The sequence below is a fragment of the Magnolia sinica genome, chromosome 2 (assembly GCF_029962835.1).
Source record: "Magnolia sinica isolate HGM2019 chromosome 2, MsV1, whole genome shotgun sequence".
In the NCBI taxonomy this organism is placed as follows: Eukaryota; Viridiplantae; Streptophyta; class Magnoliopsida; order Magnoliales; family Magnoliaceae; genus Magnolia; species Magnolia sinica.
In genome coordinates, this window is record NC_080574.1 from 10548575 (window position 1) to 10692753 (window position 144179).

General features: G+C 39.2%; 4 protein-coding genes across 7 annotated transcripts; 3 read left to right on the forward strand and 1 right to left on the reverse strand.

The window, feature by feature from the left end:
* Positions 1-3996: 3996 nt before the first annotated feature.
* LOC131234519 (isoamylase 3, chloroplastic) lies at positions 3997-65001 on the forward strand. 4 transcript variants are annotated; one of them, XM_058231462.1, is made up of 23 exons: positions 4004-4364; positions 8497-8720; positions 11377-11534; positions 12695-12788; positions 14129-14365; positions 14461-14565; positions 15229-15333; positions 16841-16975; positions 17109-17195; positions 17516-17573; positions 26303-26366; positions 30499-30598; positions 33262-33362; positions 35331-35382; positions 38698-38760; positions 40959-41048; positions 41143-41215; positions 49521-49600; positions 49828-49932; positions 50024-50122; positions 61831-61892; positions 62102-62210; positions 64528-65001. In XM_058231462.1, the coding sequence occupies exons 2-23, from the start codon at positions 8712-8714 to the stop codon at positions 64639-64641; spliced, it is 2100 nt and encodes a 699-aa protein (XP_058087445.1). In that variant the 5' UTR covers positions 4004-4364; positions 8497-8711; the 3' UTR covers positions 64642-65001. The 4 variants fall into 4 exon arrangements, 3 of the variants coding, with proteins under 3 accessions (XP_058087449.1, XP_058087445.1, XP_058087455.1); XR_009165735.1 differs by lacking the exons at positions 62102-62210; positions 64528-65001 and adding an exon at positions 61111-61407 and having other exon boundaries at positions 3997-4364; XM_058231466.1 differs by lacking the exon at positions 40959-41048 and having other exon boundaries at positions 4003-4364.
* Positions 65002-85390: 20389 nt separating this feature from the next.
* Positions 85391-86002, forward strand: LOC131238040 (classical arabinogalactan protein 10-like). Its single transcript, XM_058236166.1, has one exon. The coding sequence runs from the start codon at positions 85391-85393 to the stop codon at positions 86000-86002; it is 612 nt and encodes a 203-aa protein (XP_058092149.1).
* Positions 86003-96004: 10002 nt separating this feature from the next.
* On the forward strand, positions 96005-96915 carry LOC131234540 (classical arabinogalactan protein 9-like). Its single transcript, XM_058231480.1, has one exon. The coding sequence runs from the start codon at positions 96144-96146 to the stop codon at positions 96573-96575; it is 432 nt and encodes a 143-aa protein (XP_058087463.1). The 5' UTR covers positions 96005-96143; the 3' UTR covers positions 96576-96915.
* A 14766-nt stretch (positions 96916-111681) lies between these two features.
* Positions 111682-112795, reverse strand: LOC131234546 (blue copper protein-like). The gene is made up of 2 exons (XM_058231485.1): positions 112543-112795; positions 111682-112167 (listed from the first exon to the last, which is right to left on the reverse strand). Exons 1-2 carry the CDS (start codon positions 112706-112708, stop codon positions 111770-111772), a joined length of 564 nt encoding a protein of 187 aa, XP_058087468.1. The 5' UTR covers positions 112709-112795; the 3' UTR covers positions 111682-111769.
* Positions 112796-144179: the final 31384 nt, after the last annotated feature.

A 144179-nucleotide genomic window follows, 5' to 3' on the forward strand; every position in this document is an offset into this window, starting at 1 on the left:
TTGATGATTTATGACCAGCCTATAATAACTCACTGGATCAATATAGTTACTATGAGATTCAAATTTTATTATTATTTTTTTATCTTAATTTAGATTTGTCTATATTCGATTAGAATTTTGAATTGCCTCAATCGGAGTAGTACTTTTATAGTTATGAAATTTACAAGTTGGGTAATTCTAGCTGCTCGTTGCTGTCCAGCAGAATTTTGTGGATTGAATATCTTTAAAATTTATTTTCGTTATATTAATTCATCTTAATCTAAATTATATTCAAATAAGAATATGGGGAATTTAAATTCTTATTTCTATGTTAAACAAAAATTAATATAAACTTAGTTTTGGGTCTCAGTGTTCATCAATCCATACATCAATAAAGAGGTATATCTTAGTATAATGTTTTTAATTTTAATGGTCTACAATTTATGAAATTTAGTGGAGTAAATAACCTACTGGTTACTTTAGGTTTTAGAAAAGGCCTCGCTCTAATACCATTATTTCACGTCCCGAAATTTGGGTACAGAGTGTGAACCCTCAGACTCGACTTTCAATTCGTAACTCGTATACAAAGTGTACTAATTTAATTCCTTAATTAGTTTAATCAAAGATGATAATTATATTCAGTCTAAATTTCACCATGATATCAATCACACATACATAACACTTAGCACCAATCAACCAGGCATATATAAATCTTGACAACCCTTAAAATAAAATAAACCTTAAAAATTATTCATTTATTATATTATCATACTGCAATTATGTTTATTCTATACTAACATTATTTCTATGAAATAAATATAAATAATTTTTTAAAATCTCAAAATCAATGCCATTATGCATTTTACGTTAATCAAACTACGTTAACAGATAATCAGAAATAGTCTAATGCAACCACTTCATCTTTAGATAAGTATGACCATATTTCACGTGAATGGTGTTTAGGTATAGTGAATCCTTCCGGTTCATGCACCACATCATCTGCTAATAGCTCCTCTATACAAATTTTCCATAAATAAAAAGGTAAGCTGGTCAGGCTTAGTGAAATAACTCAGCATGGTTCATAATCATAACAATTAAAATAACATAAAATGGATGTACGATGATATGCATGCAAATGATGTATGAATGTATTAGATGGGGTGATCGTCCATCTGCTTGGGTTGGAGATCGTCAATCCGCATCCACCTGTTGGGTAGGTTTCTACCTTTTGGTAGGCTTGGGCATAGCCCGCATCTGATAATGTTCTACCAGGATCGACATTTCTTCTACAGAGGGCACCCTAGATCGACCATGTATTATGTAAATGTAATGAATGATAGATGACATGTAAATGCATATTTTTCATATTTGGCATGATTGTATTGGTTAAAATATTTACATATGAATTTAACGTACAATTTTCATAACAAAATACTCAAATCAGTATATCAATCAATCAAACAATCATAAACGATTTATTTTAATTTTAATGAATTATGAAACAAGTTGGGTTACTCACTTAAGTTTGATAGTGTAGAAACCATAAGTTAAATGGGTTGGTTTGAATTAAGAGATCATATTAGTTATATCAACAACATTATTATTTATCTAATTATTTTATATGGTGGGGTCCATCTTTGATATATATATCCTAGGTGGCCAAATCTTAAATAATTAAATAATTAAAATTATATATTTATTAATTTTAATTATTAAAATTTAAATTTTATTTTTAAGATCCTAAAATTGAATGCCAAATAATTAATCGGGGTGGCCCACCGGATGATTGGATCATCCAGATTCTTGAGGTCTTAGCATATTTTGCATCTACACATTAGATGAATGGTATGAATCTAACCACATATACACTAATGGCCCATCTCGACCTTCTACGTCAAGCGATACCAACACCTGCGTAAAAATCTAAGATTCCTTTATTAAACACTTCTATATCTGACTAATGTAGCCTATTTGATGGTCAAATTGATATGAAAATTATGACCCTTTTATATTTTGGTCATAGGGATTATATGATTCGTACAGATATATTTTAGCACAATCAGATTCCATCAATTCAATATATTCCTAAAACGTTATTAACCAGATATGAAATCATAAAAACATCACTTTATTAAAATTGACTCTATACACTTATATAATGATAGTGTGAATAATCCACACCATCCATTGAATAGATCAAGAAGAAATTAACAACATAATAAAAAATTAAAAAGATTTAACGATTAAAACTTATCTGATCGTGCTTTCTTAAAATCTCCTCTCCCTTATTCTCCAAGCTTTTGATTTTTTTCTATTAAAAACTTATCTTGATAAAATAGGATTAGCACATCCTCCCTTATTCTTAATTTGAATTTTTTTATGACATTTGATAAAAATATTTATTATTACTACTTTAAGAATCAATCATCAAACCTTTCTCTCAATTAAAAATGTCTCTACCAACTCAACTATTGACCTGTTTTTGTTTTTTGATTTAAAAATAAAATTTTTAAATATTTATTTCAATCTTTTTAATGCACCAAAATTTAGAGTTGTTACAGTGTACAACTCGGGATATCAGGGGCATTTTTATCTTATATCATGCATTATTGAACGGTACAGATCTTGTACAAAAGTAGTAGGTAGGGATAGTGCTCGGGCTCAAGTCAGAGATGCTCCTGCTTGTTCTGGCCCGTCACACTCCTAAGCCTAGGTTTACTTTGTGGGTCGGCCTTGGATAGACCTTGCTGAGGATCCATCCATGATGATGAACATAAGAGATACCAGAACAGTCCATTCATCAGGTAGCCACACGTCCATATCAATTGTGGACCGTTCACAAGTTTTTATAAACCATTCACTGTTTTCGTATGGGAGTAGTCCACCTAATAAATATGTTGGTCTGTTCGGTGGGGAGCCATCTCAGGGGTCGTTTGGTACCATGGATTGGAGGGGGGTTTCCAATCCCCTTTGTTGTCCGGCAGCATAAAGTAACTAGGGGTTTCCAATCGGGGGTTTCCAATCCTCTCTTTAAGAGGGTTTGAGCTTATATTACACCTGGAATCATTTCAATAGTTGCCGTTGTAATAACATGTGTCATTGTACACTATCATTCTATTGGGTACATGAACTACTAATGATGATCAGCACCGTCCAAACATTGTCCATATTAATCAATGATTAGAAATCGTTGGTTAGTCACTTAAACATAATCTCATGCATGCGGTCCATCTGAGACTTGAAATTTCATTATTTTCAGGCAAATCATATATTTCAGCAGGCTTATCACAACTATAGTGTCAAAAATTATATATCTCACTAATTAGGGATATTAAAGTTGATTTAGTAATTAAATTTAAACGACTGTAAATATACATGCATAAGTATTTTTGAATTAAAGTTGATTCACACTACAAGGTGCCAAACACACTCGGAGGATGGGGGGTTTCAATCCTCGGGTTCCGAATCTGGGTTCCAAATCCACGCTCCCAAACAGGCCCTTATGCACCGACCGGACAGACCATATAGTTGCCGATGTGCGTGTTGGGTGCGAATCGAAAAGGTGCGTGGGGCAGCAAAGTTCGAATTATCCCAGTGACCTGATGAAAATTTCGAATAGAAAATGATACGATAGAGCGGACTTTAATATAGATACCCTTCTTCTTCATTGTATACTTGGAAGGGGAATCCGTGGATCAGGGCCATTCATACAATACCTCCTGTCATGAACTACGTCCAAACAGCCATGAAAACTGCGTGATCATAACCATCCAATTATTGGGCTTGAAATGAAGTTTAACGGTTGTAATTCAGCCATGAAACGGAAGATAAAAATGCTATTTGAATTTTTTTAATCCATGCGAATTAGATCCGGGAAGGTTGACCGTCCGATCAAATGATTATCATTCCACGTGTATAGAGGAGGGGGCGTCTCTACCATATCAAGATAGAGCCAGGTCTACCACGTCTTTTCTCACTAAAAAGATCGCCCAGTTACACGTGCCGAGAATTGGAAAACGGACGCAACTGTTTTCGTAGACACCGCTCACGTGAAAATAAAAAGAAGCGCGCTCCTAGGCCGCTCTCGAACCCCGTGAAGTGAGAAGAAAAAGATCTGATTCCTACAAAAGTAGGAGATGACAGAAAAAGGCCCTTTTACCTGAAGATTTCAATCCCAAGCTTCCAGAAAAAGTCTTCCCTTTTTCAACATATATCGCTCTCTCCCTTTTAGATTCGCAAGCTTGCATGGATGCTGTGCTTTTCCCGCCAAGCGGAATAACAGAAATGATGCTTCACTCTCCTTTCTGCGACTCGAAAGGCAAGGTTCTTCCTCTTCTCGCCTCGCCTGCTTCCTCCAATCGTAGTCGCCCTACTTCCAGCATGGGGTCAGTTCTGAAATTCAATGTTTATCTTTGTAAAATTAGGAAGATTTCCACATTGAAATTCCTCATTTCTGTATTAGTGTTTTACTGTTGGTGTGGAAATTGATGGAGTTGTGTAATGGTTTATTTATTATTATTATTGCTAATATGCTTTTGAAACTGCGGTAATGTGCGATGCTTGGTTGAGTGGTGTGGCATTCTTTGTTGGACCCAGCGGGACCCGTCTCATAGTAACCTAACTGCTCGTTTGGTGGGCCCCACAAAGGGATGGACTATGCCCCAACACGTATTTGATCTTCGGTTCCTTGGTTGCAAATGGGTGTTACGGCCAATGGTTGCACGGATCATCCAACGTGGGAGAGTTTCTGAGATTGCCCAATCCAGATGAACGGTATGGATCATCTTGGGTGGACCCCATCTGTACGGCTGTCACATAGAGCAAAGACGAGTGTTCTTGGCTGAAGATTTTATGTTTACATTTTTGAAATTGTTTTTCATCCTTGGATTGCAATTGAAATGTTGGTTTTTCGGGCTTGAAGGATTTTGTTTCATATTTGTCATTGACGATGGTTCTCTCTGTTTCTTTATCTATCTATCTATCTATCTATCTATCCATCCATCTATCTATAAATGTGAGGTTTTAAAGAGTTGTGATCTCAGCTGTGGGATTGCTACAAATTTCTCATTCAGGACAAGTATTTTAGCTAATGGGCAACTATTCGGGTGGTCCTCCCGTTTTCATGCGTGAAAGTGATGAGACTTGTATGCAAGATGAGTTGGTCCCTCTTTTTTTTTTTCCTGTTTGTTTGTTTCTGACAATTGTAGTTGAGGGACCATCTGAATTGGTAGTCCTGACCGCCAAACTGGTAATCTGTTTGGAATTTAAAGAACCCGGATTTGATTTAGTAATGGGTAACAAACAGGCTTCCACAGAACACTACAAATCTCTTTGACGTGGTTTGTCTTCCTCAACAATTCTCAACCACCAAGTGGTCAATATATCATCCAAACTACAATGGCCTATAGCTAAATATCCAGTACCAAACTAGTTCCTAGTCAGTGTTGTTCTGTCCCATCAAACTGGATTTTGAAGTGTGTCGTCTTGCTTCACCTCTACTTAATGAGTTTCAAGTTCTGGTTCAAGTAGCTATAATTATTAATAACTGAGAATCTAAGAACTACTTCCAGAAGGCCTACAAGGATTAAACCCAAAAAGGGGTCTTCTCAAACTATAACCTCCATAGGGAAAAAAGGAATATGCCAAAAATGTTTTTCATTTTCTTTTCCTCACATCATGTCACAACCAAAACCAAAAGAAGCCCTAATTTTGAATTCTTATCTTAGATTCTTAGTTAGTAATTAACAAATGCTGGACTTTTGATCGACAATCAGGGTCCACCAGTGTACCCCACTGCTGGCTGATGAAAGATCATGCCAGATGCCAAGATCCATCATCTGATTGGACCTTGGGACCAACTAATCCAATCAGATGGTGGGTTAACCATCAAACTGCTCATCCCAATCAGAAGTTATAAAACACACATACCTTTAAGCAGATTTGGTTTCATCTTCGATTGCTTCATCATACACTCAAACTACTAATTTCTAATCGTAAACAAGAAGCATCCAAAAATCATTAGGATTTATGACGAAATACATCATCTAAAAATACATCCTAATAAATGCTACAGCGATTGAACTGGGAATATACATGTCCTAATAAAAATAAATGTCCAATCCAAAACCATTTGCGCGTCTGTATAAATGTATGAGTCTTTTGGACTCATCTACCAACTGTAATGTCTATATACCATGTGGCTGTATGTATAACATCATATGGTTGTTATATAGTCTTAGTAATATTTGGTCTTTGCTTTAATTCCTTATTTGTTTCGTCTTTATGGCAAGTTTGAGAGAAGTTTGGACAACTTTATGTTTGGGTCAATATGCTTGTGGCCTTGGCTTCTTTGCTTTGAAGTAGGACTTGTAAACGGCTATATATGAATATAGCCACCTGTATGGGTGGATTAGAGACATGATTTTTTTTTGGAAAGGTTACTGAAATTTTTGTTCAAAGGAAGAAGAGACGCGCCGAGATGGTGTAAAGCACAACCTAAAAAAGAAAAAAGAAAAAATACAATCTTTCAAACCTTCAATACATGACTCCCATTCAACAATGAAAGCCATTGACCTTATCATAATCTGTTCGACATTGTTACATGCACTTTGAAAGCACCTCCCGTTCCTTTCTTCCTAAATTGCCTATAGGAGCACCAGCAAGTTAAGTCTCCTAATGCCCTCCGCTGCTTCCCAAGCTCCGCGCCATGCCAAGACATGCATAGGCTACCAACTGAACTTGGCGTGGCCCAACAAATTTGAAAATTCTTTAGGAAACCGTTCCACACATGGTGAGCGATTGGATGATGAATGAAAAGATGATTGAGTGATTTGGTGTTGCCACGCACATCAAGCATACATTAGGTAGAATCATCGCTCGTTTTCGAAGATTATGCATAGTTATAACCCTTTCCCTTCCAACGAGCCAACCAAAAGTCGTGATCTTCAGGGGAGCACCATAGGACCACACATATTGTGGCAATATAGCGAAAGGACAAATGTGCATTCTTCATTGTTACCCAGTAGGTGGGGAACTGGATAGGATGACTAAAAGCTTGAATCTTACCTGGTTGAAAGCTTGAGGCATCTCAAGTGGAAATCGTTCTTTAAAACTGGTATGTTTAGCATTGTTCTTCAAGTAGCTTTGATTTCATCTTTGAATTCTTCATCATATTCTCATACCACTAACTTCTAATCCTAACCAGAAATACTCTAAAAATGCCTAAACTACCCTTAAAAACCCAAAAAATAAACCCTTAAAATTCATTACTAATCTTTGTGAGGCCATATTTTGATGTAGGACAATTAACCACTTGCTCTAAAAGCTCGAATTGTTAGAGCATGGTGAATTAATCTTTTTATCTCATAGCCCAGGCCCCACATCGCATGAGTTAAGACCTCGGCCGAACCCCCCTCGTGGGCCCCAAATCGCATAGGTACTGCCTCACACTGGTTGCCCACCCTAAGTGTCCCCGCATCTCAAAGGCTACCCCACTTGAGCCTGGTGGGAAATGCGCATTAATCACTCCTGGTGAGGAGTCTCGAAAATGAGACCTCCCCCGTGGGCCCCAAATCACATGGGTTACCCACCTCGAGTGTGTCCCCACATCCCACAGGCTACCCCACTCGAGCCTGGTGTGAAAATGCCCCTGCATTAATCATCCCCGGTGAGGAGTCTCGAACACGAGACCTCTCGCTCTGATACTAATTTGATGCAGGACAATTAACCACTTGCTCTAAAAGCTTGAACTGTTAGAGCATGACAAATCAATCCTTTTATCTCATAGCCCCGGCTCTATATCTCATGGGTTAAGACCTCGGTCAAACCCCCTCTCGTGGGCTCCAAATCACATAGGTACCGCCTCACACGGGCTGCTCACCCCGAGTGTGTCCCCGCATCCCATAGGCGACTCCACTCGAGTCGGGTGTGAAATGCGCATTAATCACCCCCAGGGAGCAGTCTCAAACACGAGACCTCCCCCGTGGGCCCCGCCCACCCTAAGTGTGCCCCTACATCCCACAGGCGACCCCACTCGAGCCCGGTGTGAAAATGCCTCTGCATTATATTTGGAGACCTAGATTGAGCAAATCTTGCTAAACCCATAGAAACAACATTTTCATATCTTGAGAAAAACTAAGAAATTAGCCATTGATTAGTGGGACATGGCACCAAAGTTAGCCTCCAAAGCCACTGCATTAAAAACCACAACTTTTACTTGTGGCCTAATTTCTGACTTTTGACCAGCCAATGCTGATGTAGATTATTTACATACCCTTCTTTATATGTGGTTTTTGTTTTTGTCTGCATCAGTCTTGTACATTAGTTGCTTTCAAAATACTTGTTTTTGGCATATGAATTTGATAGTCTTTCAATTTTCTCTATGATAATTTTTGTAGACATTTCTTATTTTGTTTCTCTATCGTTTGTGGTGGCCTTGGTGGGGCACTTTCCTCTAAATGTGTGTTAACTGGGAGATGCCTTTTCATGATTTCTCAACTCTTTTGAATGGCTAAACAGATTAAGATCAAGCAGTACTGGTAGCGCAAGCAATGGACAAAGATGTATCAATAAGGCATGACTCATCTTATTATGATAGGAATGCATGTGAGGAATTGTTTTATTTATCTTCTGTTCTCAAATCAAGGGATTGATTGATTCTGGCTTAGGTTAGACACGGTAAACCTGTCAAACACAAGGCCACAAATGTTTACGGTCATCGGTCTCAAGAAACTATGATGGAGGTAATTCTTACTTGCAAAGATAATTTAAGATTTACATATTCAAAGAAAATTGTGTTTCCTACTCAAAAGATCTTTTTATGCTTAATTATAAGTTATATCTTTGTAAATTTGAACTTCTTGCTACATTTTGTATTTTTCTCATGTCCACGTCTCTCTATTTTGCTGATCTTATGTGTGACCAGAACATGTAGTGTTTTAAATATATCAGTGGGGAAGATTGAGAGCTATTTGACATCCGTATCCTTGAGGTTTAGATCAATTAGAGTCATGCTAGATTATTTTTTCCATCACCGATGCTGATATACTGACATAATTCTCTTCATCACTTGAACTTGATTCAACTCCTGATGTTCTTGTTTAAGAAAATGATTCCGTAATTTTTCATGTTTGTTCTAATTCTTCACACTTTTAATATGTTTAATAGTCGTTGAGTGGATGCTCCTAAATCTAGAAAAAAAATCAAAGCTTGTTTTTTCTCTAGCTGGAAGCATGATGATAGAAAAAGAAGAACAACAAAGAATGCCATATAGTTGTCTTTTGCTTTATCATCACAAGTCCAATGCAATTAAATCAGACATGGGATTTAGTGATGGTTGAGGAAGTAATGATGGGGGAGAAGAAAATTGATGAATTTGAGACGTAAGATGCAGAAATTGATGAAACATGGAAAATAGAAAATTTCTGAGGGAATGAAAAGAGAGTTAGAATGAGAAGTGAATATGCTAAAATGGTTTGTCCATGTGCTACTAGCATGACTTTTGGGGACTGTTATACTGACTGATCTAGGTTCCCATGTCCTATTTGCTTTGCTTCTATGAAAACATTGGATCCCTTCCATTTAATTATAATTCAATAAGAATGATATTTGTACTTAAAGGAATAAATATATATAGCCTTATTAATAAATCTGTCAAAAGAAATGAAATTTCCTTAAGTGCTAGACTGGAACTATCTAATTCACAGAAGAAAGGCCAAAGTAAAAACTAACCATATTTGCATTACTAGGGAGAGAAGTCAGTTTGAGAGTGTAACTGATGAAAAGCCTAACAGGGAATGCAAACGGATCAAAGAAAAGAATAAAAAGATTGGGGGAAAATAACCAAAAATCCTCTAGTCAAAACTAGAGATCGCGAAAAACCCCTCTCTAAATCTTCTACCAAATATAACCAAAGAAAGAAACTTGAAACTTGAATTTTTAATTCCAAAATAATAATGATAATCACTTTCACCTTCTTAGCATAGCCTTATATAGACTTAAACCAAGTACAAAAACCCTAATAACAGGAAATGATTTAATTGCCCTTGAATCCCGTTACTACTATATGGGCCTTATGCACTTCCCTAAATCTTCTACTGAATAGAACCAAATAAAGAGACTTGAAAATTGAATTTTTTATTCCAAATCATACTAATAATTACTTTACACCTTCTTAGCATAGCCTTCCATAGACTTAACCAAGTATAAAAACCCTAATAACAGAAAATGACTAACTTTCCCCTGAATCCCGTCAGTACAATGTGAGCCTTATGTAAATGGGCCTTAACTCGATCAAGCAGAGTTAGATCCGCATGTTATTGGGCTCGTTTGAAAGCTAATTCAACGGACTAGCAAACGGTACCAATTTCATGTCATTCGGACATTGTTTGGTGCCCCAAAAATGACCCATCAAGAAAGTGATGAAAGTACAAAAGGAAGAAATTATTAAATACTTTATCAAACCCTAATAACTAACTAAATCAACTAAATTCTGGAAATATAATGACCGTCTGATCCTCTCAGCCCCACAATGTAATCTAACTGGCAACTGCTGCTCTCATTAGATTGATAATCAGACCATAGAGTTGGTCCAAATCATCATTCAAGACAATTTGAATGATTGGATTCTTGATCAATTGGCTTGTGTGGCCATTTGGTTGCATCAATTCCACCAAGCTTTGAAAAGAAATAGCCCTTGAGTTAGAGCTGATAGTTGTCCGTGGTGATGATCTGCCTTTATATTGTGTCTTGCTAGGCCTAGGCTTTGGCGGCAATTGATGATGAAGGCCTACATGACGAATCAGAATCTCATACATTGGATGGCAATTTAGAACCCGCCATCTCTTCTTCTGCTTCTTTTAGTCTTCTGTGATCGGGGCGCCGACTTCCACTTTAGCATAAGTGGATTTCCAGATCTGGATGGCCGGAGCATCAATTGTTATGCCATTATCGCTGTCAGCTTTTGATCATAATAATAATCACCCAGGGAACAAAACCAATACGACTTATCCTTGGTTCCTCAAACTATGTGATTCAGTGATTGATTCAGAATGGTGAACAAAGCACATAAACCAAATCAATTCAATCTTGTGCAAGTTTTGACAACAAGGTGCTCACATATTTCTACTAACATTATTGCAGTAATTTCGTCTCGTTCCTACTTCCATATTTTTTTTCTTACTGCTTGTCAAAGTCGATGTGCTTTTCTTTGCTGACGTCATATTTTGGGCTGGCATCTTGTTTTTAGAACTGTAAACTAAATGATGGAAAATTGTTTTGGAGTATTTTGTTTCCAGAAATGAGTGTTGGTTAATTGTAAAGTAGTCAATAACATTGTTTTGGAGTATTCTGATCATTAAGTCTGCTAAGATTTAAAACTTCTTGTTGGTGTAATGTTAGGAAGAGATCTCCCAAATATCTGAAATCAGCCCATCAGTGAAAGTTTCTCCTGGCCAGTCTTTTCCACTTGGAGCTTCAGAATTGGAGAATGGGATCAACTTTGCTATTTTCTCACAACATGCTTCATTGGTTACGCTTTGCTTGTCTGTTCCAGAGAGGTGACTATGTTCTCTCCATTGTTACGTTCATATTGCACTGTTTTGGTGTCACTATTCACATAGTTCCATCTTAAATCCTTTTCTGGAGGTCTTTTCAATGTACAAATATACACAAATTATATGCTAGTTCTGTGCGTTCATATTCAACCTGGGATTCATGTTGATACACAAAACAAGTTAGGAAATGGTGGACATGAAGAACCAAATCAACTGAGATCCAATCTGCTCTCTGAAATATTAAAGAAACACTGTAAAAATAAAAATAAAGAATAGATGACAGATATATATATATTTTTAACCTAAAATATATCTCATGCTAAAAAAATTATGTTAGAGTAGTGCTGAGGCACTCTACTAGATAGGTAACCCCTCCGAAGAAGAAGAAGAAGAAGAGGAAGAAGAGGAAGAATCAGCAATCCTCAAGGGATGCAAATGGATCAAAGAAAAAGGAAAACAAGATTGTACGGAAGAATCCCAATAATCCTCTAGTCAAGAAAGAACTAAAGATCACAAAAGCCCCCCCTCTCAAATCTTCTTCAAAAACAAAGAAATCTAAAAACTCCAGTAACTTTTATTTCCAAGGGATCATAATGTTTCACGCATCCAAGCATAGCCTTAAACAAAAGAAACAAAGCCCTAATTTACGAAAAGACTAAAATGCCCTCAAAAGTCGTCAAAACCCTATGGGCCTTTTGTAACTTGGTCATAAGTCACTCAAATGTCATTGGAATTGCGTGATCTTTCACATATTTGAAAGCTGACTGAATAGGCTATTGAGCAAAACCAATTTCTTGTTATTTTGACATTGTTTAGTGCCCCAAAAGTGGCCCACCAAAATAATGAATGAAAATACAAAAGGGAAATTATTGAAGCGGTCTCCATACCTTCCAGATCAGATTCCTTGATGTGAAAATGGTGCTTCCCCCCTTAATCACAGTTATGTGAACTAAATGAAAAACAAACGTTGGGAATTGTGATTAAGCAGGGAAAAGCTCTGCTGCATGCTTATGAATTTCACGTGGATGACGTGTGGCTAGCTGTGTAGTCCCTAATCTCTATTTTGTGGGATCCCCTGTGCAAATGGGACCTAACAGATCTCGAGATATCATTTTGTATTTCACTACTCTTTTTTGGGTCTTTCATAATTATATGTTTTTCAGGGGAAAAATTCAGGATGTAGATGCTGCAATGGTGGAGATCAAGCTGGATCCCAGGATTAACAAGACAGGTGACATATGGCATATTTGTGTGGAGGTAGGCACAACATACATTTTGGGGAGTCACTGGTTTGAGCTAGGATCCCTTTATTTTTGTACATAGACATCTTCCATTCCATTATCTGTATAGCTGATTTGAAAGTTTTATGAAGATTACGTTTCCTATTATAAATGCATCATGTTATTAGTCAAACAGTACCCAACAAATTTTCCTTGTGTTTGAATAAATGTTGAAGACCTTGAGGCCTGCAATTTTCTTTTTGAGATTTTTGGTTTATGAAATGATGAGAAACACATTTTGCTATTGTTCCTCATATTATGACTTATGAGTGACATGGTTTATAATAGCTAGTCCAGTAACTGCATATATTTAACATATAACCTGTATGATCAATTCAATGCTAGCAGAGAGCAGTTTTGGAAAGTTTCCAATATAATAGGATGGTCTGTATGTGTCTTTAGGGTCCCAATCATGCATTAGGCAGAAATTCATTTAAGAGAGTCATAGGCCTGAAAAGGTATGCAATTCTCTGATACAAAATTCACCTCATTGGACCCAAAGGCAATGCAAACCAAGTATCTATGACTTATAACAAGTTCATTTGATTTACACAGTAGAAATCTTTTGAGCACTGCAATATAGTCTTTCTGCTGATGGTTGACAAAGATTCCAAGTTAGAAAGGCAGATTAAAGTCACGCTGATAAATTAATTTAAGAAATGGTTAAACTTGAAAAAAAACGATAAAAGAACTTGATTCATAATAATTTTTTCTATGATTGTAGCATTTCATTTTACGACATATTATTACTAGAATTGTGCTTTGTCCCAATTTTATAAGTTAGTAGCTAGTTTCCGTTTGCTGGTTGGTACAAGTTGGAAGGCTCTAAAAGGACATTGGGAAGGCGTAAAAGGACATGGATGGAGGTAGTAAGCAACGACTTGATGACCTATGGTCTAAAGAAACGACTTGATGACCTATGGTCTAACTGAAGGTATGTCCTTAATAGAGTGGAATGGCGGAGCAGGATTCGTGTATCCAACCCCAATTGATCAGGATAAGGCTTAGATGATGATGTTGCTGATGCTGTGGATCTGTTGCATGCTTGGAGTTATCCATTAAGGGGTTTCCTTTTCTTGTCATCACGTTGTATGTATTTATATTCCAACTTACTTGAGTTCTGCATACAAACTAGCAGAGGATAGTTGATGGATTTGTGTAGCTGATCTCAAGTAGTTGGAATAAGGCTTTGATGACGACTGGCAGAGGATGGTTTGAAGTGTTTTTGTTATGGTCTTGGGTTTGTTCCTCTGATTTCTCTGAGTTATACTTCCTTTTTTTATGTGGCTTCATTTACATTATCTTTGTGAATTATAGGATTTGCCTCGATCTGGTGTTCTGTATGGCTATCGTATTGATGGTCCTCAAGGATGGCAGCAGGGACATCGGTTTGACAGCGGTATTATTCTTCTAGATCCTTACGCTAAGCTAGTGGAGGGTCGCAGATATTTTGGAGACACCATAAAAAAAATGTCTAAGTTTCTTGGAACTTATGATTTTACTGCCTTGCCTTTTGATTGGGGTACTGATTACAAGTTTCCAGATATACCTGAGGTAAACCTGAGAAGCTACTTAGAAATCCATTTGGTGTTATCATTTTGTACACTACTTTGATCTGTCCTTTGCCTTTTCTCTTGATGTTTATACAGAAGGATCTTGTTATATACGAAATGAATGTCCGTGCCTTTACTGCTGATGAATCAAGTGGACTTGATCCAGACATTCGTGGCAGCTATCTTGGTGTAATTGACAAGGTATGCGAATTCTATCTTGGTGAATTCTATTAAGCTATCTTGGGGTTTGAGACCGTGCCTCAGTGGCAGACAGGGCTCGCTTTTTAAGTGAGGTCGTAGGTTCGAGCCCATATTACCTTAACAAAAATGAAGAAGAAGAAAAAAAGAAAGAAATAGAAATAATCTATTAGTTATATGAGGTTATGGGAAATAAAAGCCTGTTTCTATGCACGCCATGTATTGGTGGCTGCTTTGCGTTTCCCTTGGCAACCATTTTATACTTTTGGGTTGTAATAGAATTTGCACCCTAGATGTTTGTATTATTAAGCTTGCTTTGAAATGTGGTATTACATTTTTTTTTTCATTAATCACTACTGTACAAAACTCTAGTTCGTAGCAGTTCATCAATTTTTGTCGCCATTCCCCAGTCTATTTTTTGTCAAAGAGTACATGTTGCTGAGTGAGAAAGAGAGTGCACTTCTTTCCCTCAATACATCCATCAGTTGAACTAGGGTAAATATAGAACCCATTTCCATGTACCAATTTTTAGCTGAATTCATTTCATACTTATGTTGGCCAGGTGGATATACGAGGGTGTGTGAAACTACATTAACCTATTACCATTAAATAAGCCATTAATCTATTGATGAAATTTGTCTGGCATTTTTTTTTTTCATGTCCTAGATCCCACATCTGTTGGAGCTCGGCATCAATGCTGTGGAACTGTTGCCAGTTTTTGAGTTTGATGAATTTGAATTTCAGAGACATCCAAATCCCAGAGATCACTTGGTAAGAGAATCTTGTTACTCCACCTTGATGCATTTGAAGGTTTATATTTCTATCTAAAGGTCAATGTTTGCTGATGTAGAGATTATCTGCTATTCTTTTGTATCAGTCTCTTAACAGTTTTTCCCTTTATAATTTCTCTTTTCATTTGTCTTGATGTAATGTCACTATAAGGCCATGTTTAGAAACCATGGATTACATGCCAACCAACAGAAAAGGAAAAGGGTTTTCCTTTGATGTGTCAATTTGTATTGTTTGGATAGCAATCATCACACTTTTCATAATTGAATTCTTGGCACGATAAACTATGTGAGTATTGTGACTTGTGAGCAGTGTTCGAAGTATCGGTATTGCTACAAGTTTCACTGGCCAGGGATACGGAAACAATATCGATAACGCCGATAATATCGCTGATAACCGGAAATGCAGGGAAACATAGAAAAAACGGTGGGATTTTCAGCGAAACCTCAAGAGATGTTAAAATGGGCATATTTGTATATTTAGAAATAAAAAATTTGCAAAAAAAATAAAATGCATACATAACAAGTTTTACATTTAATGGGGCCTTAAAAGCATGTGTTGTTGTAAGAAATCAGTCCAACCATCCCATCCGACCTATTTAATCATCCAACCTTCCATCCAAACATCCATCTATATTGCAAAATATCAACAACACATGATATTTCACCAAGAAATCATAAAAAATTGGAAGGGAAACAAAAGATTGTGGTCTCAATAACGCATATGTTGTGATATTGATAATATCGAGATATTATCAATGATAAATTAAACACTACATACTACCATGTGCCCATGAAAAAAAATTTGAAATAAAAATTTACTATTAAAATATCGTCAATACACTTATGATACAAGCATTACCTAGAATTTACATAGTTGAAAATATTGGCTATACATTGGCAATATTGATGCATTGGCAATACAAGTGACACCTTGAATTAACATAGTTGAAAATATTGGCGATTACATTAGCGATATTGATACGCTGGCAATACTTTGCGATACATTGCTAATACTTGGAATTTCTAATACTACTAGCATTATCAGTATCGCTACCAGTGTTATCGGTATCGCTGAGCTGGAGATAAAGATAATATCAGAGATATTTTGATAATATCGAAGATAATTCGAACACTGCTTGTGAGAGGGATATGAGATTTCCACCTGCTACCCAAACAGGAACTCAAAATTGGAATCCATGTTTTAATAGTATTATTATTATTATTATTATTATTATTATTATTATTATTTGCCTTCCTATCCCTTTCAAATCCACGTATCAAACATGCCCTAAAGGTGCATGGAGCATACATTTCTTGAGGAATTCTCCCGTCTGTTGATTGTTCTATGCTTTTGCTGGTTCTAGGATGTGCTAAAATTTGTGTCCTTCTCTTTACCAGTTTTTCCTTAAAACAATCTAAAGGGCCTCTTGCTTATTTGAGAAATTTGTTGCCGTTTCTGAATTTTCTGGAACACTGTAATCTCCAAGATCAATACATGGGGTTATTCTACCATAAATTTCTTTGCTCCCATGAGCCGCTATGCTAGTTCTGGTGGAGGACCTGTAGCTGCTTCCCTAGAGTTTAAACAAATGGTGAAAGCCTTGCATAATGCTGGAATTGAGGTATGGTAGATCTTCCATTGTGAGCCATGCTAACTGATTGACATGTATTTAAATTTACTGTTTTCCTTTAATATATTTCTTCAAGATTATTTTTTTCTTGAGCTTATATGAGAAAGTAATGCTGTTAGTACAGGTCATTTTGGATGTGGTCTATAACCATACTAATGAAGCTGATGATAATCATCCTTATACCACTTCTTTTCGTGGCGTAGACAATAAGGTAATTTCCGCGTGTCCTGTTTATTTCAATGCTTTACTTTGTCACCTAACTTGTTATGGACCATCAACTGAGATTGACTAAAGGTCGTTAAGGTTGTTTTGTTGAGACATGAGTGACAATCTTAGTTAAAAATGCCATGACCAGTCGAATCTTGCACTGGGCTGCTTGCTTATGTTCTTTCTTCTTAGCAAATGCTTTAGCTCTTAAATGCTACAGAGTTCAACTAAACATATGTGCATATTCCATTTTCTTAAATATTTAACTACTACATAATTGTCTTGTTGCTGATCGTGATCCCTTTCATACTAATCTATTTACAGGTTTATTACATGCTTGAAGTTGACAACAATTCTCAATTGCTTAATTTCTCAGGATGTGGTACTTCCAATCATTCCCTTCAATTTGTCCAGCCTTTTCCATCAAAGTTCTTTCTTATGACATCTTTTAAAGCCAACTCTGTTAATATACTATTAAGCTTCATTTCTGAATTTTATTTGGAGTTCCTAGTAGGGACAACATGCTAATCCATGATGTATATCTTTGAGAAATGTAGGGAAGCACCAAAATAGGGAGCTGTGAATGCACCACATGATTGGCTATTTACAAGAAGGTCCACCTGTTAGTGGCAAAGTAGCTGATATCATGTTGGTGGAGGACCCCTTGTTACTACTCACTAGCCAATAAAGGGCAAAGGGCATCTTTATAACACTTCCTTGTATCATTCCTACGAATCTATTGCATGATGTATTTATTGATCAATATGTATTCCCATGGAAATTCTTCTTGCTGATAATGAAGGCTAATTACATGTGAAGAAGCATATGAGTAGGAAACAACAGTCACGTATCACTAGGAGACCCAAACCCGCCACTGCAAGGGCTTCCACAGACAGCTTAGCCCAAAACCAAAAAACCCGAAGAGAGACCCCTACCTCCCAAAAGATTAAGGCATCCAATCCCTCAAATATTGGGTAAACCTAAGTAAAACTCCTGCCTCCGAGTTCCTCTTAGTTTAGAAGCAACAGCCATTCCTTTAAGCCCAGATAGCCCAAGAGCTACAAGCATAGCTATGCGCCACTTCCTCCCCAACATTCCTCCATCCTCGTTGTTCCAAGCTAAGAAGAGGTCCTCGATCGATCGCAGCATAACCCAAACAACTGAAGCCAAAGATAGAATCTGCATCCAGATAGCAAAGGAGAAAGGACGATGGAGAAATAGGTGGTCTACTAACTCCATTTGCTTATAGCATAAGAGGCACACGTTCGGGATAATCATTCCACATTTTTTAAGATTATCGACTGTGAGCACTCTCTTCCTCCCCACAAGCCATCCAAAAGCCTCTACTTTTGGAGGGGCTTTGTATTTCCATATTTGCGTTGTTGGGATTGCCGCACCAACACCTCCTTCTTTGACCATGTCTGCATAGAGAGATTTCACCGAAAAGACTCCAACACCAGCAGCCTTACACACCATTGAATCTTGAGAATCAAAGTTTATCTTGGCTTCCTGCAAAAGAGATAAAGAGAGAAGTGAGAGATTCTATCTCAGAATCAGACAAATTCCTCCGCAATGGAGGAGATCAGATAAGCTCTTCTCCATTCCTAGCGAAGCAGTCTGCTACCAGAATATCTGGATTCCTAGATAACGCTGCCAGATCTGAAAAAAAAGAACTCAAGGGATGGTCCGCGATCCAAGAATCCAACCAAAAGCGAATTCTGCTGCCATCACCTATCTGAAATTTAGATCTGGAAAAAAAATCATCTAGGGGGCTAATCGTTGATCGATTTGTAAGTATAGGATATTCTATACTCTGAAGACAGTCCTGGTCACCAACCATTAGCGGAAGTCCCATATCTGGCAACCAAAATGGATTTCCAGAGGCCGTCATTATCCTGAATAAACTTTAACACCCATTTCCCCATTAAAGATTTATTAACTAGATCTAGCTTCCTAGTACCTGCTCCTCCTTGGTCTGTAGGAGAGCACACCTCTTTCCAATTCAAAAGATGGAATTTCCTATCTTCCGATCCTCCTTGCCAAAGAAATTCTCTTCACATGTTATGTATTCTTTGCTGCATCGAGGAAGGACAAATAAAAAGAGACATGAAATAAATCGGGAGGTTAGATAAGCAAGTTTTAAGGAATGTTAGGCGACCCCCTAGGGACATTGATTTACCTTTCCAGGCATTTAACCTACTTTGAACTCTTTCGAGGATATTGTACTAGAGGAAATTGGGAGGCTTTCCCACACATAATGGAAGAGCCAGATAAGATGTTGGAAGAGATCCCAATTTACAACCAAACAACTTCGCCAATCGAGAAGCAGTTTCCATGGGAACGTGGATCCCAAACAGTTCACATTTGGATTTGTTAACCTTAAGCCTAGAAATAACCTCAAACTAGCATATAGCCATCCTCAAGAAATCGATCATATGGTCTTTAGCTTTACAAAAAAACAACGTGTCATCTGCGAATTGAAGACAATTAATATGAGTTGGGGAATTTTGCACCTTGAAGCCTTCATAAAGGCCAATATCCTGACCTCAGCTTAACATATTGCTCAACACTTCTGAAACTATGATGAACAGAAAAGGAGAAAGGGGGTCTCCCTGTCGCAGTCCATTTGTTGACCTGAAATAACCAAAAGGGGAACCGTTTATAAGAATTGAGAATCTAGCTGACGAAATACAAGAACATATCCATAATCTCCATTTTTCCCAAATCCTAAACGATTAAGCATATAATCTAGAAAGGACCAGTCAACGTTATTGTAAGCCTTTTCTAAATCCAATTTGCACAACACCCCAAATCTTTTTGTCCTAAAACAAGAATCTACACATTCGTTAGCGATTACGACAGAGTCCAAAATTTGTCTACTAGAAATGAAAGCACTTTGAAAGTTGGAAATAATCGAAGGAATCACCTTCCGCAACCTTTGACTCGAAATATTATCTAGGATCTTCTAAGAACTACTGACTAGGCTGATAGGACGAAAGTCCTTCATCTTGACAACACCTTCAACTTTGGGGATGAGCACAATAAATGTACTGCCTAGCTCCTTAGGTATATAACCTGTTTTGCAAAAGTCAAAAACAAAAAGGAATAAGTCATTAATGACCATAGACCAAAATGATTGGAAGAAAAAAATGGGGAAGCCATCAGGCCCAGGAGCCTTCTCATTTTCAGGGCCCTACTGAAAATTTCAAACTAGGTACGAGGAGCCTAAAGAAGAAGAAGAATCCCTAGAAGAAGAAGAGGAAGAAGAACCCTAGGTGTACTTTGGTTCTCATGCCAAGTTGAGAAGAATGTGAGTATTTGAGGGAAAATATTTAAGGTTGGGATGTCCGGCCCTCTCTTATTTATAATAATAGAATAAAAGGTAAAATTACATATATGCTGTTATATGAAGGAAAAATTAGATGAAGGCTAAGTGTCAAATAAGGAAAATATGAAATAAAGATAAAAAGGCTGAAAAATTAAGGGCAAAGGCCTAGAATGTATAAGACCTAGGTGTATGTACCTGTGGGCCCAGTCACAGTCGCACACACATACAACCACACTTACTGTTAAAAAAAAAGAAGATTTTTTGTTATCCAATCTTAAAGTTTTAATGAGAGTAATTCTTAGTTGTTAGCAGGGATCAACTGCACTAGTCTGTACTGATTGTACAAAGAATCTTTGTGATTTAAATTCTTTTGTACTACTATGATCATGTAACTTGCAACTGTTTTACCCGTTCTTGTAAAAGCCTAATTAATGCGCTTAGGCATCAACCACATCTATGACTACTACTGCTCCTTGCCTTTAATTGATACATTTGATGTTTTATTTTTTTCCAAAGCAGCCATCAATCTCATTTTTGTTGGACTCATTGAGAAGTACTGTTACTTTTTATTTCCTTTGGTGAATTTGTTTGATAGGTGAGATTTTGTGGGTAGCTAATCATGAGGGGCAAAAGCGTAGGTTAGCTGCAAGCAGGTTTCAAGGGATGACTTAGGGAAGTTACTAGAATGGCAAAAAGATGCAAGGTTTCATGTTGATGTTTGCTACCATGTGTGGACACCGTACTATCTGAACATAAGTTCTCCAGTTTGCTTAATCGGCCAAACTAAGCTAGAAGGCTTGTCCTTATCATCAAGATTGTAAGGATGTAACACTGATTAGAAAACATTAGGAAACAACCCCCTCACCCAATACTCAATTTCTAAGTCATTAACAATCCAAAACCTTAGAAAATGAGCAAAAGGGTCTTTGCAAACAGTGTTGCAGCCTGCAGGAGACCATTTGTGCGAGCAAAAGGGTTGGTGGCTTGAGTTGACACTACCGTGATGTGTGAAATCCACTCTGACCATTAGGTGGGCCCAAAATCAAGCCCGTCTGTAATTCAAGGGGACCACAAGATTGGGAACACCGAATAGCGGAACACCATGGTCCAAACCGCCTCCCTTGGTTTGGATCACTTGAATCATGGATGAGCTGTCTTTTTGAGTCCTAGGCCTAACATTGGGTAACACAACTGATGGTCAGAGTGGATTTCACATAAGCATCACGGTTGGGCCCATAAAAATCAAGGGTGGGCATCCCCTCTCACATCTGTTTCCCTTGGTGTGGCCCACCTGAATCACATATCAACTTGGTTTTTGGCATTAGGCCTAATATTGGGTGATTAGAGTGGATTTCCCATACATTGTAGGGTTGGCCTTTAAAAAAAAAATCAAGGGTGGGAGTTTGCCTCCCAACTGTTTCTCTTGGTGTTGCCCACCTGACTGATGTAGGTCACGACCCACCTAGGGCCACCATAGGGCCCAACAATGATGTAGGCTCACAACCCACTGTAGGGTCCATCATGTGCTGATTTTTTTACTGTTTATTTATAGATTTGGGGGCTTAAATCAAGGATTGCAATTTATTATTTTTGGGAGATATCAGAGGCTGATTTGAAGCTATGATTGATGTGATTGAAGATATGAAGGGGATGTGATTGAAGATACGGGGCTGATTTAGAGAGGTAATTAGGATTACTTTCTTTGTTTGCTTTTACTATTATTAGGCTTTTACTATCTTAAATAGTTTAGATTAGTTTGAAATAAATTATGATTGATTTTAAATCAATGTCTTAGTTGGGAGGATATTAATTAAAGATGCATTTGGAGTCTATAAAAGGGGAGGGTCGTGTGGGAGTTGGTCATTCCAATATTTTCTAAGTGTGAGTTTTTCTTAAGCATTGCAAGATAAGAAGCTTGATATCAATAAAATTCTCTCCAATATTTGCTCCTTATGTATGTAAACGTCAGTGTATGTTGATCACCTCTTTAGCCATTGTCCCTTTACTGACAAGGTGTGAACGCACTTTCTGGCTATCTTCAACTCATCTTGGGTGATGCCATGTAATGCGAGGGAGCTCCTATGGCCCCTGGCACGGAGGAGGACTGGTACAACGGAGTGGGGAAGAATCTTAGGGTTACTATTTGGGGCGAGAGAAACAATTGATGTTTCTAGAATAGGTCCGGTTTGGAGGAGATGGCGGCGGCTATGGTTAAGGTGTATGTGTTAGAGTAGGCCTCTCTTCTAAAAGAAGTGGATGATTGTGGTCTTTTTTCTTTTTCTTAGATGCAAATTCTGAGGGCTTTCCTCTGTATATTCTTTTCTCCCTTCTTGCTTTTGCTTGCGGGTTGGTTAATAAAATCTTCATTACCCTAAACAAAAAAAGAAAAAGGATAAAGAGGGGTGTAGAATGGCCGGTGAGGGGAGGTTAATCCTTAAGGGATATGGTGGCAAAGGTGCTCTCAAGGGAAGAGGTGGGGGAGGGAGATAAGGGAAATGTGGTTGAGTGGGAGGGACTCAGTAAGGTAGGTGGTGAGCAAAAAGAGCATTCCCAGGGGAGGGTGGAGGATGATAGTTGGCTTTGGAGGGAGGAGGGAGGCAATGAGCTAGTGGTGAGGGTCCACCCTCTCATTTTTGAGAATGCTTGGGGGGCACTCTAGTGGAGTCTAGTAGCAAAGAAGGGGAATCTTTGGCAGAGGTGAATGCATGATTGATCAAAAGTGGGGGGGTCGGAGGAGACACAATTCTCCTGTAAGCTTCTCTCGAACATCTTCGAGGAAATGGTAATGAAATTGTCAGAGTTGGGATATTCTCCTGAAGTGTGAAGAGCATCCGACTCATTGGTACCTTGTGTCGTATTATTATTATTTAAATTATTCCCAAGTTTTATGGTGCATTGTTAGTTTTGATGGATCACTACTATGTTCTTCTTGGAAAACAGTGGACATGGGATCAAAACCCTATTCACAATGTCAAGAAGAACATTTATTCGTTCTAGATATAAGAAGAAATTTGTCATGAAGTTGTTTGCTAAGAAGATCACAAGTCCCAAGATCACGGCATACGAATATGAATTGAGTGAGTTATGACTGATTTATGGAAGGGCTATATGGTTGTGATGGGATTTAGGGATATGCTTTAGTTACTATTTGTAGTAAAATAGATGTTGGGATTTGAATCTCCTCGGATCCAAATGCTCCAATTTCCTAATGTGTTAATTTGGTGGGCAATGCAGTCCCTTGATCCCCTCACTTCCACATAAACATCACAAATTGAGAGATTGTAGGAAATTTTCCATCTTCAAGAATGAGTTTAGATCCTTTCCATCTCCCCTCAATCTGCCCCCTCTTAGTCAAGTAAAGAAACGGTGGATTCCACCAAGTAATGATTACACTTCACCATAATTTGGATTCTTGGCACAAGAAACTAGGTGAGTATTGTGAGGAATATGAGATGTCAACTTGCTATTCAAACTAGGACTCAAAATCGGAATTCATTTTTCCATAGTTCTCATGGAAACCATCATTGGATAATTATTGAATTTTCCTTTCTTTTGCCTTGGATTCCACGTATCCAAATATGCCCTTACGTATTCTAGATGATTCGCCATCATTTTCATCCCGTTCCTTGTATTTTTGCATTTTTGTTTGGTTTTAATAAATGTTTCAGTTATCTTTCAAAAAAAAAAAAAAAAAAAAACGATGGTTGGGAATATAAATATTGGAAGGGTAGGATTAGGTTGGGATTTCTTTTGCTTTTGGAAAAGTATATATGCATGTAAAGACTCTAGTGAACAATGAATAGTGAATGATTTTTTTCTTTATCTTCTATCAAAATGATCTTTGGGGTGGTGTGATTTGACTAGAAGTTCTAGGTTTGGAATGATTCCAAAGTTCAAACCCCTTCGAATTAGAATTAAGGAGTGTTGCTTTGGTTCATCTGTCTTGCATAAATAGTATAAATGCTTCATCCTATTTGCCAAAAAGGTTGGGATTTTGTAATTGAAAAAACATGGATATATGACCTAAGAATATCATTGGTAGGACATGTCAGCATCTTTCCGTTACTTCCATCAATATATTTTATTTCGTTTGTTTTTTGCTGTTATACTTTAGACAATTGTTATTGCATGTTAAAATTGGTGGTTAGATTATTGTTGTGTTCTGTTGACATTGTACATGTTTGTTCCTGTTACTTATTTATTTTTTGAAGTAAAAAACAAAAGTGAGCAATGAGTCACATTAAAAAAAAAAAAAGCTTTATTGAAAAAAAATGCCAAGAAGGCGCACCTGCTACAACCCACGGAAAGAAAGAGGACTAATAAACAACCTAACTCAAGGGAAAGAAGGATTACAATCATTTAGAGCACCTGTACAAGAGATCCACCTTGCCAAGCAATTCTTTGCTCTTCTAACCACAAGGGATAAGGAAGAGCTCAAATTGTCAAACCATCTCGCATTCCTTTCTCCCCAATTAGACCAAAACCCGACTAATGAAGATAATCTCCACACCACCAGCTCTTGCTTCCCAAGCTTCACCCCGTGCTAGGAAGTAAGCAACTCCTCCACTGAGCCTGACATCACCTATAAGATACCAAAAATTTGAAGAAGCTAGCCCAAATCTCGTGAGTAAATGGGCGGTGGGTGAACAAATGATCCACTGACTCAAAGTCTCTCAGGCACATAATGCAAACATTCAGAATGATCATTGTACTTTTTTGAAGATTATATATCAATAGTCAATAGTCTTTTCCTCCCTACTAGCCATGCAAACGCTGCCACTTCCGAGGGAGCTCCTTTCCTCCATACAAAAGAGGCCTTCGCAAACCCGCCTTCCTCTTGACGATTGTTAAGCATCTTGAAGAAAGGGCCAAACCGAGAAGCTTCCTAAAGCCTCATTGAGCCACCTCCTCCGGTCTTTTTTCCCCCTCCGATGGAGAGAGGAGCTGAATACTTTTTAAAAGCATAATTAGGTTGTTGATCTTTGCACCGGAAAGATTCCTACGGCATGGAGGCAACCACACCGAGCCACCGTTGATGCTTGAAAAGCACCTTGAGACCGGGATGTCATTGTCAACTACTGATTTGGCTAGACTTGGAAATACATCCCGAAGAGGAGATTGTCCCACCCACACTTCCTTCAGAATCAGATTTTCTCCCCATTAGCCGAGTAGAACCCGATCCCCTCCATGAATTTTGTTTCCACACTTGACACACCGTTCCACAATCTCGATGCTCTATATAATGATGAGCTCCTAGTTGACCATCCCCCCACCTTGCAACTGTATTTAGCTGCAATGACATCTCTCCACAATGAGTCTTTCTTTGTTCCAAGTCGCCACCACCATTTTCTCAACAAAGCCAGATTCGTTGTCTCTAAGTCTCTGATATTAGCTTCCCCTTCCTTGTAAGACTTACAAGCCTCATCCCACCCAACTAAGTGGAATTTCTTCTTTTCCTCTAATCCTTGTCACAAAAAGTTCCTTCAAAGCCTTTCCAAGTGCACTATAACCATTTTTGGGCACTTGAATAGGGACACAAAGTAGATAGGCATATTTGATAGGGCGGTTTTAATAAGTTAGCCTACTTCTATTATGTATTGTAAATGCTCCAAGAATAACCCGAAAAGAGAAATAATGCAAGAATAGCTCTGTCTTTTACCTAATCATGTTAGTGTTTTCTGTATTGGGTATATTCCACCTTACATGTAGATAACCTAATAGTGATCTAACTTGACATTATTCATCTTTTAAGGGTTCTAAACTTGCCTTTTTTGGGTATCCAGGAAACACATTGAACTGCAACCATCCCGTGGTCATGGAACTTATACTTGATAGTTTGAGACACTGGTATGGATATGCATCTACGATTCTACGTGCGTCTATTTTGAATTCCTTTTTTTTCACCTAACATGGTGGATACATTATCATTTTTCATCAAAGGATTTTATTCATTGCATCTATGGATGGTTATTTTCTTGCCAATTTTGCTATTTAGCTATAGTGTAATAGATGTTTATGTAGACTTGCTTTTTTTTTACCCCCCGCCTTCTTGTCAGAAAGGCAAAATCATTATTAAAAAAAAAAGGTTCATAAATGGCAAGGCCACTGTTCACCTAATCATTTCTAGGTTTATCACGTACATGACCATAAATTATTAAATATAGAAGCAAACATCATCTTTCCTTTCTTTACTTTTTTTTTTTTTTTGGGTGCTCAAATCCACCTCTTGGTTTTGTTGAGAAGTATTCGTGAAGCCATTTCCAGTTGTTTTATTGTTTTTTGCTTTAAGAAATTATGTTGCAGGGTACATCAGGCATTTGCATTTCTGTTTAGGTATTTATGTATTTCCAAAAACTCATCAGCCTGTCTAAATACCGATACAGTACTATGTATAACTGCCTTCACTTCTTTTCATTCTGCATGACAGGGCAATTTTCACTTTAAATCTTGGAAAAGTTTCTTGAACTTTTTTGTTTATGATAAAAGTTTCTGGAACTTCCTTTTGCTTTCTTGAAAAATCCAGTCTTTGAGAACTCAGGCATTGACATTTTGCATACTACGCATTGATTGTTTGGCACAGTATTCAGAAAGTTTTTATTGACCATCAAACTCTGTTTCTTATCCTCTCTCAATAGTGTTAATGTCCTTGGTAACAGTCCACAGCTCTTGCATCTCCAGCTTTTAAAGCGGCATCTCTTGAAATGATTTGTGGACCAACTTAGGCAATATTGAAGGATTAATGCATAAAATTTGAAGTTACATGCATAGGTCCAATTATGAAGGAGTGCAAAGTATAGTAAGTTATCCTTTTAGTAGTAATGCATATTACATTACAACACTCGATATTCACTTTTTAATGAAGTTAGACCCCTAAATTGAATTTCAGTTCGTTGAAACAACTTGTGAGAGGCACATGTCGCTACGTTAGTGACAGTGTATTATCTGCCTCTGAGACTTAGTTATAGGAATCTTCTCCCTGAAGGAGACACTCTGGCTTTGGAATCTCATTTCTGAATCAACCAGGGTATCCCAAATCAGTTACGTATCGGCCGTAACGGCCGATACGTAACGGTAACGGTGGGACCCGTTACGCGATACGGGGTCGAAACGGCCGTTACGGATTTCTGTGACCGTAACGGCCGTTACGGGGCCGTTACGGGCCATAACGGCCGTTACAGACCCGTAACGGCTGTTACGGGCCCTGGAAAAAAAAAAAAAAAAAAAACAAAAAAAAAACTTTACCTGTTTTTCCTTTCTTTTCTTCTTCCTCTTCTCTTTCTTCTTCTTCTTCTTCTTCTTCTCGAGCAGCTGCGGCTGCGGCTGCGGCTTCTCGCGGCTTCTTCCTGTTGTTCTTCTTCTTCTTCCTCTCTCTCTCTCACTCTCTCTCCTTCCTGTTCTTCTTCTTCTTCCTCTCTCTCTCTCAATCTCTTCTTTCCCCCTTTCCCTCTTTTTTTCTTTTCTTTCTTTCCCTCTTTTTTTCTTTTCGTTTCCCTCTCTCTCCATTTTTTTTTAAAATTTGCAACAGCTGTAGGTACGTGTCATGCAAAGACGAGCGCTGACACTCCTTGAGCTCCGAGTTGTACGAACGGTTCAAAGGAGATCAAAGTTATATGGGCTCCACAGTGATGTATTTATCACATCTACACCGTTCATCTATTTTCAGAGATCATTTTAGAGCACCAGCCAAAAAATAAATTATATCTAGAGATCATGTGGACCACGCCAAAAATAGCAGCAGAGATGATTTTCACAATTAATTCGTAGGGCGCACGGTAATGTTTATTGGGCCCCCCATAATGTATATATTTTATCCACATCGTCCATCCATTTTGCCACGTCATTTTAAGTCAGGATTCAAAAAATTAGTAATATCCAAATCTCAGGCGGGCCACACCATAGGAAATAATGATTATAGAATGCTCACCATTAAAAATTCGTTAAAGTCCACTGTAATGTTTATTTTCAATCTAACCTGTTAATTGGGTCACATTGACGTTGATGAAGGGAAAACACACGTGTCAGCTTGATCTAAAACTTTTCTAGCCCCCAATAAATTTTTAACGGTGAACGTTTAATTATTGTTGTTTCTTATGGTGCAATCTACCTGAGCTTTGGATGTGCCTCATTTTTGGGCTCATGCCTTAAAATTATTTGGCAAAATGGATGGATGGTGTAGATATAACACATTCATCACGGGTTAGGCCCAAAAAACTTTGACACGTGTGCTGCACTTTACATCCGAGTCCCTGCTAATTCAAGCCTTAAAAAATTGTACACTAGACATATATTAACTTGAAATTAGACAATTAAATTATGGACTGCAATTGCTAACTCACAATACCAAAATCAAATTATTTGAATAGTTTTAATTGTTAATTTGTGAACTTTTATTTTTTAAAATAGGGCCTTTTGATTTTTTATTTTTTTTTATGATTCACTATCCAATAAATGTCCACCAATTTATAAGTGGGATAATGACAATAAATGGCATGAATTTGAGACTGATTTGGAGAATAGATTGGTCCTCCAAGTCAGCCCCAAATTGGCAACGCTATTTACCTAAATTTAATTTCATTTTTTTAAAGAACTATTGGGAGAAATGATATCAAGTTATTAAGTATATAAATTACATATTTAAAAAATTAAATATATGAATTTTGTAGTCAAATTCAAGTTACCTGGTTAAAAAATTAATCAGACAGTCCGATACAACTTCTTACCAAAGAGTGGACCGTTACACCACTATAAACATGTTCCAATTTATAAATGAATGCATATTTGGAATGCTTAGAATATTCCGGATTTAATACATATTTTTTCATATTTTTTTGGCAAAAAAAAAAATTTGCACCGTTACGGGCCGTTACACCCCTGTATCACCGTTACGCCCCCGTAACCTTATCGGTTTTGGAGGGCACCGTTACGCCAACCAATACCGATACGGGACACCTTGGAATCAACTGCTGCTGCTATAATTTACTAAACTATGAGTAGTATATGTGGTTTCTTTTGTTTTTGAACTAGATAGTTTAAATTTCTATAAACACAATCACAATAATAGGATAATGTGTTATATTTTTGTAAATATAACATGTTTACATTCTTTAATGCTGTCTGATATAGACATCTTTCGGGTGCCATCATTTCCAGTATCTACTTCCTTTGGCACTCGAATCTGCTCTTTCTGCTGCTTCCTGCGTTACAGGCTAAATTGGATCCTGTTCGATTATAGTTATATTGGATTTTTTTTTTTTTTTTTTTTCTGAGTTAACTGTGTGTCATGGATTTCTATTAATTCTATTGAGCATAGTTTGCAAACCCGGACTCTGCTTGTGACTTGGTCATTAACTGGGTTGAGTCAACCCGGTGAGTCCTGAGTCAACCAGGTGGGTCATAAATAATAGTAGGAAAATGAAAATTGTGTGATCTTCTTTTTCTCCTCAAATTTAACTAAGTGCCCTTTCTTTGACTTGGTTGACTTGTTGAAATCAGGCAGAGTATCTGAATTTTGAGACCCGGGAAGACAAGGCCAACTTACCCGCAGTGCTTGCCTGGTTTAACCAACCCACTGACCAGGCCCATGACCTTGCCAGGTTGACTTGGGCGAGTCCCGAGTTGACCCACCTGGTTTGCAAACTATGCTATTGAGAGATCAATTGGTACAATGGCAAGTGGCTTCTAAAATTGTAGAAACGAAATGGTGTGCCTGTAAGAAGATTCCATTACTGCAAAACTGTAACTATCTCATATTGATCCTTAATAGTGTTGCGGTGATGAAAGAAGGTTTTGCTGCAACATCGACCCTAATTTAAAGCATAGCCTTCACATCGGCTGGGATTGTTAATTTCCATTGGAACATAACTACATTACTGTGCACTTGCTTGAGATAAAAGGCAGTTTTATTTGGATACTTTTATCTACTAGTCCCAATCTTCATTGTATTTTGAAATTTATCCTGTTTTCCTGTCATGTGTGAAAGGGTCCTGGAGTATCATGTGGATGGATTTCGCTTTGACCTTGCAAGTGTTCTTTGTCGAGGAACTAATGGAGCTCCACTTAATGCACCTCCGCTTGTTAAGGTAGTTTATTTCTACCTTTCCCTTCTATAATAAAATTTAGTATGGCCTTTCGAGAACGTAATCAGATTAAGTATAAATGCTAGCTTCTTTACATTGTAGCTAGAACTAGTTACTAACTGAACAATAGTTACTAAAATATAGCTTTCTCTATTGAGCTTCTTAGGTGTATCATGTTCCTTTTATTTTAGTTGTTTGTCTTTCGCAAGAATTCCTCATTTTAACAGACTCTAGGCCTTAATTGTTGATGATCATCAGTAGGTAAGTATGATGTTCCTTCAGTTGAATTAGCAGTGGTTATGAATGTCATTGAACACACAAATACTCCAATTAGTCTGTGGTCGGATGGATCATTTTTTTTTTCACAGTAGTAAACCTGAGGACCATATCCATTGAGATGTAATTATGCAGTCATTGGTGTTTTTTTGGTGTAAATGTGATAACCTTCCTGCATAGGCAAATGGTAGAGATTGGTTCCTCATTTGCCGTTGAATCCTTGTACTTTGTCTTTTACTTCTGTGGTTTTGTAGCACACATCTTTGTTTTTGTAATTTTCATGTGGTTAGTGCAGTAGTGCCTCATCATGGTTTACTTTCTATTTGCTTTTTTTTTTTTGTAATTGTTTGACAATTCCAGATTACGTTCTCTCTATAAAGGTTTTCGACAGTAGATTGGGCCAGAAAAATTCTTGGATCTTTTGACTCACTTCACCATCATTATTGATGATGCTCCTACCAGTTTTGTTAAGAGTTGTCATGGAATGAGGCAAGGGTATCCTTTCTCCTCATTCTTCACTATTGTTAGGGAGGCTTTTAGTACCATAGTTTGCAAAGTGGAAGAAAGAGGCTACTGTGAGGAGAAGAGGCCTACACCTCAAATTTTTATTGAAATCAAAATTTTCATGAGCTTTGTTTTCTTTCCTCTTTAAACTTTGACACTTAACTCCCCTAACGAATTGAAATAGTTAATTTTTTTTTTTTCATCATCATCATCTGAGCCTTATCCCAATTAATTGGGGTCTGCTACATGAATCTTGTTCCATCATTCCACTCTATCAAGGGTCTTACCTTTAGTTAGGCCATAGGTCATCAAGTCTTTTCATACTACCTCTACCCATGTCCTCTGGTCCTTCCCCTTGCCTTTTAGAGCCTTCAACTTGTACTAACTCACTCCATCTAATTTGTGTAGTTCTGAGTCTCCATTGCACATGACCAAACCATCTAAGTCTACTTTCCCTCATCTTATTACCTATTGGTGCTACTCTTAAGTTCCTTTGGATACATTCATTTCTAGTTTTATCCTTGTCTTTCCACCCATCCATCTCAACATCCTCATTTCAGACACACTCATCCTATGGACATGTTGTTCCTTAACTGGCCAACATTCTGTGCCATAAAGTATGGCTGGTCTTATACCTATTCTAGAAAATTTCCCTTTCAGTTTGAGTGGTACACAAAGACTACACAAAACTCAGAGGCACATTTTGAATTACATTTTTATTTGTACTTAAATGTATGTTTGGGTTCTGGGTTCAGCTGAAATTCCTCAAACTCTGGTTGCAAATTATTATTATTATTATTATTATTATTATTATTTGCAAATAATCACCACATTTTGAATTATCTAGTTCCTTGAATCTTATGGATGTGATGTATACAAGCTTGAAACGAGAAGCATTGTTTGTTGGAAGTTCCAAGATTATGTTTCTTCTGAATTGCCTTTGTCTCTAGCTGATTAGATCTTCATGGTTCATTATTTGTACTTGGGTACGGTATACCTATGATGCTTGGGTCCTTCAAAAAACTGGACCACTTGAATCGGTCACTTCGATAAGGGTAAGGACGAAGGATTCCCCTTTACTAAGACTCGAAATCTAGATATATTGGGATTCTAATCTATAAAGTTATTAATTATTTGGATCCCCCTTTACTAAGACTTGAAATCTAGATTTATTGGGATTCTAATCTCTAAAGTTATTAATTATTTATAATTTGTTGTGAATTTTCCAAATGGGAAACATTTCAACTTGTGATATTGTTAGGGGAGTATGTTGATGTGATTATACTCGCAATCTGTGCAATCCCTACTGTACCATTATTATGAGAATCTAGATTTTAAGGATCCACCAAACCTGATCTTTGCCATACCTGTACTCGTAACCATACCTGGTAACATAAAGATGTCTAAGTAGTTTGAAGTTCGTATCTCATTCTTTATATATATATATATATATATATATTTTTTTTTTCAATTTTTTTTTTCCCTTTTTATCCTGTTATTGGTAGAAATAGATATCTATCGTTTCTACTTGGGTTGAACTAGTTGCGACTGCTTCAGCTAGTATTTAAGGATGATTTCTTGTTCCAGTGTTAGAGTCGAAGATAGTACCCTACCGCAGTAAACTTGGATGCTTTGTTGATTAATTAGGTAATGGATCTTCATTTGAGTTTGTATTTTATTTCTTTTTTGTCGATAAGCCTGTTTTACCATGGGACATCGGGTCATATGTAACTTTCTTTTTTCAAATGAAATTCTTATTGTCCTTAAAAAGAAGTTTGTTTTACCATTATAATGGATGTATATGATAAAGCCAATTGATAGTTTTCTAATCAGTGGAATTTTGCTTAACCACCTTTCCTTTGTCACATTGTGATATGATGAACCAGGCAATAGCCAAGGATGCTGTTTTATCACGTTGCAAAATTATTGCAGAACCTTGGGACTGTGGAGGACTTTACCTTGTGGGAAGATTCCCAAATTGGGACAGGTAAATCATTTAAATGATAATTTAAAAAAATATTATTTGTGTGATGCAGTTGATCTAGGATTTGAACTGTCCTGATCAGTTGCAACATTGATGGAATGGTATATGATAGGTGTTAATGCATTATATTAGAGAAATAGAAGTGAGAAATGAAAATGGTTGAATGATGGAGAATGAGAGGATTTATTATCCCTCTCTCAATGGTCTATTTATAATAACAGATGGTTACAGATAATAACACCAAATAAATGAGAATAATAAAATCCTCCTAGTATGGTGCTTTGCAGGAACGTACAAAACTATTGACTCTTCAGAACTTCTAACACTAGCTCCTAAAATAATTTCCACAACGGATAATAATCACAGGAGTCATACCTCAAGATCAGCAAGTAGGCTGAATTTCCACACTTAGAAATGGTTTCCGGCATTAAGAACAAAACTCCTGCCCCCCAAACATGATTTCCAGCAGTGATGAGAATCCCAGCTACTATTTAACTAATTCCAGCAATTAGTAGTTTTCTAGCAGTAGCAGCCCAAATCAAATTACAGAATTTATAACAGAATTTCAGCAATAAAAAAAGTATTAAAAACGATAATGTATACAAGCAAACGCATCATGGAGGGTACATGTTGCTCGAATATAGAAATGAGGGTTTTAACTATCCAATTACCCAATTTCCACATTTTTCTTTCTCCCAAACTGAAATGATTGGTAGAAGTTCCAATCGTCCCAAGAGAACCAGTCCATATGCATGAAAATAATGCCTATATTTACCTTGACTAAACCCTCAGGTTTTATCTCAACCTTGAATACTTTTATCCTAGCCCTCACTCACCTAATCTAGAGTCCTTTATAAAGTAAAACTGAGCCTACTAAATATAAATAATAAGTGGGGATCATAAAAACTAATGGAATTTACCAAAGGATATACACAAGGTATTTAACATACAGCCTAATAAGGGCTGATGTCTGCATTGTGTCAGCCCTTATTTTTGGCCTCCAAAGCTGTTGTACAGCCCTTATTTTCTTCTCTTCTCATCTTTCTTTCTTTCTATCCCCCTCTGACTGAGTGATGTGGGCTCATATCGGGACCCGGAGTTCCCCTAGATGCATGCTTGGATCTGTTCGTGCATCTTCTTCTCTCTTTTGTTCTTTGAATTCATATCATTCTGACGAGGTTTTCTTTCTCCATAAAGGTGAATTATATTTATATGTACATCTGTTGTTATGATTCTCTATCTTGCCCTTGTCATGTTTGAACAGAATGGCTTGTTATTTGTTCTATGGAGCAGCGGAAGCATTAGATTTCTATGCTATTAGAACTGGCACTCTCTCGGTTGTTCTAATTTCTTTTTGTTGTATGCATTGGTTTTAAGTGGAAGCAGTAGAAAATTTTGGTGGCTGCAAACTTTAAGGAGTTTACGATTGTATGATAAACTTTTTTATGCATAGAGATAAGCAGGCATAAGATGTCCTATTCACATTTACATGTCTTACTGCAACTCCATTAGAGAATCTATTAAGGTTAGCTCCTTTTTTCTTGCTGTACCATTGTCCTCTTTTCACACAATCTCTGGTTTCATTTGTTTACTGAAAATAGTTTTTCTGATTTCATAAGATGTACTGTTCACAGTTAAATGCCATTATAGATGTCCCTTGACTGACATTTATAAAAAGGAAGTGCTTAAATATGGCTAGCTGGATTGTCTGGCAGACTGCCTGGCAGGCACTAAAAATGATCAGATAAATGGGATCCACATTTACCTTGTCATTAGATGACCACCAGGTAATGTGCCGGACAATGTGGTTGCTGGGAAGCACTGGGCCTCTTTTGAAAATGGACCGTCTTCAATTCCCATATGCGCATGCTTCACCTGCTAAAATGCTGATGAGCATGTTTGCATTTGTTTGGATTCTTAGGAGGGAAAATGCTTGTGCAGACGTTGTTCATTAAAATTTCAATGTTGCAGGTGGGCTGAATGGAATGGGAAGTACCGTGATGACATCAGAAGCTTCGTAAAGGTGACGGCATTGAAAGCAGTTTTGTTAGTTATGACTTATGATAAATTTAATCATAGATTCCACGTAGAGATTTAGTTTAGACTTCGCAGTATGCAAACATAATAATACAAAAAATCCCTAAATGTTGAAGCAAAAATAGTATGCATGCAAATTTGCCACATTAAGAAGATTAAACAGACTTCAGTCATAGGCTATGCTGCTCTTGGTGTAGATGTTGCACATATGCAAAGTGATATCTAAAGTCTAGTCCTGTGCCCTTTTATATGGATGATGGGCTCTGGACATCACCTCTTCTGGAACAACTGCAATATCTATATCTATCTGAATTACTGATATTTATCTGTGTGATTTTTTTTATCTATGTCCATCTGATTTCAGGTGGAAAATGTTTCATCAAATCAAATTGTAGTTCGTAACCTGATCACTTGTAATCAATCACATGATATTGGCAATAACCTTGTCTTTAACTTATAGATCTACTTGCGTCTAATTGAAAGCTTCCTTGGATGAAAGGGAGCTGGAAACAGTGTACAGTTTAATCTAGGGGTTGGACCTCCTCACGTTTTGTAACTTTTGCCACTGTCATGTCTCTAGCTGCTTCATAGCCTAGCCTTATAGACACGATACACTAGAATGCACACTGTACTTACACTAGAATGCACACTGTACTTACACTAGAATGCACACTGTACTAGAAAATTATCTGTAGGAAGCAGAATGAAAAATGAACATAAGGTCAAAACTACATGAAGAACAATGTACGGAGGTGTGCTTCGATAAGTATGTTCAGTAGAGCCAGACTGCCATAACTAAGTATGTTCAGTAGAGCTAGACTGTCATAACTAAATCCATTGGTTCTTCATGTTTTCCATGAAAAATCATGGAGTTGGAGCTTTGATTTCGAAATCCATTGGTTCTTCATGTTCTCCTTTTTTTTTTTTTTTTTTTTTTAAACCTTGAAAATTTCCTTCAACCAGCTATCAATTGAGACTAATTTCGAAGTATTTAGGAGTATTTGACGAAATTATCATCACACACACTCTAATTTTGAAATTTGAGTGTAGATGGTCCGATTTGGGGAAAATTGGAAAAAATTCAAAAATTCTCAAATTTCTCCCAAATTACTTGCAATGTTACACTCCAAACATGAAACCAAGCATGTATGAGGGCTGATCTACTGATATGTTAAGTCCTTGTCAATTTTCAGAAAATAAAATTCATTTTTAAATAAAAATTAATAAAATTATATATATATATATAGGGAAACGCTCACCTGCGAACCAGTTCGTACGTACTACGTACGAACTTTTTTGGGAACCCATCATATGTGATGTGGATCAAAAATCTGAACCGTTCATGTGAAGCAGCACCTCCTGAAACCCCTCAGGTCCAAGTTTTACTTTGATCTAAAACTTTGATGGGCCATGAAAAATGAAAACAGTTTCCTCCCTTGATTTGCATTTCTTTTTGCTATGGCCCACCAGAATATTAGATCGGGGTGCAAATTTGTCAGATAGGGTTTTATGGGATTCCGCATCACATGGACCGTTCAGATTAGACACCCATGGCACGTGTGCAAAGGTGCGCACGTGCGTAGGTGCGCAGGGGAGCATGACTCTCTCTATATATATATATATATATTGAAATTTCCCATCAACTAGCTGTCAATTGAGACTAATTTCGAAGTATTTAGGAGTGTTTGATGAAACGATTATCACATACACTCTAAATGTTATGCATTCAATTTGAATATGGTTGATTAGTTTAGTCGGATAACGCATAGCTTAGGACCCTATACAAAGGAAACCTATTATATGCACTTCTTTTTTGAGGTGTTATGATTTAAAAGTGTATATTAAAGTCTTTTTTAACAGTCCCTTAAGTTTCATTGAAAAATTCAACCATTTCCCTAAAGTTTCCCCATGTTTCCCAAAAAGTGCAATAAATTACCTGATACAAACGATATATCCCATGTGATAACCGATATATATCTGTATCCCAATGATGCAATATGTAAGACGATACCGATATTTCAAACACTAGTCGGGATGCACTTCTTTGTGTCACTGGCAATTTGGGCATGATCAACATGTATGCTCCAACTTGAGGGGGGGATTAAAGAGAATGCAATGTACTATAGCGTTAGTGTGTATTTATTTGGGTGTGTGCACTTGTACACAATATTCTGTGCTCTTGAGGAGTATGTTTGTGTGTTTCTAGTAACATAATAAAAGATGTGTTAGAGCTTGTTGTCCTAATACACAACTTTGAGCTTCTCTCTCAAAACTTTCACTTCTTTCCTACTTTTCTGTCCTTCTTTTCTCCTCTTTCTTTCACTACCTAAATCTCTCAAGTCAACTGTAGATTCTAATCTTCCTCATTGATGGGTTTAAGGAAACTCCAAAACTTACAAAATCTGCATGTTTGATAGCTTGGCAGATGAAGTTTGGTACTCCAAACTATGTCAAAACAGTCTGAACACTTGCCTGACTTCCGCAGACACATGAAGCAACTTTCTGCAGCGTGTTACCATTCCATAGTTTGCTTTGTTTATGATAGGGCATAATAGGCAAAACTTGGGGTCTTTTCAGCATTCTTTTAAGAATGTGGTAAATCTGTCTGCTATTAGTTTTGAGAGTCAACTTTGAGTGTTTCTGACACAACTCACATGGAGTGAGGTGCATCTTTGACAGAGACACCACATGAAATTAGTGACATCTGTGACAGATACTCTGATGGCTAGTGCCTAAATTTCTAATTAGTTGTCCTAACAAAGTAAAGAGAATACTAATGATGTCACCATATATGCCCAACTGATTGCTAGGTATCCTTGTAAAGTAAGAAATCCTGACATGTCAATCTCCCATGGATATGTTAGCATTTTTAACACAACAACACTTTAGAATTCGTTTCCTGGTTACAGGAACATCTTGTATCAATATATGAATTTGATGAAGACAACTAAAGTAATGGTAACAGCTCAAGATTTGCCGAAGTTTACTGAGAATAAATTATAACAGCAGTCATGAGCAGGATCTAATATTTATGGAAATTATCCTGACCTGTCAATCTCTCATGAATTCGCCAAGTCTCTTGAACTCTGTTTAATATGATGTTTGCTTTTCTTTATTATTTTAATATCTATGTTGGCGCTGTTTAAACACCGTCTCTAGATTGAAAATCTTATCTTGTTTGTTAGATGTTCATGTTAGTGATTAATGAAGTTGCGCCTTTGCACTAGTGGTTATGGCCGTAATAGCGAGCGATACAGATGCATTTTTGTGGGCCTAACACCCACAAGTTTCATATTTGCAGGGCGACTCTGGCATGAAGGGAAGCTTTGCAACACGTGTAGCTGGATCTTCTGATCTATACCAAGTAAGAATAATTGATGAAATTAAACATTATTTGATTGTGATGATTTGAAGTAAAAACTTATCTTACATTCAAGTACTGAGATATTTATCCTCAAGCACCAAACCTTGAGTGTTAAAATCTTCATTGTCAAAACTTGTTCTTAATTGTTTATGTTTTATTTTTGAAAGCCTTGAGAGGAACTTACGGTGAAAGGAAGAGAGATTTCTTGTGTCTACTCTTCTCCTTGTTGTAAGTCTATTTAAAGAAGAAACAATTTGACAAAGGATAAGATATACAGGCTAGTTGTTTCATGACTAAGTCAAACCATAGTAAGGTACTTAGCAGGTGTAACATAAGTTCATGCACATTATCAGGTATAGTGCTCCATAGGTTCATGCATATTATCTGGTATAGTGCTTCATAGGATACTGTGCTCACCCACCCACCCACCCACCCACCCACACGCATGTTTGTGCGTGTGTGGGAGTGTTCACGTCAAGGTGTTCCGTATCCGTTACGATATGCCCATAAAGGCCGATACGTATAGGTAAAGCCCATGACTGTTACACGATACGGGGGTGAAACGGGGCAGTTGGTTTTTTAGGACCATATCAGTGGTTACGATGGCCGTAAAGGCCATTATAGGGCATAACGACTGTTACTCCCGTAACAGTTGAAAAACGGCCACTTTTTTTTCTATTTAAATCAAAATTTCTTCTTATATTTTCACATTTCTCATTCCAAAAACTCCCTTAGGTCATTTTATAACAGATTTCGACTACTTTTACTATTGTTTTTAATATTAAAACTGTAGATTGAAGTGATTTGAGTGAATAGAAGCTCCAAGGGCCTTTTTTTTAAAAAAAAAAAATAAATTGAAAAAGTAGTATTTTTGCCTTTTTCTGATTTCTAGTTCTAGTGCTTGATTATGATGTGTAAACATTCATGTTCATAAATTCACTAGACAGCCCGATAGAACACTTTCACCAAACAGTGGACCATTACACTACCATAAACATGTTCAAAGCAAAAAATGAATATATATTTGGAATATTTACATTATTATGGATTTTCTAGATATTTTCTCAGATTTTTTTGGGCAAAAGAAAATTTTCAACCGTTACGGAGGTCGTAACAGTCGTTACGCCCCCGCATATCGGTAATGGTGGTGATTGTTACGACCATCGTTACTGATACGGAATACCTTAGTTCATGTGGAATTGAACTCCACCAAAGCTCCTGGATTTAAGCTTTGTGGGGCCCTTGTGATGCATGCATGACATCCAATCCATCCCTCATATGCTCCCTCCCATGTTAGGCAATGAGCCAAAAAACTAGCCGATCCATGACCCACGTGGGCCACCACAAGTAACATTTGAGATGGAAGCCCACCCTTGACTGTGTATGGCCTCCTCGTGCTGTGCGTGTACCATCGAATCCATTCATCCCACTTGGATGAAGGGACCACAGAAAATTAGGCTAATGAGCATTTAGATGGGCCCAATGCATTCAAGGGTGGGTGTCTCCTCCCAATTGTTTCCTTGTGGTGTGGCCCACATGAGTCCTAGATTAGCCTGAAGTTTGAGACTTGGCCGAGCACGAGAGGGGACACTTGAAGGATGGAAAGGATGTCATGCACGCATCATCTGGCCCCACTTTTGCTCAACTAGAGCCTTTGTAGGAGTCAACTCCATGTAATCATTCCCTCACTCTCACACACAAACATGTGTGTCTGTGTGGGTGTGCGAGGAAAGAGTGAGCTCGTATGGATTGAAATGCCGTATTAGAGAGAGAGAGAGAGAGAGAGAGAGAGAGAGAGAGAGAGAGAGAGAGAGAGAGAGAGAGAGTGTGTGTGTGTGTGTGTGTGTGTATTGTGCCTTGCTATCGTACTCTTTAATATGGCATTTCAATCCATACGGGCTCACTCTTTCCTCGAAATCCAATGTCTAGTATGTTCATAGAGGTCGTCCCTGAGATGTTGACCTACTGTTTCCTTTGAAAGTCTAATAGGATCATTTGTTGATGACAATAATTAAAAATAACCATGGCTCTGAATCAAAGTTGAAACATGTTTGATGTTAAGCTAAATGTGCAAGTGGCTATAGCTTGTTGGTATTGCTCTCACTCTATTTCTATCATGCCTTACAATCCTGGTCTTACCAATGAGTGTAGGTTTGAAGTTGTGGTTATGGTGCCTAATATACAAATACATTGTATAGGTAAACAAGCGCAAGCCATACCATGGTATTAATTTTGTCATTGCGCACGATGGATTTACTTTATATGACCTTGTTTCATACAATTTCAAGGTATTTCCACAACTTAAAATTTTCTTAGTAAGATCTTTGCTATGATGATTATATGGAATGCTCAAATTTTCATCTACACTTGTTGGTTGTGTAGCACAATGATGCTAATGGAGAAGGTGGTAGAGATGGCAGCAATGATAATTTTAGTTGGAACTGCGGTCATGAAGGTGATTTCTATGTGTTCCTACCTCTTGTTCATGTGGCATGGGGTTTGCATTGTTAAGGGTTTGAGCAATCTCCACATTCATCTTGTCTTAGTCAAATGAGTATTTGTTTGATGTTTAGTTTTCTATAAAGCTAGGTAAGCTTCTAGTTGAAACTTGGATGATGGAAATCCCATTTCACTAATCTTTTAAGCTCTTTTGACAACATTTTCTCAACTTCTATTGATACATAATGTTTTGCTCCTCTGCCGTTTTGTTTATATAGAGAAATTATTTCTGCAATCTCGTCAATGACTCTTTCTAAAACTCAAGGTTCATGAGAGCTCTGCTGGTGAATAATGTAGAAATATCCAATGTTTTAAATATCGACAATATTGGCCGATATATCCCATGATATATCTTGTATCCTACTTGTGCCATACGAAACGCATGGGTAGTGCCGATATATCCCACTTATTCGATCCAGTGAACATTTTCGATTTACGATCCTTTTTTTTTTTGTAAATCATGTCAAATCAGTGTCAAATGGTTATAAATTTATCATTATTCATGTTTTCCATGAAAAATCATGGATTTGGAGCTTCGATTTCGAGATTTAGAGAGATGGGCCAAGTTGCAGAAAATTGGGAAAATTGAAATTTCTCAATTTCTCACAAATCAATTGCAATCTTTGTATCCAAACGCAAAATCAAACATGTATGTAACTTGATCTAGTGATTCTTGTTTTGCTTTTGAATATATTGCTTGTGTTTCCATACATGTCTTCTTACGTTTATAAGTTATATGAATAGACTTCGAATATACTTGCATCAGTTCAGTTGGACAACGCGTATATTAGGACCCCATACAAAGGAAACTCCTATTATGTGCACTTTTTTTTTTTGCAATGTTTTGATCTCTGAGTGTGCATTGATGTATTTTCAACAATCCCTGAAGTTTCATTGAAAAATTCGACTAATTTCCCAATGTTCCAATGTTTCCCAACAATAGCGATACATTACGCGATACAACCGATATATCCCATGCGATAACCGATATGTATCCGTATCCCAAGGGTGTGATACATTATGTGATAACAATATTTAAAGCATTGGAAATATCAGATTCCTTCTTTTCTATATTACAGTTCCATGAACTTCTACTCTGGGTGTTATTCCCACTCTGAAGATTTCCACATGTTTTGGGTCATATGTTTTGAGAATTTGTTACCCTCTTGCTCCATCTTTCTAGTTACATATTTAAATTCTACATTTCCACTTTGGGTAGTATTCATACATAATTCCAAGAATCTGTTTACTTATTCCTCTATATTGAAGATACATTTGAAAGCATGGGAGCCATGTCCACCTTTTAAAATAAATTTCTCAATAACGATGATTTGAAACATGTAGAAAATTTCAATATATCAGTTTTACGATTCATTAAGTTGATCGAAGTATAACTACTGAAGCACTGACAAATATCACATCAAGGAACTGAGACAGGACATGGGCAGGTTGGGGAAGCCACCATTTTAAACAACACATAAATACTTCATTTGAATACTGCAAGGAAGAGTTATGGTATTTTCCTTCTCAGCTATAAGAGATAAAATGCCCTGAGAAATGTAATTGACACAATATCAAGATGAAAGGTTGAATTGGTAATGATCAAATAAATTCTGTTTCCTAGGAAAGGTTACGAAATGGATGCAGCATTTTATGGTTCCTCAAAATTGGCTTTACCAATCATGCACCTCTGAGGTGGAATAGCCTGGACGTCTATTTATCTTCTTCTTCTTCTTCTTCTTCTTCTTCTTTTTTTTTTTTTTTTTCATTTGTTGAAAAGTTACTATTTTATTACAGTGATGAGGCAACATTTGGTTTGCCCCCAAGTGGAAGCTCCAGATATGTACACAGGAGGTCAATGTTTTTGTAGCCCACACAAACCAATTCCTTGACCACCTCCTTATCAGCTGCAACACCTGTTGTTGCACTCTTTCTCAAGTTTACCCATAAGCCGGAAACTTTTCAAAACATCAAAGAATACTTTAAATATTAATGACTTGCTCCATATTCGCCTCACATAATAGGAGGATGTCATCTGGAATTTGAAGATGAGTTATCTCCAATCCCCAGTCACTGATCAGAACCCCCTATGAGATCAATGGATGAAGCTCTTTCCATTAGAGGACTCAATCTTTTTACCACTAACTGAAAATAGAAGAGGAGACAATGATCTCCCTGATGGAGCTCTCTGGAATTGATGAAGAAACCTGTTGGTGAACCATTCAATAAAATCGAGAAGGATGCCAAGAAAATATATTCCCTGATTTTCTCTGCTCACTTGTTACCAAAACCAGTCCTTTTAAGGGATTAGGTGAGGAAACCCAACCTACATAGTGATATGCCTTCTCGTTGTTGATCTTGCAAATAATTCCCGCCTCAACCCTTCTGGCTCCAGAATAAGAAAATTCACTGGCAACCAAAGTACATCCAAAATATGCCTTTACAAAAAGCTCCTTGGAATGAGCAAATGACGAAACCTAATGCCTCATGCAATCTGGAACTTTGCATATCTTTTAACTATTGCAAGATGGGAAGAGCATGAAAAATCATTGAAAAGAGTATTAGCGTGATGCCTCTCAGTAACCTGCAAATGGGGCATTACTCTGCCTTAGGATGAGTACACTTCCAGCATGTAAAATAGGATAAGCATAAGTATCTCTAGCTAGAGCTATAAACAGGTAATTTGCACGGTGAAATTGATGTGAACTTATGAGCAGTGTTTTATGTATCGATGATATCGGCCGATATATCCCACGATAAATTTTGTATTCCACTTGTGCGATATGAAATGTACAAGTAGTGGGATATATCCCACATGTTCGATCCGGTGAGCATTTTCGATTTTCGACCCACCCCCCCCCCCTTTTCTGTAAATAATGTTAAATTAGTGTCAAATTGTTCCAAATCCATGATTTTTCAAGTTTTGCATGAAAAATCATGGATTGGGAGCTTCGATTTCAAGTTTTGGAAGAGATGGGTCGAGTTGTAAAAAATTGAAAAAAAAATAAAAAATTCCCAATTTCTTGCAAATTGGTTGCAATCTGTGTCCAAACATAAAATCAAACATGTATGAAACCTAATCTAGTGATTCTTCTTTTGCTTTTGAATGTATTGCTTGTGTTTCCACACATCTTCTTACATTTATAAATGATATGAATAGACTTTGGATATACTTGCATCAATTCAGTTAGCCAACGCATAGATTAGGACCTCATACAAAGAAAACCTATTATGTGCACTTGTTTTTCCTTATGTTTTGATTTATAAGTGTGTATTGCTGTCTTTTTTAACAATCATTGAAGTTTCATTGAAAAATTCGACCAATTTCCCAATGTTTCCCTATGTTTCCAACAACAACGATACATTATGCGATACGACCGATATATCCCATGTGATAACTGATATGTATCCGTATCCCAAGGGTGTAATACGTAACACGATACCGATATTTCAAACACTGCTTATGAGATTGACTTTTGTGCAGTGTTTGAAATATCGGTATCGCATTATGTATCGTATCCTTGGGATACAAATACATATCGGTTATCGCACGGGATATATCATTTGTATCGGGTAATTTATTTCACTTTTTGGGAAGTATGGGAAAACATTGGAAAAATGGTCGAATTTTTCAATGAAACTTCATGGATTGTTAAAAAAGAACTTAATACACACTTTCAAAATCATAACATCTCAAAAAAGAAGTGCACATGATAGGTTTCCTTTGTGTAGGGTCCTAAGCTATGCGCTATCTGACTGAACTAACGCAACTATATTCAAATTGAATGCATAACATTTAGAGTGTATGTGATGATCATTTCATCAAACACTCCTAAATACTTCAAAATTAGTCTCAATTGACAGCTGGTTTAAGGGAAATTTATATATATATATATATATAATATTTTTTAAATTAATTTTTAATTAAAAATAATATTTTTTATTTTTCAAAAGTTAACAAGCACTTAACAAATTAGTAGATCAGCCCTTATACATGCTTGATTTCATGTTTGGAGTGCAACATTGCAAGCAATTTGGAAGAAATTGGGAAAATTTTGAATTTTCCCCAAAATTTCGCAAATTGGACCATTTACACTCAAAATTTGAAATTAGAGTATATGTGATGATCATTTCGTCAAATACTCCTAATTACTTTGAAATTAGTCTCAATTGATAGATGGTTGAAGGAAATTTTTGAAAAAAAAATGGAGAACATGAAGAACTAATGGATATCGAAATCAAAGCTCAAACTCCATGTGTTTTCATTCAAAACATGAAAAATCAATGGATTTGTAACCATTTGACACTGATTTAACATAATATCAACAAAAAAGGAATCGAAAAATGAAAATGCTCACCGAATCGAACATGCTGGATATATCGGCACTACCTGTGCGTTTTGTATTGCACAGGTGGGATACAATATATATCGTGGGATACATCGGCCGATATTGTTGATATTTAAAGCATTGCTTTTATGTGATCAGTAGCACATGAATTTGCTGTATAGTTTTTTATGAGGACATCACTTCACGTACACCTTTGCGTACGTATCGGAGGAGGAGGTGGACCACACTGATTTTCCCGTGGTTAGGCGAGTGCCCGTGATCGTGCTGAAGACCCCATGTGCATGTGCGAGCATCTGGAAGACCCCACACTGGGAAGATGCACATGGGCTGCTTTATGGAGTGATATAGACTGTTGGATTGCAGGGATGTGACGATCAGGCCGTTGGATCACATGATTGGGCCATTGATCGTGGATCGTTCACACTAGTTTTTCTTAGATTTTATCAGCTTATATGACTTAGTTTTGTTTATGTTATGTTTGGACACCATTATGCGTGTTTTTAGTTGATTTTAGTTAGACCAACTATTTCCGTCAAAATTCATAAAACAAGGTGTTTATTGTAATTTTTGAACTTTCATGGAGCTATAAAAGAGGGTGGGCGTGTGACCCTCTCCCTCATTGGATTTTGTGATAAAAAAGAAGAGAAAAAGTTCTTGCTTTCTTCTTCTTCCATCTTCATGAGATTTGAAGATAGTTTCATGTGATTTAGAAAGGAGATTGATGTGAGGCTACTCTTCATCAACGGAGGTGCGAGGTCTCCATCTATCCCCACATTACCATCTCTTTCTCCTCCATCAAGGTATTTTCTTCAAGTTATTCAATTCTCCTATCTTAAGCTGTCATCTTCTCCTAAACCCATCTTTTCCTTACAACCTATCTACAATCCCAAAACCCTAACCTTAAATATAAAATTCCTAACTTTCCTACTTTCCCAAATTACCCAAACCCTAATTTTTCCCGTTCTTCAATCCACCCAAAATCCTTACACCCCTTTTGTCCAAAACCCTAATTCACACATTCTAACTTGTAAACCCTTTAATCCATTCAACTAATTTGATTCCATAAACCCTAATTCCTAGTTTTCCGTAATTTTCCTAACCCTAAATTTACCTTAGGTTGTATTAGGTCTTCTATTTTGAGATAGACTATATCATATGCTAATTGGATGTCCCTATATCCATTAGATCTTAGTTTTCTTTTATTTAATGATCTCGTGTGACGATGTTAGTAACTTAGGCTATGATTATGCATAATGTGTTTTTTGGTTTTCTTGGTATCCGTGATGATTATGGCAAGGTTTGTCTTTTTTTTTTTGTTAATTATCTTAATTTTGCTACTTGATCTCACATGATAGTTGGTTCATGCATCAGTCTTTACATCAGTTTGACAAAGCATGAAGCTAAGTGGCAACAACTCAGAGTTTGGGAGGGAAAATGATGCAAGACTGATGCATGAACTAAATAAAGATCAAGTAGCAAAATTAGGACAACTAACAAAAAAACACAAACATTGCCGTAATTATCACGAATATCATGAAAACCAAAAGAACATCACGCATAATCCTAGCCTAAGTTACCAACATCATCACACAAGATCATTAAATAAAAGGAAACTAGGATTTAATGGATGTAGGGACATCCAATTAGCATAGGGAATAGTCTATCTCAAAGTAGAAGACCTAATACAACCTAGGGTAAATTTAGGGTTAGGGAAATTGGGAAAAATTAGGAATTAGGGTTTATAGAACCAAACTGGGTGAATGAGTTAAAGGGTTTATAGGTTAGGATGTGGGAATTAGGGTTTTGGATAGAAGGGGTGTAAGGATTTTGGGTGAATTGAATAATAAGAGAAGTTAGGGTTTGGGTAATTTAGGAAAGTAGGAAAAGTTAGGGATTTTGGGTTTAGGGTTAGGGTTTTGAGAATTGAAGAAAGGGGAAAGATGGATTTAGGAGAAGATGAAGACTTAGGATGGAAGAATTGAATAACTTGAAGAAAATAATTTGATGAAGGGAAGATAGATGATGATGCTGGGATAGATGGAGACATCGCACCTTCGTTGATGAAGATTAGCCTCACACCAGTTTTCCTTCAAAATCACATGGAAGTATCTTCAAATCTTATGAAGACGGAAGAAGAAGAAAGTAAGAGTTTTTTTTTTCTCTTTTAAAAATAAATAAATAATAATAATAATCCCAAAATTCAATGAGGGAGGGTCACACGCACACCCTGTTTTGTGAATTTTGATGAAATAGCCCTAGTCTAACTAAAATCAACTAAAAACACTCATAATAGTGTCCAAACATAACATAAACAAAACTAAGTCCTATAAGTTGATAAAATCTAAGAAAAACTAGTGTGAACGATCCATGATCAATGGCCCAATCATGTGATCCAACGGTCCGATCGTCACGTCCTTCCAATCTAATGGTCTGGATCACTCCATAAAGCAGCCCATGTGCATCTTCCTAGTGTGAGGTCTTCCAGATGCTCGCACATGCACATAGGGTCTTTAGCACGATCTGGGGTACTCGCCTAGCTACAAGAAAATCGGTGTGGCCCGCCTCCTCCTCTGGTACGTGCACAAAGGCATACGTGACGTGATGTCCTCATCAGAAAACATTGTGAGTATAAACAACTAAGTAGTGGGAGTGTGAGCACGAGCCCAAAGTGCAGTTCGAAGCGAGAGTGGCACTAGGCTGGGAGGATCGTGCAACTAAGATCCGCTGCTAGTCAAGGTCCAAGGGAGAGACAAAATGGCATATTGCTCATAGTGCCAAAATGATTGTATGCTTTGTTGAAACCAATTTTGTAAAACCTGGGCTGAATGCCAACTTGTTTCTATGGGTAGTTTTGGTTCAATTGCTAGTTCAAGGGGCCTAACCTGTTCCGTTCCAAGACGTTCACTCAAAGCCTTATGAAATAAAATGTATGAAACAAACAAAATAAAAGGAATAAACTACCAAAAATGGCAAATGCTGTGTTCAGTGGATAGGTTCAGGCTCTATTGGGGTGATTATACATTTTATTAAGAAAAAAATAGTTGAAAACTGACCCTGTTTTTAGTGATCCAGGACGTTCTTGTGGCTGGTTCCAATCTGACAGTCTAGTGGAATCCAGCACCAGTCCTGACCAGGTTTTAAAACATTGGTTGAAATGATGGTAGTATTGCATAACTGGGCCATTTGGCTTTCACATACTGGAAGTGGCTGTCGTCACCCAGTTCATCTTATTTGTTTGATTAATATAAGTGGCACCCTACACCCATTCACAAACATGGCATCCTCAGTCTCTTCCTCTCCTTGGGTAGTATTTATTGTGAAACTTGGAATTTGAAATATCATTAATTATTCACTACGATAATATTTTCCATGCATAAAATAGTCTCGTTTATGATTTTCTTTACTCATATTTGTTTGATAATTCTTGAAATATTATTAATTATTCACTAATCCAAAATTTCATGTATAAAATAATCTCCTTTATGTTTTTGTTTACTCGTATTTGTTTAATCGATTGAATTTTGTTTGGTAATTCAATTAAAAGTTTGGGTGATGATGCATGTGTTCATTTCAAGGTGTTCCATATTGGTAACGGTGGCCGTAATGGCCACCGTTGTTACTGTTACGATATGGGCCGTAACAGCTGTTGCTACATTTTTTTAAAGTTTTTTTTTTTTTTTTTTTTGAAAAAACCTGTTTCGGGACTGTTACGGGCTGTTACGGGTTGTTTACAGGCAGTTTTTTTCTGTGATGGCCGTTATGGCCCCGTAATGCGTAATGGTTGTGGCCGTTACCGTTACCGTTACTGTTACCGTTACGTAACTGTTTTTGTATACCACGGTTCATTTTCAATTATCAAACTGTTTTCTAACTACAAAATCATTTTCTTTTCACTACGTTTGTACTATACAGGTGAAACTTCTGATCCTAACATCAAGTCTCTTCGTACACGTCAGATGAAAAATTTCCATTTGGCCCTAATGATCTCGCAGGTAGCTCTATATCAAGATTTTTGTAAACATGATGTCATTACTTGCTCAGCTCTATCAACACACCCTATTTTAAGCTCGGGTTTCCAGTGGCAAACCTCTTAAGATGTACCTGTAGAGTTTATGCAAATCCAGAACCAAGCATATTTATCTATTTAGTTGATTCTCAAATAACTAGTCCTTTCAATTAGTTGATTATTATTCGCTTTTGCATACTGAATTATATCTAGGGAACACCAATGATGCTAATGGGAGATGAGTATGCCCATACTCGTCATGGAAACAACAATAGTTATGGGCATGATACTGCCATTAACCACTTCCAATGGGAGCAGGTAACATGATGTTTTGTCATTTCTCTTTCTACGGGCATTTATTCCGAAACAAATTTAAAAAACTAATAATGTCTTTTATCTGTAAGAGCAGTTGGAGGCGAAAAAAGATAGTCACTTCAGATTTTTCTCGGAGATGATAAAGTTCCGCATGAGGCATCCAACATTTGGACGTGACAAATTTCTTGGCAAAGTAAATGTCATTTAATTTCTCATTCGTTTGAGTTCTTGCAATACCATGTTATTTTTATTCAATGCTGCTTTCCATAATCACCATGGTTGTATATTGTATTGAACTAAGTGGCATGTTTCTTGGAAAATAATTGTTCTATGTTGGGATGATGGATAGTAAGTCATTGTTTGAGTTATTTATTTATTTATTTTTATATTTTTTTGAATGACTTGGGACCACAAAAGGCAAATTGTGCATTTCAGTGAGTTATGTGATGAAAATGCTTGGGAATTGTATTGAATAACACACACATACACAAACGCACACACACACACATGCACGTGCACACGCACACAATCTAACTGAATTCTCCCACTGTGTATTTGTTGTATATTAAGAAATTCAAAATTTTAAGAAGTCATTTTAATGCTTTCTCCCTCTTTAAAATATTTGAATTTCTAGTAGTCATTTTAGTGATTTCTCCCTCTGAAAAATATTCTAATGAGTCACTATTTAAATTGAAAAAGAGTGATGACATGCAATCCACTAAACTTTCTATATAGAGCATCAACCCAATCACACTAGAAGTATTTTCTTAACATTGCATGGTTAGCATCTCCAGCCATGAACCTTCCTACCGCCATTGTCCTGCTGCAACATTTTTTTTTTAATAGGTAAGCCAGGTTCAAACCTAGGAATTAGGATCTCAATGTTGAAGTTCCGAGTGCCTAACATTGAGCTACCTGCTTCTCCCGCTGAAATGTTATTGATGAATGTTCATTTGCTTGCAAGCCTTCGATTTTCTGTCTTTACCACATCTGCATGGTCATAGTCATAGTTCATTTTATCATTTTCCCAATTAATTCATTTGCGAGGGCTATAAAGTAGGTTATGTCGTAAAAAGTAGGGTATAAGTATGATTGTCTTTAATTTTGTAAAAAAGAAGGAATAAAATTAGGGTATGTTGTAGAATGGGTAGCTCTAAGGCAATCCTTGTTATTGATTATATGCATCTAGGGTCTAATTGCTCCACTAGCATGTCCCACGTGACGTTCTAATTATCATGAACTAGTGGTAATTGCATGATACAATTTATCTGTATATCTTCAAACCACAAGGATGACATGCACGTGGTATTAGATCATTCAAAATTACTTTTGGGGTACTCGGTAATTAGTTGCTTCATAATCAGCATTAGAGAATCCCAAAGGATGTAATTCAAAATGCATTATTTCATTACAAAATTATATCATCTGTTCAGACCCCCTCTGCATTTGTTGAACTTACAAAACAGTTATCCAGAATGCCATCAATTGATCTAAAATCACACAGTTGACAAAGTCTCTCTCTATGTGGGTGGCTTGGATGCATGCTATCCAGTTATAAACATGATTGACAAAAATACAATATTAACAACTAGAGCATTACATCAAATGAATTTGTATTGTACATATAAACAGCCAAGGTACATATATGCAACTGAACATTACAGTATTAAACAACATATATTAACAATTCATTTTCCCCCCATTAAGCATTGGTCTTAAACTTTCAGAAGCTTGTAGGTTTAGAAAACTAACTGAAACACCCTAGCCCTTTTCTTTTCATTATAGGGATGGATATATTCCTAAGACTGATCTACAGTCCTTTGCTTACAATCAGCCATTCAGTGGAACAGTCAAATAATTTTTTTGAGGGGCCTTATTGTCCTGGAGTTTTTATCCATCCAACTTGGCTTGCCTTTCTCAACCTTGATTAGTCACTCCCAAAAGCTACTTTCAGAGGTACTAGTTAATTGTTTCATAAATTTTTTTTTGGGAGAGAGAACTGAAATTTATTAAAAGCCTACTGAAAGCGGAAAAAGAATACAACCCAACTCTACAGCTGAAACAAAGTAGAGGTTGATAGAATTAACTGCCTTTACATAAGAAGCTCAACCCAAAACACTATTCTTGCCTTTACAAATAATTTCCTCCACTGAGGATCCCCTATTATGAAAACACCGGCTATTTCGATCACCCAAAGTAAAAATAACCATAATAATTAATCTCCACTTAGCTTTCACAGCTTTCCCCACCCCTCCCCCATGCTAGGCCCAAAGAAGACCGTCAATAGACCTCAGCATCACCCAAGCTATATGAAATAAGGTGGAGAAATGCTCCCACACATGCTGCACAAAAGGACAACGAATGAACAAGTGATCGATCGTCTCCACATCTTGCATACACATCAAGCAAATGTTTGGAAGAATAAGGGGTCTCCTTTGCAAATTGTCAATAATTAGCACTCTCTCTTTCCACTAAGCATACAAAGGCTGTAACTCTAGGCGGAACTCTGCAGGACCAAAGATGGAAAGGAATTTGAAAAGCAGAATCCCAAGATGGCTCACTAATCAATCTGAAGAAGGATCGAACTGAAAAACGACCCGACTTATGAACGTCCCACACCATCGAATCCTCCACTTTTTTTTTTTTTTTTGGGGGGGGGGGGGGGGGTGGTGTGTGGACAACATTCTTCAATCAGTCCAATAAATCTGCTAGCTCCTTTATCTCCTCATTTGTCAAATTTCTACGACAAGAGGGAGAACACACCATAGAGCCATTGGTAATGGGGTAATAGCAATTTACAGTAGTGCTCCTATCCACCCTAGGGAAATCTTCCTAAAGCAACCCGTCTTCGCACCAAACATCCAACTAGAATCGGATGCGGTTTTTTACATTGAGCGAGAAGGATAATCCTCTATGAAACAAATGCTCTATCGATGCCACCACTTTCCACAAATTGGAAGCTTGATAAGGGGAGGAACTCTTCACCCCCACCCTACCAACCGAGAACCATATTTCCTCTCAATTAGCTCCCTCCATAATCTCCCCTCTTCAAACCCATGTATCGATAACCATTTATTAAGAAGCGGGAAGTTCATAATTCCTAAATCCTTAATACCCTACTCCCCCCTCGCTTATTGGCTTGTAAGCCTCCTCCCATTTGAGAAGGTGAAATTTTCTTTTTTCCTCATTTCCATAGGAAGTCTCTTTTTCAGCTTTTCCAACCTATCGAAAACCGATTTTGGGCATTTGAAGAGCGTCATAAAGTACACTGGCATATTAGAGAAAGCACCTTTAATATTAATGACCTCCCAAAGATAACTAGCGGTGTTTCTAACTCAACAACTTCCTTTCGATTCTCTCAATACCCTTATGATGCAGGTTGAAACCCATGATCCATGGGTTAGGCTTAGGCCCATTAATCCCAAGCCCAAGTCCAATAGCTGGCTCATTAATAAGGAGGCCCAAGCCTCCTATTTAGGTAGCTAGCTATCAAAATCAATTAGCTAGCTATGCAATAATCAGTTAATCAATCTTCTTAATTGCATTCTTATCCCTTGGGCATCTCTTTCTTACTTTTTCATTTTTGTAATAAGTCATTGGTTGTTGATGATATTATGAATCTTCCTTATATGTAAGTCTTAATGCTTATATAAGGGCTTTGACATGAGTAGTATCAAGACACCTTTAAATTGAAAAAAATTTATGGATTCTCTTTTTGCTTTGTATGTGGTTCTTGTGCTTAACTCGGAGGTGCCTAGTCTGGGCGGATCCTTCCCATCAGCTGGTTGCACCAGTTTGGTATCGACTTAGTTAGCTGCTCTGATACCAAACACCTTTGAGTCACGGGGATGGCTGTGTCATTGACCTACATAACCTTATATAATTTTGGACACCTTTTAGTTGACAAATTGAGCTGATCAATTACCTCTTGAGAGACCATGTTCATCACACTACCACCGTTGATGATCCTGTTATATAAGTTACTCTAGCATTTTATCCGTGTACAAAAAACAGTGCTCTGTCGTCAGTCTTCGTCATCCTCGATGGTGGTGAGGCGACGACGGATGATAAGAGTGGGACCTTCAAGCTTAAGCTTCAATTGCAGTCTCAACAGGGGGGGGGGGGGGGGTGTGATGCAGGTTCTAAATAGAGTTGTTCCATATCGATGTGCATGTTGTAATATTCATGGCCGTTTAGGTAGTAAGGGTCCTCATTACTACGGTAGTGGAGGTTCTTGGCTTGTGGACACTAATTAGAAAAGTGCCCTATTTGTTCACAATGGTAATAACAAACACCCTATCATTCTCTCCTAAGGGGAGGATTAGGGTTAGGAACTCACCCCTTGGTGTCATGTCCCTGCACTGCTAGTTGGCTTTGGTTTGAAATTTATGGCGGAGGGTGTTGCAAACATTGTGGCTGCCTTATAAGTTGAGTCTGCATATGTGGGTGTGGTTGAAAAAGGTAGGGAGGTGGTCGGTATCCCTATGGTGGAGTCCGGTAAAGATGTGGATCCGGACCCTTTCACACACAACGTTCCTCGGCTGGAGAACCAAGGCGTTGAAGAGTATGTTGCCACATCTGCTTTTTAACTCGTTGAGCCTTCCAATGAACATCATAGATTAACTCAAAATCATATATGATCATCTCGCACTAGATCTCTTGGCATAACCTTGCTCGATAGTCATTAGCTATTACGCGGTCTGTCTCTGTAAACTTACAATGGATAGAAAGCTCACTGAACTTCTCAATATAATCATCCACCGATATTCCCTATTTGAACACAAGGAACTCTAAGAGAAGAGTATCCTTATAGTCTGAAGGCAAATACTAATTTTTCAACTTCTCTCTCATGTCAGCCCACCTGGTGATAGCAGGACAACCCATGATGAGATTGTTGTCGTTAATGCTTCACCATCCAATTCTTGCTAGGCATTTCAACTTGACTTTGACAAAGGCCACCTGTTGGACATTATCCATGTTGTACCATGCAATATAATCTTAAAGCGTTGTAATTCAATCGACAAAAGCCTTTATATCAAGGTGACCCATGAAATCTAGAACTTCAACTCGTACTTTCTTAGTGATATCGTCTTTCTTGGGCGTCTCTATCGGGATGTCGTGGGCTTTCTGCAAAGAGACGTTCTATGAAGTCATAAATAAACTCTTGAGGACCCATACCATTTTGATTCACCAAAGGTCTTGGTTGGAATTCTTGTTGTGGATTTGGGTCACCATTAGGAACTCTAATGGGATTGGGTTGCTCTCCATGCGGTTCTCCATGCAGTTGGTCAACAACGGTTTCCAGGCTTGCTACCCTTGTGAATAGCTCTGTGATGCAATTGTCTCGTTGTTGATTGGTAAGCTTCCCTTGGTAGATGTGACTACTACGGGTAGACATCCTATTAAGGGGGTGGCATTGGAAAAATAATGGATAAAATATAAGGCGGTTTCTGATTTAGAACAAGTTGAACTGAGATTCTAGGCTTTAATGGTTTGAGACAAGGCTAGATTAGGGTTGACTTTTGGGGTTTTTAATGGACTGCAATAGGGATGATTTTTGGGAGTTTTAATGGGTTGGAATGGGGCTGAATTTTGGTGGTTTTAATGAGCAAGAGTGGGGTTGATTTTGGGAGTTTTAATAAGCTACGGTGGAGCTTATTTGGGGGTTTTAATAGGCTACAATGGAGCTTATCTGGGAGTTTTTAATGGGCTGGAATGGGGTTTGATTTTGGGGGTTTTAATGGGATAGAATATGACTCATTTTTGGGGTTTTAATGGGGGTCGAATAGGGCTTTTTTTTTGGGGTTTTTAATGGGCTAGATTTGGACTAAAATTGGGCTGATTTTTGTTTTTTGTTTTTTTTTTTTGGGGGGGGGGTGGTTGTTATTGGGCTGGATTATGGAGGGTAGATGGCTGACAAAAAATTTCAGTCTCCCCTCGTTAATTGGACTTTTGAGCTTTGTAAAAGAAAAGAAAAGAAATCGAATGGGGGGTAGGAGAGATGTAATGAAGAAAATAAAAGGAAAAGATGCAGAATTTTATGATTAAAGAACCTGAAAGCAAAATATAGAGATTATCGTTGATACATGACTTCAACCCAACTGTTGGGACCCTCTAAGTAACAAACTAGCGTAGCCGGCCGATGGGAGAGGTCTGCTCAAACATAGGCACTTACAAGCTAAGCATAAGAACCACCCACAAAGTAAAAAAGGGACAATCCAGAAATTTTATTCAATTCAAAAGTGTCTTGATATTACTTATGTCAAACTTTTATATAAGCATTGAGATATACATATAAGGGAGATTTATAATATCATTGACAATCAATTACTTATTACAAAAATGAAAAATTAAAAAGAAATGCCAAAAGGATAAGAATGCAATTAAGAAGCTTTGGCTGATTGATTATTGCATAGCTAGTTAATTTAGCTACATGAATAGGAGGCTTGGGCCTCCTTATTGATGGGCCAGCTGTGGGGCTTTGGTTTGGGCTTAATTGGCCTAGGCCTTGCCCGGGGATTGTGGGCCCTATTCATCTTACATAATCTTATCCCACAAATGTTTTTCCGGCTTCCAAATGCATAAAAGACATCCCAAGATGTGACGAGGGGAGGCCCCTTTGCATCCGAATGTAGCAACCAATCATGCTAACTCCTTATCCAAGCAGATTCCCATCATTTCACTCTTAGCAACATTAATGGTAAACCTTGGCACCGCTTTATAACATACCATAATTTTCTTGAGGTCATCCACCGAGGTCACTTTCACATCGCTAAATAGAAGAATATCATTAGCGTATTGGAGGTGACTAATTTGCATTGCTGCATCTGAAACTCGGACGCCACTGATTAATCCAATCTCCTTCCCTTTATGCATTATCTTAATAAATACCTCTCTGACCACTTGAAAGAGGATGGAGATAAAGGATTGCCTGCTTAATACCCCTAGATGCCTTAAAGAAACCTTTTAGTGAGCCATTAACCAATATAGAGAAGATAACGGACTGCACATAAGATCACATCTATCCTCTCCATTTATGACCACAACCCAGTTCTGAAACATGTAATCTAGATCATATGCCTTTTCGATGTTAGGCTTGCAAATTGACCCTCACTTTCCTTTCCTATTCCTGGAGTGAAATGCATTAATGCGCAATGAGGACACCATCTAGAATCTGTCTGTCCTCCATAAAAGCCCTCTGGTACAAAGAAATAATCTTATAAAGCACTTATCGAAGCCTCAAAACCAAAACCTTGGCTAATATTTTATAAGGACACCCAATGAGATTTATGGGCCTAAAGCATTTTAACATTTCAGCCCCTTCGATTTTGGGAATGAGATCTATAAATGACACTCCAAGATCATTAGATAGATGGCTTCACTCGAAGTATTAAGATAAGAACGAACGCCATCGTATCCCCTTTAACTGATTGCCAAATTTTCTGAAAAAATATCAACAGGAATCTATCTAAAGCCTAGGGCCTCATCTCCACGCATTGAATCAAGAGCCACTCTAACTTCTTCTTTAGATATCGGATTTTCAAGATACGTTGCCTCCTTAGTAGACAAATAAGGAAAATCCAAATTATCTGGCCACGGCCTCTTCCATTGCTTGCAAGATAACAGATTCTTGTCGAAATGAACTATTCAGTTGCAAATCTCACCCTCTTTCGTTGTCCTTTTCCCCTCCACTATCAGGCTGCTAATTCTATTCCCCGAGCCCTTGTGCTGGCTATGCTATGAAAGAAAAAAGTATTCTTGTCACCTTTGTTAAGCCATAAGGCTCTTGATCCTTGCCTCCACCTGATTTCCTCCTCTTTAATACGATTAGAGTATTTCAAGGTTAAGGAAGCTTTCTTATCTCTCTTCGACTGCCAACTGACTGGCTCCTCTTTAACATCTAACTCGTTAATCTCCTTTAGTAATATGTCAAACTTTGGCTCCCGAGTGCCAAGAGTTTTTTTTTTTTTTTTTTTCCTTTCAGTAACTTGAGCTTTCGGCTCAATCTAAATCCGGCAAAACCTTCGAACACGAAAGAAGTCCACCAATCAACAACCAGCTTCTCAAACCCGTCAATCTCCATCCAGGCTATAGCTTAAACCTGAAAAGTTTTTGACCCCAATCCTCATCTGCCACCTCCAGCAAAATGGGACGATGATTAGAAATAGTTCTTGGCAGTCACTGCTAACGCGCAAGCGAGAAATCCAATCGAGAACAAATGGTTTCCTCACGCCCATTAGACCATGTATACTTAGCTCCCCCTAAGAAGAATATTCAATAAATCATGCAAGTATACCCAATCTGCAAATCTTTCATACTGCGAGTTATATGGCCCCCATTTGATTTCTCATATATAAATCTGACAACATTAAATCTCTGCCAATACACCATGATGGGTTCCACTTCTGCTTAAACTTTAGTGAGATCCTCCCATAGATGCACTCGCCGATCAGACATGCAAGGCCTGTAAACTATTGCGAAAACTGAATGGAATCCAAAAGATCTTTCTCGCAAAACTATAGATATAGAGAATGTACTGACATCCCTGTCTTCGTGACTCAAAATCTCAGACTTCCAAGCCATGACTATACCCCTCATTAAACCCACAAACATCCAAAGCTACTCAAATCTTTAAACTTAACCCCCCCAAATTGAATCAAGAGTACCTCTGTCAATAGCAGTCATCTTTGTTTCCTGTAGCATGGTAACGTCTGCCTTTGTTTTTTTTACAATACATCTCAAGCCTTCAACATTCCATGAGAAAACCATCATTGATCAATCAGCCTAACCCCTCTCTAACCCTCTTTCCCCCACTAGCCTTGCCAGCAGAGTTAAAGTTAATTGAGCATTCCAGACTAAGGAACTCTTTCCAGAACATCTTTAGACCCATGCAATTGATCTTCTATTAACTCATGTTCCCCTTGAGAGTCAATCTGCCCTCCTGGTATTAAGTCTGAAGTGGGTTGATGTAAGGCAGTCTTTGTCTCGCATGGTGGTAAGATGCAAAGGAGTTATGATTAGGGCCTCTTCCAACATGCTGACAACATAATCCACGTTCCCCAACGTTGCCGAGATCCCCTCTAACCCATCTAGCTATCTGCCTATCTCCAGCTGACTCATGGTCAACTATTGCCAATACTTCCCAATGGTCTTTGACAAGTAAACCCCCTAGCCCGAACTTTGGCTTCCCAAGCTCCACCATGCTGTCACTGACGCAATCTAGCAACATATGTAGACAATCTACTGCCTCTGAGTTGAGTTCGGGCTCCCCACAACACATCCTCGTTTCCCTTAACCTTTTTCCAATTGACGACAATTCTCTCAGGGATGCATATATAAGTTTCAGTACACCCGCATATTCTTCATCTCCACATGGTAGCTCCTTATTAACTCCTCTACCTGCTAATGAGATTTTTAAATGTGCCCTCCTCTCCTTCCGGTGCTATCCTGGAGAACTGAAGCTGTGCTCTATCTCCTCTCCTCTACCTGCGGGAAACTCTCCCTGCCGAGCCACCAACTTACATACTAACCAAATCTCCCCCCACCAAGGCGGGTTTCCCCAAATTTTCTCCTTTCGACCCTTAAATCAAGAGTCTCCTCCCCAACTGCAACCCTAACAGAGACTGGGTCCGCCATTGCCCTTTTCTTTTTCACGTATAATCAAGCTACCCCAATCTCCACCTCATCTTCCATTGCAGCATCGATCGCCACCACCTCACCCAAGCATGAGCCTATTGCTAAGAACACCTCATGAAACCAAAGCTCGAGCAGGACTCCTCAGATAAAAGAACCATGCCTCCTCCCACCTGAAGAAGGATTTCTCCTTCCATCTTGTAATCTGTTTTATGGGTCTGTCAGGAAAAAATGGCTCCTACCACCATTGCCCGGTCGATATTCGCCCCTGGCTTCAAAGATATCCAGACCTAGCTCAATCCAAACAGTTTGATGATAAACTCTTCCTCCGCCAGACCACAACAATTTTCCAACCATCCCTTTATTTGTGATAGGGTAGCGCCTTCAGAGGTCTCAACCACCACAACCATTGAAGGGAGTTCCATGCCTTCTCCACTACTCGGTAGCTCAGAGAGCTCCTCCTTCCCCATACCAACCTTCTCCATCCCTTGTTTCCGTTTCCTAACTTCGTCCATTCTACCCCCCACCTGTTAATCAAAACCCTACGATTCGTCATGAAGACCTCTCTGCCGTTTCCCGCGCTGACTGCCTCCTGCAATACCCCCTGCTCTTCGTCAGTCCAGCTTACATGAATCCCATGAGCATCGAAAAGACTCTTCAACCATTGCTGAATCCCATCACCAGAGAATCCTAAATGATGAATTCACATCATTTTTTTTAAACAATAAAATTATCCTATCCTCAGGCCCCATCTGCATCTGTTCAACTCGTAAACAGTTAAGAGTTAGAACATTATCATTTGATCTTAATCATTTAGTTGACTGTCTCTCTGTGTATGTGGTCTGGATGCATGTTATCCAATTAAACAGGATTGACATAAATACCCTATCACATTGAGTGATGGGTATGATACATGGCAAAAGTACCGTATGACAACTAAAGCATTGCGTTGAGTGAATGGGTATAAAACATGTATACAATAGCACAGAGGTTTTGTAAGCCCATATGGGTTTAGAAGGGTAATAGCCTTCATTAGGCATAAGGTCCATATCAGCAGTTGACAGTGGACCTTGCAATCCTAGCAAAATAAGTAACCTATGAACCAGTTACCATCAATTTCAGTTTCCAGCAATAGAAAATTTTGCGATATGCCGCAGTGGAGTGTCTGAAAGCTGCAGCAACTGCTGTTCCTTTGTGAGGTTCATCAGCTAAAAGTGGGTCCCACTTGTACAGTTTTATTACATAGACAAGATGCTGGTTCTTTCACTCAAGCATTTTCTCAGTCACCAAACTGTAGATGTAGTACACATGTATGATATCCTAGTTGCCATCAGGTGGCTCTGGCATGTAGATCCCTGCTCCCACCTGTTTGTCAGGCGGGCCACAGAATACAAAACAATTGAGCAGGAAAGACAATGATTTTGCAGTTCATTTGTGATGCACACTTTAGCCCACGGGATGTCTGCAACAGCCTGATTTGTAGGTCAGTCCACACTGAGGTTCACTTGATAGAGGGCTTGGTTTAATGACATGTGTGGTTGTATGTAGATGCAATCCTTGGGGTGGGCCATTGGTTGTCTCTTTGGATGGATAGAATTGTATGATAGGCAAGACATTGGAGGATGGCAATGGACAAATGATTTGATGTAATGAAAGATGGGTCCCATTTGAACAGATCAAACAAAAGATGTTGTTTGCTTTGTCCAACAACCTTTACATGCTGATCCCATGGTTTGGCGATTGGAAACTTTCAATTAGCGGAAGCCATGGTGGATAGGAGGCATCACAGAGGCACCCGCAGAATATTCCTTCTCAGATGATCCAGACGGTCTGATCAGGCCTGAGGTAGGAATAGATCATTGGTTGCAATTCTCCATTTTCATCAGTCATCCGATATGGTAGATATTGGGACAGGCCACTGACAGACATCTGGGCAGGGGTTCTTGGCAACCAAGACACTAAGATAAATGAATTACTGAAAGCTTTGAATGCATATTCAAACATGATAAAGCAAGATGAGTTTATCTGCTTAATGACTTCTGCTCGAATTGGGCACACGTGGTGAACTAATAGGATGCAGTCAAGTCCACCTAGGGAACTGTTCTTTTATTGCCAAGACTGACGATCTCAACAAAGAAAATGTTAAAGATTACAATTTAAAGGTGTTTTAGTAACCAAGTTTCGCTCATTTCCTGTTTTACTCCTGCTTGCTTAAAATTTATTTCTTGTTTTTCTCTTCTACGATATCTTGATTGGTTTACCTTGCAGGGTGATATTACCTGGCACGAGGATAACTGGGACAACTATGAGAGCAGATTCCTTGCATTTACGTAAGAAAAACTGTTCTTTTTAAGTAAATCCGAACTTCTCTGTATTCATGAAATCATTTTATGTTCCATCTTGCTTGCAAGGCTTTTTCTGTGTGCAAAAAAATTGCCTTGTTTATTAGACCATTCAGTTGTTATTTGCAGTTCTCCACTTCTATGTAAAAAGGATAAAATTGATTTGGTATCTCACCAATGAAACATTCACCTTGTAGGCTTCATGATGCAAATCTTGGAGACATCTACTTGGCATTCAATGCACATGACTATTTTGTTAAAGCTGCAATACCCTCACCACCTCATAAGAGGCAATGGTACCGAGTGGTATGCTTTCTTCTTTTTCTCCATTCATATGCCAACTGTTTTTTGCTTCTGCATAGTAAAATGTAAAACTGATGTCACAAAGTTGATTTCAATCTGTCATTGTTTGCTCGATATGCCATTTACAGCCTGCAAACATAAACTCATCTCTGATGAGTTCAATGTATGCATCCATCAGAACCTGTGTACCTGTAGTCTTATCCCTTGTCATCAAGTCTTTTTCTACCAGTTCATTTTGTCCACCTTATTTGTGAAAGTCGTTTGGATGCCTGTAATTTTTTATTTTTATTTTTGTTGTAAACACATTACACCTGGAAAGAGTTTCAGGTGTAATCGGTTTACATGATATTCCGTTTGGCTTTTAAGTGGTAATCTGTTTACAGGTAAACAGATTGTGTGTTTGGCTAGCCTGTAAAGTCTTTACAATGAATAAAGTTGGTATTCATACCATCGAGCTTGGGCGGTGAACCTTCCAAAATCTGCAAATCACATAAGGACTTGATTTTATTTTTTTAAGGGCCCTAAGAGTGCATTAAAGCATGCACACACTAAACGGATTGGATGTCTTCCATCCATCACTGTGGGCCCCAAATGCAATCTAGAAGTTTTTAATGGTGGACATCCCATCCTTCCCTCGTGTGGTCCATTTGATATTGGACAAGCTGTGTTTTTAGGGCCACAGGAGAGCATCATGGGTTGCACATGATGGATCGATTGGATGTACCGTACACATTACGGTGTGCCCCACATATCATGAGTGTATATTAACCATTGTGTTCTAACATGTATAATGCCTTTTTAGCTGTAAAGATTTTACCTGTAATCTGAAACATGGTTTTTTTTTTTCTTTACCAAGTTTCAGATTACAGCTAAAATCTGTAATCTGTTTACAGCCTGTAAAGCCTTTACAGGCAAATACATGCATCCAAACAGCTCCTGTAATCAGATTACCTGTAATCCCTTTACAACTTAAGGACTTTACAGGCATCCAAACGACCCCATGAAATCCATGAAAGAACTTGTGAAAAGTCCATGAAAGAAGAAGAGAAAGACCCATTTCTGGAGTTGAAATCCATGGTTTTGAATATTAGCCTTCATGGTTTTTCACCCATAAATCACAGTCCAAAACTTTGTTGGACAATCCTTCTAACTAGGTGCTACTCCCATTCCACTTCATGTTGTAACTTACAAAGAGTCTCAATACTCGTTGCCTCTTCTGCAATGAGAAAGAAATTTGGGAATGCCCAGTCCAAATCCACAACCAGTTTTAAAATGTCTGTGGGCTGTTGCGTTGATCACAATGATGAATGAGCACAATCATCTACTTACGGTTTGATCCACTTCAACACAGACCAAGATTGACTCATTTAACAAAAATGAATTCTATCTTGTTTTAAGTTTTTTTCTTTCTTTCTTGTATCTTGTTTAAGGCTTGATGTCACCTAACAACATTGTTTTTTCCCCTTTTGAATTCTTTCATCATCTCATGTGCAATCTTGTCCTTTTCACAGAGGCACCCTGTTCTTTAAAGTTATCCCAATGAAGGTGCACCCAGGCACCTAATGCAATGTCTTTGACAAACTCCTGTACGGGCAGGCAAATAACTCGTAAATTGAAACTGGCTAAAAGATAGTGTATGAATTTTAGGAACAAGAGACAAAAACCATGAGTCTATATCCTCAGGAATGATGGCTTCTTTTTTTTTTTTTTTTTTTTTCGATAGGCCATGGTTCTTTTCTTTTCTGGCTTTTTTGTTTTTCCCCTTTCTTTAAGGTTTTCAAACATGCAATTACTCAATGAGTCATAAGTGACATTCAAACTTACTTTTCAAGAGTGGAACTAATTTCTTGTCATATATTCGATGTTCAGCTCAATATATGAAGTTTTCTACTGCCAAGAAAGTTAAAGAGTGGGTTTGGATGCACCCAAATTGCAGAGTTGGATATTTTCATGGAGCAGATAACCGTCCATCTGCCCCATTCATTTGAGGCAGCATGGGAAATGGAAACTGTATCACAGGAGATTTGATTATTTCTGTTTTTCCTGTGGCCCTAAATGTAAGGTTCTGTTTCAGGTGCAACCTGAAATGCATGCGATGTTAATTTGGGCAGAAAAGCATCCTGTTGCTCTGCTTGGTGAGGACCATCTGAATGGGCCCACATGGCATTGAACAAGGGAATAAGGGAATCTCTGGCAACTGGCAAGATCAGCATTCTCCTGAATGCCAATCTCAATGCCTAAATATTAGACTTCGATTCAAATAAAATGTTCTTTCAGCATTCAAAAGTAAATCAGCACTAATGATTTTGTTGAACTGCAGGTAGACACTAATCTCAAATCTCCTGATGATTTTGTTCCGGATGGCGTGCCTGGCATCAAAGGCACATACAACATCGCTCCATATGCTTCTATACTTCTCGAAGCAAAACCTTGACACTAACAAGAAAAGTTGATAATCCAAAATAAGGCTGATTGCCAAAAGATTGCAACTATGCCAGTTTGGATGGAGTGCCAATCATAAAATGCTCCGAATGCGGATATGAATATTCCAAGGAGTGTAAGATTCTTTTCTAGTCTTTAATCATATTTCTGTCTGAAGTAACAGAACTTTCTTGGATAGTACCAGTCCGCTCCTTTGCTAGGCTGGTCAATGTAATGGCTTGTTAACATCAAGTATGTTAAGTGTTTTAGGAGTTGGTGCCATTATCGTTTAAAAAAAAAAAAAAAAACAAACTGCTTTAGATAGTTTCAAATTATCAATTGCATTTCAGATCTTAGGAGAATCCGACTACAATGCATGTCTTCTTTCTTTGTTTGTCTTCAATCTGCTGATGAGATGGAAATGTATTGGCGGGTCCCCGATTATTACATTAAAATTGAGTCAATCTTCAAGAGGGACAACTGCCCTGATCGCAGCACACTGCCACTTAATTGCCGAGGACATTCTAGGGTCTGGGCATCTGTGGGTAGACATGCAGGATTCCAAACATTTGCAGCCTGCGGTTCAGTGATCCAGATTGATCTGGTGGGTCCGACCATGGGTTTATGGAAAGCCTCCCAGATTGGAAGTTCCCAGCCCCTAGGTTTCTCCTACTATGTTATGTTGAATGTGGACCTTCGCGGTATTTCTTGTCTATGTTTTGTAGCTGAAAGATTAGGACGACCTAAATCTGGGAGATTTTTGGGGCATCCCCTATCCACAGTGGCCCATCGATGAACAGTTTAGATCACCAAACTATGGCTTTCATGTATTGAACTCAGAAGGTACTTGTGCATATGCTCATGAGCCATTAACCCCTCCTTTAGTATTGGATGATTTGTGGAAGTGGGAAAAATACACAAGCTAGGTGTTAAATCAAGTACAAAGTAAGGAGGAAGGCTCCTCATTTCATCTATTTTAGATAACAGTAATTACACATTATAGCTCTTCATCTCTAATTCATAACGAGTTCTTACACCCAGATCCATCAACTGGCAGACTGAGTGGAGATACCTCGTTTCAATACTTGAGGTCTTGGTATCGATCCCTAGTGGGGGTGGCTAACATGGAGTGTGTGTACTGACATGGGTGGGTACTGACAAGCTAACCCAAAAAAAAATAAAATAAAATAACGAGTTCTTGTTAACACAGTAATTATGTATTAGAGATCTTGATTAGATCTCTAATATGTAATTACTGTTAACTAAAATGAGATAAACTCATATTTAGGTATTCTCCAAACAGGGTAAGAGTATCCAGTACTAAATGCAATATCTAAGTGAGAGCTATCAAGCAGTCAAGTCTCCGTAGGCATACAAGATCTAAGTGATAGCACTGGCAGGAATGATCGCAGCCATCGATTGGAGGACTCTTGAAGGCTACTAATGGGGCGAGGAAAAATGTCCCACTAATGGTCAACATTCTTTGGGAAAATGCCCTCCGCTCAAAGACTAGCATCGTTTTAGAGCTGTTATTCTTGGCATGTGGCCCATCTATGGTAGGATCCAACAGATGAACAGTCCGGATCTTGTGCATGTGTTCTTGATGACTTGGATGTCAAACGTTCCCTAAAATAATATCTTTTTTTTTTTTTTTGTCTCCTTTTTCTTTTTTCAATTTCCAAGGATCACAGCATGTGGTTTACCGATCCACATCATTAGTCTGCGAGCCATGCTGTGAATGGAACAATCCTAGCATTTTAATTGGTGGCTTGCGTCCAATCACATCAATGGTACAAAGTGAAAACCTTGGGCCCAGCTATAATATATCTTATTTTTAAGTTTGACCGAATTTACAGTGAATTGCTAAAATGAGTTATTCTTTTCCAATATTAATCCTACTAACCTCGGACGGTTGTGCACTAAACCGTGTGGACTAAGTCAAGTCAATGGGAATTGATAAGGGTCGTTTAGCAATTCCAACTAGAGGCTTGCTTGTAATACATACTCTCATACGGATGTGTTGGGACTTTAGCCTTTTGAACTTCAAATTTAAAGCATTTATAAAATTTGGAATTGATCATTTAGTGGACCCAGGGTAAAAAGAATCAAAAGGTGGGTCACAAAAGGAGCCCATTATCGTGCCTTTATTAAGCCCATTTTAAAGGCTCAGGTGAGTAAGCCCATAGAATTTGATGGTATCTATACTATGTCAGAGGCCTTCACACAGTAAAAAATGGACGAGTTATTTCTAGTGATTTGCCTAATTACTAGGGAGTGGAAAGGATCTAATTACTCTGTTCACCTTTAAAAGAGGGACATTATCCAGGACCTGTTTGAATGGTGAATTACAACCGTAATGAAATGCAAAAGTGCAGTGATTATAGATTATAATACCCGTCTCTTGGTCACCAGGTAATTTAACTAAAAAATTCATGTTTTTAAATAGGTATGATAAAAGTGCAATAATAATTCCTGTATTTGGACAGGAGATTTCTACTGCATTGAATTGAACGGTAAATTTGTAATAATTACAAGTTCTTTTACTTGTTTCTTATTATATTTACATTAGACCATCGAATTATGTGCAAATTATACAATAAAAATTCGTAATGATGATGCTTTTATACATAACTGGTATAATGAGCTATTCACACATCCTAATAGATATTTTGAGGGATAAAACATGTTGGACCCACTTACTAGGAGTTGCCCACTACATCATTAATTTGCCGCGGTACTCACTGGTAGCCATTGATCAAGTGCCTTTAATTGGTGAGGGTGCAGGTGTAGTTGCAGTTGGGTTGACTAATGCATGCTGTGATGTTCTTGGTTGACCGAGGTTCGTGTTGGTTGACCAATAGTCCATGTCGATATCTTGGTTGATCGATGGAGCACACAAGTGCGCGTAAGTTCTGTGTAAGTGCAAGCTTAACCATGTATGAAAGTCTATATAAGCCTTTGTGATACAGGATTAGGGTTAAGAAGAAACGAGTGCTTAACGCAGAGAGGGAGTTTTAAAGGGATCTAGAGTTTCAAATTTGTAAGTCGTTCCATCTCTTATAACTTTCTGATTATAGTTGATTGTTTGTCGCTTTGTGTTGTGGTTCTTTCCCACAAGAGTTTTTCATGTAAAATTCATGTTCTTTATGATTGCTTGAATTTTCGATATCTATTGCATTGTTTGATTCCGTTTAAGGTTGTTTCCATGCCCAACAAATCGTGTTAGGGCTTGTTGCGTTCCCAATAAGTATTAGAGAGTACGTTGGGTTTTCAGATTGAATCTGTAGACATGTTATTGACAGGATTGAATGTGAAGTTCGAGACAGAGAAGTTTACAGGTAAAAATAATTTTGAATTATAGAGGTTGAAGATAAAAGCCCTCCTAATTCACCAAAGGCTGCAGCACGCGTTTCTTGAAAAAGCAAAATGTCCAAAATCGATAAAAGAATAGGATTGGGAAGAACTTAATCATAAGATGATTAACACAATCCAATTGTTCTTGGTTGATGAAGTAATTTATAATGTCATTAATGAGACGACTACTGCAGGCCTATAAGTGAAGTTAGAGAGCATCTACATGACGAAGTCACTCTCTAATCGTATATATATGAAGAGACAACTTGACAATATGAAGATAGCGGAAGGGTCGGATCTCTCTAAGCACATTAACATCTTCAATAAGTTGATCTGCAAGTTGCAAGTTTGGAAGTGAAGATCGATGAATAAGACAAAGCTCTAATTTTATTGACATTTCTCCTGGAATCCTATGAGTATCTGGTTGATACTCTTTACCATGGTTAAGATACCTTGGATGTCGATAACGTTATCTCAACCCTCCAGTTGAATCAGTTAAGAAGGAATAATGGAGGGAAATGTACCTTTACAGGTACACTGGTTTCTCAGGGAAGATTGTCTGGGCAAGAGAAGGATAAGTTGCGATTGAGGTCTAAGTCGAAGAGCAAAGGGAAGTTGTAGTGTTGGAATTGTGGCAAGATGTGACATATGAAGAATGACTGTACAAATCTAAAAATTCAAAAGGAGAAGAAATCAAATGATTCATCGAAGGAGGCCAATTCAGCAGAATCTAGTGAATGGACAAGTGCTTGTAACGTATTGTCTGTGTCCAAGGCTGGAAACTTATAAAATGAATATATTTTTGATACGGGGCCATCATACCATTTGTCCTCATCGGAGTTGGTTTACCATATATAGCGAGTATGATGGTGGCTTGATTCTTATGGGCAATGATCATGCTTGTAAGATGATAGGAATTGGTTGAATTCGCATCGGAATGCATGATGTGGTGGAGTGTACTTTGATCAATGTGAGGCACGCTCCAGATTTAAAGAAGAATCTAATATCTCTGAGATCTCTTGAGACACTCGGATGCAAATTCACCAGTTATGAAGTTGTTATGAAAGTTTGTAAAAGGATACTCACTGTTTTGAAGACACAATAGAGCGAAAACCTTTACAGGTTGATCGAGAATATAATATCAGGTGGAACTGCAGAGTCTGTAGTGGATTCCATGTCCGCACGTTTGTGGCATACGAGCCTAGGCAACATGAGCGAGCGGAATATGAAGGTACTTTTTGATCGTGGTTTAATTCATAATTTTTTTTTTTTTGATTTAGATATATGTAAGTACCACATATACAGAAAACAATCAAGGTTGAGTTTTAAAACCGAGAAACATGTTAGTAAATGATAACCTGATTATGTGCACTTGGACATGTGAGGGCTGTCGCCTATTATTTTTCAAGGAGGGTCATCATTCTTTGTCACATTTATTGATGACTTCTCTAGAAAGTTGTGAGTTTATTTCATGAAACATAAATATAATATTTTCGCCACTTTCAAGGCATAAAAGAAATGGTCGAAAAGCAGACAAGGTGAAAGGTGAAAATTTTGTGGAAAGACAATGACAGAGAATGTACTTATAGGGAGTTTAATCAGTATTACAAGAATAAGGGGATTGCGAGGTACAAAACAATGATGCATGCACCAGAGCAGAATGGTTGATTGAACGTATAAATCAAACTTGTTTGGAAAGAACCCAAAGTATGTTGAGTAATGTTGGGTTGGGTAATGAGCTATGGGCTGAGGCCATAAACACGACTTTTTATTTATTGAATCGATCACTGTTAACACTGATTGATTGTAAAATCCTAAAAGAAGTATTGAGTGGTCAAGAAGTTGATTATTTAGGGCTGCGTAAATTTGGTTGTGAAGCTTACTCTTATGTACCGTCAGTTGAGGGAGATAAGCTAAACTAAAGGGCTAAAAAGTGTACTTTTGTTAGCTATGGTGATGGGGTGAAATGATACAGACCTTATAACTAGATTTCACGTAAGATTATATTTAATCGAGACGTCAAGTTTGATGAGAGTTTCTTGTTTCGAAAGGATAGGAAAAATCAACGATTGATGTTGAAATAGATAAAGTTGAAATGCTTTAAGAAGCCGAGCCATAGACAAAGGTATATGAAGAGGTGGTTGCACCACCTGTCAGGAGAAATCCACCGAGAGATCGTAGAGTACCGTTAAGATATATGGATTACTCAGATATTGCGTTTACCCTCATTACGGATTTGGCGGGGGGGGGGGAGGGGGTCCGTCTATCTTTCAGGAAGCATTAGTAGACAGATGCTGAGAAGTGGATGACAAAAGTGAATGATGAGATGGACTCTCTATAAGAATGAAATGTGGGAGGTGATGGAGCTACTCGTTAGGAGGAAAGTAATTGGGTGCAACTGAATTTTCTATAAGAAATTGGATAGGTACAAAGCTAGATTGGTAGTGAAGGGTTATACTCATAAAGAAGGCGTTGGCTTCGGTGAAATATTCGTACTTATGGTCAAGCAAGTATCTATCAGATTCGTATTGACATTGGTTGTTCGATACAATCTAAATTTGGAATATTTAGATGTGGAGACTGCATTTTTACATGGGAAACTAAAAGAGCATATTTAAATGAAACAACTTGAAGGGTTCGAGGTACAAGGAGCAGAGAATAATATTCGCAAATTAAAGAGGTCGTTATATGACATTAAACAATTGTCTAGGCAGTGGTACAAAAAGTTTGATTATTTCATGTTGAGCCAACAGTTTATCAGAAGTAAGCTCGATCATTGTGTCTACTTCAGATCACTAAGTGATGGAGAATTCATTATTCTGGTTTGGATGTTGATGATATGTTTATCGTCAACCATAACATGTTTAAAATCAACATATCGAATGCTCAGTTATGCAAGACATTCAAGATGAAAGATCTGGGGGTTGCAAAAAGAATTCTTGGCATCGATTTACACAGAGACATAGAAAGGAGTAGGCTATGGTTGTATTAAGAAGAATATCTTGAGAAGGTCTTAGTCAAGTTCGAGCTTGAAAAGGCTAAACCAGTTAACACACCCCACGCTACTTACTTTCGGCTTTTTTTGGAATAATGTCCCGCGTCAGATAAAGAAAAACAGTATATGTCTCGGGTGCCCTACTCGAGCGTGGTTGACAGTCTTATGTAAGTCATGATCTATACTAGATCAGATATTTCACATGTAGTGAGTATTGTGAGCATACACATGTCAAACCCTGGTAAGCAATACTGAGAGACAATAAAGTGGTTACTTCGTTACATACGAGGTACGACGGATTATGTCTTGACATTCGGAAAATCTAAGGAGATACTTGTAGGTTATGTAGATGCGGATTATGTTAGTAATATAGATAATAATAGAAGGTCGACTTCCGGTTATTCATTTGTGTTAGCAGGTGGAGCAATCAGTTGGATGTCGAAACTTTAGTTGAAGGTTGCCAATTTCACAACCAAAGTTGAATATATGATAGTGGTTGAAGTGTTTAAGGAAACAGTTTGGTTGAAAGGGATGATGAATGAATTGGGGTTTTAGCAGGAAGCCATGACTGTGCATTGTGAAAGTGAAAGTGTAATCAATTTGTCGAAGAATTCAGTACACCATTTTCGGACTAAACACATCGATGTTTGTTATTATTTTATCTAGTAAATGCTAGAAGAATGCGGTGTTATTCTTGAGAAGATTCACACCAGTGAAAATCCGACAAACATGCTTACGAAGGTGGTTCCTACAAAGAAGTTCAGATTTTATTCGACTTTTTTAGGTGTGACAAAGAAGGAATGAAAATGGAGAATACACGAAAAGCGACGATGATGGTGCTACTATGAAGGAGAGTCGAGATGGTGATATCAACTTAGAGCAGTGGAGATGGAAGATTAAAGCTATAGTGGAGATTGTTGATCGAGTGCCTTTAATTTGGTACAAGTGTAGTTGGGTTGACCGAGGAATTCATGGGTCGATTGAAGCACACTATGGGCGTGTTTGGCCAGGCACTGGATATGGGATAAAGACATTTTACGATGGTTACACTGTTTACATCCCATCCTCTTTTCTGTTTGGGAAGGCGAGATAAAAACCATTCCACCGCACCCTCGTAAACAGCGCCTGGATTCCCCCAATCCCGAGATATAGGTTTTCACCGCTGTGTAGGGCCCACTAAGATATCAATGAGATATCTACTCCCTCCATCATTTTCACCTGCCTACATTCAGCCATGAAGTTGTTTTGAGGCAGCTATAAAGCAGTGAGTGGGGCACACCATGAGAAGCAGTGGAGATGCAAACCCATCCATTTGTGACCATCCAAACACCCTGCTGGATATCCCATGGGCTATCCCAAACCCATGGGATCTATAGACAAACACTGACACCACCATCATTACCTTAAAAACCATTCCATCCCACCCAATCCCATGGGATCGGTTCGGTCAAACACGACCTATGATGTTTTCGGTTGACAGATAGTCCATATTGATATCTCGATCGACCGAAGGCCCAATTGGGTCGACAGACGGAACGCATAAGTATGTGCAAGTTCTACATAAATGCGGGCTTTGTTTCTAATTATGTACGAAAGTCTATATAAGCCTTTGTAATATGATATTATGGTTAAGAAGAAACAAGTGCTTAAAACAGAGAGAGGAAGTTTCGAAGGGATTTAGGTTTTCGAATCTGTAAGTTGTTCCATCTCTTGTAATTTTTTAATTATAGTGAATTGTTTGTCGCTTTTTGATATAGTTTTTTTACAAAAAGGATTTTTCTACGTAAAATTTGTGTATTCTCTATGATTACTTGAATTTTCATTATTTATTGCATCATTTGACTTAGTTTGAGGTTGCTTTTGCGCCCGACAAGTCGTATTAGAGCTTGTCATATTCCCAACAATAGCAACTGCATGTCCATACCCTATGTCTTTCTTTAATTAATTATTTTTTTTTGAAATTTATTTATAATATATGATTTTCGTGCAAGTAAAGAGACCCAGTCAGTCCTTATAATTGAAAATGACAATGGAAGATAGTCTACGAGTTTGGTGCAAGTGAAGAGACGCAGTCAGTCAATTGAGCCTAACATTCATGGCGTAGTAGTAGACTGACAATAATTTCAACACTGAGGTCATGGATTTGGTGTACCAATTGGTGCAAGTAAAGAGACCCAGTCGGTCCTTAGGATATATAGAATCTACATCTTGGTACCCTTCCAATGGATGGCTCGGATATTGCACCTGTATACCATGCTCGTATATGTGGTGGTGTGTGCATTAGCTAAGTAGTACTAGTGTGCAGGTTTAGCTAAGCTACGGTTGTAGACCTAGCAAGATAGTTTTGCAATATTTATGTGAATAGGTACGACTTACCTGTCCTCTTATTTATTTCTATTTAGATGTACTAGATAAAAACTAAATATATTCTTGATTAATATAATATTAAAAATTTCATTTTTGAGGGAGGTCACAACTATATATTCTAGATGATGTTGACTTACATTCAAGTTGTGGGTTTATTGTACGTTCAACATTGATAAATCATACACTGATTTAATCATCTTAACTATGTATTTCCTCAGTGCTATTTGGATGCTGACCACTTTATTTTTTGAACATTGATTTGATGTTCACTAATTGGACGGTATAGATTAAAATAATGTGGAAGGTATGGATTAACATGGTATAGATTAAAATAATGTGGTAGGTATGGATTAACATTAATTGACATTTATGTATAACGTGTGTACCATGATGAGTCACCACCATTTAGAAAAGGTGTAGAACCGTAGTTGTGTCCTTATATCTTTCCGATGAATTGAATTGTTACTTAAAGGTAAAAAGGGAAATAAAAAAGTAATACTTGTCCAATAAATATCTTCATGTCATTTTTAGAGTAATAGTTTAAATAGTAAATTGAAATTTAATATATATTAGATCAAGTTTATTTTGTATCTTATGATTGAGAATCCTGTTCATGAAAGAGGTTAATGATAGCTCCATGAAATTTATTATCTTCTTTCCTGTTTAAATAACACAAAAGGTCACATCAATTAAAAACATTTTATATTTCCCTCAATTTCATGGAAGCAGATTAGCTGCTGTACCGTACAAGTAGGGTAAGAACTATAGAAAGAAGATCAAAGTCCGATGAGCCTCATCATGATGTATTTATTACATCTTTACTGCCTATCCATTTGGGGAGATCATTTTAGTTCATGTCTCAAAAATTGAGTCATGTTGAAAGCTTAAGTGGATCACATCAAAAATAGCAGTGGGACAATGATTCCCACTGTTAAAATATTCATAGAGCTCATCATAATATTTTTTTCTCCTTCCACTATGTTGGTAATGTCACACAAACATACATGAAGAGAAAAAATAAATATCGGAATGATACAAAACTTCTGTGACCCCCCAAGAAAGTTTCAATGGTAAACGTTCAATCTCCCACTGCTTTCTACAGTGTGGTCCAATTAATCCTTCGATCTATCTTATTTTTGGGTTCAGCACTCTTAACAATATCACAAAATAGATGGACGGTTTGGATATAACACATACCTCATGGTGGCCTCCAAAAAGCTTGGTGACGTCAACACATCAGCCAATCCACTTCCTAATTTCACGAGGGTGTGGTGAAGTGATGATACCTCATCGGCCGAGGAGACGGATTGGCTACTCTCCCGACACCAGCCAATGGCCGATGGTCGGTGTTATGTGGCCCCCACCATGATGTATGTTTTTCATCCATGCTGTTCATCTATTTTTACATATCATTTTAAGGTATGAGTCCAAAAATGAGGTATATCCAAATCTCAACTGGACCACATTACAGGAAACAGTGTTGAATGAGGGTCAACCATTAAAAACATTTTGGGGCCATAAAAGTTTTGGATCAAGCTGATCTTTGGTTTTTCTCTTTATCTGGGCCTGTATGACCTAATCAACAGATTAGATGTCAAATAAACAGTATATTGGGCATTGGGAAGATTTTAACTGTAGATATCCAATTAGTATTGTTTTCATGTGTTGTGGTCTATCTGAGATTTATATCCCTCTCATTTTTGGGACCAACCCATAAAATGATCCGAAAAAAATGGACGAAACACATAAATCAAGCCACGGAGCTGGTGGCAGGGGGAGTAGCCAATCCATTTCCATCGGCCGATGCCTTTGCAATGTTTGTAGAAATAGCTTATCGTACAACGCGGTGTGTATGGGTACCATATGATTTAAGGCCCATGTCTAATTCATCCATAGAGTGGGTGTTGGATTCGGGCTCATGGGCCCACTTGTGGGCAATTAGCCAGGGTAAGTGAGTTTAATATATCTTTTGTCATTTTGCCCATTTTTTATATGATACAAGTTGTTGTGAGTTTAACATATCTGATTCTAAGTTGTGAATTATAATTTAGAGTTATCTTAATCTTAGAATAAGAAAGGTTTTATATTCTGTAGACCGTTGAAACCTATGGGCCCACCCATCCAGGCTGTCTTTCAGTGAACACCTTTAATTTCAGGTTTTATTGAAAAAAGAAAAAGAAAATAGAAGCCAATGTGTCACACAGGTGGATTACAGCTCACGTGAGAGGTGGGATAGGGATGGTCACCATTAAAACCTTTGAGACTGTAAAAGGTGCAATGTATTTTATATATGTAATCCAATCTGTTTAGAAGAGGAAGTTTTTTACAGGATGAATGGACGTCCCAAAAATCAGGTCATTTTAAAACTCTGGTGGACCATACCATGGGATTTTAGAGGTTTTGAGGCATGATCTTACAAGGTGTGGACCACCTACATTTTGGATCGGCTAAACTTTTGGACTCCGAGGAGTAAATGCAAAGGGCTCAGATGGTGTAAGGATTAGATGTACAGCATACATCGTCGGGTTGTACAATAAGCCTATTCTCCAAACATGCGGTGCAGATGAACCGGCCACTTATTTTAGAAATGGGATTCTGTACTAAGTGAGTTACTCACCCTTTAACCGTACTGAGTAGACTCTGTTTGGCCCACCTTGAATGTATTTGGGAATAATGATTTCCACCGTTGAAACCTTTCTAAGACCTACATTGATGTTTATTTGTCATCCAACGTTTTCATAAGATCACACATATATGTATGAAGGAAAAACACAAATATCGGCTTGATCAAAAACTTATGGGCCTTGAGAATTTTTCAACCGTAGATGTTCAGTTCACACTGTTTCCTGTGGTGCTTTGGATATTCTTTAATTTTTGGGCTCAAGCCCTGAAATTATCTGAAAAGATGGATGGACGGAGTGTACAAAATACATAAATCACCATGGATCCCACAGTATACTCAGTACGCAATCCGCTTCCCTTATTTTATCTTTTTTTTTTTTGAAATTTTCTAGCAAGGCAGGCGTTGTGTAAGTTTTGGATTACATTCTGTCTGCGGCGAAGATTACTAGGGCGTGAGTATGCCCCTGTTTATCAAATAAACAGTGGTAGCTCACCAACCATGCAAGTGATATATTCGCGTCAATCAAGACCATCCAAATCATGGGCCTATTTAATGATTGGGCATTGATGATCAATGCTGGCTGTGTGGTACAACCGACAGTAACGTATGGATAGTTTAAAGTTAAACGGTGGTGCTTCCAATCTATAGGCAAAAACCCATTAATCAGATGGTCATGATCTTGTGACTGTTGTGCTAGCTAGTTTTGCACGATGGGCCATCAATACTATTATTATGTATGATAAAAACTGCTAAGTGGTAGACTGAGTGAAAGATACCTCGTTTCAACAGTGAGATCTTGGTATCAATCCTGGTGGGGGTGGCTAATATTGAAGTATCAATCCTGGTGGGGGTGGCTAATATTGAAGCGTGAACTGACAGGAGTGTACTAACAAGCTAACAGAAGAAAAAAGAAAAAGAAAAAGAATCGAGGCAGAAGCGGATGTTAACCGTGGACGTGGGTGATGTCAGGGTCAGCACGCAACGGGGGAACATAGGTGGGGCCCACCATGATGACGTTTACGAGAAATCGACCCCGTCCATCCGTTTTTACAGATCATGCTAGGGTACGATCCAAAAAATGAGGCAGATACAGGACTCAAGTGGGCTACATCACAGGAAAAAGTATAGATCGAACGACCACCGTTGAAACATTCTTGAGGCAACAAAAGTTTTGATCAACTTAATCTTTTATTTTTTCAGTTCATCCCAGCGGGAATTACCTTGGATCTGTTTTGATCAGGAAGGTTTCAACGGCAGGCATTTCTCTCCCCACTTTGTTCTGTTGTGTGGCCCACTTGAGTTTTGAATCTGTTTCATTTTTGGGCTGATCCCCCAATATGAGCTGTTAAAACGGATGGACAGGGTAGATTTCTTACAGACATCATGTGGGCCCCAACTAAGGCTCGGACCGCGGGAACTTCGTGCGGTCCGGGTCACAGGCAATCCGCGTCCAGTTAAGAGCATGCAAGCCAAAAAGAAAGAAAGATTTATGCGATGAATATACAACCATGGTTGCCGAGTCACGCGCAACCTAATGTGCACCCCACGTGGTTATTATCTAATCCTGACCGTTCGAATGTTAAATTAACCATGGATTGACCATGCCCGAAATATCTTATTGACAGGACAGTCCTAACCTTTCAATTTGTAGCTCGCAAGTAAATGGTTAAGAAGGGCATATAGAAACCGCCCAAATTCAACAAAAAATCCCGAAGATCAGCTGCCCTAGGAAGTTTTAACGGTGGGAATCCTTATCCCTGTTGTGGTCCACTTGAGATTTGGATCTGCCTCACTTTTGAGTTCATGCCCTAAAATGATATTTAAAAATGAATGGACGGCGTGGATAAAACATGTACATCAGTGTGGGCCCACATAGCCCCTGCCTGGACCGAATCCGTTCTAGGGGGTACGACGCAATCCGCATCGATTAGGCTAGGCTTATTAGAAGCTAATTATGGAAATCTTGGAGAGACATGCTACAACACATCCAGGCATACTGTAGTGGTTGTATGTGGGGTCATGCAGTGATCCAAACCGTCCATGCGATGGGCCTCACCTGGACCGTTAATACCCAGAAAAAAGGAAAAGAAACAAGAAGAAGAAAACTTCAAGATTAGAATATCCCATCAGCGGCTCACAAACAATCATTCGAAGAAAAGAGCTAGGAGAAATTTACGACTGTGGACCCCACCTTTTATTCATTGGATATTCTAGAAGCAATTCAAACTTAACATACGCACTTAGACCTCCTCGTACGGATGACAAATTCCAGGACGAAAATACCCCTCCTTTTCACAGAAACGGACTGGGTACTCTGCCTGCCACCCGCCAATGGTGGATCGTCGGTGGTTTGTGGGCCCCACCATGATGTATGCTTTTCATCTATGCCGTCCATATATTTTTCCGGATCATTTTATGGTATGAGACAAAAAATGAGGTATATCCAAATCTTAAATGTACCACATTACATGAAACAGTGTTGAATGAGCATCAACCATTAGAAATCCTCCCCCATCTAAGTTGGGGCCCACTGTGATGTTTGTGAGAAATCCTCTCCGTATAAATTCATTCATAGGGTCACAAAGACCTGGATGAAGAGGAAAAACAAATTTCATAATGATCCAAAACTTCTATAACCCCTAAAAGGGTTTCAATGGTAGACGTTCAATTCCCCACTGCCTTTCACAGTGTGGTCCACTTGATAGCTAGATCTGTCTTATTTTTCACCTCAAGCCTTAATACGAGTTCGCTAAATAGATGGATGGTTTGGATATAACACAAACCTCATAATGGGACCCACAAAAATCGATGGGGATTACAACAGAAAAAAAAATAAAATGAAAACGAAGCCAGCGAGTTGGGGTCGAACAAAAGAAAAAAAAAAAGCGTAGCCAGCGAGTTGGGGTTGACTGAGCTGGGACCCGGTCTACGAATTATAACCATAGTCATAACTGTAGTGCTATGAACTTTTTTCTCTTTTTTATTTTTATTTTTATTTATTTTTATTTTTTACATGGAGAACATTTTCCCCCTTACCTTTTTCTATAATACATAATTATGTAAATATGTATATATAAGTATATAAAAATATTTTTCTATCTTTTAATTCATTTCTTTGTCTATTTATTTAACAAGATATCTCCTAAACTAGAATGATTTACTTAACTTACCACATATGATTTTGGGGTAAGAGAAGCTAATTTAGTCAACCAACCTAGTTATTTTTCAAGATTCAATCGGGTCGATGGTCAAAAATCTATTTCATTTAGTTCGTGGTCAATTTTAATCACTTCGCGATCAGGTTGGTTCGAGTTGAAAGTCGGGTGGGTTGGTTCAGGTTGGTACTCAACCTTAACCCAACCCAAGGTTCCTATACCTAAACCTTGACCCAACCCAACCCAATCTTGGGTTGGGAATTCTCAACCCAAGCCCAACCCAAGAGGGCTCGATGGGTTGATTAGGTTGGTCGGGTGTATACGTGCTAATATTTTCGTTATTACATTAGCTTATTATATTTCAATATATGACTTATTTTTTGTATCTATGATTTTATTAATTATATACGTGATTATTCATCATAAAGAACTTCATTTTATTTCTTTAAAAAACCAAGCTAAAATATAGGACTACTCCTTCAAAAAGTCATGTAGCATAGCACGCAATCTATTTGGGAGAGAGAAATCCGGCATATCTCGTTAGTGTGAGTCCTTGGAAATGACGTGGACAAATGAGACCCGACATCACTAGTGTACCTTCTTCACAAAGAATACACACTCAATTATAATTTATAAGTAACTAATATATTGATCGGGTTCGTGTTGGGTCGGGCAGCTTGAGACCTCAACCCAAGCCCAACCTAAGTTTTATTGGGTTGGTGTTTGTATAGCCCAAGCTTGAGATCGGACCCGATATATCTGCCCGAGCCCAACCCAATGTCGGGTCGATCACGAGTCGGTCGAGTTGAACCCGACCAACTTTCAGCCGAAACATAAAATTGAGCGGGAAAAATTAGAAAATCAGGGGGGAAACTAGAAAATTAGCGGGGCAAATTAGGAAATCGAGGTAAACTAGAAAATCAACTGGAAAAAAAACATCAGGGCAAACTAGAAAATCAACGGGGCAAATTAGGAAATCAGTGGGGAAACTAGAAAATCAACGGGCAAACTAGAAAATCAGTGGGCAAACTAGAAAATCGAGGCAAACTATGAAATTGGTGGGGCAAACATGAAATTGAGCGGCAAACATGAAATTCAGCGTATAGATAATCAATGGGGCAAACTTAATAGATAATTTCATGGCTTGAGCGATAAATCTAAACGTATCAAATGTTCAAATGGACCACACTCATTTTCATGCTTGCCCGCTCATTTTCATACTTGCCGTTCATTTTCATGTTTGCCCCGCTCATTTTCATGCGTGCCGCTCATTTTCATGTTTGCCGCTCATTTCATGTTTGCCCGCTCTTTCATGCTTACCCCGCTCATTTTCATGTTCGCCTTGCTTATTTTCATATTGTGGGCAATCTGCATATAAGGAATTCATATAACCCTAGGTTACGGGCAAGTTGCATAACTTTTAGACAATTTAGTTTGCATATGGCTCAATTGAGTTTCAAAACTCCCTATTTGAGTAACTTAGTTAGAGTCGAATAGTCCTACTAGGGCCTTTTTGGCAAGTTGTGTTCAAGCCCAACCAATTCATGTAGATACCCTTGTTGAACAATTAATAAAGCTCATGAGGAAAAAAAATGCTAACGAGTTCGGTGACCTTTTCTTCATGACAAGCGTTAAATCAAAATAAATAAGGTTTATTTTTCATAAATGGAAATGCAAAATGTCCGGAGATACCGGCCCTATCCAACAATGTAGGCTATTCTCATTGTCAAGAAACTTTTAGATGCCACACCCCTGGCACATGTAGGTAGCCTTTCACGTGTCATTAAGGGCCCTTTTTACTATGTAGAGCATCCGAATTGCCGGGCCCTTCACGTTTTTCTAATACATAATTATGTAAATATGTATATTTAAGTATGTAAAAATATTTTTCTATCTTTTAATTCATTTCTTTATCTATTTATTTAACAAGCATATCTCCTAAACTAGAATGATTTACTTAACTTACCACATATAATTTTGGGGTAGGAGAAGCTAATTTAGGCAACTAACCTAGTTATTTTCCAACATTCCATTGGATTGGAAAACCTCTTTTTGAATCTTCTTTTCAACTATAAATGATAGAATTCTCCATTGCGATATATAAAAAATGATCGTTTTGAGAAAACATTGAGTGGGGCAAATTAGAAAATTGATCAAGGGAAACATGAAATTTAGTAGGGGAAACATGAACATACACCCCCACACACTCACACTAGTGGAATTTCACCACCTACAGATACTCGGACGCTTTACCGGGTGTTGAAACTCCTAAGAGTCTACCATCCGAGCGGGGCAAACTGAAATATGAGAGGGGTAAACTAAAAAAACAGCGGGGCAAACTGAAATATGAGCGGGGCAAACTAGAAAATTAGCGGGGAAAAATGAAAATGAGCGGGGGAAACAAGAAAATCAGCGGGGAAAACATAAGAGTCTACCACCTGAACGGGGTAAACTGAAATATGAGCAGGGCAAACTAGAAAAACAGCAGGATAAACTGAAATATGAGCGGGGCAAACTAGAAAAACAGCGGGGCAAACTGAAATATGAGCGGGGCAAACTAAAAAAATAGCGGGGCAAACTGAAATATGAGCGGGGAAAACTGAAATATGAGCGGGGAAAACTAGAAAAATAGCGGGGCAAACTAAATTATGAGCGGGGCAAACTAAAATTTTCAAATACCCAGACCCACTGTTTTGACTCGGAGGGCACGCATAACGTCCCAAAATTTTCGAATACCCAGACCGTCTTCATGGAATGGTACACAAATTTTTTCCCAACTGATCCAGTGTCTCTTGTTTCCTTGCTCAGAAGCACCCTAAAAAAAAATTTACAAATGCATGGTTGATAGATTTGACAACTGCTTTCGGAATGTTCATTGTTGACGGGATGTGAATAGGAATACTTGAAAGAACGTGTCTAATCAATACCAATCTGGCAGCTGGATTGAGGAGTTTAGCTTTCCATCCATCAATCTTGGTAGTAATCTTCTGAACTAGTTGCTGCAGCATCGGCCTCTTGATTTTACCCTTGGAGAGGGGAATGCTCAGATACGACGTGGGGAAGAAGCCTTGGGAGAAGCCTGATATGTAGGCAAGTCTAGATATTTTCTTTGGAGTAATGAAGGTAGTTTTGGCTGCGTTGACCCTCTGGCTTGAAGAACTTTCATAGTCTCGAATGAAGCTATGAAGGATTTTCACGTTAGCTATCCTACCATTAAGGAAAACAATTGCATCATCAGCGAAGAAAGATGCGTAATGATGGGGCAATGATTGGGGAGGTGGAAAGGTTGACAATTCTCTGACGTAAACAGAGATGCGACGCCTCTACTGAAAGCCTTAGCCGCAATAATGAAAATGGACGGAGAGAGAGGGTCTCCCTGACGGAGACCTCTTGTGCTTTGGAAGAAACCGATGCTCATTCCGTTGATGTAGTTTGCCCCGCTCATAATTGTTTGGCCTGCTATTTTTCTAGTTCGCCCCACTCATAACCAGTTTGCCCTGCTTGTTTTCTAGTTTGCCCGCTCATAATGCAGTTTGCCTCGCTTTGTTTTTCTAGTTTGCCGCTCATAATGCGGTTGCCCTACTATTTTTAGTTTTCCGCTTATAATTGATTTGCCTGCTTTGTTTTCTAGTTTGCCCACTCATATTTGATTTGCCCCACTTGTTTTCTAATTTGCCATGGTCATACTTAAGTTTGCCCATTGTTTTTCTAGTTTGCCCCACTCATAATTCATTTTGCTCCGTTGTTTTCTAGTTTGCCCCACTCATATTTGAGTTGACCTGCTATTTTTCTAGTTTGTCCGCTCATATTCTAGTTTGCCCATTGATTTTCTAGTTTACCCTGCTCATATTTCAATTGGCCCATTGTTTTTCTAGTTTGCTCCGCTCATAATCTAGTTTGCCTCGTTGTTTTTCTAGTTTGACCCTCTCATAATTCAGTTTGCCATGCGTTTTTCTAGTTTGCCCGCTATTTTTCTAGTTTGCCACTGCTCATATTTGATTTGCTCCTCTGTTTTTAGTTTGCCTGCTGTTTTTCAGTTAATCTTCTTTGTTTTCTAGTTTGCCCGCTCATAATGCAGTTTGCCCCGCTATTTTTCAAGTTTTCCGTTGATTTTCTAGTTTGCCCTGCTCATAATGCAGTCTGCCTTGCCATTTTTCTAGTTTGCCCCGCTCATATTTCAGTTTGCCCTTCTCGGGTGGTAGACTCTTAGGAGTTTCAACACCCGGTCAAGTGTTCGAGTATCCGTAGGTGGTGAAATTCCACTAGTGTGAGTGTGTGGGGGTGTGTGTTCATGTTTCTCCTGCTAAATTTCATGTTTCCCTCGATCAATTTTCTAATTTGCCCCACTCAATGTTTTCTCAAAGCGATCATTTTTTATATATCGCAATGGAGAATTCCATCGTTTATAGTTGAAAAGAAGAGTCAAAAGAGGTTTTTCAATCTGATGAAATATTGAAAAATAACTAGGTTGGTTGGCTAAATTAGCTTCTCCTACCCCAAAATCATATGTGGTAAGTTAAGTAAATCATTCTAGTTTAGGAGATATGCTTGTTAAATAAATAGACAAAGAAATGAATTAAAAGATAGAAAAATATTTTTATATACTTATATATATACATATTTACATAATTATGTATTAGAGAAAAATGTAAGGGAGAAAATGTTCTCCATGTAAAAAATAAAAATAAAAAAGAGAAAAAAGTGAATAGCATTACAGTTATCGCTACGGTTATAATCCGTAGCCATAGCCAGCTATGACCCCAACTTGCTGGTTCCTTTTTTTTTTTCCTTCTTTCTTCCCTGTTGTAATCCCCACCGATTTTTGTGGGTCTCATTATGAGGTATGTGTTATATCCAAACCATCCATCTATTTGGCGAACTCGTACGATGGCTTGAGATGAAAAACAAGACAGATCTTGCTATCAAGTGGACCACACTGTAAATGGCAGTGGGTAATTGAACGTCTACCATTGAAACCCTTTTAGGGGTTACAGAAGTTTTGGATCATTATGAAATTTGTTTTTCCTCTTCATCCAGGTCTTTGTGACCCTATGAATGAACTTAGACGGGGAGGATTTCTCACAAACATCACAGTGGGCCCCACCTGAGTTCCCCATCGCCGGACCGTCCGTCAGCGCTCGTCTCTGCACGCCAGCCAGAGGAAGGCAGGGGTATTTTCGTCCTCAAATTCGGTGGCCGTACGAGGAGGTCTAAGTGCGTATGTTAAGTTTGTATTGTTTCGTAAAAACCACTGGATAAAAGGTGGGGTCCACAGTCGTAAATTTCTCCAGGTTTAATAGACGTTTACACCAGACCTGTAACAAAATCCTGAGTTATTATTATTTTTTTAAAATCCTTCATGTGGGGTGAGGTCCACCATATTTGTATACGTGAAATCCACTCCGTCCAAAAGATAATAAACCTTCTAATCACTGTAGTACAAGATATAAACGAAATAAAAGAACCCATATGGGCCACACCAATGAGAACCCGCCTGAAACCTTTAAATCCACCTGTTTGGGTCTTCCTGAGTTTTAGATCAGGCTAATTTTTGTATATTGTCTTCATCCCGGCAATTTTCGCCCGATGAACAGGTTTGATGAAATATACACACCATCATGGACCCACACACAAACCTATGGTTGTCGTTCCATCCCAATTCGTCCCTGTGCATCTGTCTAAATATTTTTTCACCACAAACTATTAATTGAGGAAGGAACCTGATGGACGGAGTGGATTCCCCATATACAACATGGTGGGCCTCAAAGAGCTCAGATGTTTTATGCACTGCGTAAAACTGGTGTAATAGATGATTCCCGTCCGAACTCAACCCTTAACCCTTGCTTAGCCGTCTCAATTATTTCTTTAGAAGCTTCCTAATCCAGACGCGGGTTCCGGGTATCACTGTTACATGGAATCCGTCCAACACAAAGCTCACTGGGACGAGGGAGATGTTTGTGTGAAATCCACTCCGTCCATCAGTTTCTCCGTATCTTATTAGTATGTGATACCAAAACCGAAACATATCAGAAACTCATGTGGGCCACACCACAAGAAAGAGTAAGGATCGAAAGCTTGTGGCCCTAGAAGTTTTGGATCTTGTTTCCTTTCCCAGTAGGAATCAATGTAGCAACGGTTCAGATGGCATTTAAATATCATGGTGGGCTCCAATAAAGTTTCAATGGTGGAAATTTAATCCCCACATATTCTTTTGGTGTGTTCCACATGAGTTTTGAATCTGACTTAATTTTTTTCTTTTCATCCTAACATGAGTGCAGAAACTGATGGGCAGAGTGGATTTTACACGGACACCGTGGGAGGCCCCACACAGCTTTGGGTTACACGGGATCCGTGTAACAGGTATTACACTGAATTTCTAGTACGCCTAATCCTACTAAAAAACTCACACTCATCAGCTCTCTATTTATACTTCCGTCTTTCCTCATTGCAAACACAAACGAAGAGAACTCTCTCTCTTAGAAAGGAAGAGAAGATGGCGTCTCGCAGTAACAGCTTCGTAGCGATTCTTGCGATGCTAGGATTGCTGATGGGATTCTGTTCAGGACAGGCGCCGGGAACCGCGCCATCAGCAGCTCCTAGAGTCTCTCCAACGCCCGCCCCCGCCGTTACTCCGCCGTCTGCCTCTCCGTCTCCGTCTCCTTCCGCTCCTTCTCCGGCTCCAAAACCACCGGTTTCGTCTCCATCTCCGTCCAGCGTCGTTTCTCCTCCTGCCCCACCTCCATCGTCTCCCTCTCCAATCTCCAACCCACCATCAGCCAATTCCCCGCCCGGAAACAGCGCTGCTCTCCCCGCCTTGAACAGAATCTCTGTAGCCGGATCTGCTATCTCTGGCGTCTTCGCCGCCTTGTTGCTCTTTTAGATCCTGTCGTTGGATAGGAGCTTTCTCCGCCGTCGATATTTGCTTGCTCGCTACGGATTACAGTCCCATCGTTTATTTATTTATTTTTATGCTCTGCTCATCCGCTGTAGAGCTTTTATTATTTTCATAGAGTTATTGTAGTTTTGATTATTTATTTGAAAACACTCCGTTTATTTCGTTTGAAGCTTGTGCCATTTATTTATTTAAACTTTATGTTTACCATTGTCATATTTGGAGTTGGAAGCTGGGAACATCTTCTCTCTAACAACTGAACTACACATGGGAAGAAGAATTCTATATGGTAGGCCCACCGAATCTAAGGCCCACCTAATAACCCATCAGGTAAGCAAAGATGGGTCCTTAACAGACTTTGGTTTGGTGGGTCCCTTGGTTGTCCACCTTATTTTCAAGAAAATCAAATACCAATCTAGTGTTTTTTGGTGGTCTACCAATCATGTAGCTTCAGAATCAATTAAGAGAAATGTTTGATATTATCATGGTGTGTAGACTATTATTGCATATGCACAGAGCAACTAGTTAACTCATGAATGGACACTCATTCATTGAACTTAGACCGTTCATTCTTTTAGTCTTAAGGATACATTTGTAGGGCATCAATCTGACAGTTCAGAAACACTGGTTCAAGGTGATTTTTGGGTGTTGACCCATTAATTCAGACAGTTTGGATGGAGAAACATATCCCCTTCCCTCAAAATAATAATTTTGATCATTGGGTCATTGGGTGTCGATGGGCTGGGCTTGAGCTAGAGTATCATAAATCGGGTCAACTTTGGACAAGTCCTGTCCAGTTAAGGTTTCCAAAAAGTAAAATAAAAAATAAAAAATAAAAAATCAGAGTTTATTGCTAAGGGGTGCATATATAATCATGTTTAGATCAATGGCTGAAATTGCTCTTGATATTCCACCAATTGACTAAAATCCATCTCTCCTGTTATTAGGGTATTAGACTCAGGCTCTCCTCTTGTTATTTGGTATTCAGGTCGGGCTCATACAAACATTCCTGACCAGGCTTGGGTTGGGCTATTTTGGTCTGTCCTGAGTGGGTTAGGTTCAGGTTGAACAATGCGGACCAAGCTTGGACAGCCCACAAGGGATCTTGATACCTTAGGTGTTCGTCTTAACATTTCGGCTAAACCTGCTTACTTCCTGAAGGAACTCAGTTTGATCTTCTGCCTACTTATTACCCTTGAATTACAATATAAGGATTAAATTGGAAGCTTTCCCTTTACTTAGAATGTCTTCATAACTTGGGCAGAGCTAGCCATCTATGGCTTCAAAATAACAATTTGATAATTAAAATGCATCCGAACAGGAGAATAATCATAAGGCACAATGTCATTTCTAGAGTGTCACCTGAGGCGTCTATCAGATTCAAGAAGGCCGGGATGCTCCTCATAGAAACTTTTAGATGGAAGGTGGGGTTCACCATGTTTGATACAAGCCATCATGCTAAATTTTTGGGTACGCCCGTACCAAAGACAGGGGATGTCCGTTATAGAAACTTCTAGATGGAATGTGGGTCTACTATATATGCCTTACCACGATAGAGGAACATACCAGGAAGCAGTCATTAAAAACTCTAGGTGGGCCCCAACAATTAATTATACAGACTTCTAAGTTACTGTGCATTGCACCCTGTGGTGTCTCCCCTAAGTTTTCCATCAGGATGATTCTTGGAATGTACAGTGCCCATGAAAACTGAACCGAATTGCGTCCTGATGCTGCCATGACGGACTTGGTCCAGGCAAGAGTTTTGTGGGGCCCGCGTGATGTATGGATCCATGCCAACCATCTTTCTTTCTTTTTTTTTTTTTTTCATATCGATCATTTTAGGGCATGAACCTAGAAATGTGTCAGATCCAAGGCTCAAGTGGACCACACAACAGTTTTGATAACTACATTGAGGCGGGGATGAACATAATGAGGTTTATTCGAAATAAATTCTATAAAATTTGTAATTTTATTGATTCTTCGCTAATGTGTCTCCTTACACCATTGATAATAATAATAAAAAATCAAAATTCGTAATTATCAAAAATAGTAAAATTCTAACTCTAATAAAAATTCTATTTTTAATAAAATTAGCCTAATTTTTAAAAATAAAAATTTCAAATAAACTTTTGCCTAAAAAGTCCCACCACAATTACAAAGTTATTTCTAAAAAGAAGAAACTCTAAAAATCTAAAAATAGGAAAATATTAAAAATTTCAGAATTACTAAAATTAGTTTTTTCTTTCCTAAAAAATCGCTTTTGATCCGAAAGTGCACGTTTTGGGCCATATGTTAAGTTGGTTCATCTCGGATGGCCCATTTTAATAAAGATTGATAAGTTGCGCGCCTCGTAATGATATCTTGGATCAAAAAAATGGTTAATTTACTGTCCTCATTATTCTGCTAGGAAGGTATACGTGACATGTTCTATTTCATACATTCACTGTTGAAACTGTCTTAAGGCCACCGGTGGTGTTTATTTATTGTGTAATCTGTTCATAGGGTCACGTGGACTCGGATAGAGGGAATAGACTAATGTCAGCTTGATCTAAACTTCTGTTGCTGCCAAAAAGTTTTTAATGATGGCCCTTCAATCCCCACTATGTGGTCCACTTTAGCCTTCAATCCGCCTAGTTTTTGGGCTCATACCTTAAAAGAATCTGGCAAAATCAGATGGATGGTGTGGATAAAGCCCATACATCATGGTGGGGCCCACAGAACCCCTCCCTGGACCGAGTCAGTCCAGGCAGGGGCAGGATGCAAACCGGTTCCCATGAAAACGCACACCAGCACATACACATCACAGATGGGCCCCACGAACGCATGTGATCATTCCCCACTAAAATAATGGCCCTTATAATTGCTTACACGAATTTTAGCTGTCCATTACTACCAACCACTAAAATGGTTGTCATGTGTGGACCGCCAGTTGTGGTTACATACCCACACCTGATTGGTTCTGAGTGGACCCCACTTGTGCCAACCCCCCATAAGAATCACACATTTTAATAATAACAGTCTACACCCAATCATCCATTTAATAATAATAAATTACACCGAAACTTCGGTGTAAGATGATTGCATTGGATCTTTCCAACGAAGATGAACGGCGCCCATATTCTCAACACGTTCCTATGGTTGGTTATCTTCCAATTTTCAATAACAATATTTAAAATAAATAAAAAATAAAAAAATAAAAAAGAAGAAGAAACGCATCGAATCCCAACCAGATAGCGAGACCTAACTAAATAATTTTGGGCCATTTTTATATGGACGGATCATGTTAGTTGTTCCCCATTTGCTGATTTTATATGATTTTTTCTTTTAAAAAAATTTAAAATCATTTTAGTAAAAATGTATTTTAAATTTTTTCCCTCCACTAGTGTGCTCTACCCAATCTCCACCGTGTATGATGGAGCCCACTGAGTGGACGATTCAAATCGAATGGTTTCTTGATGACGGCTTTCAATGGCCCATTCGTTGGCCATTGATCGACTGACTAGGATCATTACAAGTGAAATTAATCTGGTCCTGATGCCCGAGGATATTAACAGTGTCCTGATGCACTGGTCCGTTGCAGTAGCAGGCCCCACTGGATCTAAGATCTCTGAACAATGGCCCCACTCGTTTGATGATCGGGATGTCAATATTCTAGGGGCTATGCTCTACAGGCCATTCTATACTTTATGGCGAACATCTCTGTCTACAGCTTTCAAAAGAAAATTTTCAACGTCATACGGTCTAACTCTGGAATCAAAGGTTAGGCTCATCAATGAGAACACCAACCGAGCTAGCTCGGTTAGCTCGACTTGACTCAACTCGAAAAAGCTTGATTTGACTCTGTTTGAAGGTGAGTTTGAGCCGAGATGAGCTGATTCTTTGAGCTCCAAAATGAGTTTGAGCAGGCCCCTGCTCGGCTCGACTCGGATCGAATCCAGCTCGAATCGAACTCAAATCGAACCAGTTCGGTGACTTGCCATTGATGTTGCTCACTAAGTGATTGATAAAATGACTCAACAAAGCGTGGCTGGTGGCAAGGAAGGTATTAGGTATGTACGTGAAACAAATACCCTTTTTTTCTTAGTTTTTCTTGGTTTTTATGTTGCTTAGAAAGTGTTTGATAACATGCATATTATTTCTGTTTCACATACAGAGGGATTTTGAAGGTGTAGTTCAGGTGTTTGTAGAAATGCCTCAATGGCGAACTCGGCCCAAGCTGCTGACCAAACTGAGCCGAGCTAGCCAGTCAGGCTTGAGGACCGAGCCGAGTCGAGTTCAAGCTGAGGTCAGCCAGTGGCTGAGCCGAGTCGAGCTGAGGCCAGCTTGACTCAGTTCGACTCGATGTACACCCCTACTCATCATCAAGACTATATTTTAGTTATGCAAGTACCAAGAATATGTATGGTTCAGATGATCAGACTAGCCAAGCATGTGGGGACAGTGGGGCGACCCTCCAAAATCTGGACAAGGATGGGGTACTACCCTGTCAAGAGCTTGGAATAGGCTGGGACTATGAAGGGCCATTGTGATGTATGGATTTTATCCACACCGTTCATCTATTTTGCCATATCATTTTAGATTATAAGTTGGGATGAAGGGAAAACACAAATATTAGCTTGGTAAGGGCCTATGGTCCACTTGAGCCTTTGATCTTTTTCAAATTTGGGCTTATAACTTAAAATGATACCAAAAATGGATGGACAAAATGGATAGAAGCTAGACATCATGGTTGCCCCCTCATAGACCTAGTATGTCCCAAGCTCAGACAAGCAAATGGTACTTAGAGTTGTACATGAGTCCTTGCTTGACTTAACTCGCCTTGAATTGGTTCTTGGAACTCAAAAAACTTTTGAGCCAAGTTTGAGCTTGGCTAAGCTCGACTCGACTCGGCTCGAACCCCAACTCGAATCGACTCGGATTGAATTGGCTTGGCGACCTGGTTATTTTGATCTTGATCCCATTTGTCTAGTGTTTGATAAAATGACTCAATGAAGTATTGTTTCTTAAACTGTTATCATATCAGGGTATTTTGGAAATGGGCATTCGAAAGAAGATTGAAGGAACAAATCACTAAAAAAAAAATTACACTATAGAAGTGCCCTCATATCTTGATCTTGATGTTACTTGGCAAATGTTTAGTAAAATGATTGAAAATTGTAGTTACTATTTTGCATTCAAAATGTAGGAGATTGAATATGCATTTTATGTGTGTGAGAAAATGTTGCATATGTTCCAACTTGGCTCGAGTTGGCCCGAGCTGCTGACTGAACCAAGCTGAGCTGGCCAATCAGGCTCAAGGACTGAGCCAAGCCAAGTTCGAGCTGGGGTTGGTTACTAGTCGAGCCGAGCCAAGCTGTGCCAAACTCGACTCGTGTACAACTCTAATGGTACCCAAATGACGCCTCTAAAGTACCAACATGGCAAAAAAGGAATACAACGAGTATCCCCAACTTTTTGTATTTACCAAAACATGATATGAATTATGTTTTTTTTTTTTTTTTTTTTTTTTTTTTGAATTTTAAAATTTAAATTTTATTTTTATAATGCTATTTGCATTTCCCTCTAATTTTTTGAAAAATATCATTTTAATTAAATTTTTTTTTTTTCCATTTCCTTACCTTTGCTTAGAAAACAATAATTCTAAAAAATAGAGAAAAATGAGAGTAAATAACCCCTCTATTTATAAAGCATCTCATATGGTAGTCTACCCTTGCCCATCTTTCAAGCATCTTAAATGCGCAACCATCAAGTGCCGATGTGGCATAATGTTCATCTTTTAGAGCCTCAGGTGCCAATATGCGACACAACCCAATATGCCATGGCAATATATATGCCACCTTCATCTTCAAGTGTGTCACGTGTGCCAAGACATGTTATTGAGCAATATGCAATATAAATATTGCTCATCTTTAAGAACTTCATGTGCAACATGTGCCACTAATCACAAGTGCCCACATGTATGCCATTCGTATGCTACAATTTATTTTAAAGCACCATACATATGACAATGCACTATATGCACGACATACACAACTGCCTATTTTCAAGTATTCAACATGTTTAACATATGCTAATATGCCACATGTGCAACGTGTGCCACCATCTATCTTCAAATGGCTTATATGCACATGTTCCCGAACCTTTTGTCTTTAGCAAAATTTTAATAAATATTTTTTCTAAATAATATATTTAAAAATGAAGGAAATTTTTTCAAGAAAAATCAAGGGAAGTGGCTTTTCGTTTCTCACCAAATCTAGAAATAATAGTTTCTATGAAAAAAGCATTTTTCTCATAAAAATTTCCATTCAATCCAAATAAGAATTCAAGTATCTTGAATGGCCATTGATGCATGTAGATGGAATGATCACATATTGTAGGTGTCTTTTCATCCTTGTAGGGCTCACTCAATGGATTTGACAAATTATGAACAAAACAATGAATCCATGACAGAGGATGAGAGAAGGCTCGGTCAGAGGTGGAAACCTTTCAAACCATCAGAACCTTAAATCAATCGTATCTCACAAATTGGGATGAGTTTTTTGATATATTAATTACATATGATTTTGGGATATAACCTATTTAAGTCAACCAACCCACTATGTCGGGTTGCCCACACCAAATTTGTGAAATTCCATCAGATCAACGGTCAAAAGTCTTGTTTGGTTTTGTTTTTACTATAAATAATAAGTTTTAGTTCAAGTATAACTTTTGATCCTTTGAATTGTATAAGTCGTGCTTAACATAAAAATGGCTTAGAAAAGTTAAGAGAATAATGTGGTTGGGCTAAATTGGACACTCGCTATTTTTAGCAAAAATCATGAAGTCTAGTAGGATTAGAGGGCATCTATAAATAATAGGATTAGAGGATTAGCCAAAAATTACTTATAGTAAGTCACTTTTTTTAAGGTGATTGAGTTGGAGTCTAAGTTTAAAATTTAGTCTTAAGTTTGAGCTCATTATTTAAAGAATTATAATTTTATTTTTATTAAAATCAAATTATTTTAAATTTATTAAGAATTATTCATGCTTGTATCCCTTGTGGATTTAAGGGCGAACACGAATGACCTTATCATGCTTCTATCCCTCGTGGATTCAAGGAAGCTCTCTGGGGAGCACAGAGAGCTCCGTGAATTTGGAGTAGTTAGCCCTGAGGATGACCGTGGTTGACCTCATCACGTCCCTCCCTGCCCCAATCACACGTTCCATATGAAAGTTTGGTGCTCCCCAATGTCCTCATTATTTCCATTGGTGTGACCTACTTAAGCTAGGGATGAGGCTGGATTTGGTAATCTAGGCCTTACTTGGACGGCACATCTAGCGTAGGGGTTAGATGTCACTCACAAATTATGATGGGCCCCTCACAAGATCTCAAATTAAATGACATTCCCACTGCATGTTTTTGTTGATTGATTAGTAGGAATGGGCAACCGGACATATTGTATTTGATGTGTAGTTTAATCATGAGATTACCTGTCATGTGATTTGGCTGCTGCTGAGGTAGATCCAGCAACCCTTCCAAATGGTGGGCCATGTCCATAGATGGCTTAAGTCGATGATCACATGGTAAGGAGAGCATCCATCTCATATCAATTTTTAAACGGTCAATTCAAATGTCTCTGTCCGCATGGATAGAATTGTCTACACGGTGTTGATTTCCAATTGAAGGGCCATCCGTGGATCACCCGATCGATGGATGGATGGTCTGGTCCAACTGCCCCAGGAGAACGCCCCTTGTAATGTAAAGCGTTCTACATGTAGAAAAAACTCAAGAGAAAAATAGGCTAAGGACTTCAGTTTTAAATGCACGAAGCATGACAAGAGTTACTGTAGAAATAATTAACGATGGGGTGTGATGGTTCGTACTGGTTCACTCATAAATTGTACACGTGCATTGCATGTTATGCAAATTTGGGCCGTACAAATCGTGGGCCCCACTTCAAATGGGTGATAGATAGTGAATAAGACACAGCTGCTGTCCTAGGTCGGCCTATTGGTAGATATCTAACTAGACACAGGGAACAGTCCAAACTCAACAAGCAGACGTTCATCAACCAGAGTTAGGATAATCAATCAATCAATCTGATTTTGGATATATGAACTATCTACAGTGGGTCCCACGATTGGAGTTATGCTTACCTTACGCAGAAAAAACTGATCCTAGTTCCTGTTTGGGGTCTTTCGATGTTTGGAAAAGGTCAAGCAAGTTGACCCTCTATCGATGGAAACAATGGAAGCACGCTGGTGTTTATTTGGTTCCCCATTGGTCAATGGTGTGTACACAGACATGACAACTTGCCAGTAGTGAGATGGCTACCGGACAGTTCCCGGGCTAACAATGATGTACGTGTTTTATACACCTGTTTTTCTTTCTTTTTTTTCAGATCATTTTATAATATAAGCTCAAAAATAAAATAAATCTAAATCTCAAGTGGACTACATAAGAAAATAGTGAAAATAGTGTTGGTTGAGTGCTCACCATTAGAAACTTCCCATGTAATGGTTATTTTCCATCAAACCTTTTGGTTAGGTCATATAGGCTTCGATGAAGGGAAAACACAAATATAAACTTTGTCCAGAGAAGTTTTTAATGGATAAGCATTCAATTACTACTAATTCTTGTGGTATGGTTCAGATGAGATTTAAATTTGCCTTATTTTTGGGCTTCTGCTTTAAAATAATCTGAAAAAAAAAACAGCATGGATAAAACTCATACACCATGGTGGGGCCTATAAAGTACTACTATCCAATAGTTACCGGCCTCCAACGACATCATAGTCAATTCACTTCCACAGCCCTCAAATTTGCTTTGCAAAGGTTACATATATGACAACAACATGGCCCATTCAAAGTCTGCAGTCTCCCAACACCACTGATCAGGTACTCGGCCTACTGTCTAAAACTCGATTGGTTCCCAGTGGACCTGTCTCCTTCTTACGAGGGATGAGTAGGGCTGTCCATGGGCCAAGCTCGGGCCTTCCAAAATCTCATTTTGATTATGCTCAGCCCAAAACATTTCGAAATCTGGGCTCAGGCCCAGCCTGTTGACATTCAAAACTTATCCTCCAACATGGACGGTATCTTTCCCTCTTGAACAATGTGGCCCATCGCATAAGCGGTTGAATGGTTTGTTTCATTAGAAGGATGGACGCGGATTGCATCCTACCCTGCCCATCTCTAGCTACGAATGGGCAGTTCTGTGGCCGGGTCCACCGTTTATACGTACCTTCTATCCTATTTGTGAGATCATTTGAAAGTGCGAAACTCAAAAATAAGGCTGATCAAATGCTCAAGTAGGCAATACTGCAGACAACTCTTGCATTTAATGCAACCCAAGCTTATTATTTGGGGTGGTCCACTTGAGCGATGGATCTGCCTCATTTTTATGCTCATTATTTAAAATGATTTAAGAAAAGAAATGACGGATAAACAGATACATCACGGTGGGCCCGCCCCACATAAGCGAGTCGGGATGTGTCCCAGCAAGCTTCCTCCTTTCGGAGACCTCCGTTGATTTTTATTTCAAGAGGAGTAATAAAATACACAGGCCGCGTATGATGCTCGATACGCAGGCACTCAGAAATTACAAGCGTGGAATGTATTAACTCAAACAAACCCACCAGATAGATTGTGCATATCGCTGTCCGAAGTCACCATCACAAAATCAAAGTGATTGGACAATCCAAACCTCTTATTCGTGGACAACTAGTCTGTGAAAGACCGTTGGATATTTTTCTTAACCGTCTAATATATGTCCATCCAATCCGATATTCATAAAATGAAATAAGCTTCAATTTTGGATCATGAGATATCTACACTCGGTAACATCATTTAGACGGTTTAATTTCACTACTTATATTTCAAATATGCAATTTTTAAGTAATTTATAAGTGCCTGTGTATCATCTACCATATTCTGCCAGAGTATCAAAGTATCTGTACTCTTTTCTGACCGACCTTGCCAACCCTCCCGCTTTATATACACCCGTCCCTCTCCTCCATCCCTCGTCTCCGAGGAAAAACCCTAAAAACCTTTTCGTTTTCTACTCTTCCCAAAAAAAAAAAAAAAAAAAAAATCCTATTCCCTCATCAAATCCTCATTCTTTCTTCTTCTTTCTCCGTAGAAGAAGAAGATGGGTTCTTCTAGCAACAGTTTTGTTGCAATCGTTGTACTGCTGGGAATGCTGACGGGATCTTCTCTCGCTCAGGCGCCAGGCGCCGCTCCGGCGGCCTCGCCAACCGTCTCTCCGCCACCACCGAAACCTGCTCCGTCCTCTCCACCGGCGGCCCTAACTCCGCCTCCGGCTTCCGCTCCTTCCCCAGTGTCGATCCCGCCGGCTAAGTCACCATCTCCCGCCACCGTTTCTCCCCCGGCACCACCTACTTCATCTCCCTCTCCTTCCTCTGCTCCTCCACCATCCACCATCTCCCTCCCTCCTTCGGCGGCAGGGGCCCCGGCATCGCCTCCGACCGGCAATAGCAACTCCGCTCTCCCCGTCATGAACAGAATCGTAGTCGCCGGATCTGCTCTCTCCGGTATCTTCGCTGCTGCTTTCCTTATTTAGATCCTCGCCGTCCGTTGGGAAGCTTTCTTCGCCGTTGATATTTGTTGGGATGATGCGTGCTGTTTTTTTTTTTTTTTGGGAATTGATATCTACAACAGTCTGGGTGATAGATGCATCCATCTTGACTCCTTTTGGTAATACAATCGTACATTTTTGTACTATCGTTTTTACCGTGAGTAAAAAGGAATGGTGTATCTATTAACTAGTTTGGTTGTAAATGGTAGGTCCGTTTTTCTCTTTTCATTTTATTACTTTGTTTTTATTATCATTATTATTAGTATGGTGTTAGGATTTGGATGTTTATTTATTATAAATACTTTTGATTCTTTTTCTTTTTTAATTTTCAAGACCAAAGTATTATTTTTAGTTTCACAGGCTCACATGGGCTGTCCATTTGAGCAATCTTAGTCGGCTATATATCAAGCAAAAACGCTGAGCGTATGATCTTAACCATCCGAGACTTTGCCCTTTTCTTTATCCATGGGTGCGATGGCGAGGATCTTTGATGGAAGTGATTCTTTGAAACCGTAAGAATTCATGTTCGACGTTAGGATGGAGGGTTGGAATTGTTGATTGGACGTTATCTTCTGAGAACAAATCTTCACTGTCCATTTTATAGGCTCTACTGATAGGATGGTTAGAATACTTGGGATCCATGAACAAATCTTCACTTTCTCCCTGTTACAGATGGTAAGGTTGATGAAGCAATCGAGACCGTGAACACTAGTGGGCCTCAATGTGGACGGCGTATGCTTGAAAAATCACATTTTTAGACAATCCTAGCCATCACACGTTTTGCCTTCCTTGTTTTGGAGGCCGCTGATCAGATGGTTAGGGTCATCCACCAAAGTCACATACGCCAAGTGATGATGGTCACCAACGAAAAGTAAAGCTTCCATGCCACGTGTTATGCAGTGATGGCTCTACCTTATCGCGGGCTCAGGTGATGTCCATTAAAATCAGAAGAGGTTAGGGTCGTCCATGCAGACCGGGTCTATATTTGGGACATCTAATAAGGAAATAAGATGTCCACTGATCAGATCAGATCAGATAAGGGTTTCCTATCCATGCCACGTGTCAACCAGAAGAGGCGTGCAATTGATGGATAATCCAAACCGTTGAAGGTTGGTAGCCACGAGCAATTGTAGCTGTTTTGAGGGTGACTAATCGAGCGTTTTCAATTCATACCTACTGCTCATCTAATACGTTCGTTTCAATTCATACCTACTGCTCATCTAATAAGTTGGTTTCATCGTTGAATGAACCATGCACAAAAATTCTCCCTTGCTACACAGATTTACGTTCCATATTCATTTTTATCATTTGGTCGGTCCAATGGAGAACGGGTTTAGGAAAATTTTCAATTTAAGGGGCCAGTTGGGTCTATCCCATGATGGGCATGTGAAATCAACTCCAGGTACATATAAAATATTAGCCCAATAGAAAATCTGCACCTAAAAAAATCAAAAGTTCACAGAGTGTGGCTCGCCTGAGTCACAGACGTTGATATGTTTATTTCATCAAAGTTCACATGGTGTGGCTCGTCTGAGTTATGGATTTGGCTGATGTTGATATATTCATGTCATTGAAGTTTTACACACCTGTGTGGCTCGCGTGAGTTATGGATGGGGGTGATGTTGATTTGAATGTGGGGCTCGCGACAGTAATGGATCCAGCTGATGTTGATATATTCATTTCATCTCTCTTTGAGTTACACTAGGTTTGGTGGAAGACGGTTGCTACAGTAGCTCTGGACCCCTGGTTGGCGTCCCATCTCCGTTATTCCCTGTGTAGTGATATGTTCTTCTTACATTCATGTTTGTCTAATCTTAATCTTATCAATAAGTCCGAGGGTAAATAAACATTACAGTGAGCCATAGTAAGTGTTTTAATGGTGAGTGATCAATGACCACTGTTTCCTAAGGCATGATTCACTTGAAATTTGGATTTATTTTTATTTTGAGACCATGGTCTAAAATGATCTGAAAAACTGATGGAAGTTATGGACATACAACAACATGAAATTTGGATTTACTTTATTTTTGGGACATACCCTGGAAAAACGAATGGACGGAGTGGATATACAATAACACATCAAGGTGGGCCCACAGTCAAGGAAACACCCGCCAACGTTTTGCACAGGTACCGCCTAATCCGGTCCCAAACTTGCAGCATTTAGATAAATTTTTTTTTTTATGCTGATCCGTCTACAGCCGAAACATGCGGCGTTGAGACATTATTTTGTCGTTTTGCCTGATGTTAATTACAGCTGGAACTTATGCATGTGCAGCGTTCCCGTCTCACGACACGACTTAGCTGCCACTTCAGAGGCAGCGATGCGGGTGGATCCTCACCCTGGGGCTCTCCTTCATGTATGCGTTTTATATCCAGCTGTTCATCCGTTTTTCCACCTTATTTCAGGACAGATACAAACCTCAGTGGATCAGATCACAAGAAACGAAACGGTGCTTATTTGCCATCCAACCTATTGAAGATGGCTTACAGACATGGATAAATGTAAAGCACAAATATGAGCTTCATCTAAAACTTTTGTGGCCCACGAAACGTTTTTAATGGTCAATGACCGTTGTTTTCTGTGGTGTGGTACAACTGAAATTTGTATTCCGTCATTTTTGGGACCATGGTCTACTGGCAAAATGGATGAACGGCGTGGGTATATAATGCGTGCATCGAGATGGGCCCATGGTCAGTGGTTCCACCCGCATTGCTGGTTCCGGAGTCGCGGTTAAGTCGCGTCCGTCGTCTCACTACTTGCAGAGATGATAGCTGGGATCTCACCGTCTGATCTTCTATTCTTTTTTGTCACAGCTCTCCTAATCCCATCCGATTAAGATTAACCAAGATCCGAATCTGATCTGATATCCACTGGATCCTACAACATACCGTTAATGCATTTTTTCTAAAAAAAAAAAAATATCCTTACTAGTTTTCGAATCCCGTTTTGCAAGGGTCAAATCATCCTGACACCATATATATTAGAGATATGTCGGATGTGTCCATGATACGAATTCGATCCGATAGATCGGGTTAACGATCGGAATCTAATTTAATCTGATCGAATTTGAACTGGACCTGGATTTTTATCCGTCGGTTGACAGCCCAACCTTTTGGACTGAGGAGCTTGGAGCTGGAAGAGACGCAGCCTAGCATGTTGCTCTAAGCTTGTGCCTAAGCAGATTTTGAGCTGAAGGCTTGACCGGTGGGAAGCGTGTGATTCGTTCGGTAGTAACGTTGGAGAGTTGGTGACAGCTGTACGAGTTTCCAGGGTTTATTTATTTATTTTTTAAAGATAAAGCAAAGGGAAAAGGAAAAGTAGGCTGCTTTGCATGTGCGTCCGGAGCTTGGTAGAAAATCTGATGGTGTGGAAAACGGAAGAGGATTGCGTTCGGGCCCGGTGTCACAGAAGACGGTGCGGCCTTACCGTGGGGCCCACCTTTGATGTATGTATTTTATATCCACGCCGTTCATCTGTTTTTTCAGATCAATTTAGCATATTATCCAAAAAATGAAGAAGATACAATCGCAGGTAGACTATGCTAGAGGAAACAGTGATGAATGAGCACTTGCCATTAAAACCTTCCTAAGGGTCACTGTAAGGTTTTGGTAATGTTTATTTTCCATCCAACCTGTTGATAAGGTCACATAAAACTGTATGAAGGGGAAAAACAAATATCATTTTGATCCAAAACTTTTTTTAGCCCATTAATGGTCAATCACCACTGATTTCTATGGTATGGTTCATCTGATAATTGGATCTGTTCTATTTTTAGTGTAATGTCATAAAATGATCTGAGAAAACGGATGGACTGCGTGGATATATAATACATACATCAATGTAGGCATCATGGTAAGGGCCGCACCTAACCGTTCCCCGTCTGTCAGGTGCTCAATAGATCCGAGTTGATTTTAATGGGAATGGGTCCCATCTTTTGGACCACCTAAGAAGTTAGTTTGAGTTCAAATAACATTTTTTTAGAATCAGTTAAAAATTGTGTTTCATCTAGTTCCGTTGGGCCCTTGTTCGGAAGCTGGTTAAAGTCAGGTCGGGTTGGGTTAAAATAGTAGATGTTTTGCAATTTAATCAATATACTGGGTGTACTGAATCACGTAAACACACTTGATGGGTACCCAAACCCAATTGGAGCACTAGACTTGGACCTGGCAAGACCCTAAACTAGCTAACCCAATTATAGGCATTGATAGGTTTTGATGAAACACAACATAATACAACTTTTCAAATTTCCAATTTTAATTAATTCTAGGACCATAGTTTTGATTATGCCATATTTTTTATATGTTAAAAAATAAAATAAAAATACAAGCTATACATCATAAGATTATACTCGTGCATGGAAGAATCGCTTAATTTGTTTTCGCTAATCTCCCAACCTAAGGTTGTTTGAGGGTAGACCAATGCAGGTTGCGGATGGAGGTATGGAAAAAGGGAGGTAGGGCATCCCACCTCTCTCTCTCTCTCTCAAAAATGAGGACGATATTCTTGGGTTTCCCACTCTCCTTCCTCAAAGAATCTACTATAGAAGATATTGAGGTTTTACAAGTCTATCCAATCTGGTGCTTCAATATCCTATGAAGGGTTGGTTTGTTTGTTGTTTTTTTGTTTTTTTTGTTTTTTTTTGTATTTTGTTTTTTACACACGCACACACACCCCCACACACACATGTCATAGTGGGATTTCACCACCTATGGATACTTGGGTTTCCCACTCTCCTTCCTCAAAGAATCTACTATAAAAGATATTGAGGTTTTAGAAGTCTACCCAATCTGGTGCTTCAATATCCTATGAAGGGTTGGTTTGTTTGTTTGTTATTTTATTTTATTTTTTTAATTTTTTTAATTTTTTTAAATTTTCACACATGCACACACTCCCCCACACACATGCCGTAGTGGGATTTCACCACCTATGGATACTCGAACCCTTCACCGGGTGTTGAAACTCCTGGGAGTACCACCGGAGCTAGAGTAAGGATCCAATAATCTACGTAGGGTTGTCAACGAGTTGGTCTCAGCCTGGATATTGTATTGTTTTGGGCCGGGCCTATTCAAAATTCTGATTTTGTTAAGCCCGAGATACCCCTAATCCTGCGTGCATCCATGGTTTTTATTTTGAAGGAAGCATGTCTACTTTTCTAATCTATGAATCTTACCTGTTTAAAACCTTTCACTATTGATGGTTACTATCTTAGGGCATTCCCATGCTATTCGAAGGAGTGGATTAACAAAGCTTGACAATTGGATATTATCAACTCAAGTTTAAAATAAATCAACAGTTGACACTCAAAGTTAATAGTTAAAAACTTATGATTAACTAAAAAGAAATTATATAAGTGTTGATCAACCTTTAAAACACTTGATGGATGGCTCAAATTATAAAATCAACCTACATAATAATGTTCTAGGTAAACCAAGTGAATCCCATATTAAATCGTGTGGACTTCAACAATCTTAATGAAACCATCTAGTTACGTCCACTTTTAATGGCTTCCAAGTATGTTTTGTAAAAGTGAACTAAAACAGTATCAATTCCAATCTCTCCATCCACACATCCTTAGGTTAAAAGATTTAATAAAACTACTGTAATATTCTAGTATTTGTCTAATGAACCTCACAAATTAGTTACATGCAATTGATTCTGCTAATGTGAATGATCAAAAGTCCCAAGTTAAGAAATTATCCATGACACACTCATATATTTATTTGGAGTATGGTGAAGGCACGATGACATTGAATTGGGCCCAACGGTCAAGACGGTCCATTATGACACTAGGCCAGTCCCCTCACATAAGATGGCATGTTTTAATGGTATAGGTTTCTCCAAGTACTTGTATGGCCATAGCCAAGGCACAGAGATCCATTGGTTACATCTCTCCCTAAGCACATAGGTTGATATCTCCAATCTTAGAGTGCCTAAAGACAATAAACTCATGTCAATAAGTAATTTTTACCCAAATTAATTTAGTCAATGAATAAAGAATCCATATAAAATAGGTTGAGTAGCAACTAAACCTTGATTTTCCAAGGCAGTACCCTAGCAAGTATTATAGGACATTACTCATAGACCGTCCCATTCCCCTTCCAAATAGAAAGGGTGGTAGTGGGTCAAGTCCTATCCTTGGCTTAGGGGCCATGCCTCGGCTTGAAATCTAGACCGAATGTCTAGACTGCGGCTTGACAACAATGAATGGCCCAGTCCAATCATCAAGTGAGCCACACTTGTACAAATAGAAAGTATGGATTGTTTAAATGCACTTGTGTGCAGTTTTTATTTTTAAATTACATGTGTAGTTTAAAGACCCTAATGTTCCAATAATCAAAACCCTTCAAACTCTCTATATGTGATGGGGAGCTTTGCTGTTAAGCGCGCGCGCGCGCACACACACACACACGTATGCAATAAAACTTGTTTACATGCCACAGATGTGCCAAAATGGAACATATGTGTGAGATCTAATCCATCCACCAAGTTGTTCCAACCTTCTCTATGTCTTCTCAAACATAAAATCTGGTATTAGCATATGAAACCAGTATTGGAAATAAGTAAATGGGTTAGAGAACTTCAGACAAGTTTTTTAAAACCCAACATTTATTTGCAGACTGTGGCCCACTCGAGCAATGGGTCAACCTGATTCTTGCACTGGAGCATCAATATAGTGGTGCCATTCCATCAGAGATAGTGGTTTGTACGTGAGGTTTATTGCACATGTGTGAGTTTAGCAAAGTGCAAAGGACTTGTCATAAGGGGAAGATATCCTAAAGAAAATTCTGTGATCTAACTATTCCAAACCTTGGATCATTTAACTCTTTTCCTTGTGAGGCCCTTTCAAGGCTCGTTAGTCTTAGAGCTAGGGCTTTTGGAGGCCCGGGTCGAGCTAGGACTAACCTTGGGCCAGCCCTAGCACAGCAAATCGTCCCCTCCCAGCTCTCTACTCTTGAGTGTGTCCTCTCGGTGCTCCCTGCAAACATGCGATATGGTGGACCACTATGTTGATGGGCTGTCCGACAAAAATTCAATGCGATTAGGACAACTCTCCCTACTATTCCCGTAACTTTTCTATTTGAATGTGGACTCGTCCTCTAACCATTCCTTTCGCAAGCCACTGATCGGATGGCTAGCACCTCACATGGTGGACCACCAGACCAACTGTCTATGTTACCACACGTCATTGGCATGTTTTGCAGTGGGCTCCAGTCCACACTTTAAAGTGGTAAAAATATATGTGAGTGCGCTTACAAAGTGCATTTGCCTTTCAAGGCACCCTTAGGGTGGCAACATGCCAGCCTAGGTCTGGGCCCTAGTACCCTAACCATGATGAGGCTGAAAAGGCCCTCTCCCTGACCATAAATGGACGATCCTGGCTAGAAAAAGAGCTGAATGATCAAAGATTTGAAATTGTTGAATCTAAGAATTTTCTTAATTTGGTCCTGTCCACAACAAGTTCACCCATATAATCGGTTTCCATGTTGAATCATGACCTCACATACAATGATTGTCTTTAAAGCTCCGGCCAGGCCCTCGGGCTAAGATGAGGAGCCCAGGTCCTAGCCCTGGTCCATTTCAGCCCTTGATACATGTCCTATAATAAGGTGGTCCCCACTACGTAGATGACATGTCCCACAATCATGCATCCATGCAGTTTGGATCGCCTGGTTCATGGCTCTGATATAATCTCAAAAGGGACTAACTTATTTGGTGGGCCAGGGGCAACCGAAGACCAGAGTGATTCCATTAGGGAGCTGGGACTGTAGATTTGTAATCTTTAAATCATTATAAATGAGAAGGGTTTGCTATGATTCACATTGATGTGGTTCCCCATCAGATGGATGATCTAGTTCAGTGGGCCATCATTCACATATTCAGTGGTGAATGCCAATAGAAATAAAGAGGTCTTCGTCAGAGTGAATCAGAAACTATCTCAATTCCCGGCGTAGCTTAGAAGAAATTTTAGACGAATGATGGCTTGTATGGGAAGGGGGAGATTTTGAATAAATACCTTTGATCAGACATGTAGTAATGTATTGCTTTGAATGGCTTTGAAAGGAGTGAGTAAAACAATTGCTTTTGTTGGTTTATCGAAAAAGATGAAAACATGATTTGGAGAGGAGAAAAGGATTAATTTGGAAGTAAAGGGGATTAAAAATCTAATCAAGCATAGTAATTAATATGGAATTGCTTTTAAAAAGTAAAACTTAAGAAATATCATTAATAAAATTAAAACACTTAGTAAAATATTATTATTATTACTCTACTGAGCAAACTCGTCCACTATTGCATAATATCTCAAAGATATATGCTTTGCCAAGTCCACAGGATTGCCTTGGCACGCTCTACTAAGGGGTTCTTTGGTACCATGGATTTGGGGGGATTTCAAATCCTAGGGTTGTTTGGCACCATAAAGTAATTGGGGATTTCAAATCCATCATCCAAGCCTGGGTTATATCCAAAATCTTTCCAAGAGTTGCATACGTAACATATGTGTCACTAGATTATTAATCTATTGGACACATAACCTACTAATGATATCCTAAAATAATTAAATTATCAATTGCATCACTATAATTACTTTAATATGATGATCAGCACCGTCCAAACATTGTCCATGTAAATCAACGGTTAAAAATCATTGGTTAGTCACTCGGACGTGATCTTGTGCATGTGGCTCATCCGAGACTTGGAATTTCATTATTTTCAAGAAAAGTATATATTTCAGCAGGCTTATTACAACCATTGTGTCAAACATTACATACGGTCACTAATTATAGATATTAAAGTTGATTTAGTAACTACATTTAAACCTGTAAATATACTATGCATAGATACCCAAAGAGGATTTCAAATCCATGGGGTTCCAAATCCATGCTCCCAACCAGGCCCGTGGAAATAGACCAGGTCGCCCACCCTACCCAACGAGTCTGACCGGCTTTGGCTTGGGCCTCTCATGCTTAGCTCGATCAACTTTTGGCTTGGGTTTTTGGTCAAGACATTTTAGCCCGACCTAACCTTTTTCAGGCACGGACGGTTTTGTGCGGCCCGATGAGCTAGGCCCAAGCTGGACTTGTTCTAGGTTTGGGCCTTGGGTTTTCGGAGTCGGAGGCTGTCCAGCCCAAATCCGGTCCATTGCAACCCTTACATTTGAGGAACCTTTGACTGGTCTGAGTTTGGGCTAGATCAATTACATAGGGTTGCAACCTGCTTCCTTCGCCTTGGACGGGCCGAGAGTAGCTTTAGTTTGCGGGCTGGGCTTGGACAGATCTCGACCCGAGGTGGATAGGGTACTGAAAATTGGACAGGTATAGCGATCCAAGCCACTGATTAAGCCTCTACTGCGGATTGGTTGGGATTACAATCCAATGGTCAAAAGTCCTCCAATCGGTTGGTAGGATCGTCTTACTGGTATGATTTTTGGCTCATGACCTATCCATAATCGGGCCCAACAGATGAACGGTCCACATATCAGCATCTTGGACATGTAAGGAGATTGGGCACTTGACAACTAACGTAGATGTCTGCTTTGGAGCATCATATCATTCTCCTGAATATGTTGCAGATTTTTGCTTTGTCATGTATGGAGCTCCAACGTGGCTCTTTTAGGTGAACTGCATCAATAGAATAATAGAGGTCCATGTGCTTGTTCATCTAGACCGTTCAATAGATGAGCAACTCTTGGATTGAATGTGGCCCAAAAATTTCACCGTGGAAAAGATCTTAGCCATTGGAATGCTTTCCCACCATACGATGGTTTCCCACTCTTGGATTTGGCGACTAGGATCATCATATTGATGTTGCTCGTACGTGGACAATCCAAGAGGTGGATCGATGAGCTGAGAAGAGGCCACCATACACTCCAGCAATACAACACGTTATGCTATTATTCCTCAAAGAGCTAACACACATCAAATCTGGACCGTTGATTTGATTAGCCACCTCTTGAATAGATGACAGCTCGAAAATTGTCCTACTTGGATGGGCTAACCGTTTGATTGATCACCTAACGTTTGGACGTTCAGAAAAGGTTAACGAAAAAGTCCGTTAGTTGGAAATTAAGAGGTACCTAATCGTTGTGAAATTGACACACATGGTGGGCCACCGCATAAAATTATACCTAGAAAACTCTAGATTCACGTCGTATGGCCCACCTGAGTTTTGGAATAAGGTGATTTTGGATAATTCTTTCATCTTGATGAACCACGTAAGATGAATGGATTGGATGGTGTAAAAGCAGTCGAAAAAGTACAAATGGTAGGTCCCACTGCTGATGGGACGCTGCCCTGAAACTATAGACTGATTGGGATATCTTAACCTCTGATTCATGGACATCTCGTTTGTCGTATTTGGTCAATTGATTTATTTTCATCTGACGGCCACCATTTGACCTGAAATTTGAATTTACGGTCGATTTACAGTGGGGGTCCAATATGTTGCTGTTCATTTGAGGAAGCAAGTTGGATGGCTAGGATCATCTGATAAGCCTGGATTAACATAAATGCATGCGCGTGTATGGCGGAAGCAGAAAAACGGCACGTGAGAGAATGCTGCCGCGGATTTTGGGAACAATCGCACCCGTTGCTTATGTGGGCCGAGCCAATTTTGGTGTACGAAGCAATCACAGCCTTTTATTAATGTTGGGCCTGGGCGCAGAGCACGATTAGCAGTCTAAAGGAGAATTCATGGGGCCCACAAGAAAATGAGTTCGTGTAACATGCCTTCTCCACACACCAACATTGGTGGGGCCCACATGCTTCCTTTTCCATTAAGACCCTTAAACATGGTTTATCACCTTGACACGATTGCAAGTGGGGATGCAGCCGGGCCCGAGTCCATCCTTCAACCAGCCTAGCATGGGCGGATCCTAGAACCCCTTGGGTTCGTCTTAGGCCTGGCTTTTACACCTGTTGGGGAAAAATATGATAAGTCCGGAGACTTGGTTATGCAATGGACTAACTTTGCTGACATTGTCCGAAATTCCAAGGCAACAAGTTGGATTGAGATAAGACGAAACTTAAAGGAGAGACTTAACTCGGATTGTTGGAAGTAAATTCCGACCAAGATTTAAAGAGTTAAGAACTATAGGCAAAATATATAAAACGTATAAAGTTGTCTCTGATAATGAGCTAGCAACGTCTAAATGAGACCAATTCAGGTCCCAAGGCTATAAGTCACCTGATCGATCACAAAACCGACCCATGGTAAATTAGTTGTAGTGTCCGCTATCGGAGTGAGAAAGAGTATCGGTTACGGACCGACTCTATTTTGTCCGACAGAAGGCAAAAAGCCTTATCCTTGCAGCCAGCCGAGACTCATCTCTCACTAGAGTCGGTTAGGGCCGAGCCGACCAAAGAAGAGACGGTGTAAGCATAAACACTATCCCGAAAATCTTGTAAAAGGATTTCCGATTATGAAAATCTCAGGATTGGGAAGCATCTGTAAATAAATTACAATTAAATCAAATCTCCAAGATATTCGGAAGAAAATCCCTGCACGGAGGACCTCCCATTCCTATAAAAGGAGGACATCTTCAGCATAAAAGGTACGCAAAAACTCTCTCCCAAACTCCCTTAATACTATAAGACCCAGATTCTTAGCCTGACTTTGGCATCGGAGAGTCCCCTGCTTTAGCTAGGCTCTCTTTTATCTTCTTACTATATAGGTACTCAAAGGTCTAAAGAGGGTGGACCAGATTTTTGCATCAACAACACCTAGTAAGTAAAAGTTTAGCCTTGGGTTTGTTTAGCTGAAGAACTCACATGTGGGCTCCACCCGACTTGTTTAAAACTGATGGCTAAGAGTGAGCCGACACTGGTTGGGCTAGACTCAGATGTAGGTCTTTGGTTCATGGGTCAGGCCCAGGACATGCTTAGGTCGGTCCGCCCACCCAATGTGGATAATGTATACAAAAGAATCAGGACTACTTATTTAGTGTCCCCACAATGGATGGACCATAGCCGGATAATTACAACCGTTGGATGATCCTTTACCCACTGAGATTAAGGAAATGACAGTTAAAATGGTTGACCAACAATCCACATCAACCTAACTATATCCTCCACTGGAGTAATCAGGATATTCCGAAGAAGGTGATTTCCGGGCCATGGAGAATCCATGGCCAGATTCGTTAGATGAGCGGTCCATATCCCCCGAGGCTTTCTCTCGCAAGTTTGAGAATAATCATTCGTTGTAATCAAGCACAAATAGAATTTTCTAGTATATATTGGTGAAGTTGGAGGTTTTAGTTAGCATTTCTCCACTTTGAAGGATAGGCCCCACAACTAATCAGTAGGAAGGTGGTGGGCCCCACAAATGGAGACGGTCCATTCAACCACTCAAGCTGTAGCAACTTTTGGTCAGCATCCCCACCAAAAATTTCAAACGCACCTGACAAATTCCACGGACCATATGCTTTGGGCCAAAGGAATTCCATCCCAATGCAACGACCCATATCAGCCATTTTTCTTTTCTTCATGCTCAAGCTATAGCGACTTTGAGATGGTGGAAAAAGACAGAAAGTGATAGGGGGATTCGGATTACGTAGTTAGAACACAGCACCGACGTTGGTACTATAAGGCAATGTATTATAATCCTCACCGTCTGCTCATTTTACCGTATGAGTCTAAAAAATGAGGCTGATGGAAAGCTTAGATGGACCACAGCACAGAAAGTAGTGAGGAATGAACGCCTATCATTGAAATTTTTTTGGACGTGATGGGAGTTTTAGATCAAGCTGATTTTGTATTTTCCCTTCGTCGATGACTGTCTGATCTCTTATGTACAGGTTAGATGGAAAATAAACATCATTGTAGGCCCTAGTATGGTTTCAACGGTGGTTGTCATTATCCCCACTCTTCCTGTGGTGTGGTCCACTTGAGCTTTGAATCTGCCTCAATTTTAAGCTGATGCCCTAAAATGATCTGGAAAAATGAATGGACGGCGTGGATAAAACACATGACGTGATGGTGGGCCCGCAGAGTTTTTCCATTTATACTCAGCACGGACGTCCGCGCTGTGCTCTACTATACGCAATCCGAGTCCATTAACTGCGGCTCTGAAATGAGATGGCAAAACGGATGGACGGCTTGGATGTATAATACATGCATACATCAAGGTGGGCCCCACGGTCAGAGCCGCACCATGTTGGGTGAGGCGGGGCCCATACCTAACTCGCTTCCGCTACCGACTCTCCTTGCTTTTCACCAAACTTTTATTCCTCTCGTTGAAATCCTCCATCAGGGAGTCATTTGATATTGTGACGCATGATTCAACCACTGTACACGTGTCATGCACGTATATCAATCCAGACCGTCCAAATATAAAGCCCCATTGTGGATGGGCGTAACCCAAAAAACATACACATATGATTGTAACTTCCTGGTTAGTCACCATCCGATGGACGAGCACGGATTGCCTGAGACCCTGTCACCAATGATATCCCTGAAGATCCGGTCACCAGTGATTACCTGTTTTATCCACTCCCTCTATCCATTTTTCCAGATCAGTTTAAGCATTATCCCAAAAATGAGTCGGATCCAAAGCTCTTTAATTATGCAAGAGGCAAATCCAAAGCTCTTTACGTATGATCTCAAAAATGAAGCAGATTCAAAGCTCAAGCGGACCACACCATGGGAAGCAGTGAGGATAATGACACCACTGATGAAACATTCTTAGGGGACCACCTTAATGTTTGTTTGCCATCCAACGTATTTGTAAGGTCACAAAAACTGGATGAAGGAAAAATACAAATATCAGCTTGCTCCAAAACTCATTTGTCCCCAGAAAGTTTTCATAGTAGGTGTTCAATCCCAACCGTTCCTTGTGGTGTGGTTCAATTGTTCTTTGGATCAGACTCATTTTTGGGCTCATGCTCTAAAATGATATGGAAAAACAGGTGGACTGCATGGACAAAACACATACATCACAGTGGACCCCACAGAGTCAGGTCACCAGCGATGTCACGGTCTCCACGCAATCCGCATCCCCAAGGGACGGCCAAAACGATACATATCCTATAGTTCAAATTCTGCTACCAAAATGTCCAAGAAAAGCGTGGGATCATGCAATCACTCTTAATTTTCAGTACATAATCCATCCGAATTGGGACCCACCATTTGGACGTTTTCGATCTGAGATCCATACGTGCAATGGGTAAATTAGCTCTCAGCATGTGCACGGATTTTTTTTTTCCTTCTCAGTAGTCTACCCTCTCTGTCCATTATCATTCTCTTTCCTTTCATTATTATATAAAATAAGAGGAATGATTTGGTGTCATCACTTATACCAACCTCTCGCTGTCGATAATTCATAACCGTCGATTATTTATGTGACAGGTAAGATGTATGGGTGTTACACCTGTTGTGTGGCCCACAATCAATTTTGGGTGACCTACCCCACATGATAGTCACTCACAAGTCACACTAGAAATTAGGTGTAAGTGACGCTTAGTCATCATAACTGGTTGGGTGCAATGTGCAGGGCTTATAGCAGTTGAACATGGCCCATGTGCGGTGTTTCAAAGAATCCAGACCATTGATCTAACAAGATGTTCAACTAATGGTAGCTGCTTGAAAAAATAAAATAAAAAAATCATCAAGATTGGAAGATCCTAAACTTTTGATTAATGGCCCAGAAAACAACAGTTGAGCAACGGTCCATATTTAAATGATCAATCAATTAAAATATTCCAATACGAGAGCTTTTTTATATTATCATGTCCCAGCCACCACAATTAGACCTATCATATAAACCGTCTGGATCACTGAAACATGACTCAAAACCAACGGCTATTGACGCATTGCAAGAAAGCTTCACACAAAATGCTCCAAATAAGAGCCATGTCTTATGAGATGGTCCCAAGTCCAACTGTTATGGTCCAACCAACGAATAACATCCAACCCTTGCAGTAAGTTTCCCCACCATAAGCATGACATTGCAAAATCAGCCTTATAGACTCGTCAGGTGGTCCACACCATAGAAAGATTGGAGGTTATCTAGTGGATGGTAATTTATGTTCCAACCGGTTGGAGTTGAGGCTTTCTCTATTTTATCTCATACACATCAGAATGACCAAATTAAGAAACAGACCTAAAACATTCGTTCAACATAAATAAACTCACAAACTAGAGAAAGATAGAGAGAAAATGTATGCACTGCCACTGCCCTGGCTAGCTTAGAAGAGGCCCAGCTGGAGTAATCCCACTCCAATGAGTAACATAGCTAAAGAAGGGAAACTTGTGCTGCTAGCTGAGTGTGTGGAAGTGGTGCCAGTAGGTGTCGTAGTAGTCGTCGCCGGAGTAGTTGTGCCAGGTGAGGTAGTGCCAGGTGAGGTAGTGGGCGCTGTGGGTGTGTCAGATGACCCAGTTGCCGCACTAACCGTGACCGAGAGCTTCATCCCTTGGCCGCAGTGACCAGGCACTCCACAAATGAAGTAACGTGTCCCAGTCTTTTTCAGTGCGATCGTGGTTGTTCCGCTACTATCTGTAGTAATCGAATTGCCTGTCGTGCAGCTCTTGTAGTCACTCGCGCTCACCTCGTCCACCGTATGTAACCCTCCTCCATAGTTAAACACTAGCATGGCCAAAGGTCACAAATTCAGAAGCTTGGAGGTGATTAATTAAATTGATTTTATAGAGTAAAGCATTAGTCCTCTTACAATATGTGTTACCATGGTATGTATAAAAATAAAAAGGCATTAATCCCTAATTATTTCTTCTTTTTATTTTTCAACTCTAGGATACATTTCTACAGATATGCATGTGTGTTCATGTGCACATATATAGGTACATGCATTGGTGTATATTTAAAATTCAAAAGAACAAAACAAACCATTGCTTGATTTTTCATGTTCTTCTCTTCTTTTGTGTGTGTGTGTTTGTGTTTTTCATGATAACACTTTTATAATAAGATTAGTTATGTTACAACCATGCGATTAGAAAAACATACCGAGGCTGTCACCAGTGGAGAAGGTTTTGCCACTTGTCCAGGTACTATAATCGACGCCGCTCGCCCATCCAGTGGCATCACCAACGGTGTAAACCGTAGCTGAGCTGGACACTACACAGCACAAAACTAAGATGGCACCTATGGCTGGGGCAATGGAACTTGCCATTGTAGAGAGAGAGAGAGAGAGAGAGAGAGAGAGAGAGAGAGAGAGAGAGAGATGGGAATTGTGTATTGTGTTAGAAGATGGGGCCGTTTTATAAAGGGAGAGTCTGAGTGAAGCAAGTAAAGATAGGAACCTTCTATTCTTCTTTTCTTGTAAATAACAATTACAGGCACTTGCTTTTGAATTTTTAAAATATGTTAAGTGCATTTATTCAATGGGATGCCTTCATTTGCACTTGATTCCTGAGTGGTTGGCTCCTTTTTCTTATCTCCTTTCCTTCTCCTTTGGCTACACATGCTGGAGGTTTGTTACGTGTGACAAAGCTGGTCGGTTGGTTAGTAAGCATGGTTCATTGAAGATCATATAACAATAATAACACGCTTCCTTTGAACACTCGCAAAATATTTTCTCATCATGCTTCAACTGAACCATTAATTACTCAAGTTTTCCGTGTGTTCATTTTCTTTCATCTAATTACACCAAGGTAATAGATTTTTTTGCACGTAATGTATACCAAGAGTCTCAATCTGTCCAAGGATGGTTGGTGGGAATTCCAAGACACATTCAAATTGGGTTTTGGAATACTCCTTTTGCACCCATTCTAAAGTCCATGTTGGAATATGGCCCACTAACCCAGCTCCATGGACGGTTAGAGATTGGTTAGACTGACTCTTGTCCATGCCATATTTGCACTTGGTCTCCTTGTAAAATTGGATCATGTTTTGAGTATGGGCCTCACATGATGGATGGTTCATATCAATGATCAGAGATGTGCATTGATTGGCCTGTTAATTGGGTTGATGAGTTTTAGGAGTGGTCAATCTATGGAGAGAACGATTGATTAGAGGCTCCAATAAAAGGACTTGCACTAGTTGGATGGTAGAGAGAGAGAGATAGAGAGTCCACATGCTAGTCAGATCTTCTCTCCTTTAGTCTACCAAGGGATATGACACTACAAGAAAGACTTTCTTACAAAATAAGAAATGATTTGAAAATTACACGAGCTCCAAACAAATTGGTAGAAAATATATAGGTAGGAAATGTGTGGAAAGAAAAAAAAAAAAAAAAACACTACAGAGATTTTATGCTTGTTGCATATTTTTATGGGAAATGATATCCATGCGGGAGAATTGACACTGGATCAAGACCGTTTACCTAGTGGGCTTTGCTATAGATGCCTCATGGTTCAAATCCACACTAACAGGATAACTCTAGCCAACCGTTTATTCTTTTCCATTTTGCCATCCGTAAAAAGGCCACCACTCAAGTGTTTAGGACCATCCGTTAATTTTATCTGAATTTTTAACCCTAGAGCATCCATGATAGGCTGCAGCGGCTGAACTGTCCTCGTCCACAATCGACGCTGCCATGTGGACAATGAGAAGGGAGAACGCATTAGGTGCAGCCCCGGCCTCACCCAAGATGATGCGACCCTTACCTTGGGGCCCACTTTGATGTATTTGTTCTATATCCACACCGTCCATCTGTTTTACCCGATGAATTTAGAGATCCCAAAATGAACAAGATCTAAATCTCAGATGGACCACACCATAGGAAACTATGGTGGTTGACCATTAAAAACTTCTTGTGGGCTACAAAAGTTTTGGATCAACCTATTGTATATATATTTTTTCACTCATCCAGGTTTTGTTGATGTTATCAACAGGTTAGGTTGCAAATAAACATTACGGTGAGCCCTTGGAAGTTTTTTAATGGTGCGCCGATCAAACATCACTGCTTCCTGTAGTATGGACCACCTGAGATTTAGAATTGGTTCAATCGCCACCTAAAATGATCTGGAAAAACAGATGGACAGTGTTGACATAGAATAAATACATTAAGGTGGCCCATAGTAAGGGCCACAACAGTGTGGATATACTCTAGCTTTGCATCTGCTTCATTTTTGGGCTCATGCCCTGAAATGAGCCGGAAAAACAAATGAAAGGCAGTATATAAAACATATACATTACAGTGAGCCCCATAGCATAATGGTGTTCGGTCACCACCCAATCTACCTCTCAAGAGCTGATGCCTAATCCAAAGTTTCTAATCCAAATTCCTGCTACTGGCTGGGGAACCAGCCATGTGCGTGAGACCTTGACTGCAGTGCGCACACTTTGATGGATGCAATGTATATTTATGTTGTTCATCTATTTTGATAGTTTATTTTAGGGCATGGCCTAAAAAATGAACCAATACAAATTTGAGGTGGCCCACACGATAGGAAACTGTGGTTATTGAACATCTACCATTAAATCTTCCTAATATCCGTTGTAATGTTTTTTGACCAACAACAAGTTGATAAGATCACACGGACAGGTATGAAATAAAAAATAAATAAATATCAGCTTTGATGGAAAACTCATGCGGCAAAAAAAAAAATTTTAAATGGCCAATAACCACTGTTTTATAGGGTGGGATTCACCTGAAATTTATATCTACTTTATTTTGGGACTTAAAGTGAGCTGGCAAAACAGATAGACAGCATGCACATACATAGAAGTGGACCCTACAGTTAGGGTCCCACACATCCCTGGTCCCAGGGTAGAACCCAAGTTGCGCTTGGGATCCCGAGGTCCCCCATGTTGCAGCCGTACTCTATCATTCACAAAATCAAATTATCTTGCCAGTTATAAGATAATAAAGATTCCTTGATCCACTACCAATTATTCTTTATCTTATTTGGGAGAAGATTTCTCCATGAGCCTTGGTACCCCATCTACACTCATATGTCCCATTAGATTAGGAGGGGTCCACCTTCGACTCCACATCACCGTAGGTATCTGACCCTGATCGGATGAGCAAAGGCAAAGATTGTTTCTACTCTCTCCAACCGTTTTTCACGGCCTTCAAAGCAGATAACGGTTAATAGAGGGTCATTTGCAATAGGGCGCGGATTGGGTGCTACTGCAGTACTGCTGCCCTGATGACCTAGCCGGAGACGGACGGTCCTATCAGGGGTTCAATCACCATGATGTATGTGTTTTACACATGCTGTCCATCTAATTTTACGTCATGAGCCCACAAAAAATTAAGACAGATCCAAATATTAGGTGGACCACATCAGAGGAAACAGGGTGATTGAATATCCACCATTAAAAACTTTCAAGTGCCCCCAGGAAGTTTTTACCAGTGGAAGTTCAATCACCACCGTTTCCGGTGGTGTGGTCCACCTGAGATTTAGATCTGCCAGATCTGCCTTTTTTATTTTTTGCTCGATCCCTAAAATGAGCCGGAAAATGGATGGGCGCGGATAAAACATACACATCATGGTGGGGCTCACGGAGCTTTTCCAGCACGTACTGTAGCGATGACTACCGAATCCGAGTCCCCAAAATCAGGTGTTTGGTGTGAGTGCGGAGTTGGGCCAACTGAACGCGGATTTCCTGCGAAAGCCTTTCGCAGGAAGTTCCTGCACTGGGAACTCAGGTGGGGCCCACGTGTGATGTTTTTCAGGAATCCGCTCCCTCCATCCGTTTTGTAAGCTCATTTTATCAGAGAAGACCAAAATTGAGGAGGATCCAAGACTCAAGTGGGCCGTACTAAAGGAAAAGGTGTTTAGGGAAATTCCTACCGTTGAAACTTCCCTGGGTTCGACGGTGATGTTTACATGCCATCCATACCGTTAATAATGTCATTCCTACTGGGATGAACTGAAAACAAAAATATTAGCATGATTCAAAACTTTTATTGGCCCACGAATATTTCAACTGTGGACGTTCAATTACCCCGTTTTTGCCCACTTGAGTATTGGATACGGGTCATTTTTGGCCTCGTAAGCTAAAAAACACTCAAAAAAAGGATGGACGGGGAGGATTTCTCACAAACATCACAATGGGCCCCACCTGGATTCCCAGCGCAGGAACTTCCTGCGAAAGGCTTTCGCAGGAAATCCGCGTCCGGGCCAACTGCCCCATACTCTTTACCTTTCCACATGGCCACTCAGCAGACTCCCCATCAACTATCGAAACTACTTAATCCTCTTTTACGCCCCCATCATAAGCCTGCTCTCTCCACGTACAATGTGGAACTTTTTTGCCAGATCTGAACCGTTCATCATGTTTCCCACTTTTTAACTACAATGGCCACGAAAATCTCTGGATAATCCCCTCATCTGGTGGCAGTAATAAAGTAATAATGGATTGTTAATGCACGATGTTATTCGAAAAGTGAATGATAAGTGGGGCCAATAGGCAGGTGATCCAAACCGTTGAAATGATGGGTCCTACGTTGTATGCAACATGAATGAAAAATCTCTTGAATCAGATGATCCTAGATATTGAATTGTTTTTTCTAACCTTTTCCTGCTCAATATGCCATGCCGTATTTTTCTTTATTCAGTCTTTTTCAGTCGGGATCCTAATAATTCCTCTGGTGTGAGGCCGGTTTCCCCTCACCTGCTGTATAGGAACATCTTGTGCAACCGGCTGAGTTTGGGCCAACGATTTATGTCCTGGACAGACACCAACCTGTCCATCCGGAATCGTCCACCATGAAAAAGGAAAGCTCCAAAAATCACGATCGAGAATCCAATCATAACTAGGCCTACAAAGTGGACTTGTAGGTTTTTGGGTGGCTGCCCATTATTTTCTATTGTGTAGCACACCTGATGAGTGGATCAGCATGATTTTTGTACAACCAAAATTTCTTAATAGGAAAACCCTCATGGACGGGTCAGATGGCCGGACACACCCTATGGTGGCTTCCACATGGCTAGTTGCTCGAAATTCTTATCTACAACTGCTGCAGAGGAACTGGTGCCCTGGCAGTGCGCACCCCATGTGGTAGTTTATTTACGAGAAATTTCCCGTTGTACGGCCCATATATGGCCACGAACCTTTTTAAGGCCACTTGCTTCAAGCGCCTGTTTGATATTTGGGCTCAATTGTAATTACCATAAATGGGTAATAATTATTTATTTAGGTAATTATCACATATTTCCTAGTGTAGTTGTGACAATTTACTTTTTAAATACTTAAATTGAAAATTTTATGAAATTAATGTGGGCCCCACCATGATGTATGTGACGTATCCATGATGTATACACACCGCTCATTTGTTATGCTAGGTAAGTTTAGGGCATGAGCCAAAAAATGGGGAAGATCCAACACTCAAGCAGACCACGCGATAGGAAACAACGGAATTAAACACCTACCATTAAAAACTTTTTAGACTTTAAAAATTTTGAATAAAGTTGATATATCATATACATCAATGTGGGCTCAATTAAGAAAATAACTTTCAACAGTATAAGAATTAAAGTCATTATTTCCTTCCATGTGAGCCATTTGAGTGTTGGATCAGCTTTAATTAGATGCTCCAAAATGTTATGATAAAAATAGATGGACAGTGTGGATATTTCAAATACATTACAGTGGGGTCCACGTATTTAATTCAACATTTTCGTATTGCTTTTCAAAACGAAATTACTCTGCCTTTTCATACGAGGTAAAAAAGTAATAATTATTTATTTATCATTGTGTCATGGAAAATCAAACAGGCCCTTACCGCCCGAGAATAAGCCCCAGCTATACGGACAGCTTTTCTCATGTCAAAAATGCGCTGCATTTCCTTTTGGAAGCGGATGGGCCGGTGGTAGAAGACTAGCGCTGATACTCCTCGAACTCCGAGTTGTACTAACGGTTCAAAAGAGATCAAAGTTACGTAGGCCCACAGTTATGTATTTATTATCTCCGCAACGTTCATCCATATTACGAGATTATTTCAGAGCATTATCAAAAAAAAAAAATAAATAAATCATATCCACGGATCAACTGGACCACACCACAAAAAGCATTTTCGCCGTTAAAAATTTTGTAGGGCCCACCATAACATTTATTTTCCATCCAATCTATTCATAAACTAAAAAAGACCTGGATGAAAAGGAAAAACAAATTTCATAATGATCCAAAACTTTTGCGCCCCCTAAAAGGGTTTCAATGTTAGACATTCAATCCTCCACTGCCTTTTACAGTGTGGTCCACTTGATATCTAGATCTGTCTTATTTTTCCTCTCAAGCCTTGATACGAGTTCGCCAAATAGATGGACGGTTTGGATATAACACATACATCATAATGAGACCCACAAAAAGTGGTCAGGATTACAGCAGGGAAAAAAAAAAACCAGCCTTACACGGTCCCAACCCGGCCGACCTCGACTCACTGTGCCACTGATCCGATCAACCGGGTTCCCGACTGGGTCCCACTCTACTTCCAACTACTATAGCGGCTTGTTTAGAAGACCAAGGGGAATGTATTTTAGTGCAGATGATCGTGGAGAAATGATGTCAATGGTTTATAACTGGCCAGCTGATCAGGTAGTTTACTCATGTCGATGAAGCCATTCTTGCAGCTTAGTTGTCTTTTGTTACTTGGACTTTGACATTGATAGCAACCATTAATTCGTGAAGGCTACTACGGTGTTGCATGAATGGTGATGTGGTGGACCACAAAATGAGATGGTTAGATGTCTGAACTATGATTAACTTCAGATTATCTGCATATCTTGCTAGCAGGATCATTGTAGCATAGATAGCTCCCCTTTCGGAAATTTTATATGCAGTTCACATGATTCTTCAAAATCATAATTTTTGAAATTTATTTTTGACAGTGGTTGATTTAAAAAGGCTAGAAGTGAATGCCAGGGATGGATCTTCTTATGCAAATGCCTTAGCCATGTGGCGGATCGTTAACAGGTTGCATGACAGAAATGAAACGATGTACTACGAGTTGATTTCTTGAATGCCCCATCTCAGTTTTTCCCTAGCTTCAAGTATATGTTCTGAGGGGAAAAAAAAAAAAAAAACTCTGATATCCAATGGGTGGTTCAATGACTTTTTTTCTAAGTAGAACTAGATCTAGAAGAAGATGAAATCTAAATAAAGTAAGTACGAGGGAATAATGGTGAAATATAAATCTAATAATCAAATGATTAGAATGGTGAAGATTTGGAAGTGATTCCATCACTCAACCATGCCTAGGAGATGATGGTGAACAACATGATTCCCGAGTTCACAATCTCAATATTTGAAAAGAGAATATCTCAAGCTATCACAGATCTATTATAACTTGAGTCACAACAAACCATTAAAACTAAAAACATTCCTTATAATCAAACTAAAATCCATAAGGTTCAACTAAACATGAATCAAAACAAAACCAATATCCTAGTCATGCTACAAGCTTCACATCTTAGGCCTAGCTAATAGCTTTGTCATAGACATTCTAAAATCTCTTAAACAAAAGCATAAAATAAATTAGGGAAAAGAAAAACCAAAAAAAGAAGAAGGAGAACTCGTTGCCTGTCCGCTCCACATCCTAGCCTCCACGGCTGCCCAAGATCTAGGGATCCCCTCCACGTTGCTGCCTCTCCACCTTTTATAGCCACCCGGAAGCAGTGCTTAAAGTCGGTGAGAGATAGCTTAATGCGGACATATTTACGTAGCAACAACCCAAGATACGTGCACTGGTTCTTCATGGCCCATGGTCGAAGTCGATTGAAAAATCCACTCCGTCCATTGGATGCGGCTCGAAAAACCAGTTAGAGATTGTTGATTTTGGATCGGTTCCAGTATGGCCCATAAGGTTTCTCATTGCATCGTCAGTCCTCTGTTTAGACAATTGAAAACCGATCTCCATGTTTTCTTGAAATAGATCACTTATTCTGAGGTGAGAGGGCCCGTGGGCTCCCGATTGATGGTCCAGATTATACCGTTGGTGTACGCTGGTGGCCCACAAAGGAAAACCGTAAGCTTTGTTGCGAAACAGAGCTTTGCGGATCTTGCTGTGATGGTCGGTGGACCCCACCTGGATGTTTATGGAGAAATCCATTCCGTCCACTGGGGTACCCACGGAAAATCGTCCGGGAATACCCGCTTTTGTCTAATTTCGATGTGGTCCACTGAACTTTGCTCGCTGCCGTCCATCCTGCAATTTACGGTGGAGATTGCCTGAGTGCATGCATGGGACCAAATGAGCACCATTTTTGTGGTCTTCCCCACTAGGCACAATTAACGGTCCTGATCTTCCACATGATCAATGGGTGGGGCCCGCTACATGAAAACGGACGAACAACGTCCGTCCGCTGCCTAGTTTACGCATGGGCTCGGGTCAGCACCTGCTGACCGAGTGCCTTGATTCGGTGCGGCTCGGGAGTGCACCGCACGGTGCACTCCCACCTCATATGTGGGGTCCTCTCGTGATGTTCGTGAGAAATCCACACCATCCATCATGTTCCCCATATACTTTAAGGTTTGAGACTAAAATTGAAGCATATCCATGGATCATGTGGGCCCCAATGCACCAATTTATGGGTTGATCTGTCCGTTGGACCACTTTTACAATGATCTAATGGATTATTTTTGACTTGTACGGTTAATTTATGCTCCCCAAGCTATTTATGAAGTTTCTAGTTGAACGGATGGTGGAAACCTTGTGATCTTGTATTCTAAATGACTTTCAGGCTACTTGAGCTTCAGTTTCTTGAATTTCTCGGATCTCTGGCGTGTAAATCTGTCGATCTTGGTTCCCTGGGGTCCATTCCTTGACTTGGTGAATTTTGAGCATTAAATCCATGCTTTTAGTATCCTGTTTCAGTCCAAGCTCGTAAATACACCCTGCATCACAAGCACGGTTAAATCGGGCCATTAAACAGTACCATGTTCGTAAATCTAGGCAATAACTGGAGTCTGATATGCAATATTTGACCCTCAACACAACCTCCAACCAGCATCTTGCTAGTCCTGAGCAAAGTATGTGAAATACATTGAGAATTATATGACAATTTCTATAAACTCGGGTGATTTTTGAAAAACAATCCAGGTACTAGAATTCTAAGATTCATGAATGTTGGGCATTACTTTCTCTTGGACTTAAGTGCACGGTAAACTTCATAGTCAAGTTTAAAGTATTAATCCATCAATCAGAAAAATTCTAAACATTGAGTTCCATGGGTGTATAGTGTAATCTCAGCTTATCATCATTAAGAAATTCAATCGTCAATTTCCATGATAACATTGATGATTAAAAGAGCCTTTAGGACAACTAAAACCTAACCCAGAACTTGCCCTATAGTTTTTTTTTTTTTTTTTTTCATTCTTCCAGGTTTTGATTTTTCCATCGAGGGGGAGGGGAATCGAATTCGTACCTATAAGGAGCAAACCTATGGTGAAGATCGTACACCCAACCCTTTCCTAATGACAACTGGTTTTTTTTTTTTAAAGCTGGGTATTCTTTTTCTTTTATTCTTTTTTTTTTCATTTTTTTTTCAATTCTTCTTTTTGAATATGATGGACAAATTCCCGAGGTTGGTTTCTTCCATGCTTAATGATCACCAAGTTACAATTCAATATCGAATTGAAACCTTAATGTGCAAGCGAGATCTGTCTTGTGAAGTCATTACTCAATCAATGTTTAAAATTTCTAATCATGGATTAACAATTCAAACTTATTTGTGAAATCTAATAGATAACTGAATCCAAGAGTCATAAATTACTAACATCACTTATTTTGTAATTCTAAATCAAAGATGGCCGACAAAATCACTTCGAATTCACAAGAAATTCCAGAAAAATTTAAAAATTTTCACAATTTTTGCTCAAAACCATGAAAACACTAATTAGGTAACTTAATCTCCCACCCCCAATCTAAAATCTACATTGTCCTCAATGTAAAAGATATGAGCATGCAATGCACATGGGACAACTAAAGTAAAGGAAAAGTGATGGAAAAATAGTACTTGAATGAAGAAATCAAGAGGATTTTCCACAAAGATCTTAGCATAGAAGCGAGTCAGCGAGAGAGTGAAAAGAACTAACTTAGAATGATGTAAAAAGCAAACTAACCTAATGACATAATCGTCTAACCTAGAACACAATAAAGCAAACTACCCTAGCCTATGAAAGTAGGGAAAAAATTACTCAGTCATGTCGCAAAGTTCCTCTTCCGGCCAATATTTGGATAAATTTCTCAACAAAATCATCCAAAAGCCCTTTTTGCAATATGCTTAGATGTCCTGGAGTCTAAAATTCTAGAGAAATTTACGTACCTCATCAAAAAAATTTTGTTGAATCGCTTGAGGTATCCAGAGTATATACGATTCACCTGTGACAGAAGAAGTTTCAGTGTTATTATCCTATGGTGAATCAGAGACTACAAAGTCTCAACACATTCCGAAGTATCAGACTTTGGTTTAATTGTCAGCTCCTCCTCCTTTAATGGTAGACATTTAGGATCAGGGGAAGAAGGGGCTTCAGAAGAAGGGTTCTCTCAGTCCGTGAAAACTACCGAGATGTTGTCTTACAAGGCATTCACTATGTCTCTTATCATGGGATCATTTGAATCTGTAACGTGTACGAAGTAATCATCCAAAGAGTTGGAGAATTCGGTTGAGAGTGACTTATTTTCTACATTGAAGCTTGTGATGATCTCCCCAAGGATTCCATCGTCTCTAAAAGTGGATGGACGCATGCTCTCTTGTTCTTGCCCTGCACAAATAGATTGAGGGTCAGTAGACGAAGTATTGATGTGAGGACTCTGTTCATTGATACTACTCAGAAGAGGCATTGAATCATTAAATTCAGATGGTGGCCTCAACTGGGTGGTTTCAATTTCTAGAGTCGTATCGAGCAACTCGTCCATCTCCCGAATCATATCATCATTCAATTTAGGGGAGTGAGCCAAACATGTCTCACAAGAGATAGAAGGGTCGGTTGTAAGGGGTTTATCCACTTTGAAATCAGACATGTCCGGTGAGTGGAGTAGCTCATTATGACCGCTCACTTCATGTACTTCTTGATTATCGACCTGGACCAAACTTGAGATAAATTCCAGGGGAACCACAAGCTCATCCACTCTGTTTAGACGATTGAAAACCGATCTCCATGGTTTCTTGAAATTCATCACCTACACTGGGGTGAGAGGGCCCGTGGGCTCCGATGGATGGTCCGGATTAGACTGTCGGTGTACAGTGGTGGCCCATAAAGGAAAACCGCAAGCTCTGTTGCGAGACAGAGCTTTGCGGATCTTGTTGTGATGGTCGGTGAGCCCCACCTTGATGTTTATGGAGAAATCCATTCCATCCACTAGGGTCCCCACGGAAAACCGTCCAGGAATGCCTGCTTTTGTCTAATTTCGATGTGGTTCACTGAACTTTTCTCACTACTGTCCATCTTGCGATTTACGATGGAGATTGACTGAGTGCATGCATGGGACCAAATGAGCACCATGGTTGTGGTTGTCCTCACCGTCCGAGCACAATGCACGGTCCTGATCTTCTAGATGATCAATGAGTGGGGCCCACTACATGAAAACGGACGAACAACATCCGTCCGCTGCTTGGTTTATGCATGGGCTCGGGTTAGCGCCTGCTGACCGAGTGCCTTGATTCGGTGCGGTGCACTCCCACCTCATATGTGGGGTGCGCTCGTGGTGCTCATGAGAAATCCACACCATCCATCATGTTCCCCATATACTTTAAGGGTTAGAGACTAAACTTGAAGCATATCCATGGATTATGTGGGCCCCAATGCACCAACTTATGGGCTGATCTGTTCGTTGGGGCACTTTTACAATGATCCAATGGCTTATTTTTGACGTGTACGGTTAATTTATGGTCCCCAGGCTATTTATGAAGTTGCTAGTCGAACGAATGGTGGAAACCTTATGATCTTGCATTCTGGATGACTTTCAGGCCACTTGAGCTTCAGTTTCTTGAATTTCTCGGATCTCTGGCATGTAAATCTGTTGATCTTGGTACCTTAGGGTCCATCCATTGCCTTAGTGAATTCTGAGTATTAAATCCATGCTTTTAGTACCTTTTTCGGTCTAAGCTCGTGAATACACCCTATATCACAAACACGGTTAAATCGGGCCGTTAAACAGTACCATGTTTGTAAATCTAGGAAATAACTGGGGTCTGATATGCAATATTTGACCCTCAACATCCCATTGTGAAGTGAAGGGAATTGACCGTGAAATGATTGGCAATGACCATGAAGTGAAGGGAATTGACCGTGAAATGCACGGAATTGACCGTGAAGTGAAGGGAATTTATCGTGAAATGCATTGAATTGACCATGAAATGCATGGAATTGACTATGAAGTGAAGGGGAATCATCAGAATTGACTGTGAAATGAATGGAAATGACCATGAAGTGAAGGGAATTGATGTTTTATTTAAACCAACCTGATTTAAATGATTTTAAACTCGCAAGTATACGAATCAGATGTAGTTATGGAACGTATTACGAGATCGTTCCCACGAGGACTGGTCATCACAATTCAAAATTAAAGACTCTTCTTAACTAATCCAACAAATATTTGCGATAGTAATTAAGTAAACTAAATAAAAATCAATGGAAAAATAACCGAGAATAATGAGGAAAATTCAATCAAGGAGAATACTAGGACTTGCGAATCCACCCCTAATTATCATAAACCTTGTTCTGCCTGTTGATTCACCCTAATTCAGATTGATATCAAAAAATAAATAAAGCGCACTCTACGTCCTTGGTCGGGCACACAGAATGTATAATTCCTTAAAGCATATGGATTACATCTTTCCATCCATGGTCAGGCATGAAGAGATGTAGATTCCTATTTCTTCCTCTATAGGAACCTGTTCATGGTCAGACACAAGCACCTAGAATAGTAATCCAAACAACGTCCATAACTAGACTTTGGTTGAGCTCTTAGAATGGAGGAGTACGGATATTTCAGTTAAGCACAGTAGAGAAAGAAACAAACCAATCAAATTCAGATGAAATCAACACTTACAAGAGTCATTCAAATTAGGGGCTTCATCTCAGCCCTAGCTAAAAGATTAGCAACTCATGGAATCAAGTAGGAAGACGGAAAAATAATATTTATAAAAGAAAATTTTCATCCTCTCTTCCCTCTTGCTTTCTCTCTTTTGCTTTCTTCAAGCTCTCCCTGGATCTGCCCTGGATCTGTCAGCCACCCTCTTTCTCTCTCTGTTCTCAGATCCACGTCCAGCCACACACTCCTATCTCCTCTCTTTCTCTCTTCTCTCCAAAACAAACTTCTTCCTTGGATTCCCCTCAAAACCTCGATCCTTTTTCTCCCCCTTCTACGAGCCTTTTCTTTCTCTTTTATAGTTCTTTGATCTGGTGCAGAGCCGTGCTGGGATGCGTATAAAGAGTCGGCGGAAAGTTCTTCTCGCACCAGCGTGCGTACCTCCTTTACGCAGCCAAGTTTCAGACGCAAAACAGCCCCCCTTTTCCTCGCTCAGTTTCCTAGTAAATACCGTCCCTTAGGACGTTTTCAAGTTGTCTACATGATGGACGGCTTGGATTGTTCATACGAACCGTAGAGGTGGCCACAACTGCTGCAAAAGTCGGACAGCGTCCGGCGTGCGTAAACAGGGTATGCGGATCCGGTCCGCTGTGATGCTGGTGGGACCCATTCTCCCGTTATTTTGGTAAATCCAATCCGTCCATTGGATGCAGGACGGAATTTCGATCGAGAATAAACTGTTTTCACTGTCTGCTGATGCGGCCCACGTGATTTTGCTTCTTGCCATCCATTCTGTTCTTAAACGGTTAAAAACCGATCTCTACTGCCATCTGAAATAACGCCACCTAGGCGATGGTAACATGGGCCATTATGATCTAATAGACGGTCCAGATTGGACCTACGAGCCGTGATGGTGGCCCACAACAGGGGACCGCAAGTCCCTGTTGCCGTTTTTGTGAAGCCGGAAACGGCAACTTCTTTATTTTTAAAAATTTGGTCGGTCAGCGCCGCTAACCGACGCAGGCTCGTTCGGTGCACAAGCAGTGCACATGTGCACCATGCACATGTCACACAAGGTGGGGTCCACTGTGATGCTTTCGAGAAATCCAATCCGTCCATCCTATTGCTCAACTTATTTAAACAGTCTAAGTCAACTTTGAAGTGTATCCAGACTGTAGGTGGGCCTAAAATTGGAGATTAATGGGCTGATGTGTCCGTTGGCCCACTTCTCGAGATATCCAATGGTTGAAATTTAATATGTACGGTTTATTTATGGCCTCCAAGCTATGCATGAAGTTTCAAGTCAATCGGATGGCGGGAACCATGTGATCTTGCATTCTGGACCATTTTCGGGCCTTTTTAACGTGAACGGCTTGATTTCCTCGGGTCCCTGGCATGTGAATTCTTCAGTCTTAGTTCTTTGGAGTGCGTCCCTTGCTCTGGTGACTTTGGAACATCAAATCCATGCTTGTAGTACTATTTTTCCATCAACGCTCCTGATTTCATCCTGTAACAAAAATATAATTAAAATATTCCATTAAGTATTATCATGTACGTAAAATCATGCACTAATTAGGGTTTGATATGCAATATTCGACCCTTATCAGAATTGACTGTGAAATGAATGGAAATGACCATGAAGTGAAGGGAATTGACCGTGAAATGCATGGAATTGACCGTGAAGTGAAGGTGAATCACTGGAATTGATTGTGAAATGAATGAAATTGACCGTGAAGTGAAGGAAATTGACCGTGAAATGCATGGAATTGACCATGAAGTGAAGGGAATTGACCGTGAAGTAAAGGTAATTGACCATGAAATGAATTGAATTGACCGTGAAGTGAAGGGGAATTGTCGGAATTGACCATGAAATGCATGGAATTGACTGTGAAGTGAAGGGAATTGACCGTGAAATGCATGGAATTGACCGTGAAGTGAAGGGAATTGACCGTGAAATGCATGGAATTGACCATGAAGTGAAGGGGAATCGCCGGAATTGACCGTGAAATGCATGGAATTGACCATGAAATGAAGGGAATTGACCGTGAAATGAATGGAAATGACCGTGAAATGAAGGGAATTGACCGTGAAGTGAAGGGGAATCGCCGAAATTGACCGTAAAATGCATGGAATTGACCGTGAAGTGAAGCGAATTGACCGTGAAATGCATAGAATTGACCATGAAATGAAGGGAATTGACCATGAAATGAATTGAATTGACCGTGAAGTGAAGGGGAATCGCCGGAATTGACCGTGAAGTGAAAGGGAATCGTTGGAATTGACTGTGAAATGCATGGAATTAATCGTGAAGTGAAGTGAATTGACAGTGAAATGCACGGAATTGACCGTGAAGTGAAGGGAATTGACCGTGCAATGAATTGGATTGACCGTGAAGTGAAGGGAAATCGCCGAAATTGACCGTGAAATGCATGAAATTGACCGTGAAGTGAAGGGAATTGACTGTGAAGTAAAGGGAATTGACCGTGAAATGCATGGAATTGACCGTGAAGTGAAGGGGAATCGCCGGAATGGACCGTGAAATGCATGGAATTGACCGTGAAATGCACGGAATTGACCGTGAAGTGAAGGGAATTGACTGTAAAGTGAAGGGGAATCGCCGGAATTGACCGTGAATTGCATGGAATTGACCGTAAAGTGAAGGGGAATCGCCGGAATTGACCGTGAAATGAAGGAAATTCATCGTGAAGTGAAGGGAATTGACCGTGAAATGAATTGAGTTGACCATAAAGTGAAGGGGAATTGCCGAAATTGACCGTGAAATGCATGAAATTGGCAAACTCATATTACAAAAATGTACTACAATTTGACAGTAAAATGCGTGAAATTGACCAAGTAGTGCATGAAGTTGACCGATCAATTCAGTAAATTGAACGGGAACTAAGTAAAATTGACCGCGAAACTTCGTCGAATTGACTACAAACTTCTTGAAGTTTATTTGATAACCACGTAAAATTGACTTAGTAATGCATAAAATTGACCACGTGAAATTGACCACAAACTACTAGATAATTTGTTAAGAATTTTCCTAGAATTTAAACTTCTAGGTAATTGACCGCAAACTCCAATCACTCCCTTACATTTAGTGAAATCTGTGTTCGAGAAATAGAATAAGAGTGCGTTGATATGAAACACGTTCTTTGGAGAAAAGTCTTCAAGATTTCACGTTTATCAATGCATGCACGTCCTCTCAGAAAAAGAATGCACTTAGCGTTGAGTAGAATGCAACATGGAATATGTAATGTGATAGTAGGATGAAGATTTAATGAAGAAAATGGGTGAAAAGAAGGAATAGGGGTGATAGAGATGAGTTCGGATGTAAGGGAGAGAATGGAGTGAAATTGATAAAGCATGGGAATTTTCGACCTGTGAAAAGTTGTCTGTACAACAAAGGCTTATTCTTGGGATGTAAAAAGAAGTGGGCTTAAAAAGGTTAGTAGGCCATAAATGGGTCATACAGTGGGAATTTTCTCTTCATATACCCATGCTCAGCGACCAATTACACTGTCAATATATAAAATAAAATGAAGATATTAATATTTAAATGGGAATCTCAAATTATTTTAGTCCAAGTTAAATGAAATATATATATATATCATTCCATTTTAAGTCGATTATACATAGAGGTGGGCATCGAGTTGAGTTGGACCGAGTTAGGGCTGACCTAACTCGATCCGGTTTTAACATATGCCTGACCCAAACTTGACTCGACTTGGTATTGAATCTAGCATGCATGAACCAATCTCAATCCGGGTGTAGCTTAGCCTAATCTGGATCGAGTCCGACCTGGTCAAAAGTACCGAGTCAGTTTGAGTTGGCACTGATTCAAATTGACAGATGAGGAAGCGAGAGAGTTGAGAGGAGAGAGAGAGAGACAGAGAGGAGGAGGGTGGTGATGGTGGTGGGTGGTTTTCGGGCTTGAAAAAGGGAGAGAGGGAGGGAGTGGAGAGAGAGAGAGAGAGAGAGAGAGAGAGAGAGAGAGAGAGAGAGGAGGTTAGTGATGGTGGTAGGTGGTTGCGGGGCTCGGAAGAGGAGGAGGATGGAGGGAGAGAGAGGGTTTGGGATAGAGGTGTACGTGAACCGAGCTAGCTCGGTTAGCTCGCTTTACTCGACTCAAAAAAGTTCGATTCAACTCAGTTTGAAGTCGAGTTTGAGCCTCGTCGAGCTGATTTTTGAACTCGAAAATGAGTTTGAGCTGGCCCTAGCTCGAGTCGACTAGGATCGAACTCGGATTGAACCAGTTCGATGACTCGGTTACTTTGATATTGATGTTGTTCACCAAGTGTTTGATGAAATGCCTCAAAGAAGTGTGGCTAATCGCAAGGAAGGTATGTATATAAAACCAACACCCTTTTTTTCTTAGTTTTTATGTTGCTTAGAAGGTGTTTGATAAAATACCTGTAAAACCATTGCTGCTATCTCAAATAAAGTGAGATTTTGAAGGCGTAGTCAAGGTGTTTGTGAAAAATGCTGCAATGGCAAACTCGGCTCGATCTTGGCTCGAACTAGATTCGAACTAGCCTGAGTTGCTGACCGAACCAAGCCGAGCTGGCCAGTTAGGCTAAGGACCGAGCCGAGTTCGAGCGGAGGTTAGCCAGTGGCTGAGCCGAGTCGAGTTGAGGCTAGCTCGACTTGGTTCGACTCGATGTACACCCCTAGTTTGGGATCGGGTCGAGGTCGGGTGCAGCGTATAGGGTTAGATATACTTAAAAATTAAACTTTTTTTATATTATATTAATACACACACACACACACACACACGAATTCGAGTCGAGTCAGTTTGGATAACTCGAACTCGACTTGGTTTGAATTTGGATTGGGCGAAGTTTACTCAGTTCGGATTGACGAGTGACGACTCACCCATTTGGTTAAGATGAAGTCGGGTCTGAACAAGTCAAGTCAGGGAAGTCGAGTCGTCTCATGCCCAACTCTAATTACGCATCTTTATATAACCATATATATTAATATATAGATGAACCAAAATCTCATTTCAAGAGACTTGGGTCAGCATTTCCAATGGGCTCTATGCCTATCTCTTAGGTTCATTTTATTTATTTATATGGGTTTTGGAGATGCAACAAAAATAAAACATTTCATAAGCCTATTTTATACTTTATAGCCTTATGGATCCCTGTTCAGATATTATTAAGTTTCTACCCAAAAAAAAAAAAACTCAATTGCTACCGCTAAGATTTACCTAATCAGTGTTGTCGATGAATTGGTTTTTTTTTTTTTTTGTTGTCAATGTTATTCATTTGATTAGAAGGCATCTCCTCAATCCATCATAGATGAAGAAGAGGATGCGAGCCAGACGTCAGTCATTGTAGCGGACCTCGCAATATATGTGGAGAGATGAGAATGTCTCTCTCTCTCCAACCACGCCCCCCCCCCCCCAAAGGGAATAATTTATATATAAAGAAAAATTAGAGTTTTAGAGAAACACTTGTTATAGTATTCTACCACCGTATAATCTTTCGTATGTCCAACTACATTAAAAATCTATGATTCTGCCCTATCTCATGCACCCAGTCAAATCCTTTAATTATTATGGTCATGTATCATATAGGTTGAATGGTCATATAAATAAAATAGTGGAACTTTAGATCTAAATCATGGAATCATCAAATGTGATTGGAATCATTTTAATAGTTAAATAAAAGTTTAATAGTTTAAAATATTTATAATTTTTTTTTTGAGTGTTAAGCCGAATAAAAATAAATAAATAAATAATAAATAAAAAATCATTTGATAAATATTTGATTTCCAAGACCTAAGTCATAAGTGAATTCCTGAAGAATTAGAGAATCTTTTATTAGCTCGTGTGAATCTTAATGGAGCTTGATATATCCGTCCGACTATACTCACTTTTATTAGCTACATGATGCCCTTATGAAGTGATTAAAAATTAAGATATTGATTCCTCATATATACTTAACCCTAATTAGACTTGGTATATTCTCATGTTGGTCATAATCTAGGTATGATGCACTTTTCACTCTGTACACTTGATCCCAATCCACTAATACCTCGAAAGGTCCAAACTAGGAGCCTATATCTATGGCACACTCGTGCCCTTATGTGGGGTAGGGCAAAGTCACATTAACTTATTGTTGTGCTCAATCGTAAAGACATTCCTTCCTAATTACTTATCATCATTTTTTCTCATACAAGATGACCACACACACACACACATACTCGTTTCAACATTGAAGTGTTGGTATTAATCCCTAGTGGGGGTGGCTAACAGTGAAGTGTGAACTGTCAATGGGGTATACTAACAAGCTAACCAAAAAGAAAAAAGAAAAAAAGATTACAATATATAAAATCATAACCAAAGGCTTGTCCTATTAGGTAAAATAGAGTATGGAAATCCATGACTCATAATTTGCGAGTCACAACTATTCCTAATTAGTGATCATTGTGTCCAAGCTCTCAAGGACAACCAAAAGAATCTCTTTTTTAACTCTTGTTTATGTATGTTTGAAGTGTTCTCATATATTAACTATGGTATAATCACATGTTTATCTAAAACCCATGATTATAATAAATTATGGCCAAGATAATACCATCCACATCATTAATGCTTAAGATATGCTCTCACATATTAACTATGGCATAATAACATGTTCATCTGCTACTCATGGTTAATGTGAACTTGGACAAATGTGCTGATTTTGGACCTAGCTAATTTGAGAATGATCTGATTTAGTTTTGAAAATGACCTGGGCTGGCATGTTTTGACCTAGCCCTGCCAGGTTGCGGCGTTAGAGACGAGTCTCATTGAACATGCCTGCCTGTGGGACATGTCTCCATCTTTTGGTCCACTGTGATAAATGCTTTAGACAAGAGCTAGGGATGGTAGATTGGCTACGTCAGGCCGGGCTGATTACGTCCGTGTATAGACATTAGCTGAGGACCTGAGTCTAAGTCCATCACAGACCGAACCAGCTTGGGCCAGACCAGATCCACCGTCCAAATACTTAGTCCACCATTATCAAATGAGTCAGGCCTTTAGGCAAAGGGAAGCCCAATAGAAACCGGCCGGGTCCAATACATACCCCTGGACCTGGCCCCGGTGGTTAGCTGGTGGTCTTGAACTCAGATCAGACCAGGTCCTTTTACTCAAGCGCAGGGCTTGACAAGCCTCTCGGCACATCCCGCAGGCCAGTTTGAGCCCTGAACAGCCTGTGTTAAGCACGACATGCCGTGACCATCATTAGGTGCCACGTGGCACTTATTCTCACATATCACGGAGTACTCTGACACATACACCTATGCATCTCTGTTGTACACAGTACACGTGTCTGTGGTGGTTCGAGCCCAAGTTCACCCGTGCAAGTTGGATAGAATACGTGCCAGCACACATGCGTAAAATCGTTATCGTTCATGAGGCAGGTCCGACCGAAAGGCCAAACTAGTCCGCTCATCACTTTGGGACCTCATGTATGTATGGACAAAAAATGGAGCAGATGATTTTGACTAATAGCTACGACCCACTAACCATTTCTAAGTACCTGTACCTGCTTGTTAGCTATTATGGTCTGCCAGAATATGTAATAACTCACCTACTAACCCGACCCAGGTCTTGTTTGGACCCACTTCTAAATGCCGTTTTGAGCGGATCCCTTTCCCGACTGAATTAGCTTTGAAAAAATAGACTAACTTTTGATAAGGCCACAATACTGTTTATGTTGTTATATCTAATCTAATCATTCATTTCGTTAGCTCATTTTAGAAACATAATGGAGAAACCAAAACTAAAGCCATCCCACAATAAACATATGGAAACACCCATTGTGGAAACTTTCCTTAGGATCCACCGTCATGTTTGGATGGCGCTATCTAATCGTCAGTCATGTAGGAGCTTTGGTATGTTCAGACATCTTATTACTATTTTTAATAATTTTTATTATTTTAATATTATATAATATTTTGAGTCAAACTAGAATCCATAATTACTTTTGCTTATATAAGGCTATTAGGTAAGTTGTAAGCAATTAATGCTGCTTTATTATTATTATTATTATTATCAATAATATCAGTTTTTCTTTCTTTTTGGATTTTCTCTCTCCCTGTACATTCAAGAACAGAAGTTATTTTCAAGAAGAAGACGGCGACTTATTCTTACCTACTATCTTACGATAATAGCAATTGACAAAAATAAAATAAAATTAAAAACATATGAAAAAATTATTTTGCATACTTATGGTACCCACTATTATATATGAATGCAATCTAACTTGTCCAATTTTGGGAAGAAAATAGAACGATTCTGGAGACTCGGCTATGGAATGAACCAACTCTACTAATGCTGCCCAGGATCCCGAGGCAACAGACCTGGCCGAGCGAAGCATATCGAAAGCCTGAAGGAGAGACTTAGCTCGGTTTATAAGAGATAAACTTTGACCAAAGCTTATAAAGTCTAGATCCATAAGGCAAAATCTGTGAGATGCACGAAGTTGACTCGGTAAACGAGGAAGCAACATCCAAAAAGGTTGACTAAGGCCCGAACCTCAGATGCCACACTACCGACCATAAAACCAACCCATTTCGAGGTCAGTTACTAAGTCACAATCGGAATAAGAAAGTACGCTGATTACAGATCAGTGTCATCTCATCCGACAAAGGGCAAATAGCTTTACCTTTTATAGCCAGCCGAGACTCGCTCATCAATTGAGTCGGCCAGGCTTGATCCGAGCAAAATAGAAACAGTGTAAAAATGGAACACTTTCCTGAAAATTCAGTGAAAAGATCTCCAATCTCGAAGATCTCGGGATCGACTGCAATCCAAAATTGAATTGACACCGAATCTCTAAGAGATCAGGAGAAGAATCCTGGCACGACGAGATCCTCCCCTTCCTATAAATATGAAAAACTTCGAATATGAAAGGTACGTAAAAAGCTATCCCTAAAACCCTTCTAAGTGATCCTAGTCCTGACTTAGGCATCGGAGGGTCCCCGGCTCTAGACAGGGTCTCCTTTGTCTCCTTCTTGTGCAGGTGAGAGATTGGCGGGGGAGCGCGCCAGATTTTTGCATCAACAGTTTGGCACCGTGTGTAGGAAACGATACGAAAAGTCATTTTCCAAGCTCTATCGGAATGCTTCGAATAGATCTCCAATGGAAAGAACTAGGAGAACCACCCAAAATAAGCCAAATGAAGTCGTTGTCATTGGACCACCGGCAACAAAAGGCTCGCCAAGCATGAATGGAGCCCAAGGGGCCTAGAACCGACCCGATAATCAACAAGGTTCCACGGCCCGGCCGACAACCTCCGTTTTGACCAGGTATACTCAACGATACCGAGGGAACGGATGGTTAGATAAGGAGGTCCAGGAACTCAGGATCGATATGAACTACATGAAGTATATGCTAGAACAGATCCATTGCCAGCAAGTTCCGCCCCAGCGTGATGGCGGTCGGATAAATTCCCCACCACAATCTGCCGACCCTCAGTCCAATGCTCCACGATCTGTCCATCAAAAAAGTCAGCACCAGGGTCCGCTCGAGCTTGCACCCTCTTATTCTGTGACCACCCCACTCCCTGCCACCAATCTTCGACATGAAATAGATCAGAGGAGGCGCAGCAGGCCATTGGTCGAGGGTACGGCTGAAAGTGATGAACCCTGGAAAGCTGACCTCTAGGATTTCCGAAGGGAAGTACGGGAAGAAATCGCAGATATGAAGAAAAACCGCAATGTAAGTTAGACGAGACCTGAGGCAAAGGCATCCCCGTTCACAGAAGGGATTATGCAAGCTCGGCTACCCAAACGGTTCCGCCTTCCTCAGATTACGCCTTTCACCGGCAAAACCAATCCAACTAAGCACATTGAGTCCTTTCGGATGTATATGGAGTTACATGATGCATCGGACGCCATGATGTGCCGAGCCTTCCCCCTCACCTTAGTTGACGTAGCTCGACTCTGGTTCAAACAGTTGAAGCCAAAGTCCATTAGCTCGTTTACAGAGCTCAATGATGCCTTCCTCACCAATTTCATCGGTGGGAAGAAAAAGCTAAAGCCATCTGCACATTTGAACAACATAGTTCAAAAAGAGGGAGAGCTGCTGAAGGATTATATCAAGCATTTTAATTTCGAGTCGCTCTAAGTCCGGAAACATTTGGACAAGACAGCTCTTAACTCGATCATGCAAGGCGTCAGAGACAAGCCATTTCTTACATCCTTAGACAAGAACCCACCTACTACTTTGGAAGAATTCATGGCTCGGTCGGATAAGTATGCGGATGCCGAAGAAACCAGAATCCTGCGTGAGGCTGCCCAAAATGCAAAAGTCCTTGCCAAAGAGTTAGCAAAAAAGGGAAGTTGACTCGGCTAGTGGTAAGAAGCATAAGGATGATCGGTCCCATGACGAACGTAGATCGGGTAAGAGACCTGACCATAAATTCTCAACGCATACCCCGCAAGAGCGGGGATTGATGGAAATCAAGGGTGAAGGATTCGTCAACTGGCCAGATAAACTTTGAAGCAATTCGAATCGGCGGAACAAGAATAAGTACTGCCACTATCATCGCGATCATGGGCACAATATAAGTGATTGCTACCACTTGAAAGAAGAAATTGAGAGACTCATCCGAGAAGGCCGTCTCAGAGAATACGTTGAAAAAATCAGGACGACGAAAGAAAGTCCGAGTGACAACTGACCCACAGAAGAAATTCGAACTATTGTCGGTGGTCCTCGAGGCGGGGGAGACTCAAACAATGCTTGAAAAAAATAATTCAAGGAGCATCAGTTGACCTGAATCCGAAATTCTGATCTTAACTCGGCCTTCAAAAGAGAGAAAAAAGGAGAAGTATTTCATATCTTTTACCGATGAAGACGCTCGGGGCATTCACCATCCTCATGATGACGCCTTAGTTGTCACCCTCATTATAGCAAACCGCAAGGTGTTCCGCATCCTCGTTGATACAGGATCGTCCACGGATGTGCTGTTTACTCAAGCATTCGACAAAATGGGCATCGAACGGTCAGCATTACGACCAGTTCACACTGCATTGACCGGATTCTCGGGTGGACAAACCCTCCCTGAAGGAGTCATCTCACTGCCACTCACTGCCGAAAATTCTCCGCATCAGGCGACAGTGATGGTCGACTTTTTGATAGTCGACCAACCATCGGTCTACAATGCTATCCTCGGTCGACCCTCTCTATGTCTCCTCCAAGCTGTAATGTTAACATATCATCTCTCCATGAAATTTTCGACTGAGTCGGGAGTAGGAGTCGTCAAAGGCGACCAACAGAATGCAAGACGCTGCTATGCGACGACTATGAAAGGTCCATCCGAGGTTACCACGACCGAATATTGGACCCTTTGGCCAAGACCCACGAACGAGGCCAACCGGTAGAGGACCTGATTCTAATACCTTTGGTCGAGACAGACAAATCCAAAACGGTTCGGATTAGCTTGTCTCTGCAATCACCTCTAAAAGACAAGCCGGTATCTCTACTCCAATGATACGCCGGCGTGTTTGTATGGAGCCATGAAGATATACCCGGGATCGATCCCTCGGTGATGACTCATCGCCTCAATATCGACCTTACTTACCGACCAATGCAACAGAAGCGACGACCACTCGGCTCCGAAAGGTACGCCATCATTGAAGAAGAGGTCAGCAAGCTGTTCAATGCTAAATTCATCGAGGAGATATACTATTCGGAATGGGTAGCTAATGTCGCACTCATTAAAAAAGCCAACGGGAAGTGGCGAGTCTGTATTGACTATACCAACTTAAACAAAGCCTGCCTAAATAACAACTTTTCTCTTCCGATGATCGATCAGTTGGTGGACAGCACAGCAGGACATGAACTTCTAAGTTTTATGGATGCTTATTCTAGATACAATCAAATTATAATACACCCATCAAATAAATCTAAGACTACCTTTGTCACTGACAAAGGTCTTTATTATTACCGTGTGATGTCATTTGGTCTAAAGAATGCAGGAGCAACCTACCAAGTGATGTCATTGTTACCGCGTGATGCCATTGTTACCACGTGATGCCATTTGGTCAACCACCTAATGATTAGATTAATTTGATTTGGAGTGTCCCACTTTTCATGGTATAGTGGTCATGCCCACAGTTGCACATACGTGCATGCACTACAATGGGCCCACACGTCGAGCTCATTGCATGTGAGATAGGGTAAAGCAGTCAATTGCTTAAAAATAATGCCATTTTCTTGTAAAGAAAAGTTGCAACTTATGTCATAACCAAAGGGAAGTGTTTACTATTATCCCATAAATGAAGTTTTGCTAAGTTTTTAATTCCTAGCAAGAGCTTGAGCAAGTTTTTAGGAAAAAAAAAAACTGGGGAATTAAATATCTAAATAATTGGAAAACCTTTTAAAAAAATGTGAACTACTCATTTTTATCAAAATTAGGAAATCAATAAGCTAATATTAAGCTGAAAAATATGAAAGGCAGGTACTAGACGCTCCCTTTATCCAAGGGCTTGTTTGGTAAAACTTAATTTTAGCATTTATGGTTAAAAAGAGCTTTTTCAGTGATTATTGCAAATTCAGATTATTTAGTAAATAAAAAATGTAAGTAATTAATTTGAGTTTTTAATGAAAATATGAGTTTAATTTTAAGCATTCCTCTTTTGATTTAAAATTTAATAGGGAATGCCATAAGTGACTTTGAGTTAAAATATTTTTTTAATTAACAACTTTACTCTTTTCTTACTTAGTGTGCAAGTTTACGGGAGTAGCTACGTGGAAAGAGTAATTGTGTGGAGGCTTTGTTGATGTGGCAAAGTTTTTAAGGCCCATCATGATGTATGTGTTATATCCATCCATCCATTCCGTCATATCATTTCAAGGCATGAGCTAAAAAATGAGAGAAAACTAGAGCTCAAGTGGAACACATCATAAAAGGTTGATGGGACATGACGCCCACTGTTGAAACCTTCCTAGGGCTTATCATAATGTTTATTTTCTAGCCAATCTGTTCATAAGGTCACACAGTTCTAGATGAAGGGAAATCACGAATATCAATTTGATCCAAAATTTCTTACACTGTAGCTTATAAGAAGTTTTCAATTGTTGGCATTCATTCTTCACTAATTTCTGTAGTGGTCCACTTGAGTTATGAATTTGCCTTATGAAAAAAATGGATAGGCAACACATACATCATAATGGGGCAATAGAACTTTGTCACCTAAACACGATGCTCAAGGTGGTGCATACCTTTGTTAAGAATTTCGTGGATGCGACTTGGCTAAAGCTGACCAGTATTGAAGTAGATCTACTAGTCTATGGCCCCACCATGATATATATTGTTGATGTCAAAATCTGGACCACCCTCCACTCAATGCCGTGAACCTCCAACGAACCCAGGTCCTGCACAAAGGAGTGCGCAAAGGAGACCCTGGCTCAGCTGGGGACCCTCCGATGCCTAAGTTAGGTTAGAGAATCTGGGTCTAAGTTGAATGTAAAGAGAGGGTGCGAGATCTTACGTACTTGTAGCAATGGGGTCCCCGTGTATTTATACCTGCGTACTGGATGGTCTGCGTTCGTTAATCTCGGCACGATTCACTCAATTAATGGGATACTGTGATCGTGAAGATTTTATCTGTAATCCAGGGATTGTGCAGCACATCATGTCTTAGAGGAGCGTATCTGCGGGCAAGATATCCAGTTGTACCTGCATAAGGCAGTTTCTTAGTTCAGCGTCCGGAATATATATCCTCGGCCTTGGCTTTGAGTCTCGAACTTAGGTGACCTTGGACTAATGTACAGATATGACTTCGTCGAGTTATCGAACATGGATCGCAGCTAGGAGCCGAGACTAGCTTCGGCCCGGGCCGAGGGTGGACTCAGCCCTCACCTCTTAGTCATACACCTCCGAGGTAGGTAGTGGACTTAACTCATTGAACTGGATTTCCCCATAACATATATTATCTACGTGGTCCATCTATTTTTCTGGATCATTTCAGGCCACGATCCAAAAGATGATATACATCCAAGTCCGTGGACCACACGAAAAGAAATAGTGGCAATTGAATGTTTACCGTTAAAAGCTTATTAAGGCCCCCTGTAATGTTTTTTGACCATCCAACCTGTTGATTAGGTCATATAGACCTTGATGAAAAATTTAAAAAACAAATATCAGCTTCATCCAGAACTTTTGTGGGCCCCCAATAATTTTTTATGGTGGGCAGCCAATTATCATTGTTTCTCTTGTTATAATCCACATGAGATTTGGATCAGCCTCATTTTTGGTCTCATGCACTGAAATGATATGATACGAAGAAATATTCAGGCAGCATGGATGAAATACATACATCATAATGAGGCCCACAGAGTACCATCCAGTGGCTACGGGCTAATGGCAGCGTCAGTAGGCAATTCAAGGAAAGCCTTTCACAAGAAGTTACAGGCATGATAGGCAGGGTCCACCATAATGTTTGTGAGAAATGTGCCCCGTCCATGTCCATTGAGACCTCATTTTTGGACATGCATCCTAAAAATTTGGCAAATTAAAATTTCAAATGAGTCACAATAAGAAAAAGTAAAGATTTAAAGTCCATGACCAAAAGTTTAGGATCGATCAGTCTAATATTTTTGTGTTTTCAGTACATCTTAATAAACTGACCTTACAAATGATATAGATGGCATATAAACATCACCATAGACCCTAGCAAGGTTTTAACGGTAGACATTTCACGGCCCACAATTTCCCCTGCTGTACACCTGAGTTTTGGATCTATCTCATTTTTGGGTCCATGTCCCAAAATGATGTGGAAAAATAGATGGACGGGGTGTATTTCAAGGAGGGCCTCAGTTACCTTGCGTTGCGAAAAGTTGGTGCGAAGGCTTTAAAAGGCATTGGCTTCGGTTGCATAGCGTTTAACACGCGCCATAAGTTAGTAGTGCAATGACGCGGCAAGGTTAAGTCGGCTCACCATGATATAAGTGTTATATCCACACTGTCCATCAATGTTTCCATAGGGTATTAGCTAAAAAATAAGGCAAAATTGAAGCTCAAGTAAACCACACCATAGAAAGCAGTGGAATTAAATGACTATCATTGAAAACTTCTTTAGGCCCACAAAAGTTTTGGATCAAGCCAATATTCGTGTTTTCACTTCATATAGGTCTATGTGACCATATGAACAGGCAAATAAACACCGTAGTGGGCACCAATATTCTAATTCAAGGACATTTCTAAGTGATAATCTCTATTTTTGTCGCACTTATAAAATGATTCATATTCCATAGGTAAGATCAAATGGTTCATATTACTCGCTTGATGTGATTGTCCTATAGTAATACCAATCAAAAAATTATGATTATTAATCTATTAAGAAGAATATAGTTTATGATCATCAATGGTGTGACCCGTTTCATCGACCACTCTAATCATAAAACTAAAGGCAATAAAAAGTACTTAGAAACATAAACATGTAGTGCATATCCTTAAGATAGTTATAATTACTAGCTTTGTCTTATGATCTACAAAATATAAAAATTAAGATGATAATAATAGATATGAAAAATTGTTAATTTTCTAACATTTTTTGTTTGTAATTATGAAACAGGTTTTTATGAAAAAAATACTTATTTTTGGATATCAACATTGTTGAAATTATAAAGTCTCTTGATATATGATACACCACACTTTGAAAGCTTAAACTTTTGGAGCAAATGGTTGTTTGACATGCTATTAGAGCGGAAGGTCCTATTTTCGAATCTCAATAGCAGGAAATATGCCTCGCAGGAACCGGGAAGTCAAGTCGGCCTGGCCTATTTATGGTGTGAGTGTCCCTCCACCCTTCTTAGTATATTTCCATATGGAGTTCCCACCCCACATGTGAAGTCCATTGATACACCACACTCTCGAAGCTTAACCTTTTGGAGTAAATGGTTGTTTCGACAAATACTTTATTTAGACAAATTATCAAATGAATTCTCATTTTCTTATAAACATTAAAAATCCAGTACATGTGGATGCATTCCAGTAGCCATAAAATTTTGGAGCACCGTTAAATCAAATCTTAGATTTTACGTGAACGCTTTTTCTTTTTCTTTTTTAATGCACGTCTTTTCCTACCGCTACAGTAAAATCTTCCAAGATCATATGTATTTTAAAAGGCCGATGGCCTGATGAATACGTACTGAGTAGATTCTGTGGGGCCCAGCATGATTTATGTATTTTATCCATGCCGTCCATCCGTTTGAGCATCTGATTTTAACACGTGAACTTAAAATTGAAGCATATCCAAAGCTCAATTGGACCACACCACAGGAATGAGTGTGAAGAACGCCCACCATTGAAAACTTCTTAGTGCCATAGAAGTTTTTGGATCAAGCTGATATTTGTGTTTTCCCTTCATCCATGCCTTTGTGACCTTATGATCTGCAGGTTGGATGATAAATAAACATCACTGTGGGCCATTGGAAGGTTTCAAGGGGGGATATCATTATTCCACCTTTTCCTATGGTGTGGTCCACTTGAGCTTTGGATATGATTCAATTTTGAGATCATACTCTAAAATGATATGGAAAAACGAATGTATGGCGTGGATAAGACACATACATCTATGGTGGGACCGATAGAGTTTACTTAGTACGCAATCCACTTTCATAATTTATAAATATTGCAGATGATATTTATACTTTATTACTGAAGCTGGAAAGGGCTGGTGGTTCTCTTTCCGGGTGGGTGCGGATGCTTTTTAGGAGAGCGGATTAAGTGCGGCAACATCTCACCCAAAATGGTGGGCCCTTACCGTGGGGCCCACTTTGATGTATGTATTTTGTATCCATGTCGTCCATTCATTTTTTCGGATCATTTTAGAATATGATCTCGAGAATAAATCTCAGGTGGACCATACCATAAAAACAGTGGTGAGTGACTGACCATTAATGGGCCACAAAAGTTTTAGATCAAGCTGATATTTTTTTCTCTTTCATCTAGGTTTATTTGACTTAATGAAGAGATTGATGGAAAATAAGCATTACAGTGGGCCTTAAGAAAATTTTAATCGTAGGGCATTCAATCACCACCGTTTCGTATTGTATGTTCCACTGAGATTTGGATCTTCTCCATTGTTGGGCTCATCCTTTAAAATGACCTGGGAAAACGGATGGACGGGGTGGATATAGAATACATATAGGCCCCGCGGTAAGGCTGCACCTAATCCACTCTCTAAAATAATGGCGTGAAGTCACGCATAGCTTTCCTAATTCCACAAGCTTCAAGGGCCTACCCATCCATAGGTAGGCACACATGTCAACATGGAGGCAGTGTGAGAGATTTGAGCTTTCCATCAGCTGAGGTACACTACGTATCTTGTAACTTGTAACGCCTCCAAATTTTATTTTAAAAAAATTAAAATTTTATATTTTATATTTTATATTTTGAGTGGAAAGAGATTCACCGATCTCATCAACCTTCGTCTTATCTCTCTTTATTCAAAATTTTTCCGTATCTCTTAGTTTTTCAACTAACCTTCTTTCTTAAGAAGGAAATGTGAGAGAACAAAAGTTCTATTAAAACTTAAAGGGCCAAAGAAAATCTCGTTAAAAAAAAAAAAAAATACGAAAGTGAAAGTGGGAAGGAGGATTTTGGAAATTGTTTATTCTGGTTAGTATTTTTTTCTTTTATGCAATAGTTAATTTGACCTGATTTACACATTGGACAGATTATATCCATTAGACATCTATTATGTAGGTTTAATTCATTCATGTAAAAAGGTATGCGCATGACTTTAAGAATAAAGTATAAAACGTGAGATTTTAAGGTATGCGCTAATATATAGAATGTGATATTCTTTTCATGATGGACGATGATTAGTATGATTCGTACAGTTCATGGGTGTTATAAGAATTAATTATATAATATTTTTAAGAGTCAGATAGATTCGACACCTTAATAGACCGTACTGGTCATATGTCTATCAATCTTCTTCCTTAATCTAAAGAAATAAAAATAATATTTTTTTTTTAAAAAAAGATGGAAGAATAATTTTCTTCGCAAGATATAATTTGGTACAGAGAATTATATGACATATTTTGAAATTTATGATTAAATCATTACCATTCATTAGTTCTTTAATATTAAAATAAATTAAAATCTTAAATTTTAAATAGATCAGACTATTGGATGGGCAATATTGATTTGAATAAATAATAAATCATACGTTTTATTCATTATGTGTAATTGTTAGATTTAAAGAAAATTTTTATTTATGTGATTTTAGGAAGTCATAATTCAATTCAAACCATTGGTTCACGGAATCATCTCTACCATATCAAGGTGAGTGATCCCAATGTGTTTCCTATCCGTTAAGTTAAAATAGATGGATTGTTGATATGTTGTATTATTATCCTGATTTAATTATCTTGTACTCTAAGTTGATTTAAAGGACTGTGATTTCTGTATTAATAGTGATATGATTTGATTAATGTGTTAGACTATGTTGATTCAAATATGATAATTGAAATAATATATGCAATACATGATTCACGATTACTTGGTGCATTTATCAATTTTATGCACAATTCATACTGATTTCTTGGAGGACCTCCCTGAATGGTATATCCTGGTAGAATTGTTCAAAAGCCCACTACACTAGTGGAGCCTACTCAAGGAGTAGATGCGGGCCTTACCTATGCCTACCAGATAGTAGAAGCCTGCCAAGGGACAGATGCGTGTTGACGGGTTTCCAACTCAAGCAAGTG

Bases quoted from the DNA above. Each gene is read 5' to 3' on its own strand.
- LOC131234519 (XM_058231462.1), top strand. The intron at 14,366-14,460 runs GTAAACCTGAGA...ATGTTTATACAG, and splicing joins AGTTTCCAGATATACCTGAG to AAGGATCTTGTTATATACGA. The intron at 41,216-49,520 runs GTGATTTCTATG...TGTACTATACAG, and splicing joins TTGGAACTGCGGTCATGAAG to GTGAAACTTCTGATCCTAAC.
- LOC131238040 (XM_058236166.1), top strand. From the start codon at position 85,391: ATGAGTGCAGAAACTGATGGGCAGAGTGGATTTTACACGGACACCGTG.
- LOC131234540 (XM_058231480.1), top strand. From the start codon at position 96,144: ATGGGTTCTTCTAGCAACAGTTTTGTTGCAATCGTTGTACTGCTGGGA.
- LOC131234546 (XM_058231485.1), bottom strand. From the start codon at position 112,708: ATGGCAAGTTCCATTGCCCCAGCCATAGGTGCCATCTTAGTTTTGTGC. The intron at 112,168-112,542 runs GTATGTTTTTCT...TGGCCATGCTAG, and splicing joins CTCCACTGGTGACAGCCTCG to TGTTTAACTATGGAGGAGGG.